Source organism: Esox lucius, chromosome 17, assembly GCF_011004845.1.
Source record: "Esox lucius isolate fEsoLuc1 chromosome 17, fEsoLuc1.pri, whole genome shotgun sequence".
Classification (NCBI taxonomy): domain Eukaryota; kingdom Metazoa; phylum Chordata; class Actinopteri; order Esociformes; family Esocidae; genus Esox; species Esox lucius.
Genome location: NC_047585.1, coordinates 44,655,007 through 44,799,185, shown reverse-complemented (window position 1 = coordinate 44,799,185; position 144,179 = coordinate 44,655,007). Strand labels below are relative to the sequence as shown.

Here is a 144,179-nt window from a genome sequence, read left to right as displayed (position 1 = left end):
TTTGTTTCAAGTGTTGCAATCACAAATTTTACATATGCACGCTTATACAGCAGGGCCTGGCGCGCACACGTTCCCAAACGCACGCAGTATCGTGAACCTTTTCGCCGTCTGAGGTTGTCGCACGCGCTAAACGACGGCATTGTTCGAGTTGGCAGGAACTTAAACCTTTCTGTTTTCTTAGTTGCCAATACGATTATTTATTTCATTTTAACATAGTGATAACAGTTTGAATTCCACAAGCCTTATGAATGAATAATTAATGTAGCCTACTAGCCTCGGTAAAATGGTAGAAGGTTCAGTTCACACATAACCGGTAAAAAGAGGACGTTTCTCCTAGTTCGTAGGAGGATTCTAATCTCTCATTGAATGCATGTGACTTTGCTCTGATTGGTTGAGTTTCCGTTGCTATTTTATTTGACGCTGACGTGTGCAGATAAATGATACGGACGGATACTTCAACATTCACGTGATTTAGTTACCGGCTATCAGATTGTCATTCATTGAAAACTAGTCCGCGTAGTCGTAACCGTCTCTCCGGTGAAACATGGCGGGATACATCAGAATTCTGTCCTCCATCTCGAGGTGTGCTGTTTCGTTTACCGAAAACCCCGCGGTGCTCGCGCCAGCTTCCGCTGTGTGTCATCGGAGTCTGCAAAAGAGAAACTGTGAGTCGACGACCGACCGAACCAAACCGCCACCACTACTCTGCTTCTAGAAATGGTGGTGTCGCTGCACGCACAGTTATCCTCGTACATAATGAACTGCTATTATTTAGTCACCAATTACGAGGTTTGGCTTCTGCCTTCATTGAACCATATATGGTAGTTCGGTGTAGGATTCCGCGAAGGAGCTGACGCGCTTGAGGGGTCTTTGATTTGGAACATAGTTACATTGTGTCACAGTAATGCGTTGCCGTGGAATCATAATATGTTGGTGGTATCTGGAAAATTGTCATTTAAAATATTGTAGCCTGACAGCTGACAAACGACGGTTTGTTGAGAGTTGTAGTTTAGAGGCCGCATGTAACAAAGTCACATCAAACATATGCGACCTCAATTTCATTTTTGAGATAAAAACTGTTCCTGACATGGCGTACAATCTTTCAGGTGATACAGCTGAATGATTGAGTGTAGGGGGAGTCTCACAGTACCTCTGAAACACAGTTAAGACCAAAGTTAGTGTTAATCTGTTTGTTTTTATGTTGTCTGTATATTGTGGATCTGGTGTGATGGCAGTTGGTGTTGCTACTATACTGTAATAAGTAATTGATGTGTAATGTGACCATAAGGTTTAGGATGCAGCTATATGAGCTTGTTACTTTAATAACAGGCTATTGTAATAACGTGTTACTGTAATAATAGCCTACTGTAATAACATGTTACTGTAATTACAGGCTATTGTCATAAAGTGTTACTGTAATAACAGGCTACTGTAATAACATGTTATTTTAATGACAGGCTACTGTAGTAAACTGTGTCAAATGTGTTTGATTTGACATGTTCCAGATGCAGCCAAGCGTATAAAGGTTGATCAGCCTGTGGTGGAGATGGATGGCGATGAAATGACCCGTATCATCTGGGAGTTCATTAAGGAGAAGGTGCCGTACAACGCCTAACCAAAACCGTCTTGTGCTATTGTCTTGTGAAATGTCGGATTCAACAATGCATTCAACTTTTGTTCTCATTAAACATTTTCTGTATAAGTTAGTTGATAGAGCATGGTTCTTACCATGGCAGAGTAGTGGGTTCAGTTAGCGCGAGGGTGCCAGTTTAAAAGAAATATTAAAATGTATACACTCACTAATGTTGACCTGGATAAGAGTGTTTAATAAACAACAAAATGTGAACATTTAAAGATAAAAAAAAAAAGGGTAATGACATCTCCCTGTTAGCTGTTCCAATCTTTTGAGTGTTGTGTCGTTCCAGTTAATCCTGTCCAACGTGGATGTGGAACTGAAGTACTACGACCTGGGTCTGCCGTACCGCGACCAAACTGACGACCAGGTCACCATTGACTCCGCCATAGCCACCATGAAGTACAACGTGGCTGTCAAGTGTGCGACCATCACCCCAGATGAAGCCAGAGTTGAAGGTATCTTCTTTCACCAAAGAGCCATTCAAACATGTACACTGACATGATGGCTATTTGAATCCAAGATGACATATGACGTCTTAATGTGTAATGGAGGTTTGTTCGTGATGCGGAAGGGCCAATAGGTTAACACCCCCCCCCCCCCCCCCCCGCGTTCATGTTGTCCCCAGAGTTCAAGCTGAAGAAGATGTGGAAGAGTCCCAACGGAACCATCCGGAACATACTGGGCGGGACCGTCTTCCGAGAGCCAATCATCTGCAAGAACATTCCCCGTCTGGTTCCTGGTTGGACAAAGCCCATCACGATCGGCAGACACGCCTTTGGCGACCAGGTAGGTGAGCCGTGTGTGTCAGTCCGGATGGGAGACGTCCATGTGAGAAGATTCTGCGGTTGACCAGCGTTGTTGCTCCACAGTACAAAGCCACAGACTTCGTGATCACCAAGGCAGGGAAGTTTAAGATGGTGTTCACACCGGCTGACGGCAGCAAGGGCAAGGAATGGGAGGTTTTTGACTTCCCGTCTGGAGGCTGTGGGATGGGAATGTACAACACAGATGAGGTGAGCAAGGGGCTTCACACTGTTGTTTGTCTTAATAGGCTAAACATTGATTTGTAGGTTTACTTTCGGTTGTTCTGTCTCTAGTCCATAACAGGTTTTGCCCACAGTTGTTTCCAGTATGCCATCAACAAGAAGTGGCCTCTCTACATGAGCACCAAGAACACCATCCTGAAGTACTACGACGGCCGCTTCAAGGACATCTTCCAGGAGATCTTTGAGCAGTAGGACATCGAACTGCGTTGTACATTCAGAACTAAGTTGATAGTCTTCGTCACAAAAAGACGACTTAAAAACACATAAAAGCATTGACCAGGCAAAGTTTCATACCAAGTTAACTGAAAACATTCTATGGAGATTTTTACCTGCTTAGGACTTTTGAGACGCATATGTTGCGTTCTGTACAGGAACTACAAGGCAGAGTTCGACAAGCTGAAGATCTGGTACGAGCACCGCCTCATTGATGATATGGTGGCCCAGGTCTTGAAGTCCTCTGGAGCCTTCGTTTGGGCCTGCAAGAACTATGATGGAGATGTCCAGTCTGACATCCTGGCGCAGGGTGAGAAAGACTATGACGAAATATTTATAATAATAATATAGAATCATTTATTATAATATAGAAATATGATGGTGAGAAAGACCATGATAAAATAATAATAATATAGAACTATGATGGAGACCCAAAAGTGAGACAGAAGCTGAGAAAAAGAGCTGTATATCAGGCATTATAAAACCTGGTACAAGCCCTGAATGAATCACATGTAAGACAGAAAAAGTACTTTTCACTGCTCTAATTGCGTTGGTTAACACTTTAATAATTTAATTAAGGCATCTCTAGAGTCAGTGTACCACTAATATAGGCTGTATCCAGGCACTCTGCATCACGTCGTGACTAAGAACATTCCTTTGGCATGTTATACTGGCCATATACCTCACCTCCTCGACTTATTACTTAAATGTAATCTCTTGCATAATTTCCCAGAACTTCAAACAGCTAAATGTTTTTATTACTGAGCAAGGTTCACCCTCTGGCAGTGTCTTCAAGTATAATCCCAGGAACCAGACCTGAGATGGATGTTTTAGCATTGGACATTGAGGGCTTCCACTATTTTAAAGTATTCAACTGGGTGGGATTTGTAACGGTGCTGCTATTGAGCTTACAGACGCCATGTTGAGGCTGAAATAGTGTCAACGTTTTCTGTCCAGCTGATTCCAACATGTTTTAAATGTAGGTTTTGGCTCCCTGGGTCTGATGACCTCGGTGTTGGTGTGTCCGGATGGGAAGACCATAGAGGCGGAGGCAGCCCATGGCACCGTAACACGGCACTACCGCGAACACCAGAGGGTGAGGACCTGACCTCTGACCCCTGACCTGACCCCATGGAATATGTGTCTTCAGTAATCTTATGTTTACATGTTTTACTGTAATGGTATGCATTTCATGTATTTTTGCTTTCACGTTGGAGCCCAGGAAGTGTATCAGCTTATAAGGATTCTAAAACCACTTAAAACAGGCCAGTGGGTTTGACTGAATCCCAGCTTGTGTCTTATTGCCAGTGATTGTATTACTGCTACTTGGCCCTATGCTCTCCTCCAGGGCAGGCCCACCAGTACCAACCCCATCGCTAGTATCTTTGCCTGGACCAGAGGCCTGGAGCACAGGGGCAAACTGGATGGAAACCCAGACCTCATCAAGTAACATTAATTAAATAACCACTAAAAATAACACTGAATAACTACTTCACTTTTATCATGCAGTAGCTACACATCTCTGACTTCTGTTGACCGCTGGGCAAGTAACCCCAAACACTTCTGACCTTGAGGCGCCTAACTATAACCCCTGCTGATCCATAGGTTCTCCCAGATTCTGGAGAGGGTGTGTGTGGAGACTGTGGAAACTGGAGTGATGACCAAGGACCTGGCAGGCTGCATCCATGGCCTGTCCAAGTGAGTCTCCCCAGAGCCCTTCTAGAGACCCATTACTGTAGATGTAGGCTGAGATAAGTTCCAAAACTGGACCTACATGCTGCAAGCAGAATGATATTCAGTCCACAAGCAGAATGATATTCAGTCCACAAGCAGAATGATATTCAGTCCACAAGCAGAATGATATTCAGTCCACAAGCAGAATGATATTCAGTCCACAAGCAGAATGATATTCAGTCCACAAGCTGAGCCAGATTTAGTCCAGAAATACGCTGTAGCACACTTGACATACAAGCAGCAGGCTTAGTTCAATTGTCAGATTGCGGTTAAAAATAAAAGTCTTCAGTAAAGAAATTATTTCATGTAAGCTGTTATGTTAAGGGTGGTAATTCCAAGGGATAAATGCAACAAATATATCCGCAGGAAAAAACACCCACTGTATGTCATTGTTATATTTTAATTTATTTATAATTAATTTATAGCCAGCACAAAGACCCAATTTTTCAACTATGTATCTTTCAAGGGCGTACAGCTTGAGATTTCCTGCAAATAAATGAAAATGCAAAGCATATACCCTGAAGGCATTTTATTGTGTTTAATCATCTCTTCTAACATGTGATGGTCTGTTGCAGCTGCAAGCTAAACGAACATTACGTAAATACATCGGACTTCCTGGATGTGATCAGGAGCAACCTAGACAAGGCCCTGGGCAAATGAAGAGTTGGAGGACAGCAGCCTGATCCTAACCTTAACCCTAACACAAAACAGACATTCTCACATGCCAACCATACTAATTTTGTAGCCCTACATTTGAATGAACCTTTGTATCCTGTTTGAAAGGAACACCTTTGATATATTGCATGAAATATTGTGCCAAGGAGTATTGTACGGTACCTGATGTTGTGCTGTCTGTGAGGTCCTCTGCCTTCCCAGTGAAAACTTGTCCCTTCTTATAGATTCATGTATTATTAATAATATATTTTGATATTATTCATATTATGACAAATACCAGGGCACAATTTAATGAAGTGTTAATAACTTGGATGACCAAATTCTGTCAATAAATAAAATATGTACAAAGTCATCCATGTCATTATTTTATATGTAGTTATGTACACTCTGTAGGCTACTGACATCACACTGTAGGCTACTGACAGGTACTTACATCAAAGCTCTGTAGGCTACTGACAGGTACTTACATCAAAGCTCTGTAGGCTACTGACATCACCACTCTGTAGGCTACTGACAGGTACTTACATCAAAGCTCTGTAGGCTACTGACATCACCACTCTGTAGGCTACTGACAGGTACTTACATCAAAGCTCTGTAGGCTACTGACATCACCACTCTAGGCTACTGACAGGTACTTACATCAAAGCTCTGTAGGCTACTGACATCACCACTCTAGGCTACTGACAGGTACTTACATCAAAGCTCTGTAGGCTACTGACATCACCACTCTGTAGGCTACTGACAGGTACTTACATCAAAGCTCTGTAGGCTACTGACTGGCTTTAATTGCTGTTGCCAACCATTACATTTAAGTCAGTTGATCTACCTAGCCTTACATTGAACATAAAAAGTCTACACACCCCTGTTAAAATGCCAGGTTTTTGTGATGTAAAAGAATAAATCATGATAAATCATGTCAGACCTTTTTCTACTTTTAATGTGACCTATAATGTGAACAATTGAATAGAAAAACTAAATGAAATCCTCGGGGAAGCTGCTTTGACCTGTGAAAAGTTTGCTTTGGGAAGCTGCATAAAATGAAATAAAAACAGAATACAAATGTGCAAATCATTTATCCCTGTATTTAATAAAAAAATAGCACAAAGACAAAATATCAAATGTTGAAACGGAGAAACGATATTGTTTTTGGAAAAATACATGCCCATTTAGAATTTGATGCCAGAAAGACGTTTAAAAAAAAAGTTGGGACAGGGGCATGTTTACCGCTGTGTTGCATCACCTCTTTTGACAACACTCTGTAAGCATTTGGGAACTGAGGAGGCCAATTGCTGTAGTTTTGAAAGTGAAATGTTTTCCCATTCTTGCTTGTTATTGGGTTGCAGCTGCTCAACAGTTCAGGGTCTCCTTTGTCATATTTCTCGTTTCATAATGAGCCAAATTTGTTCAATGGGTGACAGGTCTGGACTGCAGGCAGGCCAGTTCAGCACCCAGACTCTATTACTACAGAGCCATGCTGTTGTAAAACATGCAGAATTTTGTTTGGCGTTGTCTTGCTGAAATAAGCAAGGCCTTCCCTGAAAAAGACGTTGTCTTGGTAGCAGCATATGTTGCTCCAAACCCTGTATATATTGTTCAGCATTAATTCAGTCAAACCATTGCTTTCACAGATGTGCAAGTCACCCATACCATCACAGATGCTGGCTTTTGAACTGTGGGCCGAAAACAAGCTGGATAGTCCCTCTCCTCTTTAGTCCAGAGGACGCGGCATCCATGATTCCCAAAAATAATTTCCAATTTTGATTTGTCAGACCACAGGACAGTTTTCCACTTCACCTCAGTCCATCTTCAATAAGCTTGGGCCCAGAGAAGGTGGGAGCGGTACTGGATCTTATATGTTTTATTTGCATGGAGTTTTAACTTGCATTTGTGGATGCAGCGACATACTTTGTTCAAAGACAAAGGTTTTCGGAAGTGTTCCTGAGCCCATGTAATGATTTTCACTGCAGTCTTTTTAATACAGTGCCGCCTGAGGGCCCGAAGGTCACGGCCATCCAATATTGGTTTTCAGCTTTGTCCCTTGCATATGGAGATTTCTCTGGATCCTCTGAATCTTTTAATGATATTATGTACCTTAGATGATGACATTCCCAAACTCTTTGCAACAATTTAAGAAATGTTATTCTTAAATTGCTGCACTATTTGCAATCTATTTGCAGTCTTTCATAAAAGTCTTTGAGAGCTCCTTTGACCGCATGTTGTGGGTTCACAGCAACAGCTTCCAAATAGTAGTCACACCTGGAATAAACTCCAGACCTTCTACCTGCTTAATTGATAAAATAAATAATTGAAATAATTTAAAAAGAGGGGCTACATATTAAAGAGCTGTAATTCATATGCCCTTCTATTTGGATGTGAATTCCCTCAAATTAGAGCTGAGAGACTGCACCTCAAGCCCATATTCATTATTTAACTGTAACAATAAAAGCCAAAATAACAAAATCTATGTCAGTGTCAAATTATTTCCAGACCTAACTGTATTTTTCAAGAAACAATAAAATGTCTCAGTTTTGACCTTTGGTATGTTGTCTTTGTACAATATTCTACTGAATATTGTGTTCAAATGATTTGCACATCATTATTCTCAGAATTGTTTTTATTGACACATTGTCCAAACCTTTTTGGAAATAGATTGTACTGAAGTTAGGGCACATTATTGGTGGTATCAAGACACTGATGTATAGCCTACCCCCAAATCAGAGGAATACAGGTATGATAAAGTGTTGATCACTTTGAGGCCAAGCTGGTCAGGCACTGAGGCAGCAAAGTAGTCCCAAACCATAATGCCACTGCCTCAATGCTTTACAGTTGGTGTCAGGCTCTTCTATTTAATGGCATGGTTTCCTTATCTGGTAAACATCACGTTTGTCTTGATATTCTTTTTGTGAACAGAGGCTTCTCTCTTCCTGACCTCATATGTAGGCTAGGTTTGTGCAGCCAGATGACTCCGGCATTTCTACATTGACTGGGAACAAAATACCCCTTTCCCAAAAAATCTAACAACATTCATTAAATCAACTGTAGTCGTTTATCTTTGTTCATAGTTTGTTTCCCCTAAGCTTGGCCATCCCCAAACACATACAAAATGTTTCCCCAAAAGTGCCTTTTTTTGTCAGCAATATCAATTAGACATTGACCTCAGGGTGGGGGGGGGGACTTAGCCCATATTAACCTAAATGTGACAACTACCTGTTATACAGAGCTATGTTTTACATTCCTGTCTGTCTGACAGCAGCTCTCCTGTGGTCCCGTCAGCCAGCTTAAAGCCACATTAGGCTTTAGGACCACACAGAAGCAGGGCAAGATTGGTTTTTGAATGTACTGGTTGGCTATTCAAGTAGACACCCAGAGATGCTTAAGGTGGGTTATATTCCATCGACCACAATGATCGATAACTCTCACTTCGCACCACTAGAGGGCCCTGACTCTGCTCAGATTGAAGGTTCCCTTTATACATGAAGTGAGGAATTATTGAGAAATATTTTTAATTTTTCCAAAATCTGTCCTAAATGTTCCGAAAAGGTCTCATAGCCTGAATAAGCAGGACTGCCTTCATGCCTTTTGAGACAACAACTCCTATTGCTAGGAAGGAGACCAGCATCTCATCATTATGAACAGATTCCTAAGCAGTTCTGTCAGTGTACAGCAGGGGGAATCACTGAGGTACAAGTGGACTCAAAATCGGAAATGTCACAGGTTGGGTGAAAAAATCCTGGTTAGTCAGACATGATTTGGGTCAAGGAGTTGATTTGGGTCCAGGATGACATAACAGCGAAGGATGGAAAACGCTGGGAAGTCCATTCAAAAACAAATGTTTAGTTTGAGGAACTACCTGCTGGTCATCTGTTACTGATAAATGAGGTGGCCTTAACATGCAATTCACTCTTATCTCCAGCCAGCAAAGCTAAAAGACTGGCAATCCCAGAGAGCCTGGCTCCTATCTAGGTTTCTTCGTTGGTTCCAACCTTTCCAGGGAGTTTTTCCTAGCCACTGTTCTTAAACCTCTTAGGCTGGGTATCGGTGGAAACAGTTGGTGAAAACTGTTGATGTATAAATAAAAAACTTTACAGAATCAATGCAATTGATCGGACACGGTAGAATGCAGATAAGATTAAAACACAGACTCAATCCATTAAACTAAAGAACCTTTATTAAATAATAGTGAGGTTTCAGTTGGATATTCCTCCCTCCAATAAGAACTAGTTTACCAGGTTTTAGTTTTAGGGTGAATGAAGGCTGTCCTGCATAGAAGGACAGGAGGAAAAGTTGTTCCCCAAAACAGAACAAGAGGGGGATTCGTTTCAACTGGCCCAGGGCCCCGGGACGTTGGCCCACCTGGTGCCTTGGGCCAGTGAACACATACAAACCCAGGCGGAACAGGGACAGAGAGACAGCAGCAACTAAAACAAACACACTGCTCGTTCTCAACCAAATGCCGCTCCATGGGAACCTGCGTGTTCGGTCCGGTCCACATCATAGACACGGCCGGGAAACATTAGTGAAGAACGGCCCGTCTTGAATGTAAGCGCTGCCCAGTGACCCGGGTCTCCCCGGGCCCGTCCAGATATGGTTTCACTGTCTTCAACTGGAACCGGTTCCTGAAATCTATGACCCGGTTCCTGTGCGCACGTGCTCCCTGAACAACGCCTGGATGAGAAAAACATGGCCGACGATGAAAAGTGCTTTATGCGTTGGGGACGTGGTTCCAGTCCTCGTTCGAAGTGGAGAAGACAAATGTCAAGCTAAACCGAGTCAAACCGAGGTGGGTGGTTAAAGTGAAACAAGTTGATAAAAAGACTGTCCTGAAAAAAAGAGCATGACACCAGCAACAAGTTGTAGAGTCAGTCATCACACACACTGAAGAAACCTGACTCCAGGAAGAGCAGCCTGGGGTGACACTAAGGAGCCTCACAGACCTACTCTTTAACATTTGGCCATACCCATCAGACGCCTGATATGTAGCCTGTCTCGTTTCTGACACGACACTGATGACACTTAAAGACATACTGATTGGTGAATGGACGATTCCCTGGTAATCACACCACAGAATATGCAGTTCAGTAGGTCAGCTACAGTATCAGTGGGAGAGCGGTTTCTGACACGCAGGCTTTCGCCAAAATAAAGGAAACACATTAGTAAATGGGGAATAAAAAGTATATTGAAAGCAAATGCATCTAAACAGGAATCAACATCTCATCATGCATAAAATACTGGGCAAGCCTAGTTACCCATTATTTTGGCTATCATGGCTAGAAGAAGAGATCTCAGTGACTTCACAGACAGGGTGGCTGCTGGGATACGTCTAGCAGGTGCTCTGGTGACAGGCTTCTCAACTCACTGCATATTTCATGACAGGCAGTGGCCAGATCTCCGGATCTCAACCGAATGTAACACTTCTGGGAGATTCTGATTCTAGATCGGCGCCTGAGAACTGTGACCATGGAAGCATGGCGTTGCATCTAGGGCCGTGTCATACTCAGATCCACAGTCATATCCATTTCATCCCACTTGATACTCGTGGTCGGGAAAACTCCGGCTTGATCGAGCAGATGGACTGAAGCCACGCGTGTGTCTGTCTCTCTCTGGGACATGAAAGCGAAACTGTGTTAGTTCCAACCCAAATGTGGCAACAGGCTCAACCGACACTTTGACCACTTTACTAACTGCCGCACAACAGGGCTGCAACAAAATATTTTTTTCCTGATCACAGACAATTCCCAGGTTTAGTGGTATCATAATCGTTTTCCCTACATCCGTTAGCGTGTTTGTGTTGTTATTTCGGCACAGCCATAGTTCTATAATTCTAATAAAGTTCCAGACATGTGTAGAATTGATGCCAATGCTGTTTTAGCATCTTGTGGCCCAACGTCCCAATAAAGACACTTGGTTGGTGTTTCCTTCGTGTTGGCTGTTTCTTTCGTGTTGGCTGTTTCTTTCGTGTTGGCTGTTTCTTTCGTGTTGGCTGTTTCTTTCGTGTTGGCTGTTTCTTTCGTGTTGGCTGTTACCTGTAGATGATACCGCAACATAACAGAGAAGCTCTTTTGACTTTAGTGATGTCTGATGTCATGTCAGAATATCCCCAGGGACTAATCAAACAATCACGTCAGGTAAAATAACCCAATGGATGTCCTTGACCAATCACATCTAGAGGAATATCCCAAAGGACGTCTCAACTAATAATGTCTGTTAGAATATCCCGAAGGACTGCTTGCACCAGAGACAGGTGGATTTGATTGGCTGTGCATGTCCTAGCCCTTCATCAGGACAGATCAGTTCTGTATGGTAAGGGTCCAGGAACACCCAACTCCCCTGTCACACGACACCACACTTCAACCCTAACACAGTATCTCGCTGGCACAAAATGGCCGCCATATTGTCTCTCTCACTGGCACAAAATGGCTGCCATGTTGTCTGCTGCCCCCATGGTCTCCTCTCCAGAAACCATGAACCCATGGTCTCTAATGGTCTGTAGTACACTACCAGACTACTACTCAAGGTGTGCTGTAGTTGGCTGCATCTTTCCCAAAGTTGTAATAGTCGTCCATGTCATCCATGTTGGCTGTAGTGAGCTTTGTCAGGTTCTGTGAGCCTCCATTGTCCATGTTGTTGTCTGCCTCTGATGCCCCAAAGTCAAAGTTCTCCTCTTCGTATTCTCCCTGGCCCTCAATCTCCGGAAGAGCCTCTGGAACATACAATGGGACAACTAGATCACAACATTGGAGTAAAAACAACTTAATAACAAAATTGTGGCAAAATCAACTAAATAACAACATTGTGGTAAAATCAACTAAATAACATTGCGGCAAAACCAACTAGATAACTTTCCAGCAAAATTAAACAAATAACAACGTTGCAGTAAAACTAGACAACACCATCCCCACCTGGTCCATCAGGTGAGATGTCCATGCCATGTTTGACCTTCATATGTCGACTCAGATTCCCCTTCAGGTTAAACTTGGAGGAGCAGTAAGGACACTTGAAGGGCTTGGAACCGGCATGTAGGTGCATGTGGCCTAGAAGGTTATACATCCTATTGAATGACTTTCCGCACACCTGCAGAAGAAGAACCAAATACATGAGTTACATCTGGAGGACTAAGGCTCTAATACAACACTATTTGGCTATGATGCAATTTATCTTTAATATTGTAGAACAAATGTATATATGCTCTACAATTATTAATGTATAATACAACAAAATTAATTGTCACACATTAACATCACGCCAAGTTTTTATATTTCGCTAGACACCATTAAGCATTGTGTTAAACTGACAAAAGTTTCTTATTAAGTTTACCTACACCACAAACAGCATATATGAATTGTATGGCTTTTGCCACTGGCCGTTTTAACAGCTTATTAGCCAGTAATAGGCTTACTAGTATCTACAAACTTACTCCTTGGAAAAGTCATAGGAATTGAGCAATTGATAGTGAGACTGAAGAACTTTACACTGCCAAAGCAATTTCATTTCATGGCACAACAACGTTAGTTTTCCTTTCATTTGGGAATGACATTGATACAATAACTATAAACTTGGGTTATTTTTTCATTTGAGAACCGTGGAAACCCCTACTCTTTTACACTTCGTAGGGGCAACTGAAAATACTTTTCTTATCCATGATATTTTGGTCAAAAACATGAGAACATTAGCATGTCCTGAAACAATCCAAAACAATGCTGTTAGCTCTAACTGATGTATGTACTACACGTATATACATCCGTTTTACAATGTTCATAAGATGAACCAAATGTTTAAATGTGTGTAGCTACATAGAACCGGGCTGCCTGTGTCTATGGAGGGTAATCATACCTACTAGACACACATACCCTGGAAGCCCACTAACATTTAAGGCTTGAAATTAAAAAGAGAAATGTATACAGTGGACATAAAAAGTCTACACACCCCTGTTAAAATGCCAGGTTCTTGTGATGTAAAAGAATGAGACAAAGATAAATCATGTCAGAACTTTTTCCACCTTTAATGTGACATATAACGTGAACAATTCACTTGAGAAAAAAACTGGAGGGTGGGAAACAAACAATAAAAAAACTCACAATAACCTGGTTGCTTAAGTGTGCACAACCTTAAACTGATACTTTGTTGAAGGACCTTTAGATTTTATTACAGCACTCAGTCTTTTTGGGCAGGAGTCTATTAGCATGGCACATCTTGACCTGGCATGCTTTTGTGGATTTGGATGTGTGCTTTGGGTCGTTGTCGTGCTGAAAGGTGAACTTCAAATGTGTTTAGCGTAGTCTAGTCGGTAGGCTGAGATGAGGTTTAGCGTAGTCTAGTCGGTAGGCTGAGATGAGGTTTAGTGTAGTCTAGTCGGTAGGCTGAGATGAGGTTTAGTGTAGTCTAGTCGGTAGGCTGAGATGAGGTTTAGTGTAGTCTAGTGGGTAGGCTGAGATGAGGTTTAGTGTAGTCTAGTGGGTAGGCTGAGATGAGGTTTAGTGTAGTCTAGTGGGTAGGCTGAGATGAGGTTTAGTGTAGTCTAGTCGGTAGGCTGAGATGAGGTTTAGTGTAGTCTAGTCGGTAGGCTGAGATGAGGTTTAGTGTAGTCTAGTCGGTAGGCTGAGATGAGGTTTAGTGTAGTCTAGTCGGTAGGCTGAGATGCAACCAGGCTTATAAATGATTAGAATTTCATAATTTCTGATACTTGTAAATCAAATAAAATGTACACTTGACAAAAAGATAAACAGAGGTATAAAAACTGTAATAAAACCAACACTTTTAATACCAAAAATGTCCTCCACAGTCCCTTAAAATGCACACATGCATGTGTACAAGCATACATGCATGAGACCACTGTACCTTTTACTTTCCTTTCAAAAAAAGTAGAAAAGGAAGGTTTTGAGTGAGGAACAGAAGGGTTAAAATTAAAAAGACTGCTGCAAATTGAACGCTTCTCTTCCTCACACAAAACATACGTTTAGTTTTTTTTAGAAAGCAAAGAAAAAGGTGCAGTGGTTGCTTAATTTTTTTCCGGAGCTGTATATAACTTCACTCTATGTAATACAAAAAACAGCTGTGTATAAAGTTTCAGTAAAAAGAATAATCACGAAACACAAACAAAATTCAAACCTGCGCTTATTCTGCAGCAGATTATGCGGAGTATAAATAAAACTATAAAAATTTTCCTAGCTCTGGGACTACTTCAGGTTTACTGAAGTAATCAGGTAACAAACTAAGCATTCAAACCAAAGACTTACCTTGCACTTAAAGGGCTTGACTGGCAGGTGGACGATCATGTGCGTCTTCAGCGTCTGTTTCTGGATGAAGCTTTTGAAGCAGACGTGACACTGGAAGGGCCTGATGCTGTTATGGATCAACATGTGCCTCTTGAGGTTGGCAGATAGGGTGAACTCACGGGAGCAGACGTCACATTTATGACCCTTCATTCCCTGACCAATGACAACAGAGAAGCTGAGTTAGAGGAGGATCTGTATGCTCTAACTATAAAGAACACTGTTCTCAGCCTACCGACTAGACTACACTAAACCTCATCTCAGCCTACCGACTAGACTACACTAAACCTCATCTCAGCCTACCGACTAGACTACACTAAACCTCATCTCAGCCTACCGACTAGACTACGCTAAACCTCATCTCAGCCTACCGACTAGACTACGCTAAACCTCATCTCAGCCTACCGACTAGACTACGCTAAACCTCATCTCAGCCTACCGACTAGACTACGCTAAACCTCATCTCAGCCTACCGACTAGACTACACTAAACCTCATCTCAGCCTACCGACTAGACTACACTAAACCTCATCTCAGCCTACCCACTAGACTACACTAAACCTCATCTCAGCCTACCCACTAGACTACACTAAACCTCATCTCAGCCTACCCACTAGACTACACTAAACCTCATCTCAGCCTACCGACTAGACTACACTAAACCTCATCTCAGCCTACCGACTAGACTACGCTAAACCTCATCTCAGCCTACCGACTAGACTACACTAAACCTCATCTCAGCCTACCGACTAGACTATGCTAAACCTCATCTCAGCCTACCGACTAGACTACACTAAACCTCATCTCAGCCTACCGACTAGACTACACTAAACCTCATCTCAGCCTACCCACTAGACTACACTAAACCTCATCTCAGCCTACCCACTAGACTACACTAAACCTCATCTCAGCCTACCCACTAGACTACACTAAACCTCATCTCAGCCTACCGACTAGACTACACTAAACCTCATTTCAGCCTACCAACTAGACTACACTAAACCTCATCTCAGCCTACCCACTAGACTACACTAAACCTCATCTCAGCCTACCGACTAGACTACACTAAACCTCATCTCAGCCTACCGACTAGACTACGCTTAACCTCATCTCAGCCTACCGACTAGACTACGCTAAACCTCATCTCAGCCTACCGACTAGACTACACTAAACCTCATCTCAGCCTACCGACTAGACTACAATAAATCACCCACATTTCACTGTGTTCTTCTGCTTGTTCATCAAATCAGAAACAATGACACCAAACTATTTCTAAGGTTTTAGGCACCTTGTGACGTTTACGGTTGAAGGGTTAAAGGTCAGGCGTTTTGGTACCTTGTGTGTTAAGGCATGCTGCCGGAGGTGGTGGAGCTGGACAAACTCCAGGCCGCAGTGGGAACAGGAGTACGGCCGCGGACTCTGGTGCTTCAGCAGGTGGTTCTGCAGCTGGCTGCGGTAGGCGAAGGACTTGTTGCACTCGGTGCACTGGTAGGTGGTGGGACCCTGGTGGCTGGTCTGGTGGCGCTTCAGGTGGGCGTAGGTGGGGAACTCCATGCCGCACTGGGAGCACACGTGACAGCGGCCGCGCTCGTGCTTGGTCTCGTGCGCGCGCAGCTCGCTGGGGTAGGCGAAGCCGCGGCGGCAGAAGCGGCAGCTGTACGGCTTGACGTCGGTGTGCTGCAGCATGTGCCTCTTCAGGTGGCTGGTCTGGGTGAAGCCCTTCTTGCACACCGCGCACTTGTGCGGCCGCGTGCCCTGGTGGGTGAGCAGGTGCGTCTGCAGGTGGCTGGGCTGCTTGAACAGTTTGCCGCAGTGGGGGCAGGCGTGGGGCTTGATGCCCTGGTGGCCCAGGATGTGCGTGACCAGGTTGTACTTGGAGGTGTAGGACTTGTCACACATGCGGCACTTCCACCTCTTCAGCCCGTCGCCCACGTCCACGCAGTACGACTCGTCGATCTGGATGTTGATGTCCAGGCGGTCGACTCGGCGGCCGTGGTGACGGTGGGCCCCGCCTCTCGCTGCCGCCGCCGCCGCCGGGCCGCCTCCTCCTCTTCCTGCCCCTGCCCCGCTGGCAGCCACGCCCTGGTCCAGTGGATCTGCCCACATCATCCCCTGGCTGTTGTCGTCGTAGATCTCCCCCCCCTCGTACCCCCCCACCTCACTGGACTGGAAGTAGCTGCTGATGGCCTCCTCCTGGGACCCTTTCATCAAGCTGTTCCCCTGCACCACCTCCCCAGCCGCCGCCTCCTCCTCCCTGCCCCTCTCCTGGGGCGCCAACCCCCGCTGCCCCTGCAGGCCTCGATGCCCCGCCTCCCCCCTGTGGGTGTGGCCTGCCTGGGAGTGGGTGTGAGCGTGTGCGTGAGGGTGTGTGTGGGGATGGCTGTGAGCGCTGGCCTGCTGGCTGGACATCTCCCGATCACACTCGGCACAGCCTTTTTGGGCGGCGGCCCGGAGCGAGGCGGGGTCTACCTGGACCAATCCCCCTCTAGAAGGGATCAGGCTGTTCAGCATGTGGACGCAGGACGTCAGGCCGGACCTCACCACCTCCCCTTTGACTTGGGATGGCCCATCCACAGGCACGGAAGGGTGACGCTCGGGTCCTACCATCTTCCCCTCGGGGGGTGGTCCGGCCCACCTCCTCTGACTACAGCTGGGCTGCATGTGTCCGTCTTCAGGCAGGCCGTCTCCCAGATAGTCTCCGTTGGCACCGATCAGCTGATCGGCGTATTCGTAATCGACACCCTCTACTGGTGGAGCAGGGGACTCTTTGGGTTCTCCTGTGTAGAAGCCATTTGGGGCAATGGTGGCGCCGAATACCTCATTCTGAGAAATTAGACCCAGAACAGCAGCCTGGGCTAAAGACAGAACCACCACCGGATCAGTCTGGGTGCCAGCATCAACCTGTCTGGCCATAGCCCTGGGCTCACATCTAACCAGGCGCCTGCTCGCCTCTTCCTGAGAGACAGAGAAAAGAGAGAGAGAAAGACAGGGAGAGTGAGAGGAGAGGGGGAGACATCCAGTACTGGACCAGGCTTCACAAAGCAAAACATTATGTTAACATATAATGAAAATGACTGTCACCAGCAGAGGGAGTTAATGATTGGCCCATTAAAGTCGTTGAGCATTATGTTGACCACAAACCCTACAAAACAGAACACGGAGAAATCACTAAAATATCCTGGATGTTGAGCACTAACCCTACAAAACAGAACACAGAGAAATCACTAAAATATCCTGGATGTTGAGCACAAACCCTACAAAACAGAACACAGAGAAATCACTAAAATATCCTGGATGTTGAGCACAAACCCTACAAAACAGAACACAGAGAAATCACTAAAATATCCTGGATGTTGAGCACTAACCCTACAAAACAGAACACAGAGAAATCACTAAAATATCCTGGATGTTGAGCACTAACCCTACAAAACAGAACACAGAGAAATCACTAAAATATCCTGGATGTTGAGCACAAACCCTACAAAACAGAACACAGAGAAATCACTAAAATATCCTGGATGTTGAGCACTAACCCTACAAAACAGAACACAGAGAAATCACTAAAATATCCTGGATGTTGAGCACAAACCCTACAAAACAGAACACAGAGAAATCACTAAAATATCCTGGATGTTGAGCACTAACCCTACAAAACAGAACACAGAGAAATCACTAAAATATCCTGGATGTTGAGCACAAACCCTACAAAACAGAACACGGAGAAATCACTAAAATATCCTGAATGTTGAGCACTAACCCTACAAAACAGAACACAGAGAAATCACTAAAATATCCTGGATGTTTCATGCTTAGCAGGTGAGGCAGTAAGGAGAAGTTTATATATGTTCTTTCATATTTTTGCACAAGGTCAATCATTATCCATAATAATTAAACCTGGACATAACCAATATCAATAACATTTTCAGCCGCTAGTTAACCATCATCAATACCAACCTATAGCATCATCAATGACTCTAGTCAAACTCTAGTCAACCCTCAAGGTACAGTTAAATAATGAATAGGGTCTTGAAGTGCAGTCTCCCAGCTTTAATCTGAGGGAATTCACATCCAAATTGGAGGAAGGGTTGAGGAATTACAGCTCTTTAATATGTAGCCCCTCTTTTTCAAGGGACTAAAAGTAATTGGACAATTGACTCAAAAGTCAAGGTGTAATTGGACAGGTGTGGGCTATTCCTTTGCTATTTCATCATCAATTAAGCAGGTAAAAGGTCTGGAGTTGATTCCAGGTGTGTCATTCACATTTGGAAGCTGTTGCTGTGAACCCACAACATGCAGTCTAAGGAGCTCTCAATGCAAGTGAAACAGGCCATCCTTAACTGCAAACATTTTTGCAGAGGCCAAATCAACAGTTTGGTACATTCTGAGAAAAAAAGAACATAGGTGAGCTCTGCAACACAAAAAGGCCTGGACATCCACCGAAGACAACTGTGGTGGATGATCATAGGATCCTTTCCATGGTAAAGAAAAACCCCTTCACAACATCCAGCCAAGTGAAGAAGACTCTCCAGGAGGTAGGCATATCATTATCCAAGTCTACCATAAAGAGAAGACTTCACGGCAGCAAATACAGAGGGTTCACCGCAAGGTGAAAACCATTCATAAGCCTCAAGAATAGAAAGGCCAGATTAAACGTTCCCAAAAAACATCTAAAAAAAGCCAGCCCAGTTCTGGAACAGCATTCTTTGGACAGATGAAACTAAGACCAACCAGTACCAGAATAATGGGAAGAAAAAGTATGGAGAAGGCTTGGAACTCATGATCTGAAACATACCACAACATCTGTTAAATACGGTGGAGGCAGTGTGATGGCATGGGCATGCATGGCTTCCAATGACACTGGGTCACCAGTGTTTATTGATTATGTGACAAAAGACAGAAGCAGACGGATGAATTCTGAAGTGTATAGGAATATATTGTCTGCTCAGATTTAGCCAAATTCAGCAAACTTGATTGGATGGCACTTTACAAATGGACAATGACCCAAAACATAATGTAAAAGCAACCCAGTAGTTCTTTTTAAGGCAAAGAAGTGAAATATTCTGCAATGGCCAAGTTAATCACCAGATCTCAACCCGATCAAGCATGCATTTCACTTGAAGACAGAACTTAAGGCGGAAAAACCCACAAACAAACAACAACAGAAGACAGCTGCAGTAAAGGCCTGGCAAGGTATCACAAATGAGGAAACCCAGCGTTTGGTGATGTACATGTTTTCCAGACTTCAAGCAGTCATTGCCCGCAAAGGATTCTCAAAGTATAAAAAATGTACATTTTATTCATGATTGTGTTAATTTGTCCAATTACAATTGAGCCCCTGAAATAAGAGGACCGTGTATGAAAATGGTTGCAATTCCTAAATGTTTCATACAATATTTTTCTTCTGAATTAAAGCTGAAGGTCTGCAGTCCAATTACATCTTGGTTGTTTCATTTCAAATCCATTGTGGTGGCGTACAGAGCCCAAATTATGAAAATGTAGTTATTTTAAAAAATTCGTATTTTGAGTGGAGTAAGTAGAATAACAGACCCTGAAGCGATTTTTGTGTTTAGTTGTTTGAGGTTTTAAATGTACATATTTCTCTTCACCCATTGGGTGACTAAATCTGAGAGACAAGCGCGACGAACGCAACGCAATGTTAAGTACGGACATGGATATGTAACCCGGCAACTCAACATCCTCACCCCCACACACTTCCCGCACAGCACAGATAGGCAGAGAAGAGAGCATGTCGCTTACGTATGGACAATCATCATTTAAATCAATAAATTATCAATAATCATAATATCAATCTAATTTAATATCATGGTCAATACGCCTGCATTTGCAAAATGCAAGGACATTTTTGATGGCCTTTAATTTAATTTTCTGCGTGGGTTTGAATCCAGCATTACAGTGACCTTTGCAATCTCTAATCAACCCTCATCAACAACATCCTCAACATCCAGTGGACAATCACAAATTACATCCTCAACCTCTAGTGGACCATCACAAATAACATCCTCAACCTCTAGTGGACCATCACAAATAACATCCTCAACCTCTAGTGGACCATCACAAATAACATCCTCAACCTCTAGTGGACCATCACTAATAACATCCTCAACCTCTAGTGGACCATCACAAATAACATCCTCAACCTCTAGTGGACCATCACAAATAACATCCTCAACCTCTAGTGGACCATCACAAATAACATCCTCAACCTCTAGTGGACCATCACAAATAACATCCTCAACCTCTAGTGGACCATCACAAATAACATCCTCAACCTCTAGTGGACCATCACAAATAACATCCTCAACCTCTAGTCAACCCTCATTTATAAGAACCTCAACCTGCAGTTAACCATTATCAATAACATCAATAACATGCTGAACTTCTAGGGAACAATCATCAATAACATCAATGCCTCTCAATAACATGACAAACATCCTTGTCTTAGGGGAGGTAGATAGCTGTCCCCGAGTAGGGCAGTATCTTTAATTGCTCCCAAGTTATTGCTGATATTGAGACTATGTTCTGTCTGTTAAAATAAGGAGTAATATTCCATGTATATATTCTCAACCCTGTGTCCATCAGCCATCTCCTCTGGAACCTCTAGTTAACCACTATTAGGACAATGCTTAGCACCATCTTCCCAATTATCACTCGTTTCCTCAACAACAGCTTTGGTCAAGCATCAATAAATTCTTCAACAACCCAAAGCTTACAAGATCAAACCCTGGAGCCAAATAGAAAAATCTGTTTCCGTCCCAGAACAAGACAGTTAACCCTAATTTCTCCCATGTTTTTGCTGTAAATGCCCATGTTTTCTCAGTCAATTTAATAGGTACAACAGGTAAAACAAAATAATAATAATAGCTTCTTTTAAACCTGGGTCTGTGATCATCAACAACAAAATATGCCCCATTTTAATCAACCAAACTGTACACAATAATATAATATAATATAATATAATATAATATAAATAACATCCTCCAATACAGTGGACACAGTCATCAATACCAAGGGATGTTAGACAGCTTTTCAAAATGTTAATATGACATACTCCTTCAAGCTTGTTTGTTGTTTACATTGGTCAATCGAAGCAGCACTAGTCGTGGTGAGGTGGTTCAGTCAGAAAACTCAATATGTCCTATTAGTGGATGTCCTGTTATGTCCTGTTAATGGATGTCCTATTAGTGGATGTCCTGTTAGTGGATGTCCTGTTAGTGGATGTCCTATTAGTGGATGTCCTGTTAGCGGATGTCCTGTTAGTGGATGTCTTATTAGTGGATGTCCTATTAGCGGATGTCCTGTTAGCGGATGTCCTATTAGCGGATGTCCTATTAGCGGATGTCCTGTTAGCGGATGTCCTGTTAGCGGATGTCCTATTATGTCCTGTTAGCGGATGTCCTGTTAGCGGATGTCCTGTTATGTCCTGTTAGCGGATGTCCTGTTATGTCCTGTTAGCGGATGTCCTGTTATGCCCTGTTAGTGGATGTCCTGTTATGTCCTGTTAGCGGATGTCCTGTTATGTCCTGTTAGCGGATGTCCTGTTATGTCCTGTTAGTGGATGTCCTGTTAGTGGATGTCCTGTTATGTCCTGTTAGTGGATGTCCTGTTATGTCCTGTTAGTGGATGTCCTATTAGTGAATGTCCTCTTAGTTCACTAACTCAAGGGAAGATGGAATACATTCACGTAATAAAAATTACAAAACGATGTGGCTACAAAACACTACATACTTAGGCTGTTGAATCTGAAGGTGGTTGGAAAGTGCAGAAAATGGTAAGTTTTATATATAGCTGGTTAGCTTAGCCAACTAGCTTCTCTAGACTTCTCCAAGAAAGGCACGATTATGAGTTGATAACCAATGGCTTCTAGTTCAGATGCCGAATTTGGTGAGGCTACCATCGCCTCTCTTTTTGTCTCACCTATCTGCACCAACCGCCATTGAGCTGATGTTATATGAAAATAACACCTACTCCTTTGCGTGGTATGTTGTAGTGCTCATGTTAAAACTTACCAGTAAAGATTGTTAAAAACAAGTGTTTTGAATATCAAAATACAATTAGAAAAATAAAATAATGTCCAATAAACTGCTCGTGGACCGGTTGGGTACAGCCAGGTACGTTCCCGGTTGTACCCAACTCTTCTAACACCAGTCCGGCAGACTCTTCTAACACCAGTCCGGCAGACTCGTCTAACACCAGTCCGGCAGACTCGTCTAACACCAGTCCGGCAGACTCGTCTAACACCAGTCCGGCAGACTCGTCTAACACCAGTCCGGCAGACTCGTCTAACACCAGTCCGGCAGACTCGTCTAACACCAGTCCGGCAGACTCGTCTAACACCAGTCCGGCAGACTCGTCTAACACCAGTCCGGCAGACTCGTCTAACACCAGTCCGGCAGACTCGTCTAACACCAGTCCGGCAGACTCGTCTAACACCAGTCCGGCAGACTCGTCTAACACCAGTCCGGCAGACTCTTCTAACACCAGTCCGGCAGACTCGTCTAACACCAGTCCGGCAGACTCGTCTAACACCAGTCCGGCAGACTCTTCTAACACCAGTCCGGCAGACTCGTCTAACACCAGTCCGGCAGACTCGTCTAACACCAGTCCGGCAGACTCTTCTAACACCAGTCCGGCAGACTCGTCTAACACCAGTCCGGCAGACTCTTCTAACACCAGTCCGGCAGACTCGTCTAACACCAGTCCGGCAGACTCTTCTAACACCTGTCCGGCAGACTCTTCTAACACCAGTCCGGCAGACTCTTCTAACACCAGTCTGGTTGACTGTTCCAGTCCGGCAGACTCTTCTAACACCAGTCTGGTTGACTGTTCCAGTCCGGCAGACTCTTCTAACACCAGTCTGGTTGACTGTTTTTGGACCAATGCTGAAGGTTAACCTAAGCCAACCTCGGGTGGTTAAACCTGATAGACACTGACTCCAGATCAGCTGCTGAGGACTAAGATATACGAGGAACAATGGAACTAAAACTAATCTGTTCTAATCTGGTCCAGTGCAGAGCGGGTGGGGGGGGGTAGATGTCCTGATGCTCTACTACAAAGAGTACTCACACACACACACACACAGTCACTCACTGTGTGTGTGTGCGCACGTGTGTGTGTGTGTGTGTATATGTGTGTGTTACAGAGTGGAGGGGAGAATGAAAAGGAGAGAGAGGATAGAGAAAAGGGAGGGGGAGGTAAAGGAAAAAAGAAAATGAAAGAGGGTGATGGAGGAGAGAGGGAAGGAGGGAGAGAGGAGGCGAGGGAGATAAGGAAAGGAGGGGGTAGGGAGAAAGAATGAGTAGAGAAAGACACTGGAGAGGGAAAGATAAAGAGAGGAAATGAGGGGAGGAGAGAGACGAAGAAGTGGGGAGGGCAGGGAATGAAAGAGTGAGAGGGTGAGACAAAGGAGGGAGGGAAGGCTGTGAGCAAAAGAGAAAGAGAGAGAGAGGGGAGGGTGAGTGAGTGAGTGAGTGGGAAAGGAGGGAGGGGAAGAGGTACTGAGCAAGCAAGACAGGGAGAGAGAGAAATGACAAAATGAAAGGCAGACAAAATGAAAGATTAAATCATGAAGTGAAAGAGACAACAGAGAAAGAGGAAGAAAGAGAGAATGGGAGTTGAAAACGCTTCAGACCAACATTTGAGGCTGTTAGGATAGAAATGCAGAGTTAGTGAAAAAGAGGTTTCACCTAAAAGGAGAGAGAAGGCTCCAAACAACAACTTTATCAGCACAATCAAGATATTTTCACAATCATTTCCTTATCACGTACACCACCAAATTGCTACTGGTCCAAACTAAGACAATGAAACATCACTGGTAAACATGTCAAATGTTGACCCTAACCCTGTCTTTGGTAGCCGTGCCCAGAACTCACCACATTCCTCCTGCTGTGATGTTTCAGGTGCTTCAAGGACCTCATTCTCCAGACAGACAGAGTCTCAGAGAGAGACAGAAGAGAGACAGAAGAGAGAGGAGACGCTCCTCTCCTATTTATACTTCAGGGAGAAGGAGGCGGGCTCTGTGGCTCCTCCCCTAACACAGTTTCGGTAGTGACCATGGTGGTTGCACTGACAAACACACAACTAACCAGTCTCTCTCTCACACACACACACACACACACACACACAGTTATTAAAGTCCAGTCATAGGTCAATTGCTGTGAATTTGCAACACACACACACACACACCTCAGACAATTATCTTTTGACCAACAAGCCTCTTCTTTCTATTTACCACTCCATCCACACCCCTTTTCTCTCTCTCTCTCTCTCACTCCTCTGTCTTTCCTGTCTATGGCATTTATCAGATTGCTACATTAATATCGGCATGAAGTATTGTGGAAAAACATTTATGGTGTACAGACTTGGATACAAGGAAAGAGACAGGGACTGAGATGGAAGGTGACTGACAGGGCGAGGAGCGAATTAAAGAAAGGGGGGAATGAAAGAATACAGAAATGATAAAGAGGGGGACAGCAAAGGAGAGAGGGGAGGGAGGGAGGAGGAGGGAATGGAGATGGAGAGAAAAGGAGAGAGAGAATGAAGAGAGGGGGAAGGGAAGAGAAGAACAGAATGCGGTAAAAAGAAGAAATGGAGTGTAGAAAGAAAGGTACATGATGAATATATAGTTAAACCTTGAGATCCAGGTCTCTCTTCATGTTGATCACATACTAGCTGGGTCTTAGAACAACCAGATATGTGGTGGGCAGCTGAATAAATACTAGTTAGGTCTGACAACTAGTACATGTTGAGGCAATGAGGTGAATAACTATTAGTTAGGCTTTAACCACTACATGTTGAGGTGAATAAATATTAGTTATGTCTTACAAATAAGGGATGCATGGTTTTACACACACAACATCCCATCATGCTCTGGGGTCATACAATTAAAAACATCCAAAAGGTAAATGTTAGTCGGGGAACGGTTTGATGAAGCCATGTCTCATGCACCAGAGACCAGGACAAAAGACAAAATGTTTCCACCACCATCCACAAAAAACTTGTTGTTTAATTTCTTGAGAGGGAATGGTGTTACATCCCTCAGAGTTCCAGACACTCGTAGGGTTCCATGGACAACACCCTGCTGGGGTTTCCTTTACTTTGGGATACACCTGTGGATGTTGTTCGGCCCCATGGACAAGGCTTCAATTCTCATCAACAACTAATTATGAACCTGTGGTGTGCTAGGAGCAGGCAGACTGTAAACCAATAAGATCCCGCCCTGGGTAAGCACTGATAGGTTGATATGTCACTAGATCTGGTAGGCTGATCCATAATAATAAATACTCAGTCATTTCATAAACTGTTGCTAATTCTAGTGGGAAGCCGGACTGCAAATCGAACCTGAAACCCTAAGAACGTTCGCTCCACATAAACAGGCACTAATCTAGTAATGGTAAACATTTTGAACTCAACACTGTCTTCGTGTCAAAGGTCTGAAAGCTCTTCTTAGGCAGTAGAATCAGTTCACTCAAACAGGAATACTGTGAACCTGAATGTGGAGTCCTTCACCTGGTCATTCACCTGGTCCATCAGTCAGCCATCCTGTTATTCCCCTGGTCATTCACCTGGTCTGTCACCTTGTCCATCAGTCAGCCATCCTGTAATTCCCTTTGTCTTTTACCGGGTCCGTACAATCTGCAATCCTGTTTTTATCCTGGTCATTCACCTGGTCCATTAGTCTGCCATCCTGTTATTCCCCTGGTCATTCACTTGATATGTCCCATAAGACCTAAACCACAGCCATTTCCAGAACACTCGGTTAAAACCCCAGCCCTCTCAAGAAAACCAGTTCTAAAATCCAGCCCCTTGTAGTAAACCAGGTCTAAACCCCAGACCCTTTCTGAAGACCAAGTGTAAGTCCTTCCTGGACAACAGGTCTAAACCCATCCCTGTCCAGAAAATCAGGTCTAAAACTACAGCCATCTCCAGCAAACCAGGTTTAAATCACAGCCCTCTAGAAGACCAGGTCCAAACACAGCAGCAGGACCAGGTCTAAACCCCAGCCTTCTAGAAGACCAGGTCCAAACACAGCAGTAGGACCAGGTCTAAACCCCAGCCCTCTAGAAGACCAGGTCTAAACCCCAGCCCTCTAGAAGACCAGGTCTAAACCCCAGCCAGGTCTTAAGACATGCTGTTTAAATAAACAGTTGGACTCAAGTATGTGGGACAAGATGGTCTGAAAGGTTACATAGTCAAACACACCACTTCTAACATTTTAACTTTTTTAGATTTCACTAATCAGTGTTGATTTTACTCTAACACTTAATAGAAGCACATTTCAAATATCCAACATTAGTTAGGTTGGTCTAATAAACGGCCTGTGAGAGAGGGAATACGAAGGAGAGAGGGAATACGAAGGAGAATAACAGGAGAGAGGGAATACGAAGGAGAATAACAGGAGAGAGGGAATACGAAGGAGAATAACAGGAGAGAGGGAATACGAAGGAGAAGGGGAATAACAGGACAGAGAACATGGTGGAGAGATGGAGCAGAGGGAGGGTAAGCTCTGAGAAGAGAGGACAAAATGGGGGCGTAATGGAGGAAGCACAGGGAGTGAGAGAGAAACGGAGAGAGACAGAAAAACAGAGAGCAGAGCGAGAAAAATAGAAACAGAGAGAGAGAGCAAAGAGAGAGTAGAAAGAGCAAAGAGAGAGTAGAAAGAACAGATGATTGCATGGAATGAAAGAGGGATTGAAGGGAGAGCAATGGGAGGAGATAAAGAGAACAGGAGAGGGAGGGGGAGACAGGGGGAGTGAGTGAGTGAAATGGTGGAGTGATAGAGGCAGCAACCGTGGGGGAGGGGAGAATGGTAAAGAGAGAAGGAGAGAGAGAGAGAGAGCGAGAGAGGGAGAGAGAGAGAGAGATGGGGGCAGGGTGCAACGTGAGAGAAAAAGAGAGGGAGGGGCAGGGTGCAACGTGAGAGAGAGTGAGGGAGAGAGGTACAGAGAGAGAGAGAGAGAGAGAGAGAGAGAGAGAGAGAGAGAAAGAGAGGGGGAGGGGGAGGGAGTGAGATGGAAACTGAGAGCAAAAAAGAAAAAAAGAGAGAGGCAGAGACAGGGAGAGAGAGAGGGACGGCGGGAGGGGGAAGGGAGAATGAGCGAGGGAGACAGGAGGAAAGAGGAACAGAAAGAGAGAGAGGGGGAGGGGAAAGAGAGAAAGAAAGAGGATAAAAAAATCTCTCTCTCTACAACGTGTGGTTACACAAACATGGCGACCACAAAACGCCTAACAAACAGGCAGTATGGCAATATTAGTTTATCAGTGTATTCAGGAACAGTGGTTAGTGAAGCTGTTACTCTCATAGATAAACATACATCCCCTATATTAGGCTCCACCACTGCCTCACAGCCTTGTCAGCCCAGCCGGAGAGGCGGAACCATGTTGCTGAGGTAAAGGCCAGAGGTGTATAAAAAGGCTCATGAACAAAAAGCTAACCCTACTTTCCTAAACAGGGCCGAAGGCCTGTTGTCCAAGTCATATGGGCCCTGGCCTGGGATGTTGGCGGAATCAGAAAACCCAAACTGGCTTTCGGAAAAAGTAGGCACTTCAGTATGTAAAAATGCATTTCGAAAGTAGTAATCTTTAAAGGTGCATTCCAGTCCCACGATTCCCCCATTAAAATTGCCAAGCTCCTCCCCAAAAACAACAAAAATACAATTTTAAAAGTTCTCCCCGTCTCAGACACATCAACGATATGAACTAGGTTCAGGTGTGCAGCAGGTCATTTGGGGAGGGGGATCCCTGTTTTAATAGGCTAGAATCAGATGCCACTCATTCAGCTGGAAAGAGATTTCAGATGGATGGCCATGACACCAGTGAGCACCTTTAAATGCCAGGATGTCACAATCATTTGAGCTTTTCATCAAGCAGAGATTGCAGAACACTAGAATGGTCTTTATGGAGATTTATGTATGTTTGACACCAGCTGATAATGTGCTGTACAAAAATAAACAAATGGTGAGAAACAATGCAATTGCTCATTAGAAGTCAAAATGTCAGTAGGTTTAGCCTAGTATGCTAATATGTAGCTACCAAAAATAAACATTTAAAATCTGGAACTGAGGTGAACACAAATGCTGTTCTAACAGACTTCCACATTATCTGCTAACCTTAGTTAGACATGGGACTTGCCAAATGACCTTACCTTTCTTCAAACAACGAATTACTGTTTTAAAAGCAAATTAAGACTAACTTAATATAGTGTATTCAAAACGATCTCATTTAACATGGGAATTTCAACTTTGTACAGAGGTTTCTTTCTACCAAAACAACATGCTAGCCTCTGGGAAGATGGGACCACTATAATGGATCATTCAAAAAATTTGAAAAAACAATTTCAACATTGTCTTTAAAAAAAAAAAAGGGTCAATGATCAGTCTCAACGTCAACAGTGAAGAGGTGACTCCGGGATGCTGGTTTTCTAGGCAGAGTTGCAAAAGAAAAAGCCAAATCCCAGACTGGCCAAAAGAAAAGATTAAGATGGACAAAAAAAAAAACGGACAGAAGAACTCTGCCTGGAAGGCCGGCATCCCGGAGTCGCCTCTTCACTGTTGACATTGGGACTGGTGTTTTGCAGGTACTACTGAATCTGCCAGTTGAGGACCTGTGAGGCGTCTGTTTCTCAAACTAGACACTAGACAATGTATTTGTCTTCTTGCTCAGTTGTGTACTTGGGCCTCTCACTCTTTCTATTCTGGTTAGAGACGGTTTACGCTGTTCGGTAAAGGGAGTACTACACATCATTGTATGAGATCTTCAGTTTCTTGGCAATTTCTCGCATGGAATAGGCTTTATTTCTGAGGACAAGAATAGACTGATGAGTTTCAGAAGACAGTTATTTGTTTCTGGCCATTCTGAGCCTGTAATCCAACCCACATACTGTCTAAAGGCCGTTCTATTGCTTCTTTAATCAGCACAAGTTTTCAGCGTTGCTAACAATCACAAAAGGGTTTTCTAATGATCACATAGCCTTTTAAAATAATAAACTTGGATTAGCAAATACAACGTGCCATTGGAAAACAGGACTGATGGTTGCTGATAATGGGCCTCTGTACACCCATGTAGATATTCCATAAGAAATGTCAACTGTCATTTATAACATTAACATTGTCTACACTGTATTTCTGATCAATTTGATGTCATTATAATGGATACAAATATTTTATTTTATTTCAGAAACAAGGACATTTCTATGTGACCCTAAACTTTTGAACGGTTTTATATACAGGCTGTACATACAAGTTAGCTTAACCTGATCCGGTAATATAAACAGCTCCAAAAAATTAAGAGAACACTGAAATCACACATCAGGTTTCGATGAACAAACATGTTAAAGATCAGAATCTACAGTGTGTAATTCGTTGAGAACAAATAACACCACAACAGTCAATGGAATCCAAAATCACCAACCGATTTGAGGGTTGGATTCAAACTCACACCGAACATCAACAAATGAAATCACAGGCTGTTCCAACTTGTGTGAATTTCATCACGGCAACTCATGATGTGACTCAGTAGTGTGTGTGGCCTCCACCCGCGTGCCTGTATGCACTCCTGACAACGCCTGGGCATGCTCCTGATGAGACGACAGATGGTGTCCTGGGGGGGGGATCTCCTCCCAGACCTGGATCAGGGCATCAGTGAGGTACTGGACATTCTGTGGTGCTACTTGGCAGTGTCGGATGCACCGATACATAACGTCCCAGAGGTTCTCAATTGGATTCAGGTCTGGGGAACGTGAGGGCCAGTCAATGGCATCAATGCCTTCATCATCCAGGAACTGCCTACACACTCTGGCCACATGAGGCCGGGCATTGTCCTGCACCAAGAGGAACCCAGGGCCCACTGCACCAGCATAAGGTCTGACAATGGGTCTGAGGATCTCATCCTGTTACCTAACCACAGTCAGGGTATCGTTGGCTAGCACGTGGAGGTCTGTGTGACCCTCCAAGGATAAGCCTCCCCAGACCATCACTGACCCACCATCAAACTGGTCCTGCTGGATGATGTTGCAGGCAGCATAACGTTCACCACGGCGTCTGCAGACTCTTTCACGTCTGTCACAGGTGCTCAGTGTGAACTTGCTCTCATCTGTGAAGAGAACGGGATGCCAATGGAGGACCTGCCAATTCTGGTGTTCTCTGGAGAATGCCAATCGAGCAGCACGGTGCTGGGCTGTGAGCACAGGTCCCACTAGAGGACATCGGGCCCTCATGCCAACCTCATGGAGTCTGTTTCTGACAGTTTAGTCAGAAACATGCATACCAGTAGCCTGCTGGAGGTCATGTGCTCCTGCTATTCCTCCTCGCACAAAGGAGCAGATAGCGGTCCTGCTGCTGGGTTAATGCCCTTTCTACGGCCCTGTCCAGCTCTTCTCGTGTAACGGCCCGTCTCCTGGTATCTCCTCCATGCTCTTGAGACTGTACTGGGAGACACAGAAACCTTCTTGCGACAGTACATATAGATGTGCCATCCTGGAGGAGCTGGACTGCCTGTGCAACCTGAATGGGCTGCAGGTACCGCCTTGTGCAACCAGTAGTGACAAGGACACTAGCAAAATGCAAAACTAAAGAAAAATCAGTCTGGAAGATTAAGGAGAGAGCATTTCTCTGTGGCCCCCACCAGCAAAACCATTCCCCTTCTTGGGGAATGATTGCCTCTCAGTGAACTTGCGGTCACTTTCATTTGCACCAAAACAGGTGACATTGATTCACAATCGCTTATGTTTCTTAACTGGACAGATTGAGATCCCTCAAGTTTCACTGACTTGGTGTTATACTCTGATAATTACTTGTTCCCTTCATTTTTTTTTTAGCAGTTTATATCCTGTTACACCTTTTTTGATTATCAATATTTTTTTTAACAATTTAACCTACATACATTTTTTGATTTCTCTCATATATGAGCATAAATGTGTTTTTCCCATCTTTAACAAGGGAGCAAATATTGATGTAGGACAGTGCTGCTAGGTGGAACCACCATGCAACTCAGTGGAAGGACGTACACCTTATTCCAAGTAGATTTAAGTTAAGTCAGTGATAGGAAGACAAAACAAATAAAAAGTGCTAAGCAGAGGACACGACTCATGAAACATTGCCCACCAATATTTAGTTTTTTTATACAGTGCTAATTTTGCAGTGCAACTGCAGTTACAGTGCAGGACAAAGAGGGTGGACAAAATAACAGAAACACCACGTAGAAAATAACTCTTACTTTGAAGGTACTAAATCACTAATGATTCAACTGAAGAGGTCATACTAGGATGGCTGCCAATTAGCTGTACGTATGTGTCAGCTAGAAAAGACATGAGGCAGCTAACAGTTACACAGAGGCAGAGAAGATGGTGCTCGAACTGCAGGTGCATCAATCGAGTCAGTACCTCTGTGACTAGGGCTGTCACGATTATGACATTTTAGTTGACGCTAAATCGTCACACAAATAACTGCGATTAACGATGTACATTTTTATATTGTAAATTGTATGCCACTAATATAGTGTAAGCCTGATAACATTGTAGGCCTAAAAATGCACGCGATGGATCCTGAGACGGTTCTTCAGATTTGTGGCGCACGCTTTTACAACGCAAGCGCCACCTTTCTGTTGCATATCCGGCAATTCGCCTCCTCGAAATTATTGGGCACACCTCTTCCATTTTGCTTAAAACCAAAATGCGCCCAGGGCAATGCATTTGTGTTTGGCTTTGGAACTGCCACTAAATCAATGTTGTTAACAATGGGTCTTCACAAAACGCAACCGCCAAAGCAATGACAATTACATTTTCCTGCACGTCGTGACGTTTCACCTCTCGCTCTGCAGCAAATACTATAGCCTAGTTATTTGAAAAAGATTTCCTCACGTAGCAAAATGTGCTTCAATGCTCAGTTAATTAATTCCGTTAAAAATATACAAGGACGATTAATTTATCTTCAAAAATGTATATGCAATGGGACAACAGATATTTCTATCCATGCATTTTAATGAGCATTATCTAATTGGAAAATGTGCATGGAAATGACAAAAGTCGCCTCACATGCGTGTGAGTTTTTGCAACTAATATGCGACTGAAAGGTGTTTGTCTATTTAATAATAATGTTGCAAAATTACATGACAGTGCCTTGGTGCAAAATAATTCAACAATAGTTTTAAACATACTGAAATTAAGAAGTAAATCAGTTTCAGTAAGTGATCTGAGTCTATAACTTTCCACGGAGCTCAGATGTCAAATGCTCTTCTGCTCGCAGGCACTAGACATCCTGACTGATGGAAACAGACATGATTTGCGTAGAATTTGTTGAGGTGTTTGTACATTTTGCGTACAAATCCCTTATTCAGATTGGAAACATATGATTTTGGAATCAAAATATTGTGCAAAATGTTATTGCTATCTGGCACAAATAATCGCAATCAGGCAATCATGTAATTACGACAGCCCTATCTGTGACCATAACTTGGGAGTAAGGAGCACAAAACCTGAACCCCTGAGCAATGGAAAAAAGCAAGATGCTCTGATGAGTCATCTTCACCCTATTTCCTACATCCGGACAGGTTTACGATTGGAGAAAGCCGAAGGACGCCTTCAGCCCACAATGTCTGCTGCCAAACATGGTGGGGGATCCGTAATAGTATGGGCAGCCATCTGGTGGGATGATTGGTCAGCATGTTCGTATGATGGCCAAGGAATAAGACGCCATATAACAGGATCAGGTGTACCCTGTGGTGCAAACAATGTTCCCCAAAGCTGTTCCAGTAGTCATGGATGACCCTACACATGCTGCTAAACTAATTCTAAAGTAATTTCCGTTTTATGGGAATTCGGTTCTGTGGTAGAGTGAAAAGTAGACTTCCACCTTATCACTAAAAGAACTGGCTTTGTTAAGTGTTTCCGTTATTTTGTTCACCCACTATAACCTCAGCAAATACTGCCTCCAAGACACCACTGTCACTGCTTAGCCAGCGCGGTCACTGCTTAGCCAGCGCGGTCACTGCTTAGCCAGCGCGGTCACTGCTTAGCCAGCGCGGTCACTGCTTAGCCAGCGCGGTCACTGCTTAGCCAGCGCGGTCACTGCTTAACCAGCGCGGTCACTGCTTAACCAGCGCAGTCAATGCTTAACCAGCGCAGTCAATGCTTAACCAGCGCAGTCAATGCTTAACCAGCGCAGTCACTGCTTAGCCAGCGCAGTCACTGCTCAACCAGCATAACAACCACAGTCACTGCAAAGCAGCATAGTCACTGTAGGTTTTTTGTGTAATAATAGCCCAAACACCATTTTGTTCTTTTCTTTTCAATATCAAAAAACATCTCTTCCTTCTGCTTGCTCCCTCTCTGCCGTTGTACCTGGCTCAGGTTTCCAGGAAAACATCCCTCTTTTCTCCCTTCCTTTCCCTCAATCGCTCAATTCTTCTCAACGTCATTTGTCTGCAGCAAGTTCGCAGACACTGGTTTACTCGCAGATTTTTGCATACGCTCGCTTGATAAATGAGGCCCAGACTTGTAAATAAAACACATAATTTGCTCCCTCCAGCTATAAGGGATTATGTACTATTTCTGTTTAAATAGGCTATCTAGCTATCTAGAAAGTTGAATCACTTAACTATATAGCTCATTTATACTGAACCAACTTAATGTAATTCACAGTTAGCATATCTCTCATGTCAATCACATTAATTGGCATAAGTGAAATGGACCATGGACCGACAGGCAAGCCCCTATTGGTGTACGTGCATTGTGACCAGTTAGCTGCTAGCTAAATTTGATGGCCGGATGAAAACGTTTATAGGGTTTACTTACTTTTCCCTCATTAACGTTAGCTAATTGCTCTGGCTAGGTGATGTCCTTGCGTACTGTAGTTTGATGTGCACCAGCGAGGAACGGGAGAGCCTACCTGAATAATGGTTTGATCAGCACTGGTATACTCCCAGATGTAAGAGGACTCCCATGGTACTTACATGTTTACAGTAAAACATTCAGGGGAAATTTGTGGTTTCAAGAAAAGCTTTTAAGTTAATTATCTACATTTGCACTTTTGCCACTGCCTGTAAACACAAAGTTAATGACTGAGATGTGGCAAATCGCATGTTTGCATACAGCCCAACAGTAGCTCTGATTGGCTGTGATGTGCAGGTCTGTGTAAGTTTCACGTCTTGAACCTTAACATTGATGAGAGCTTGCTCTGCCTATAACTAAATCCCAGACCTATCCTGCAATGTTAGACTGGTTATTATGAAAAGGGCAGTAGTATTGATCCCCCCCTTACTAACTCCTGCCTGGCATCAAGACAGTGTGTTGTCAATGCTAATACCCCCCCCCCCCCCCACCACGAAGAAAATAATCTACCATGAAAGCGAACAAAAACATAAAAACATAACATCCTAATAAATTCACAGATCGGGTGGACAAGGAAAGCTCTCGGGTTAGCAGTAGCCCTATCTACCCTCACAGCTGGAACTGTTCAACACAACACACAGCCTCCAGTTTGCCCATTGTCCTGATGGACATCACCCGCCGGCACCCCTCCCTCACAGCCTCACTGGGGACCCAGTGACATGATGACACCAGCCTTGTCATCAACAGAAAGAGAGAGAACAGGAAAAAATGAGAAAGAGGAAAAGATAATGAGAGAGAAGCGAGAGAATGGGAGAGGACAGAATGGGAGAGAAAGCAGTAGACAGAGAGGAGGGTGAAACATTGGTGCGAGAGAACAAGAGAAATAGAGAATGTTCTCTTGGCTTCTGTTTGAAAAAACTTTGCTCCTAAACACTGTTTGGCAGAATTAATACAGTGAACTCAAAGTATTCAGACCCCTTAACTTTTTCCAACATGTTGTTGTTCATTCATATTCTAAAATGGATTAAACAGATTTCTCTTAATCTAAACACATTACCCCATAACCTGCAAGCAAAAACTTTTTTTAGAATATAAATGTATATCCAGCCAGAAATATAATGTTTAACATAACTATTATGACCCCTTCACTCACTACTGTGCCTAAACACCTTTTAATCTGGGATCTGACTGTACTTTGCTCTGTTCATCTTTCCCTAGTTCCTGACTAGTCTCCCTGTCCTGGCTGCTGAAAAACATCCCCACAGCATTATGCTGCCACCACCATGCTTCACCAGAGAGAAAGCATTGGCCACAATGAGCTCTGTCTGGTTTCCTTCAGACGTGACACTTGGCATTCCGGCCAAAGAGTTCAAGCTTGGCTTCCAAAATCCAGAGAATCTGGTTTCTCCTTGTCTGGGAGCTCTATAACTGCCTTTTGGCAAACTCCATGAGAGCAGTGATGTGCCTTTTACTGAGAAGTGTCTTCAGTCTAGCCACTCTACCATAAAGGCCTAATTGCTGCAGAGATGGTTGTCCTTTTAGAAAGTTCTCCCATCTCTACACAGGAATTCTGGATACAGCCCCAATACTCACGTTCCGTGTCACTCTTCCTAGACATAGCGGAACACGTTCCTTGTCACTCTTCCTAGACATAGCGGAACACATTGTGTCACTCTTCCCAGACATAGCGGAACACGTTCTGAGTCACTCTTCCTAGAAATAGCGGAACACGTTCTGTGTCACTCTTCCTAGACATAGCGGAAACACGTTCTGTGTCACTCTTCCCAGACATAGCGGAAACACGTTCTGTGTCACTCTTCCCAGACATAGCGGAAACACGTTCTGTGTCACTCTTCCCAGACATAGCGGAAACACGTTCTGTGTCACTCTTCCCAGACATAGCGGAAACACGTTCTGTGTCACTCTTCCCAGACATAGCGGAAACACGTTCTGTGTCACTCTTCCCAGACATAGCGGAAACACGTTCTGTGTCACTCTTCCCAGACATAGCGGAAACACGTTCTGTGTCACTCTTCCCAGACATAGCGGAAACACGTTCTGTGTCACTCTTCCCAGACATAGCGGAAACACGTTCTGTGTCACTCTTCCCAGACATAGCGGAAACACGTTCTGTGTCACTCTTCCCAGACATAGCGGAAACACGTTCTGTGTCACTCTTCCCAGACATAGCGGAAACACGTTCTGTGTCACTCTTCCCAGACATAGCGGAACACTGTCTTTCACTCTTCTCCTACTCTTCCCACTCAGCACAGAACAGGTCCTTAGAGCATCCAGCATTAAGCATTTATGTGACCAAACAGCAGCTAGAATGTAGCAGTTAGCATGTAGCAGACGTAAACATCATGCCACCAACGGACTTCTAGAAGCGTCACCATGTCTTCTCTGCCTCAATGTAAAGACCCCAAAGGGAAACGGCTGATGCCAAGCTCATTCCACTGGACACCTAAAAGACTTAGCCGTTGCGCATACAACACCTATAAACACGGTCTGACCCTGCAAGGCTCATGACTTCAGGGTTGGTTCTAGTTATAAATTGGTCCTAAATAGTTGCCACAACAGATGTGCTGAAGGAGCTAGCCTAATTCCGCTGGTTTCCAGAAAGTGGTCTTTTGACCGATCACATAGTTTAACATTGAAGGTTTTTCGGAGCTGAACGTTCACAACGGATATATTAACATTTACTTTTAGAAGGGATTTCATTGGTCAAAAGACAAATTTGGGAAATGCAGACAACTGTATTGTAGCCTACTTGTCACCTGTCAATCAGTTCCAGGCACATCATTCAACACAAGCATTGGGGACCAGATTAATGGAGATGTCAGCCTGTAGTTGTTATGAAACAAGAAGCATCTCCATTATGTCCACAGTAGATCTTATGTTCTACAGCCCAAACTTGACAAAACTTAATACCATGGAACAACAGAGTAGACAGGTTGCAACAACGCTAAGCCCACCGACTCAGGCCTGATACATCATCCGTTTCAAACTAGCGCTACAATTCGGTCCCCGCTGAATCAAATATAACCAACCGCACATACACCGGCCAACCGACAGGTCATTGACAACACAGCTCCTAAACACGCGTTGTTGCTTTACAAAAGAGGGACGCCAACTTGACAGGAAAACTTAGTTGCAGAATGACAGGCCTACATAAGACCAGTCGAGCCCGACCCGCTCCTGGCATGGGGGGTTGGGGTGTCACAGCTCTGAGATGGGGATAGCTGGCTAATGTGGCCCTGGGCAGCCTCGCTACTCCTTTATGCGTCTCTTTCACATTCTCTCCATCCCCCCTCACGACGCCATCTGTTTGTGGCATGAGAGAGAGAATGTGGAAGTAAAAGAAAAGACGACATTTTGGCTATATAGTGCCCTGACCTAGATGATGTCTGTTTTTTCACAGTCCCAACACTCGCCGCCATGAAGACATCGAAACAAACTCGTATACAAGCAAGTTACGAAACAATCGCGACGCGAAGAGAATCATTATCCGAGCTAGTGAAAAGGAATTTGGTAAGTTATGCTAGACTAGTAACACAGTCGCCTTGCCGGCCGGTCTAGTGTGATCGCCTGTGTTTGTCTTTCCCCCTTTACTTCACCAGATAACAGATATTCAACTCACCTGGTTCCAAAAGAGGTTTATGGTGGCGAAGTGATTGTGATGGGTGTTAATATGAGAAAACAGTTTGAACGGTGTGTCCCCGTTGTGTGTAGCGCTGGACGGACGGAAGGAAGGAGGAAAGAGGGCGTGAACAACAATCCGAGACCTCCTCCTCGCTGACAGACCAGACAAGAGAGAAGTGCTGCTGTGCTGACCTGGAGGAATTACAGAAACATCGCCAGTATTGGCATATTATTATTCACATACAAATCAATTTACCGTTACTTTCCTTTCAAACACTGAACTAATTGTAGGCTATTAGGCGTAGGATTTACAGGACTCAAGGTGATCCCTGCAACCTAAACTGACGTTGATTATGATGTTATTACTGTTTTCTAGTGTATAATTAACTGATAATATTCTAATACTGAAAACCACCTCATTAAGTCCTTAATTACGGTAACGTTAATAACAGTCACCGGAGTGCGCCAATGATCAGTATATCCTGTAGTGTGTGGCCAATAGAAGCCACGGCCTTGCATTTTTAAAATTATAATAAAATCTACCTCGCATTTTCAAATATTCAGTAGCTATAACTGATGTGACTGAACACCATGCGAATTCCAGCAATTCTACTTATGTTTATTGTTATTAATACATTTTTAATAAACTATTTTAGCCTGAAAACCGTAATTTTCAGGCAAAAAATGGTTACCTCAATACATTAGAAGCAGTTTATCACAACTCCTTCCACTCTGTTACCTACAAAACGCAACATTACAACCAATGCGTCTGTTCAACTAACTCTAGCTGTACACACAACATCCAACAACCTCGTACCAACTCAGTTTGCTTCTCATCATCTACACAACATACCTTACACTGTTCCTAAAATCAATACTTTTGTCTCGCAAACATCACTGTAAATAGGAGTTGGTTCTCCGTTGGCCCTACCTTGTTAGATAAAAACACTCCAACATACTTTTAAACATCTGAAACTGTGCTGAACATGCTATGGTTCTATAAATGCTGTAAGAACTGCCCTTTGCTGACCTGAAAGTTGATTTTGACAAACAAAAGAAATGCTGCCATCTATTGCATTTCAAATTTTCCCTTTTAATTTCAGATGGCTCAATCTAAAAGGTTTTCCCACACAGTTTTAGAATGTGTCTATTTTTATGTCTTCTTTTAACCCTAACATTAACCAAACTATGAATTTCATGCCAACCCTGTATTTAAAATATGCCTAAAATGTATGTTTTAGTTTCCAATTTTGAGTTTGTGGCTGTGGAATCTGACAGTGCCTTTGGAATAACCAAAAACTAGTGGCCTATTCTCAATTCCATCCATTTTACATCCTCGCCTGTCTTCACACCATTTCTCCAACCTATTGGAGGTGAAGGTCTGAGGGACCCCTTGGTTTCTCATCCAATTGGTTTTGAGAAGGAGGTGAGGGGAGGGGAGAAGTATGAAATCGAGAAACGCCTGGCACCATGTCGGCCGTCTTTGAAAATATGGAAACTGTGAGAATCATGGATAAACTGTGACTGACCAACCAATAATATTTTTTAAATTGAGTTGAATATTGGACACTTCCATTTATATTTCCTATAATGGCATCTTTGAGTCTGAAACTGAGATCTACTTACTTACCAGTTTAGCTTCCTTCACTGTCATTTCACTGACCCACATCGGGGGGGACAAACCAGCGATCCTCTGTTTCACAAAAACGCATGACCCCTTACATTGTTCTCACTGTCTGAGCAATATAAAACGTATCCATTTGAGAGCCCTATAGACAACATTTGAGAGCCCTATAGACAACATTTGAGAGCCCTTTAGACAACATTTGAGAGCCCTATAGACAACATTTGAGAGCCCTATAGACAACATTTAAGAGCCCTATAGGCAACATTTGAGAGCCCTATAGACAACATTTAAGAGCCCTATAGGCAACATTTGAGAGCCCTATAGACAACATTTGAGAGCCCTATAGGCAACATTTGAGTCTTCCAGCGTCTTTGCCATAAACAATTCCAACCGGGTCGTCGTCAGGACGTTTCGACCAACCATGTCATTAGTCATGTTATCATGAATCCATCTGGTTGTTAGAGTCTCTGGAAGGAATGCCATTTTGGCACAATGGATCTAGAAGTGGGGCTCAGGCTTCAGCAGAGTTTCACATTTGGGTGGACATAATTAAAATGTTTGCAAGGTGTTCTTGTTATTGTGTGGAGAACCAATTTATCTGCTTCTAACATTGGGGGGGCATGTGCCCCCACTCCCCCTGCCCCTACACCTTGGAGGTGCGCCCACCAGGCATAATTTGAATAGTACAAGCCCTCAATGGTGATGTTCTTGCTAAAACAGCCTTTTGGCCACTAGAGGCCTCTATACTTGTCTGTGGTTATTTATGATGCAAGGTTATTTGTAGATCAGTCAGCAGTACGCCACAGTAGAGTTGACGCTGTCCTCACTGCTATGTAACGTGTGCTATTCCCCCCATAGACATGCATAAAAGACACTTGGATGAGATTCGATTTAGTGTTTACATTTTTTTTAACTCATCTGTTCTTGGCATACATTTTTTTTAAATACCTTATTAATGTCTGTGTACAGTTGCATGTGATTCTACAAAAGACCAGTGATTTGTAGTTTTTTTATAACACTGCCCTGGCCCAGCGTGAGAACAATCACAGCACATACACAAAAAAACTAAATATTTATGAATTTATCTTACTCAAATTAAATATTAGAATTCAGTTGCGTCTGAATAAACAGGCCGTTTCTGTTGTATAGGATCAGATCGGTCTGTTTTTTCCAACATAGAAAATAATCAGAGAGCATCATTTTGATGCATATACCATCAGACCAAGATCACATAATCCCAATTTTATTAGGTATAAACACCATGCCAAACCGGTTTACACCATGCCATCTACTGGAGATGTGCTGGTATTACTTCTACGTTGTGGTTGGGAAAGAGAATGAATGAACTACTTGAACAGGTACCTTGGTTGAAAGCAATAGGTCCTTTCACTTATAGGTACATGCATTCATTTGTCACTTTCAAATATACCTACTGACCACTTCCTGTATATTATATTGAGACTACAAAAACAACTTGTTTTCATTTAAATCTATGGGTGGTTGTAGAAGTTCCGATTTAATTACAATATCTATAATCACAGGATTAGAATAAAGGTTTCATATGTCATCAAAACGTGAAATAACATATATGCAATCATGTTACATATGTATTTTTAATTCTTCAAAGTAGCCACCCTTTGCATTGATGTTAGCCTGGCACACTCTTGGCATTCTATCCACCTGCCTCCTGTGGTAATCACCTGGAATGCTTTTACAACACTCTTGAGGGAATTTTAACATATGGTGAGCACTTGTTGGCTGCTTCTCCTTCACTCTGTGGTCCAACTCATCCCAAACCACCTCAGCTGGGTTGAGGTCAGGTGATTGTGGAGGCCAGGTCATCTGATGCAGCACCTTCACTCTCCTTCATGGTCAAACAGTCTCTCCTTCTTGGTAAAAAGTGTTTTGGGTCATTGAGCTGTTGAAAATCAAAGGATAGACACACATAACAGATGGGATGGCATATCACTGCGAAATGCTTTGGTAGCCACGGTGGTTGCATTTGCCTCAAGTCTTAAATAAATCACAGACAATGTCAACCCACTCTGCGTCTCGCAAAGACATGGCAGTTGGAACTATAAAAAACTATAAAATCTCATAAAGGCCTGATTCATGCGGTCTCCTCGGAACAGTGGATGTTTAGATGTGTCTGTTACTCGTGCTCTGTGAAGCATTTATTTGGGCTGCAATCTGAGGTGCCGTTAATTGCTGATTAATGAGGCAGGTAACTGCAGCAGAGCACCTGTTGAGATCCAGTTTCATCACATGGCTTGATGTTTTCTGGAACTGCACAAAAGAAGGATAGTTTCAAGACTGACTGACCACCATGTCTTAAAGTAATGATAGACTGTTGTTTCTCTATGCTTATTTGAGCTGTTCTACTACCGTACAGACATGTAAATTGAAATGCATTTTACACTTCTAACCCAGTAGCTGTGCAAAGCTGTCATCAAGGCAAAGGATGGCTACGTTGTTGAGGAATCAACAATATGAAATTTATTTTTATATTTTGGTATACACAATTATGTATATTTAGCATACATACTATATAAAGTGCTCAAAAAAATTAAGGGAACACATAATCATCACAGTATAACACCAAGTCAATTAAATTAAACAGGGATACCAATCTGTCCAGTTAGGAAGAATAAGCTATTGTGAATCAATGTCACCTGTTTTGGTGCAAATGAAAGTAACAACAGGTGCATTGGAGAGGCAACAGCAAGACAACCCCCAAAAATGGAAAGGTTTAGCAGGTGGTGGCCAAAGAGAACTTCTTCCCTCTCCCTAGACACTTCCTCCAGCTCTTCCGGGGGGACACTGAGGCGTTCCCAGGCCAACCGGGAGACATAGTCCCTCCAGCGTGTCCTAGGTCTTCCCCGGGGTCTCCTCCCGGTGGGACAGGACCGGAACAGGCGTTCCGGAGGCATCCGAAACAGATGCCCAAGCCACCTCAGCTGACCCCTCTCGATGTGGAGGATCAGCGGCTCTACTCTGAGCTCCTCCCGGGTGACCAAGCTTCTCACCCTATCTCTAAGGGATCGCCCAGCCCTTACTGATAGCATGAGGTGACATTTCAGCCCATTCAGATTGTACAGGCAGTCCAGGATGTCCAGGATGTCACATCTATATGTACCGTTGTGAGAAGGTTTGCGGTGTCCCCAGTACAAAATGACCTCCAGCAGGCTACTGGTGTGCATGTTTTTGACCAAACTGTCAGAAACAGACTCCATGAGATTAGCATGAGGGCCCAATGTCCTCTAGTGGGATGTGTGCTCACAGCCCAGCACAGTGCAGCTCAAATGGCATTTGCCAGAGAACACCTGAATTGGCAGGTCCACCATTGGCGCCGCATTCTCTTCACAGATGAGAGCAGGTTCACACTGAACACGTGACAGACGTGAAAGAGTCTGGACACAGCGTGGTGAATGTTATGCTGCCTGCAACATCATCCAGCAGGACCGGTTTGAATAGGGTGACCAGATGAGAATGGGTAAAATTCGGGACGAGACGACGGGGGGGGGGGGGGTGTATGTAATGTCCGTGGAGAGCTGGCCCCTCAACACCAAGTACCAGCTCCCGGTCTTCTCCACGTTTGTCCTTACCAGCGCCAGTGGAGACAAGGTGGGTGCGCCTGGCTGGCTCTCAGGCATTCTAATACACTAATACTCCACCATGGTTAAACTGTCCGATACAGTAGGTTATAGTCAAACTCTATAGGAAGGTTCTTGTATATAATGTCAGGTGGATCAGTTTTAGTTCTTTGTCTTCATCTACTCTATGACCTAAAAAGGGGACAAATAGGTTGTATTTTCTTTGTGCGTATAAAATAACAGAAACAACAAAAGTGTAATACATAAGCTATATAATACCTCTTAAGATTGGTTTGCGCTGGAGGCACGACGCTGGCATATTTCGCGGAGGATTTCACTGCTGCCAGCACTCTCGGCATCGCGTAAAACTGCAGTAATCCAGGGGTATTTCCCTACCCAGTCCTCCCGGTATCTGCAGAGGCGTTTTTGCTTTTTAGCTACGTGTTGATCTTGATCGGGTCCCGGGACACCAGCCTGAGCCTCCATTTCAAAAATGAATGAAAATTCGCGCCTATAGCCGCCTATACATACTATTGCAACTTGCAGCCAATGAGCAGCCGACGGGAGCTGGCTGCAGGACGCCTCAATGTATGGACAGTTTTTAATGTTCTATCATACTAGAACTAATCGAGAGTCAAAAAAAAATAAAAAATTACTCGAGAGTCTGCTTTTGAGACTTCGTTCAAATTTTCGGGACAATAAGGGCAGGATTCGGGACAACTGCTTGGATTTCGGGACTGTCCCGAATTTTTCGGGACGTCTGGTCACCCTAGGTTTGAAGGTGGGTCACTGATGGTCTGGGAAGGCATATCTTCGGAGGGTTGAACAGACCTCCTCGTGCTACCCAATGGTACCTTGACTGCTGTTCGGTACTGGGATGAAATACACAGACCCATCGTCAGAACTTACGCTGGTGCTGTGGGCCCTGGGTTCCTCCTGGTGAAGGACAATGCCCGGCCTCATGTGGCCAGAGTGTGTAGGCAGTTCCTGGATGACGAAGGCATTGATGCCATTGACTGGCCCTCACGTTCCCCAGACCTGAATCCAATTGAGAACCTCTGGGACGTTATGTATTTGTCCCCTCTCAATTCTGTGATTACCTCATCAGATCAGCTCCACAGCCTTTGTCAGAGAAAAAGGTGGCATATGAAATGTGTTGCACGTCTTGCCAAGCTGTTCTGCTTCTCACTTAAAGCTAACATCCCCGACTGAACTCAACCAACTGCAAGAGACCCTGGGGGGTCATTAAACAAGGCAACCTTGCCCAACCTCCATCCAACCAACCCTGGACAGTGTTCAGACAATTTGCACTGCCTTACGCACGGCCCCCAGACAAAGTCAGAATCTAGCAGTTGAAAAACAACAATGGAATTCTAAGCAGTTGCCAAAATCCAACTAGATGATATTTTGAAATACAAGACTGAGAACTGTTGTAAATAGCTCATCCACTAGACAGCAGTATAACTCCACATGCTCTCTAGATCTTCTGTAGAAAAGCCGATCATGTTTCAAAATAGTTATATTATATCAGCGTTTGTTGTTTGAAGAAAGACAAATCAACACAATTCATTACAAATTATAAACTGGCAAGTTAATAACACCACTAATTATAAACCAGGAAGTTAATAACACCACTAATGATAAACCAGCATGTTAATAACACCATTAATGATACATCTAAATGTTAATAACACTACTAATGATAAACCAGCATGTTAATAACACCACTAATGATACATCTAAATGTTAATAACACCACTAATGATACATCCAAATGTTAATAACACCACTAATGATAAACCTACATGTTAATAACACCACTAATGATATATCTAAATGTTAATAACACCACTAATGATACATCTAAATGTTAATAACACCACTAATGATAAACCTACATGTTAATAACACCACTAATGATACATCTAAATGTTAATAACTTCACTAATGATAAACCTACATGTTAACAACACCACTAATGATAAACCAGCATGTTAATAACACCACTAATGATACATCTAAATGTTAATAACACCACTAATGATACATCTAAATTTTAATAACACCACTAATGATAAACCAGCATGTTAATAAAACCACTAATGATACATCTAAATGTTAATAACACCACTAATGATACATCTAAATTTTATTAACACCAGTAATGATAAACCTACATGCTAATAACACCACTAATGATAAACCTACATGTTAATAACACAACTAATGACAAACCTAAATGTTAATAACACCACTAATGATAAATCTAAATGTTAATAATAATACTAATGATAAACCAGCATGTTAATAATATCACTAATGATACGTGACAACAAATCAATATGTACCAAACCATTCACTTTGTCAACTGATACACTCCTAGTAAAACTGCATTACATTATCTAGTGATCTCTGATGGCCTCTCAGTGTATCCAGGGTTCTAGTGATCTCTGATGGCCTCTCAGTGTATCCAGGGTTCTAGTGATCTCTGATGGCCTCTCAGTGTATCCAGGGTTCTAGTGATCTCTGATGGCCTCTCAGTGTATCCAGGGTTCTAGTGATCTCTGATGGCCTCTCAGTGTATCCAGGGTTCTAGTGATCTCTGATGGCCTCTCAGTGTATCCAGGGTTCTAGTGATCTCTGATGGCCTCTCAGTGTATCCAGGGTTCTAGTGATCTCTGATGGCCTCTCAGTGTATCCAGGGTTCTAGTGATCTCTGATGGCCTCTCAGTGTATCCAGGGTTCTAGTGATCTCTGATGGCCTCTCAGTGTATCCAGGGTTCTAGTGATCTCTGATGGCCTCTCAGTGTATCCAGGGTTCTAGTGATCTCTGATGGCCTCTCAGTGCATCCAGGGTTCTAGTGATCTCTGATGGCCTCTCAGTGTATCCAGGGTTCTAGTGATCTCTGATGGCCTCTCAGTGTATCCAGGGTTCTAGTGATCTCTGATGGCCTCTCAGTGTATCCAGGGTTCTAGTGATCTCTGATGGCCTCTCAGTGTATCCAGGGTTCTAGTGATCTCTGATGGCCTCTCAGTGTATCCAGGGTTCTAGTGATCTCTGATGGCCTCTCAGTGTATCCAGGGTTCTAGTGATCTCTGATGGCCTCTCAGTGTATCCAGGGTTCTAGTGATCTCTGATGGCCTCTCAGTGTATCCAGGGTTCTAGTGATCTCTGATGGCCTCTCAGTGTATCCAGGGTTCTAGCGATCTCTGATGGCCTCTCAGTGTATCCAGGGTTCTAGTGATCTCTGATGGCCTCTCAGTGTATCCAGGGTTCTAGTGATCTCTGATGGCCTCTCAGTGTATCCAGGGTTCTAGTGATCTCTGATGGCCTCTCAGTGTATCCAGGGTTCTAGTGATCTCTGATGGCCTCTCAGTGTATCCAGGGTTCTAGTGATCTCTGATGGCCTCTCAGTGTATCCAGGGTTCTAGTGATCTCTGATGGCCTCTCAGTGTATCCAGGGTTCTAGCGATCTCTGATGGCCTCTCAGTGCATCCAGGGTTCTAGTGATCTCTGATGGCCTCTCAGTGTATCCAGGGTTCTAGCGATCTCTGATGGCCTCTCAGTGCATCCAGGGTTCTAGTGATCTCTGATGGCCTCTCAGTGTATCCAGGGTTCTAGCGATCTCTGATGGCCTCTCAGTGTATCCAGGGTTCTAGTGATCTCTGATGGCCTCTCAGTGTATCCAGGGTTCTAGTGATCTCTGATGGCCTCTCAGTGTATCCAGGGTTCTAGTGATCTCTGATGGCCTCTCAGTGTATCCAGGGTTCTAGTGATCTCTGATGGCCTCTCAGTGTATCCAGGGTTCTAGTGATCTCTGATGGCCTCTCAGTGTATCCAGGGTTCTAGTGATCTCTGATGGCCTCTCAGTGCATCCAGGGTTCTAGTGATCTCTGACGGCCTCTCAGTGTATCCAGGGTTCTAGTGATCTCTGATGGCCTCTCAGTGTATCCAGGGTTCTAGTGATCTCTGATGGCCTCTCAGTGTATCCAGGGTTCTAGTGATCTCTGATGGCCTCTCAGTGTATCCAGGGTTCTAGTGATCTCTGATGGCCTCTCAGTGTATCCAGGGTTTTAGTGATCTGGGTCATGGGGTGTGGTGTTCTGTTATACTCAGGCCAGAAACAGGATGCGTTTTTGGGACCAGCTGTGGCGGAACTTTCCAGGAAAACACTCAAAACCACAGCTTATCTCAAACAGCATGTGTGGAATCACGAAGTGATCTGGACTGGGTGCTTCGTAACCATTTTCCTCAAGACACGCTGTGAAATAGAATTATCTTAAAGGAACCTTAAAGGAATTTCTCACTTAAAAATTCTGCATGTTAATGATTTAAGAAGATCTTTTTATGCAGTGAGTGTTAACGTTCGTGCGTGTCACAGTAGCTGGGTGGAACAACCACACAACCCAGCAGCGGTCAGAACACCCAACCCAATGAAGTAGCTATTAGCAAAATGTGTGTTAGAAAGAAGAGGAAACTATCTTAAAACCCTTGCAAGCATTAATTCCCAGAGGCAACACAGGGATCGACGAGGGTGACGGGGCACTGTGGAGTTTTTCTGGAGACTTCTAAGCCTCTGATGCACTGTGGAGTTTTTCTGGAGACTTCTAAGCCTCTGATGCACATGCTATGCTGCATTGTGGGGGGGAATCCATCCTACTTCTCAATCGGCAAAAATACCCCACTGTCTTTTACTATGTTGCTGTCTAAGAAATCATAACAAACCAGAAATAATATATATTTGAAAAAGGATGTTTGTGTTTTCATGCATTGCTCACATGCTTCTGTGTACTCGTTGTCAGAGGACTTCTGAAACCCTACCAGTAACAGAACCAGTTAGCAGAACCTGCAAGCAGATCCCTTTAGCAGAACCATTTAGCAGAACAGTTCATTTATCTTAAAACTGTGAAGCATCACAGCCCAGTTTTAATACATACGACACGTCAAAACCCAAAGAGTTTCTATGAAATACTAGGGTGTCATAAAGGATTGTTAGGATTGGCTGAGGGAAGCTGAGGCATGGAATTTAGGATTGGAACTTTTTGGTATTGAGGCGGTTATGTCGGGAGTTTCATAGTGGTGAGAAATGAAATCCGGGGGCATGGAGGGGGGCATGGAGGGGGGCATGGAGGGGGAGAACACACATCCTGGGTACGAAATTAAACAAATGTGTTGCCACAATGATCTGGTGTGTTATTCTGCTGTAGGTTCCTATAAAGGCACAGTAGACATGGTGGGTTAATGTGGTGGTGTGTTTGTCAGACCTAGAGGTAACCCGAGGCCCTATACTTCTTTCGAGGATTTCCCGATTTGCAGTTTGCGGACAATAGAATGGTCCTGAGTGTGACCTGTTGATTTCCTCAGGGCAGCAGCCCCATCAGCTCTGTGTGGTGTAGTACTTGATTTGGCCGAAGTAACTCACCTGTGGAGTGTGTGGCAAGGGTTGTGTTCTAGGGAGGAGAGTCACACCACAACAGATGGAATGGGGCCCTGGAAGGACAGCAAGGCTTTACTCCAACCCACAGGGAGGCCCTGCCTTGCTTGGCTTCAGTGGCCAGTTCAGCAACCATAGTCACTGCGAAATCCAAACAGATGAACGCAGCTTTGTGGTGGAAAGGACTGAGCATATTGTCCAGGTCTCGTATTTAGTGGAAAACCCATTCAATTTCACTGAGCCACTTGATATGCATAGGTTGAGCTCAATAAAACATATTTGAAAAAATGGTGGATGACCAGTGGTCCTGGAGAATATCTGTGTTTGAAGCCGTCTGTCGTCATTAGAGGCCCAGCTGGCCTGATCAGGGAGGAACTCATTTTCATTCTGCATCATATTGCATCATTACATCCCTTTACACATCTGGGACCACTTGTCATTACACATGGCCTGATTCAGTGCCACTGGACTCATGTGGGCTGGACTGGGCTGGGCTGGACTCTTAGGATTTGGCAGCTGGGTTGGATGACTGTTCTCTGGTATTCAGACAGAGTGTGTTAAACATGTGCTCTCCTTCTCCCTCTCTCTCCCTCTTCTCTCTGTCTCTCAGCCTCTCTATCTTTCTCTACTCCTCCATCACTATCTCTCTCTTTCTCTCTCCCTCTCTCTCTGGTCAGTAACAGCAGTAACCTCCATGACCGGAGACGTTGTAAAACGTTATACATTTCCTACTGGATGTGTTGTGGATTCCTTTGTGGACTGGGTGGAGATAGCACAGTATTCATCTTCTCATAGACCAGGCTGGTCTAGGAGAGGGATAGTCTTCTCATAGACCAGGCTGGTCTAGGAGAGGGATAGTCTTCTCATAGACCAGGCTGGTCTAGGAGAGGGATAGTCTTCTCATAGACCAGGCTGATCTAGGAGAGGGATAGTCTTCTCATAGACCAGGCTGGTCTAGGAGAGGGATAGTCTTCTCATAGACCAGGCTGGTCTAGGAGAGGGATAGTCTTCTCATAGACCAGGCTGGTCTAGGAGAGGGATAGTCTTCTCATAAACAGGGTCTTGGAAGGTGACCATTGGTTTACAGGGTCAGGTCATGTTGGGTTAGGGCCTTGGGAAAGAGAGTCAGAGGTCATTTGTGCTGACATTCCAATATCAGCATCCATGTTGTCAGTTAATAAATCATCTCCACCCTGTGGCGCTGGTCCATGTTCCAACCAGCTACATGCTGCTATAGCAGGGGCTGCCCAACCATGTTCCTGGAGATCTACTGTCCTGTAGGTTTTCTTTTCAACCCCATGTGTGACTAATCTGGTAAAGCTTTTCAACCAGCAAATTATTAGAATCAGGTATGCTAAAATAGAGTTGGAGAGAAAAACCTACAGGAGAGTAGATCTCCAGGAACACAGTCGGCAGCCCTGTACAGTCAGTCAGTGTAATGTCTAAACTGTTACAGTGTAGCTTTCAGGGCTTGGCTGCATGGTTGCCCTCTAGGCATCTCTATATTTTGTTTTGTTTTGTTTTGTTGGTCCCCAGTTAGAGGCATCTTTCCCTGCGTTGTCTCTAATTGGGGATCCTATTAATGTTCCTGGGTTTCTCACCTATGTCTTGGGTTATTGTTCAGTTTGTGGTTGTGCTCTCTCTCTCTCTCTCGTTTCTTTTTTGTTGTGTTTATTAAACCCAATAAAGGGATGTCCATTTCCTACTACACTGAGCCTTGGGTCCGGCCTTCCAGCCATGACATTAGCTGCTATATAGACACTGAACTGCAATATGAGCTATTCCATGTCTAGCGCAACTTCTGAACAGGCTGTGTAATGTCTAAGCTACCACATGAGCTATGTACTGTAATGTCTAATGTAGCTGCTATATAGGCTATATGTAACTTCTAACTGTATATCTGCTACATTTGCTGTGTCAGCATTACATTTGTGTAACTGGCAACATTTTGTTGAAGTCAGCCAAGTTATGAACCAAATTAAAACACCACAAAGTAACTTAATTGGGTTACTGTTCAGGCGTTGTATTGTTTACCAGTGATAGAGGAAGTACCTTCATTCCGCAATGAAACACATTACTACACTAGAAGTCAGGGTTTTCATGCTGGCTCCTCCCATCTGCACTGTAAAAAATAAATGCAACTTCACGGTAATTGAATTCAATATTTACATGCAATTTTTTGTATTTCACAATGACAGTAACATTCTTGTTTAAATTAGACATAAAAACTTCATTTTATATGATTCCTGTAAAATAACGGGAAAATGTCTGTTATGAGGAAACACAAGAATTATCAGTTTTTCGACAGACGCTGTTTTAAAAAATAAACTGTATAAATAAGGAGAATTTATTTTTTAATATCCATATCCCAGCATGCTTTACAGCATTTCATTTTGTTCATGTTTATGTTTGTTGTAATTGATAAGAAGGTGACAGAGCTTTGTTTTTTGTGCCATCTTGTTCTTTATGTACAATGTTAAGCATTGGAATGTTTTGGGGATTATTGTTGTGTTTGTGTGCCAACCAACGAAATGAAGACGATTCTGTTTGGTTTGCCTCAGTGCATTTTAAACAGTAAGCAGAGTTTTAAGCAGAGCTCTAAGTCTTGCATTTTTCCGCCAACCTTGTGCCTGGTGGATGTTGGTACGTTGTCACAATAGTAATAACTGATGTATATATACAATTAACTTCAAAGATGAACTTTTTTTTAAAGTGATAGATGAAAAGGGAGAATTTGGGAGAGAAATTAGGTTTTTGCTGTGAAATGACAGGAATTTACTTCATTTTAAGTAAAGAAAATGTCTGTATTTCTACAGATTAATAATGTATTTTGTTTTACAATATAAATCTGTTTTTTAACAGTCTGTTTCTGGCATCCCAGCTGCCAGAAATGTACCGTAAATATACAGATTTTTTGGCATATACGTATGCCATTTAGCAGACTAGTATTATAAATTATATAGGAAAAATATGTTTATAGTTAACGTTACAAAATTCTGAAGAGCACCCGCCTGTCCAGGTTACAGGTTAGGCTACCGTAATGGCCGATTAAAAAGAGGTCAATTCTTTTTTCGACACAATTAAATACATTGAAAACACTGTATATATCCTGAAAGGGCGAGCACAGGCTTTAATGGGGGCGTCCATCTTGTTTTCTGACTTTGGATACTGAAATGCGATCAACTTGGGTAACTCAGGTGTGAGGTCATTCCCAGTTCCGAGTTCCAACTTCCGAGGTAAATGGAACGCACCATCATCTTCATAGGATGTGGAGTTCTGTTCAGCTCCTGGTGACATCATCTTCGAGGGGCATGGAGTTCTGTTCTGCTTCTGGTGACATCATCTGCATGGGACGCTGACTTCACTCAGTGAATGAGCTCCGTTTTAATCCTGTACCTCCCCCTCTTGGAGGATATGGTACAGGGTGGACTCATAAAGCTGGTGGTGAAACAATCTTCCTGGAACAACTGTCCCAGGAAGATGACTCATCAGATGACAGCTTCTTTGCCAGCCTCAACACACATCAGCATTACAGGGCAATAATGAACAGTGTTGGTACACAGTATGTCATCTATGTTTTGTATATATATGTGTGTGTGTGTGTGTGTGAAAGGTTAGCTTTGTACAGTGGTTATAAATAGTCTACACACCCCTGTTAAAATGGCAGGTTCTGTAAAATAATGTAAAAGAATGAGATAACTTTTTCCACCTTTAATGTGACATATAATGTGAACAATTCAATTGAAAAACAAACTGAAATCTTTGAGGGGGAAACATTACAAATAAAAAACTCACAATAACCTGGTTGCATAAGTGGGCACACCCTTAAACTAATACTTAATTGAAGCACCCCTTGATTTTATTACAGCACTGTCTTTTTGGGTAGGACTCTGATAGCATGGCACATCTTGACGTGGCAATATTTGCCCACTCTTCTTTGCAAAAGCGCTCTAAATCTGTTAGATTGCAAGGACATGTGCACAGCTCTTTTCAGATCACCCCACAGATGTTCAGTTGGATTCAGGTCTGACCTCTGGCTGGGCCATTCCAAAACATTCTTCTTCTTCTGGTGAAGCCATGCTTTTGTGGATTTGGATGTGTGCTTTGGGTCGTTATCTTGCTGAAAGGTGAACTTCCTCTTCATCTTCAGCTTTGAAAGATTTGTGCCGAAATTGCCTGGTATTTGGAACTGTTCATAACTCCCTACACCCTGACTGAGGCCCCGGTTTCAGCTGAAGAAAAACAGCCCCAAAGCATGATGCTGCCACCACCATGCTTCACTGTGGGTATGGTGTTCTTTGGGTGATGTGCAGTGTTGTTTTTGCGCCAATCATACCTTTTGGAATTATGGCCAAAAAGTTCAACCTTGGTTTCATCAGACCATAACACATTTTCCCACGTGCATTTGGGGGACTTAATGTTTGTTTTTGCAAACTTCTGCTGGGCTTTGATGTTTTTCTTTGTAAGAAAAGGATTCCGTCTTGCCACCCTACCCCATAGCCCATTCATATGAAGAATATAGGAGATTGTTGTCACATGTAGCACACAGCCAGTACTTGCCAGAAATATCTGCAGTTAATTTAATCTTGCTGTAGGCCTTTTGGAAGCTTCCCTAACCAGTTTTCTTCTTGTCTTTTCATCAATTTTGGAGGGATGTCCAGTTCTTGGTAATGTCTCTGTTGTGCCATATTTTCTTCACTTGGTGATGACTGTATGGTATATAGCATTGTACCCTTCTCCTCACTGATATCTTTCAACAATGAGAACCCTCTGATGCTCTGGAAGCTCTTTGTGGACCATGGTTTTTGCTCTGATATGCAACTAAGAAAATGTTAGGAAAATTCTATTAGAACAGCTGAACTTTATTTGTGATTAATCAGAGTCACTTTAAATGATGGCAGATGTGTAATGACTTCTATTTAACATGTGTTTGAATGTGATTGGTTAATTCTGAACACAGCCACATCCCAGTTATAAGAGGGTGTACACACTTACACAACCACGTTATTGTAAGATTTTTCTTTTTCCCCCCTGAATTGAATTGTTCACATTATAGGTCACAATAAAAGTGGAACAGTTCTGACATGATTTATCTTTGTCTCATTCTTTTATATCACAAAAACATGGGATTTTCACAGGGGTGTGTAGATTTTTATATCCACTGTACATAAAGTGATGGAAAAAAGTATTTGATCCCCTGCTGATTTTATACGTTTGCCCACTGACAAAGAAATTGTCAGTCTATAAGTTAAATGGTAGGTTTATTTGAACAGTGAGAGACAGAATTATGTAAATTATAATGAATTGATTTGCATTGTAATGAGTGAAAAAAGTATTCGACCCCTCTGCAAAACATAGTACTTGGTTGCGAAACCCTTGTTGGCAATCACATAGATCAGATTTTATAAATTGATTTGCATTTTAATGAGTGAAATACGTATTTGATCTCCTCTCAATCAGAACGATTTCTGGCTTCCAGGTGTCTTTTATACAGGTAACGAGCTGAGATTAGGAGCACACTCTTAAAGGGAGTGCTCCTAATCTCAGTTTGTTACCTGTTTAAAAGACATCTGTCCACAGAAGCAATCAATCAATCAGATTCCAAACTCTCCACCATGGCCAAGACCAAAGCTCTCTGCACCATCTGCTCTCTGCAGCAGGAGACAGAGGCCATTTGGGGGGGTGGGTTGTTTCACGTGTATGGTTCCCTGTTGTGGGAGAGGCAGAATGTGTATTCAGGCCCTAGACAGCCCCAGACAGCTTGTTTGTAGCCCGTTCTCAAAGCTCCATTGAAACACATCCACTCTGACATCACACAGGCTACAATAAACCAGTCAATCTCCTGGCCAGTCTCGATGGCGCTGCCTGGTCCTGCTGTGAAGGCATGACAGGTCTCATTGGTTGTCTCTGGCCGCTATGTTTGCCACCTTTCATGTTCAAACTGTAGCCATAGCACAACCTGACCACTCTAAAACCTACCACAGCCTCGACACGTTATACAGAACCAGTCGTACCACGGCCTCGACACGTTATACAGAACCAGTCCTACCACAGCCTCGACACGTTATACAGAACCAGTCCTAACAAGGCCTTGACACGTTATACAGAACCAGTCCTACCACAGTCTCAACACTTTATACAGAACCAGTCCTACCACAGCCTCGACAACGTTATGCAGACCCAGTCGTACCACGGCCTCAACACGTTATACAGAACAAATCTCTTTCCCGCAGTCCCAATGAGTGGACTCTGAGGTGTCCAAGCTCACCTCCTTTGTCTTGCCGATGTTGAGGTTGTCCAGGCTCACCTCCTTTGTCTTGCCGATGTTGAGGTTGTCCGGGCTCACCTTCTTTGTCCGATGTTGAGGTTGTCCCGGCTCACCTCTTTTGTCTTGCTGAGGTTGTCCAGGCCAATCTCTGACCTCTTCCACATCGGTGACTTACAATCTCACTGTCATGGTCAGTGATGTGTCGGAGTAGCAGCCAATAAGAAGCACATTGTGGGACTCACCCCTGCAGGGACCCCATGTTCAACGTCCAGTCCAGCAGCGGAAGTGTTGCTGCCTTTGCTCACCAGCAGGGGGCACCCCAGCAGGACGTCCAGGATCCAGTTCCAAAGGGAGTTTTTTTGTCCCAGGGTCTGACTTAGCTTTGGATGAACTCAAGAGATTTCAATGAGTTTCAATAAGCGGTGCTGCAATACTGTAACCTCATTCAAGTCTAGTGGACACATTCCAACCCATTTGTAAGATGGGTCTGTTGCTAAAGAGGGCAGTAGGCAACAATTCATATTAGTCTCTGTCCCTCTGTCCTCCTCTAAAAACAGCCTCTTAGAGTAGGGCAGAGGAAGGTTACATTTTAGTTCATCTCTAAACATCCTGTTTACCTTCCTTTTCCCCACTACTCTCCTCCAGCCACAGAACAGACTGTTGTTTAATAATGACAGACGTGTCTCCATTACAAAAAAGGACAGAGGACTCTGCCAAATTGAATGTCTTTGTGTGTTTTCAGATTTATCCAGAATGCAGAGACCATTTCTAGGGTTGATCAATGGGATCATCATAGCGAAAGAGAAGTTAAAAAATAAGTTTGGCTATTTCAGAAGTTCCTGTATCTGCATTTATAAACACTAATTTCCATGGCTGACTACCAAAAAAAACTTTTGACACTGATCGTAATCACTTCCTGTTATAAGGGAATTCCAGAATTTCCACGATCACATTGTCACTGCTGGCAACACATTTGAATATAAAATGCCATCTCTTGCTGCCAGTATTGCTGGCCCTGTCCCCAGTAAAATTCAACTTTTCTTCTGAAGGTAGAAACCACAGGACAGACTGTTCCTTAATACTGAGAGATGCACCGCCATTCCGGAGCTCCATTCCAAAAAAATATGGATCCGTGACAACAACCTTACAACAATATCACACATCCATATCACAAATACAAATTTTCACACACATCTGTTACTTCCATTGATGTTTATCTATCGGTGGCTTAAGTTAGGTTTAAGTTAGGTTTTAGGGTAAGGAGCCTTTCAACATCATGTTGTAGAAAAGGTTAAGTTCTCCTTTAACTGGTATTATGAACACTTCCTTCAGCAACAGGCTCCTCCATTCATGCACCTGACCTTAACAAGCTTAACACTGTGCTTCATTCAAGTAACATTTCCATACTATATAAATGCTATTTCCTATGTACCCCATTGAAGGAGAAACTCCGTCTGGACCAGAGGAATGTGGTAAAGCTCAACACATACCCGTTCAGCACTTTCCCTCCTGTCCTGGAAGGCGAACGTGTACTACATAACCTTGTGGAGGTAACGTATCATAAGAGTTTGTACAATACCTTTTTTTTTATCTCCAATGCAAATCTGTAAAGTCTTTCTTCATCTAGACAAAACTGTCCTATTGTAGTGCCACCCTATGACCACCTTCACTAACCTGAACCAAAAGCAACAGATCATGCTTCTAAAGCAGGAGTGGCATGTCGAACATTTTGTCATTCAGAATGAAGCATGGATGGACTACAGCTGTCCGACAAAATCTTCCACAACTTAAACATCATGACTGGCGGAAGGACTGAACCCCTGGCAGACCAGCAGATTGAAAGCCTTGGTACCCATCTGTTTAGCTCACATTCCCCTCCCTGTGCTACATGCCAAAGAAAAGAACAGGGACTGGAATGTAGAGTATCCTGGCTACTGTAAAGGTCTTCGACACATTGGGTCTCTAAGAAGAGAAGGTGCAGGTAGACAATAGGAGCAGAGCCTCAATCATGCACAAACATACACACACACACACACACACAAACACTACAGCTGCCTTGTAGGAGCTATACAACAGCGTGTGTGGAGAGGGGAGGCCAGCAATATTGTTGTCAAGGCAACAGGGAATATTAGAGCACTCCGATTAAGCAAGGGAAGGTCGTCCTGGGCAGACAGAGAGAGAGGGAGCGAGAGACATTCAGAGGGAGCGAGACAGGGAAGGAGGGACAAGAAGGGAGGGAGGGAGAGACAGGGAGGGTGGGAGGGAGAAGGAAAGAGGAGATCTGGACTATGGATAGAACCAGTGGACCCCTTACATTGAGTTACTCCACAGAAACCACAGAGAGGAAGATGAGACTGGTGAAGTTGGACAGTGTCTGGGAACAGAGAGAAAGAGAAGAGAAGGAACGGGAGAGTGGGAGAAAAGCAAAAGGAAGGGAAGCGAGTGAGAAAGAGAGACGAGAGGGGTGGATAGGGGAGAGAAAGGAGACAGAGAGGTGAGGGAGAGAGGAAGAGAGAGAGAGAAGAGTGATAGAGAAAGAGCAGTGAACACCATAATTGCATGTGTTTTTTTTCTGTCTTTGTTAGGTGCAGAATCAATGTCTCTATATGCCAGAGTCAGGGGTTCCCTGATCTCTAACTCACCCAAACAGCCCCAACTCACCCAAACAGCCCCAACTCATCCAACCAGCCCTAACTCACCCAACCAGCCCTAACTCACCCAACCAGCCCTAACTCACCCAACCAGCCCTAAAATACCCAACCAGCCCTAACTCACCCAACCAGCCCTAACTCACCCAACCAGCCCTAAAATACCCAACCAGCCCTAACTCACCCAACCAGCCCTAACTCACCCAACCAGCTCTAAAATACCCAGCCAGCCCTAACCCATCAGTGCTAACTCATCCAACCCAACCAGCCCTTACTCACCCAACCAACAATAACTCACTAGCCTGCCCTAACCTCTCATCCAACCAGCCCTAACTCACCCAGCCCTAAAATACCCAACCAGCCCTAACTCACCCAACGAGCCCTAACTCATCCAACCAGCCCTAACTCACCCAACCAGCCCTTACCCATTAGTGCTAACTCACCCAACCCAACCTGCCCTAACCCACCCAACCAGCCATAACTCACCCAACCAACAATAACTCACCAGCCTGCCCTAACTCACCCAACCAGCCCTAAAATACCCAACCAGCCCTAACTCACCCAACCAGCCCTAACTAATCCAACCAGTCCTAACTCTCCAAACCAACCCTAACTCACCCAACCAGCCCTAACTCACCCAACCAGCCCTAACTCATCCAACCAGCCTTAACTCACCCAACCAATCCTAACCCTCTCATCCAACCAGCCCTAACTCATCCTACCAGCCCAAACTCACCCAACCATTCCTAACCCTCTCATCCAACCAGCCCTAACTCACCCAACAAATCCTAACCCTCTCATCTAACCAGCCCTAACTCACCCAACCAATCCTAACCCTCTCATCCAACCAGCCCTAACTCACCCAACCAATCCTAACCCTCTCATCCAACCAGCCCTAACTCATCCAACCAGTACAACTAGCTGTATTATATTCTTGTACAACTCTGATAGCAGTATGTTTAAGTATTTGTTGAAACAATATAATGCTACTACACATTCATGATAATTCACACATTCATGTTAATTCACACATTCTTGACAATTCACACATTCATGATAATACCCACATTCTTAATAATTCACACAAGGATGGTCCTGACAGTTATTTGCAGTAGGTTAATTAATTCAGACTGCTCTGTGAAGGTACTCCTCTGACATTGTTATTGGAGTGATTCAGAACCAGATATCATTTGGCCCAGTGCTGCCATGCAGGAGGCAACACAACACGTTTATTTTATCTAGGCAGTTATTTTTCATCCCATTGGTCACTAGCTCCTCATCACCATGGTAACAGCTGGGTTAATAGCTTTGCTCTCCAGAGACAGGGAACTCTGGTAACTCTGCTTCTCTGTTGACTCTAGATGTGGCCCTCAGACTGCTATTTTAATCAAGTTTAATTTCTCAGTCAATGCTGCGGTACACAACTAGGGTATAGGATATAAAACTGGGGTATAGGGCTGGGTTACAGGGCTAGGGTATATGGGTATGATATAAGACTGGGGTATAGGACTGGGTTACAGAGCTAGGGTATATGGGTAGGATATAAGATGGATACCGGACTGAGGTACAAAGCTAGGTTGTATGGGTAGGATATAAGACTAGGGTATAGGACTGGAATACAGAGCTAGGGTATATAGGTAGAATATAAGGCTGGGTTGTAGGGCAGGTGTACAGGGCTAGTCAATTGGATTAGAATATAAGAATGGGGTATAAACAGCACAATATCACACAAACAGTATCACTGGTTTTCATGAAATAGGCACAAATTGCTTGTTAGAAATTCAAGAAATGTTTTCTTGTACATGACATGCATACAAAATAAGCACATTGTTCACAGAAACCTGTGAAAATGTGTAAGGTGTAGTATTGGAATATACAGTAGGAGTAGGGCTGAGGACTTGCGTACAGTGTTGGGGTATAGATCTGTGGAGTAGGGTATAAAACTAGGGTATACACTTGGGGTACATTACTGAGGTATATTGCTGGGTTTAGGGCAGGGGTTTAGGATAGGTCAATGATATACCAATGAATAATTAAAAGTGAACCTCTTAACACAGAAATATCTAAAAGACAGAATTTAAGGAAGCAGGTCTGAAACCAAACTTGGCAAAGACAGAACCAGCTCTGACATGTTACACAGATGTGCGATCTGTAAGGTGGAGAAACACCAGTGGTGTTGGAGAGCAAAGACATTTTGCTGCCTTCTGATTTGTCAAGAAGTGTTCATCTGAAATGTCTTTGCTTTCTTTACAGGACGTCAGGACAGTGTTTTATGAAAGTGACCGAACGAGTGTTGCTGTGAATGTTTCTGCTACATCACAGTGTTTTATCAAAGTGACCGAACGAGTGTTGCTGTGAATGTTTCTGCTACATCACAGTGTGCGGTTCTGAAGTAAAAGTCAAAGTATTTTATTCACTAAATGCACCAAATAACACAGAGTCATTTTGAACAATTACATTCTTGTTACACAGCATCTATGCAGTAAGAATTGAGAAATATATAAAGCAAAAATATATAAAAATATAGCAAAAATATACATAATGTAAACGAGCAGCAATTTTAGTACAATATGGGTGGGAGTATTGAATATTATAAATATAATATAGGTGTAATAAGCCTATGAATAGTACCTTAAAATATTCTAATGTACATAGAAAGACATCCGAGCATCTGGAATGTTAATGTGATCAGTATGATCATAGTGTTGATGGTTGAGAAGCAACAGGAAAAACCTGTTATTATCTGTGGAAACGTCTTAACAGAGGGACACTGGCAGAGAAGATAACTATTAAACATCTGACATGGAATGATATTTCAGAGGCAGGAGGAACAGCCATGTGAGAATGCTGTCCGTCGAGTACAGCTCAGCATTCAACACCATGATACCATCCAAGCTCATCACCAAAGTCAAGACCCTTGGAATGAACATCTCTCTCTGTTACCGGACCCTGGAACTGAATAACTTGCTCTGTAACCGGATAGTGAGGGTAGACAAACACACATCCACCATGCTCACACTCAATGTGGGCATCCCTCAGGGGTGCGTGCTTGGTCCCCTCCTGTCCCCTCCTGTCCCCTCCTGTCCCCATGACTGTGTGGCCTCGTATGACCGTAACACCATTCAGGCTAGCTCCATCACCACATGGTGTGGCAAATACAAGGCTACAGGTGATCATACGGACACTTCAGGACATCAACAAGCAAGATGAAGCTCTTTGTCAGGACCTTTTAAACAGAACCTCTACATCAGGTAGTGTCAGAGGAAGCTCTTTGTCAGGACCTCTAAAACAGAAACCCTACATCAGGTAGTGTCAGAGGAAGCTCTTTGTCAGGACCTCTATAACAGAAACTCTATACCAATGATTTGTGAAGGACTTCAGCTACCTAAACTATGGATTAAAGTATGATGATTAAAGCAGTTACGTTGCATGTCTGGAGCTAACAGGACCCTGAAAAGCTTTTTCTCCCTAGCCACAAAACCGATAAAGAGGACCATAAACAGCTTGTACCCCTAAGATTGTTAAAGAGGAAGTTGAACAGCTTATACCCCAAAAGCTATAAGACTGTTAAAGAGGAAGTTGAACAGCTTCTACCCCAAAAGCCAATAAATATTTAAACAAATGTATCATTTCCTACAGCCCCAAACTGGACATTCAACACATTTACACAAGGGATGGGTAAGTTCCAGTTTTATTCAACTCAAAAAGTAAACAAAATTCAAATGTTGTTAATTAGAAAGCATTCAAGTAAACTGGAATTGGAATTCCAGTGTGCTCCTGAATTGAAACAGAGCCGTCATTGCCAATTGTCTTCACTGTCATTATTTTTATATTCTGTGGAATAATCCTTCATGAGCAGAAAGCAATTATTTCTCCCGCGTTCAATAATTATACATCTTAACCTGTATATTTTGAACCTAGACACACTCAGGCCCATCACTATGACAACAGCGTCTGCAGTATTTGGCCAGCCTATCTAATCACCTTGTGCTCTGCCGCAGAGACAGACTGCTGGTGACAGACACACACACACACGCACGCACATGCATGCACACGCATACTCACATACACCCTCCCCCCAGCCCAGCCCACCCCCCCAGCCCAGCCCCCCAGCCCAGCCCCCCAGCCCAGCCCCCCAGCCCAGCCCAGCCCCCAGGAGCCTGCAGTGTTCGGCAGTAGCTGCCCATGATGTCATGCAGTCAAGAGACACTTTCCCACTGCAGCTCTCTCTCTCTCTTCCACCCCTCTTCTCTCTCTCTCTCTCTCCCATCCCTCTATTTTCCCCTCTCTCTTTTCTCCACCTCACCTCTCTCTTTCCACACCCTCTCTCATCCCTCTTCCCTGCTCTCTCTCTGTCTCTCCATTCCCTCCACCTCTATTGGTTGCCACCGTCTGCATGCGGGAGCAGCTCGAGCCCCACACAGTCTCACCGACTCTCTCTCTCTTCATCGGGGGTATTCCTCTGGAGCTGCTTCTGACTCCGCTAGCCATCCTCACTGAAGCCATGTGTGAAAACCAAAGGTTATTGTGGTAAGTCCCTCCTCTGACAAGACATCATGCAGCTAGACAATGGGACTGTTTATACTGGGATGCCGGCCGCGGCACATGGCACACCGCATCGGCTAATGGTGTGAAGGGGTATGGGTCTGCATATTTAGATTCCTGTCACTGGCGCTTTGACTGCCGTGGCGATAGTCTGGATTCTGATAGGCTCTCTGTCCGTGGTAGTATGGAGGGCGTTGGTTACCACGGTGAAGTGTGTTAACATCTTGAGGCGCTACCGTGGCGCGGTGTGTTTGTTGAAACGTGACAGGAGGGATGTCTTCCTGAAACCTCCCTGAGTGTGATCACATGAATGTCAATGCTGCTGCTTGCTGTTCTGTCTGGATGAGCAGAACTCTTGTGTCAAGTTGTATGGGTTCAGATACACTACATGGAGACTCTATGAAGACTGTATGAAGGCAGCATGAAGACAGTATAGAGGCTATATGAAGGCTGTATGGAGGTTGTATGCAGGCAGTATGAAAGCTGTACAGAGATCGTGTAGAGATGTTATGGAGGCTGTAAGGAGGCTGTATTGAGATCATATGGAGGCTGTATTGAGATCATATGGAGGCTGTATTGAGGTCATATGGAGGCTGTATTGAGATCATATGGAAGCTGTATTGAGATCATATGGAGGCTGTATTGAGATCATATGGAGGCTGTATGGAGGCTGTATTGAGATCATATGGAGGCTGTATGGAGGCTGGGGCTATTTCCTAGATTAAGCCCTGACTGCTATGAATTGCTTTTGTCAGGCAGAAACAGCATGGTATGTTCAGTTGTGTGTGTGTGTCTCAATGTGTGTGTTCAGTCGTGTGTTTGTGTCTCGATGTGTGTGTTCAGTTGTGTGTGTGTGTCTCGATGTGTGTGTTCAGTCGTGTGTTTGTGTGTCTCGATGTGTGTGTTCAGTTGTGTGTGTGTGTCTCAATGTGTGTTCAGTCGTGTGTTTGTGTGTTCAGTCGTGTGTTTGTGTCTCGATGTGTGTGTTCAGTTGTACGTTTGTGTCACGATGTGTGTGTTCAGTCGTGTGTTTGTGTCTCGATGTGTGTGTTCAGTTGTGCGTTTGTGTGTCCAGTCGTGTGTTTGTGTCTCGATGTGTGTGTTCAGTTGTGTGTGTGTGTCTCGATGTGTGTGTTCAGTCGTGTGTGTGTGTCTCGATGTGTGTGTTCAGTTGTGTGTGTGTGTCTCAATGTGTGTGTTCAGTCGTGTGTTTGTGTGTTCAGTCATGTGTTTGTGTCTCGATGTGTGTGTTCAGTTGTGCGTTTGTGTCTCGATGTGTGTGTTCAGTTGTGTGTTTGTGTCTCGATGTGTGTGTTCAGTTTTGTGTTTGTGTCTCGATGTGTGTGTTCAGTCGTGTGTTTGTGTCTCGATGTGTGTGTTCAGTCGTGTGTTTGTGTCTCGATGTGTGTGTTCAGTCGTGTGTTTGTGTCTCGATGTGTGTGTTCAGTCGTATGCTTACCTACAAACAAACGTGTTCTTAGGACGTCTTCAGAACATCTGGAGGTTAGGTCATGATCCCCTGGACGTCCTCAAGATGTCCCTGTTAGCTGGCTGTGTGTGTCTTTGCGTGTATGAGTGTGTGTGTTTGTGTGAGAGTGTAGATGTGTGAGTGTCTCAATTTGGGATCCCTGCTGTTTTTTTATTTTGTGCATTGAAAAACAGTATTAAAAGGATGAAGCATTCAGGGCTTCTGATTCAGGCAGGGACCGATACAGTAGTAGCACCAGAATATGGCCCCTGGGCCATGTATTTACAGTATATTAGCTTATAACAGCTGAGGGATTCATTGTATTTACAGTATTTTAGTTTCATTTTTGCCTGCACTTAAAGTTGAATTTGAATAAACATGCGGTTACCGTTGTGGGGGTAGTTTCGAAGCTCATCACTGTATTTTGTTTCAAACAATTGGCTTAACCTTGTTAAAGACCTCTAGACAAACTGAAAAACACAGACAGGGTCTGATGTCTGGGGGAAGGTCAATACCATGTCTCCAGAAAACTCTCCAGGCCCTAACCCATCAACTGTGTGATGCAAAACACTGGCACAATGTATGGAAGCACAATGTATGGAAGCAAAAGGTATGGAAGCAAAAGGTATGGAAGCAAAAGGTATGGAAGCAAAAGGTATGGAAGCAAAAGGTATGGAAGCAAAAGGTATGGAAGCAAAAGGTATGGAAGCAAAATGTATGGAAGCAAAAGATATGGAAGCACAATGTACAGCTCACAGAAATTAAAAGGTCATAACAGAATATTAAAACGAGCAGACTATTTTTTTAAAAGGATGATACACTGGGGACAACATTACTCTAGAACTGGAAAAATAAGTATGATAAAAAGACTGATACAGCCTTTGATATCATCCACCTAGAATCAATATATAAATGTCTGAATTATTACATTCTGAGATAATCTCTTAAAATGGATAAAAGTAATGTATTCCATGAAAAGGGGATAGCACCTGTCCAAAAATATATTTTCAAGTCATGCAAGAGAAAACAATCTTAACATTCTACATATTTATATAACCACAATTAACATTCTCAAATATCAAAGCTTTAAACCTCTCACTTACCGCGTAAATAATACAAAAATTAATTTTTTATTCCAAATGGGTTTTCCAGCAGGCTGTGGAGAGAGGCATGTCTAGTTCTTAAAAAGGACTGTTTGGTGTTATGCAGATTGGAACCAAGCAGTTTTAGAGGACTGAAAATGGATCCCTGTTTGAAGTATCCTCCTTCCTAAATGAAGCAGTACAGAACTGGTTACAATTAAAATTCCATCCAACAAAAGGGGCAGATGTTATGTTGCTTGCAAAAGGCAGGACACAGGCCCAGGGAGAACAAACAAGATACAAAGGCATTCAAACAAAATCATTATTAGTTGATTTATTAAGTTTTAGGCAGCACCATTCTAAGACCATGTAATTCATTGTTCCGTCCATTGATGAGTCTGTGATTGTTCATTAATTGTTCTTTGACAGTCTAAAGCAAGGCTGCTATTGAATTTCATTGGGTAGAGTGATCAAGCAGAGCAATTGGCTGAATGGTGCCACATTGGTGTGAGGTGAGTAAAACCAAACTGTTTCCACTGCTCCAAACATCTTCATCCAGAAGGTAGAGGGGAGGTGGGCAGCACAAGTAAGAGTACTGTGATATTCTCACAGTGGAACAATGCAAATTCCCTACTGATAAGTCTGAGTTTTTCTGGTTTATAATGCCTCGGGAGTAGAACTTGTCCTAGTAGCCTGAACAGAGGTTTTCCAGTCTCCTCTGCCAGTCGGTGTATTTTTGTAGTTTCTTATTTCAAGGACAAGCTGCAAGCTTCCAGGCTGCTCCCTCATTCTGCAGGTAGCAGGTGAGGCATATTCCTTCTGGAGCTAGCGGGTGTGGTCAGAAGATAGCTAGCTAGCTACAGCATGCCAAGCATGAACCAGGGGCCAATCACAGCCCTACCTACAAAAACAGTTGTTTCTCAGCAGACCAATTGCAAAGGGGCATATTGCAGAGCGGCATGCTCCCTCCTAATAAAGGAAAGGTTTGGGCCATGGCCGCCATAGTCCTGGGGAGTGACTGGCTGCAAAGGCATTGGCACAGTGCCACCTTGATTGGTGGTCCAGTCACAGGTGTCACTGTGGGACAGATGGTGCCTATTCATTATTATTGTTATTCGATGAGACGTTTTCGTCGAATACGGTCTGGTTCAGATGCTCGGCTTGAAGGGAGAGAGGAAAGGGCAGGTTTTATTGGGTAGATGTCATGGCTCCCAGCACAGACGGCTCCTGGAAATGTAGGACAATGATCAGTCTATTTAAATACCTTTAGATATCTGAAGAGATAGAATCCACAAATAAAAATAATCACCATGGAAACAACGTTATCAATTTGTAGCAGCATGTCAAATCATTCAAAACGCTGTTTAATTTACCCGGAAACTCGTTATTTAGGTCACTTTTACCTTGAAATGAATAATTATTTTTGTTCACAGTATGATCATGTCAGACAGGATACCCATAAATACACTAATCGATGTGCCTTGGGCCAGTTCCTTAAATAAACAGCAATGTGGATACTGACTGCAGTTTTGGTAAATATTTATATTCAATATCAGGATCTCTGAAGGTTATTTAATGAACTACTCGAGTTGTTAGTTCTCAGAGATAGTGATGAGTATACATGCCTGCACAGAACTGGCTGTTTAATATCACAGGGTCCAGGGATCCAGTCAGCTAATTATATTAGATTAGGAGGATAAATAGATTGACTCTCCCCTTCTGGGCCATGGCATAGCCGCATGTAAGAACGACTTGCTTCCTTGTGATATACCAGACTACAAGTCACATGTGCCACCGTATCTCTAACCTCATTTAAACCTGGACGGTTTGAGTTAGAGACTTTCACAGGCATTGAGATGGAGCGGTGTTTGTAAGACACAGGCTAATCCTGGAAACTAAATCATTTCATAAACTGTCAGTAATGTCTACATGATTGTAGGCACCATGGTTTACAAACTATTTTGATACTATAAAAACATACAGGGTTGTGGAATGCGGAGAGCCGTACCAGAAGAGTTACCAAACATAAGGGGTTATTTTATACTGACGATCAGAATATCCCACGGTGTCAATAACCAAGGCTTCCATTAGGGTTCTGGGGCAGACATTTTATTGGTTCCAGGAAAGAGCTGTTTAGAAATGCTTATGTTTCCTGGTTGAACTTATTTTTTCTTGGTAGAATATTTGTTCATTCTACCTGGTACACAAAATACTTCTATCTTGGAGTGAAGAGTTCTTCCAAGAACCAATTTTTTCTTTTTCTTTCTCCCTTATGGAAATAGCTATGAGACAGAGCAGATAAATTAAATTAGTGTATTTACACCACAGCTCTCTCTTATTTAATTAACATTTTCAAAAGAAATGTCTCTCCAATTTTGAGGTTTGTGATTATGGCTCTGCCTCATCTTTCCAACTCTCAGTTGACTCAGGACAGTCGCTACGGCGATCTGTGTCCTCCAAAGCACATCCGATGCCATTCTAGTTCTCATCTTGCAACTCCCTCAACCAGAAAGTCTTCACTGTAATCTTCATGCGCCAGAGGGAACACAACGGGGCAAGGTTTGCAACGGGGGCAAGGTTTCTCCAAACCCCCCATAAGATTTCAAACACCCCAAACCTGGAAGGTGCTGGCCAATTGCATCGCCCTCCGTGGGACCTCCCGGGCTGATTGGACACATGTCTCAAGGACACAGCCCACTGTGAGACTTTAACTGAACCGCTGCTCCATTCAGGGGCCCACTGCAGTGATCCCAACTGAATGATGGTCAACTCTCAGACTGGGCCATGAATTGTTTATTGCTGCACCATTTCATTAACACCCTGCACGAACTGAAGGAGAAAATGAGAAAATAACATGAATTACAAAGTAACTGTTACGTAAAGTTACGTGAACCGTCAAAATATACGTAAAACTCCTAGAAATGCACAAATATACACTGAACATTAGCCAGACACTTGATTTAAGGGTTATTTACACCTATAGTTCAGATTTTGCTCTGTTGGATTCTCGATAGGATGCTCTAAGGATGGAATCGGTGCTGAAGCCATTGATGAGAACATAAAGAGTTGTTCTGTGGTGCTAAAACTGATCAATGGGTTCACCGATAAATGTTAAACTCCCAGTTGGAGCAGGTCAACATGGATTTGTTTTCTGGCATAGCCATTTTGGGTCCAAATGGGTCCAACACAACACTTTACTGAGTTGTTAATGGCTAGAGATCACCAGAACAAACAGAACACATGGTCTGTCGAACTCCTGCCGAATGTAGGTTATAATCTGTGAGGAATTAATCCACAATTAATTTTAAGGGATTACAAGAGTCTTTGACTAGTATTCTCTTCCAGAATAAATGTTCGTCTTCACTCCTACTTCTTCATCTTCACCCTTCTCGTCCTTCTACTCTCTTCACCCTCTTCCTTTCGTTACCGTACTTTCCTCTTCATCTTTCTCCCACTTCCAAATTAAAGAATACTCCTCAAAGAAGGGCTGGCCTTTTCCTTACTGTTGGAGATGTAAACAGCCTCTAAATGACAGTGGGCCAACCACATGACAGATATCTTACAGACAGACAGATACAGACAGATATCTAACAGACAGATAGAGACAGACATATATCTAACAGACAGATGTGTGTGTGTTTAATGTGGATGTGTATGTTTATGTTGACCAGATCTTACCAGAGAAGCGCAGAGTTCATGGACAAACACATTGTTATTAAAATGAATGTCTTGTTTCTTAACTTGGGTAAGTGGAGGGAAAGTGTTGCAAAATTCTATGAACTTGCAGTAAATCCTGGTTGGAGGACTTCAGCTTTCTTTCTTGTTATTCTTCCTGATTAAATAAAGGGCTGAGGACTGAGGATCCGTCAGGGCTTCCGAGCATCTGACTGAGCGGCATGCACATGAACCCAGGCACCACTGGACACATCTGGCTAAGACGCCTCTTGTTGTAGAAATCCAGCATTTATAAAATTACAGTGATGGGCCCAGGGGGGAAATGTATCATACGTGGTGAACAAGATGTTTACTTTTGCCTTGTTCCCTCCTTCCTTATTCCAGGAATCCTAACCAGGATTTTGGGAAACTGGGGAATCTGAAATTTCCTGAAATATATAGCATCAATAGAAAAGCATGATCAGTATTTTCTTCAATGTAGCTCCTTGAACTGACTCAATAAGTTCAGACACTAGATTTATTTCTGTATTTACACTTAAAAACATAATGACCAGAGTCTTCAAACCTTCCGTTTCGTCTGCATTTAATAACAATAATTGAAAACGTTTCAATAGCGCTTTTCATTACACAAAAAATCCCAAAGCTATATTTGAGGATTATCCTCTGAGTGTTGAATCTATTTTGTAGTGATCTCCGTTTTAACATCAGAAGGTCTTACTTCTTGAAAGCCGTGACTAGTCTTTAGGAGCAACTCTCAAGTTGGCCATTGAAATAGTAAATAACGATCCCCTAGACTTGCGAAGTGAAGAAAATACTTGATGGATCGTGGTGATCACAGAGCGAGATACACTTTTTGTCGAGGTCAGTATGTGGCAATGACGATGACGCAAGTTTGTTTCTCAGTAAACTGAGTGGAGCGTGCAAGAGGGGAGGGGCTAAAGTTAGAAGATGGACAGTAGCGCTGTGGAATAGTTTTTCCAACACGGAGAGGTCTATCTGGAGTCAACAAAACGTATACGACGAACCATTTTATTTTAACATTGCCCCGAAATTAGATCATTGGAATAACTATTTATTTACCAGACTACTACATTGGAACGATTTTCCAACACTTTTGCACCATTCAGATTAGTTTCTTTCAACCGGAGAGTTTGTTCCAGCGCTGCATGGTAAGATCCTTTTGTAGTTTGTGATTCACCTTCGTTTGTAGAACCGTTCCTCCAATTACTCATTGATCGCCCCCAGGACACAGCCTTTACATTAATTTAATGAAAAGTACATTAAACAACATCCCTGTGTCTTTGTAGCGTTGTGGTTTCCGTTGAAAGTTGGAAAGTGAGAGTCTCACTTTCTGAGCGGTGTGATATGAGGGCACAAGACGGTCACCGGTACATCCGCGTGCGCGTTGCTCAAGATTGACCATTTACTATTCAGTCAAATGGCGGCTGCACGGATTACACGTCTAACACGTTATCATCGTTTGTAGATTTGTTACGGTTGAGGGGTTCATTAAAATGTTGTCCTAAACGTTTTTTGAACAAAGCCACGGGCAGTTCGCGCTGAAAGAATCTAGCAGACAAGAACCAGTAACGAGGTCATATACAGTCTTTTACCGCAGTCCACCAGACGGTTAAACTAGCTAACCATCTGCCATGCACTCCATGAGCATCGTAGAGCCCAGCTCGTTCAGGCACACTCAGCTGGCACATTACTCAATCACGCACTCCGGGGACGCACACCTCTGTTACTCACATAACCAGACTCACGTACACATACGCGGGCGGGTATATCACCCAAAACCAAAAATGTGTATGAGTTACTTTATTTAAAGGGCTGGATTGTTTACGGACCGAGACTTCAGCATTCCCCTACACCGGCGTCGACTTCTGACCAATAACACGTAGAAACGTTTGGCACCTACATTTTACTCTTCTAAGTTTATTTTATTTTGAAATTCCCTTCCTGTACTAAGGTAATAGGCTACATCTCATAACGGTCTACTAAAGTGTCTCACTGGGTGTGTCTGTGTTTTTGTGTTTTGCGTTCGTATTTGGTTGTTTGTGTGTGCGCGCGTGTGTAGGTGTAAGAGGTGGTGGCTGTGTAGATCTGCTGATGGTGATTTGACTGCCTCTTTGCTTTCTTCTGCTAAAATCTGAGTAAACAGATGGCTTTTAGATTGAGTGTAAAGTGACGCTATAAACTGGTGGAGTGATTAGTGAGGAATGGCCTGCTGAAGGTATCTCCTCTGTGGACAGACTCGGTTACTGTCTGGAATAGAGGCTGTGATAAACTGTTTAACCAGGTCAGATATTTTGTTGTTGTTTCTCTAGGTCAGTATCTGTTTCAAGTGGTTTAACCAGGTCAGTAGTTGTTCTAAACGGTTTAACCAGTTATGTAGTTATTCCAAACAGTTGAACCAGGTCAGTAGTTGTTCTGAATAGTTGAACCAGGTCAGTAGTTGTTCTGAATAGTTGAACCAGGTCAGTAGTTGTTCTGAATAGTTGAACCAGGTCAGTAGTTGTTCTAAACGGTTGAACCAGTTATGTAGTTATTCTAAACAGTTGAACCAGGTCAGTAGTTGTTCTGAATAGTTTAACCAGGTCAGTAGCTTCTCTAAACACTTGGGCCCATCCACTGTGCTGCTGTGGAACATTTTAAATTCACCCCTTTTTTCTTTTTCACTTTTCTCTTATCTTCCTGTCCTCTCCCCTCTCACTCCCAGCATCTCCTTTCTGTGGTTCTGAATCTGGCCCAGCCTGAGTATCACACAAACCAACTTTGGCGTATCTCTGCATGATAAGTGTCTGAGGGGAGTCCCCGTGTCCAGTATTTACAGGGAAAAGCTTTGTTGACTTTTATCCCTGGAAATCTAGTATTGCTGGTTCCTTCTGACGCCCACTGATGATGATGGTTTTCGTCCTCTGACGGATGTTTTTTACTCTGTACACACGCACGTACGCGCACAGTCTTGTAGACTTTCTACTTTAAATGATTTTCGGATTTTAGCAACGAGGCCCCTTATCTACTTCCTCAGAGTCAGTCGAACTCTTCAGCGCCAGGTATTTACTCATCAGTCAGGAGTCTTAATGTGGTGAGGGTGGCCCTGTCAGTTAGTCTGTCAGTAGTCTTAATGTGGTGAGGGTGGCCCTGTCAGTTAGTCAGTCAGTTGTCTTAATGTGGTGAGGGTGGCCCTGTCAGTTAGTCAGTCAGTAGTCTTACTGTGGTGAGGGTGGCCCTGTCAGTTAGTCAGTCAGTTGTCTTAATGTGGTGAGGGTGGCCCTGTCAGTTAGTCAGTCAGTAGTCTTAATGTGGTGAGGATGGCCCTGTCAGTTAGTCAGTCAGTAGTCTTACTGTGGTGAGGGTGGCCCTGTCAGTTAGTCAGTCAGTTGTCTTAATGTGGTGAGGGTGGCCCTGTCAGTTAGTCAGTCAGGGGTCTTACTGTGGTGAGGGTGGCCCTGTCAGTTAGTCGTCTTACTGTGGTGAGGATGGCCCTGTCAGTTAGTCAGTCAGTAGTCTTAATGTGGTGAGGATGGCCCTGTCAGTTAGTCAGTCAGTAGTCTTACTGTGGTGAGGGTGGCCCTGTCAGTTAGTCAGTCAGGGGTCTTACTGTGGTGAGGGTGGCCCTGTCAGTTAGTCAGTCAGTAGTCTTACTGTGGTGAGGGTGGCTCTGTCAGTTAGTCAGTCAGTAGTCTTACTGTGGTGAGGATGGCTCTGTCAGTTAGTCAGTCAGTTGTCTTAATGTGGTGAGGATGGCCCTGTCAGTTAGTCAGTCAGTAGTCTTAATGTGGTGAGGATGGCCCTGTCAGTTAGTCAGTCAGTAGTCTTACTGTGGTGAGGGTGGCCCTGTCAGTTAGTCAGTCAGGGGTCTTACTGTGGTGAGGGTGGCCCTGTCAGTTAGTCAGTCAGTAGTCTTACTGTGGTGAGGGTGGCTCTGTCAGTTAGTCAGTCAGTAGTCTTACTGTGGTGAGGATGGCTCTGTCAGTTAGTCAGTCAGTTGTCTTAATGTGGTGAGGATGGCCCTGTCAGTTAGTCAGTCAGGGGTCTTAATGTGGTGAGGATGGCCCTGTCAGTTAGTCAGTCAGTAGTCTTACTGTGGTGAGGATGGCTCTGTCAGTTAGTCAGACCAGCTGGCTTACTGTGGTGAGGGTGGCCCTGTCAGTTAGTCAGACCAGCTGGTCGGCTGCTGAGGATCCAGCATTGTTCTGGTGGCCTGACCAATATTTTCACCTGGTCTGATTTGGGTTGGAGTTGGGGGTGTTTCTTGCGATCACAGGTTGCAGTGTTTCATCTAACAGATACAGGGCTTGTCAGACATTCGGGAAATCTCCAAATATCGTGGGGGTAGAAACAGAGTGCAGAGAAGAAATGTCAGCTACTTTGGGAGAGGAGAGGATAAATGTCCATCCTAAATCCTCTGACCTCCATCATCTCTTCTCCATTTTGGTGAAGGTCCATCCTAAATCCTATGTCCTCTGTCATCTCTTCTCCATTTGGGTGAAGGTCCGCCCAAAATCCTCTGCCCTCCGTTATGGTTTCTCCATTTGGGTGAAGGACCATCCTAAATCCATTTATTTGGGTACTTTTATTTTAAAACTTTTGCACAGCACTGTACCTCCTGTATAAACTACAGCTCCACAGATTTTTGCCAAGAAGCTGTTAATGATCCAAAATAACATAATGTCCACCTGTGCCCTAATAAAAAATGTACTGTGTTATTCCAATCAAAATCTGGCCCAATATACCAGAATCAGTTATAGCACTCATTGCCTTCTGTAGTTGTGAGGTCGAGGTTATTCAAATGAAACCTGTTGATTTTCAGAAAAAAGTCCAGAAAATAGCTGTAAATAATACTACCACTTAGACCTGCCAACTTGCCATCATTGAGTCAACCATTAATTCAGTATTGCACCATGAGAATGTGAGGCTGTCTGTCACAAAGCTGAACTGAACATGGATCTGGCTACAGGACATGGATCTGGCTACAGGACATGGATGCAGAGCACACAGGCAAAGCTACAACAGAATGGCTCAAAAAGAAGATATGGACGGTTGTGAAATTGCTGAGTCTAAGCCCAGATCTCAATCCTATTGAAAGGCTTTGGGTGGACTTGAAGTCGGTCATGCATACAAGAAAGCCTTTAGACATGGCACAGTCAAAATGGCTAAATAATTTTTGCCAGGGGCAATACCACCTATTGAAACCAGCTGTGTAGGCCTATGTCTTTTTTCTGGACTATGAAATGACATTTTTGATTAATAAAATTATTGCCAAGTATAATCTTTCAGTGTAATTTGTTGAAGTAGGTTATTTTTATTTGTCAGTATTGTTGACTATGATTACATATGGATATTGTATGATCTATTTTTCTAAGGGGTGTACTTCCACTCATTCTTATTGTAAGAGAGACCGGGCTTTTTGGATACACTGCTCCAACTGGCCCCACCAGGCCACCGTAGTATTGCAACGTAACCAATCCACCCCTAGCCTGCGATCTCTATTACGAATAAACCTGCTGTCATATCCTGTCTGTTTTTGGAGAATTGGAAAGAAACAGAGACACTGATACTCCTGCCAGGAGATAGATGAACTCCAGACTCCTCAGTGTCTGGAATGTTTTCCTTCCAAGAAGCATAACCTGACAACCTTTTTCTGATATATCAGTTTCAGAGATATGGAATAAAAACACTGACAGCCCCCTGCTTTAATCCTCTTCTCTTGAGGTGGGCTGGGGGACAAAGAAGAGCCAAGGAAAGATGAGTTTTATATGTATATATATATGTGTATTTTTTATTTTTTTGCATTGGCTGGGTAAACAAATGTTTCCCATATGAATAAAGCCCCTTTGAATTTAATTGAGAGGGAGGGGTGGGAGTGGAGAAGAACGTCTACCCCATGTGAGATGTGGAAAGTGGTTACCAGATGTACAGTGAGGGAAAAAAGTATTTGATCCCCTGCTGATTTTGTATGTTTGTCCACTGACAAATAAATTATCAGTCTATAATTTTTATGGTAAAAACGCATGTCACATTTTATAAATTGATTTGCATTTTAATGATTGAAATAAGTATTCGACCCCTCTGCAAAACATGACTTAGTACTTGGCAATCACAGAGTTCAGACGTTTCTTGTAGTTGGCCAACAGGTTTGCACACATCTCGGGAAGGATTTTGTGCTTTCTTGAGTTGGGGGACCTTGCGGGCGATGCAGGATTTCAGTCCTTCACGGCGTAGTGTGTTACCAATTGTTTTCTTGGTGACTATGGTCCCAGCTGCCTTGAGATCATTGACAAGATCCTCTTGTGTAGTTCTGGGCTGATTCCTCACTGTTCTCATGATCATTGCAACTCCACGAGGTGAGATCTTGCATGGAGCCCCAGACCGAGGAAGATTGACAGTTATTTTGTGTTTCTTCCATTTGCAAATAATCGCACCAACTGTTGTCACCTTCTCACCAAGCTGCTTAGCGATGGTCTTATAGCCCATTCCAGCCTTATGTAGGTCTACAATCTTGTCGCTGACATCCTTGGACAGCTCTTTGGTCTTGGCCATGGTGGAGAGTTTGGAATCTGATGGATTGATTGCTTCTGTGGACAGATCCCTTTAAGGGTGTGCTCCTTATCTCAGCTCGTTACCTGTATAAAAGACACCTGGGAGCAAGAAATCTTTCTGATTGAGAGGGGTTCAAATACTTATTTCACTAATTAAAATGAAAATCAATGTATAACATTTTTGACATGTGTCTTTCTTGATTTTTTTGTTGTTCTGTCTCTCACTGGAGTTCTGTCTGTGCCTTTAAAAGCTTTTTTTTACCTGAATATGCCTGGAGCTCAGCCTGTTCGGACAGCTTCACTTGTTCACACGGTTGGTAACAGCCAGGTGGAGATTGTGCCCAAATAATGTAGCCAAGGCCATTGTAGTTCCCTCACTGGGGCCACAATGTTACTGCATTATCTGTGTTGACCCAGGAATGTTTCATAATGTTTGCTGCTTTATCTGTGGTCACACAGGACTGTTACACAATGTTTACAGCATTATCTGTGGTCACACGGGACCGTTTCACAATGTTTACTGCATCATCTGTGGTCACACGGGACCGTTTCACAATGTTTACAGCATTATCTGTGGTCACACGGGACCGTTTCACAATGTTTACTGCATCATCTGTGGTCACACGGGACCGTTTCACAATGTTTACTGCATCATCTGTGGTCACACGGGACCGTTTCACAATGTTTACTACATTATCTGTGATCACACTGGACCATTTCACAATGTTTACTGCGTTATCTGTGGTCACACGGGACTGTTTCACAATGTTTACTGCATCATCTGTGGTCACACGGGACTGTTTCACAATGTTTACGACATTATCTGTGATCACACAGGACTGTTTCACAATGTTTGCTGCATTATGTGCAGTGACAGGACTATTTATTTTCCTTGACTGCCAGGTTGTTGCCTGTGTGGCTTTCTGGCACGTAGCTGGTTTCCGAACATCAGGGATTCAGTGATCAGTCTTCGGGCCAGGTAGTTGAAAGTCAGCCTCTTGTATGGGGTCAAATTAACGCTTCACCACATATCGGTTGCCAGGGAAACATTTGTAAGCCTCTGTCGACGTACTCTGTGAGGAAATGGGTTCCCGTTAAGACAGTTGACGGTGGGACTTGCCTTGGCTGAGGTCATCGACGGGATGATTCCAGCTGTCTACATACCTCCTGTGTCTGATGTTCCTGATGTCTTTGACGGGATGATTCCAGCTGTCTACATACCTCCTGTGTCTGATGTTCCTGATGTCATTGACGGGATGATTCCAGCTGTCTACATACCTCCTGTGTCTGATGTTCCTGATGTCTTTGACGGGATGATTCCAGCTGTCTACATACCTCCTGTGTCTGATGTTCCTGATGTCTTTGACGGGATGATTCCAGCTGTCTACATACCTCCTGTGTCTGATGTTCCTGATGTCATTGACGGGATGATTCCAGCTGTCTACATACCTCCTGTGTCTGATGTTCCTGATGTCTTTGACGGGATGATTCCAGCTGTCTACATACCTCCTGTGTCTGATGTTCCTGATGTCTTTGACGGGATGATTCCAGCTGTCTACATACCTCCTGTGTCTGATGTTCCTGATGTCTTTGACGGGATGATTCCAGCTGTCTACATACCTCCTGTGTCTGATGTTCCTGATGTCTTTGACGGGATGATTCCAGCTGTCTACATACCTCCTGTGTCTGATGTTCCTGATGTCATTGACGGGATGATTCCAGCTGTCTACATACCTCCTGTGTCTGATGTTCCTGATGTCATTGACGGGATGATTCCAGCTGTCTACATACCTCCTGTGTCTGATGTTCCTGATGTCATTGACGGGATGATTCCAGCTGTCTACATACCTCCTGTGTCTGATGTTCCTGATGTCTTTGACGGGATGATTCCAGCTGTCTACATACCTCCTGTGTCTGATGTTCCTGATGTCATTGACGGGATGATTCCAGCTGTCTACATACCTCCTGTGTCTGATGTTCCTGATGTCATTGACGGGATGATTCCAGCTGTCTACATACCTCCTGTGTCTGATGTTCCTGATGTCTTTGACGGGATGATTCCAGCTGTCTACATACCTCCTGTGTCTGATGTTCCTGATGTCTTTGACGGGATGATTCCAGCTGTCTACATACCTCCTGTGTCTGATGTTCCTGATGTCTTTGACGGGATGATTCCAGCTGTCTACATACCTCCTGTGTCTGATGTTCCTGATGTCTTTGACGGGATGATTCCAGCTGTCTACATACCTCCTGTGTCTGATGTTCCTGATGTCTTTGACGGGATGATTCCAGCTGTCTACATACCTCCTGTGTCTGATGTTCCTGATGTCATTGACGGGATGATTCCAGCTGTCTACATACCTCCTGTGTCTGATGTTCCTGATGTCTTTGACGGGATGATTCCAGCTGTCTACATACCTCCTGTGTCTGATGTTCCTGATGTCATAGATGAGTGTGCAAACACTTTGTATCTACATGATTTAAACGTTGGTGGGGTTAGGAAGTTTGGGTAGTGTAAACTCTGCTTTCAGCGTTGTGGCTGGCTGGGCTCTTAAAACAGCAGGCACCTAGCTCCAGTGAAGACAAAGACAGCTGTTACAATGGTCCAGTCTGGATATTGTAGTGACTAAGGAGACATGGGCTTGGTTGTCATCTTGTACTCCAAGGTAGATTATTGCTCAGAAAGCCCCCTTTAGGGGGCTTCACGTTTTGTATGTAGCTTCTTGGCATGTGAACAATGGGTCGATCGACCAGCTCCTTCTACCAACAGAACCCTCACTCAGGTGGATTGAGTCACGCCAGTTTCTCTTGTTCTACTACAAGGCTTGCACCAACACTTTAGCTTTTATTGTATGGGATGAATATATCCCAAAGGATTATAATGAACTGCCAAGATGTGGTAGATTGTTTGTACGTCAGGTGTCTCTGTTTTTGGTGCCTATCTGGGCTTGGAACCAAATGAGACTGGAGTTCCAGTGTGGTTCCAGTGTGGCCTGAGGGTTGGTTGTTGTGGATCTCCACCAGACTGAGAAATCCACAACTCACTACTCCCTGATCTTGCCCAAGGAGGGAGTCGTTTCACAATGTTGGCATCATTACTGGCACACTGGCAAACACCAAAACTGACTTTTACCTGGAAAATGAGTAGTTTGTCAATACATTTTTTGGCTTCTGTGGTAGACTCTATTCTGTAAGATGTTGTGCTCATTTAAGGGCTTCTCAAGATACGGAACAGGTTCTGTGGGAAACTCCTGGCCTGGCCAGTCACTTGAGGGCAAACAGTAATTTTTTATTGTTCAAACATGTGAACATGCAGCATACCAAGAGTGCCAGAGGGTCCAGCAGAGGGAGGTACAAAATGTCACCCTCTGGTGTAGATTGGTAGGATGTGGAACACAGCTGCACAATAAGACACACAATAAGATATTATTTTAAGTGCCTAGATGTTTCATTGTGGTTGTTGGCTGGAAAATGTGCTCTCCTCTTCCTCATGTACCATCTAATACTGTAATTGAACGAGCAGTGTAATGAGAAACGTGTCGGTTTGGCGAGATGTGTATCTGAAGACTGTTCTGAATCTTGGCCAATTTTACGATGAGTATTAGCCTTAATAATAAAGAAATAAGATGAAAAATAAACAAAAACAATTGCCCCGTATCTTGGTTGAAGTAGATTTATTTGCATTTTAGATGAACACACAGGCCATTTTGATGCACACAAAGGAAACAAAGAATTTGGATTAGTGTTGCTGGAGAAGGTTTTGTATGCCAACGATTACTGCTCAGGTAAGAAGGTGGAGCTCTCTTTCACAGTCTGGAACCCATTTTGGAACTTGAGAATCAGCTCTGCTGAGATTTCTGTACAATGCCTTTTGAAAACTGCATTTCAGCCATCTCCCTTCCGCTGGACTCTGATAAAGGCAGTTCCTGGATCCTATAAAAGCTTTTTTCCAAGTGTAAATACCTAGTTTGAAGTTTCATTTTGTTTATGCCAGGCCTGTCGTGTTCTGACCGGCAGGCTCGTGTGTCAGCCAGGCAGAAAGGTACCTGGAGGGGTGAACAGAAAGAACATCATAATGTCACTGGCTGTGCCTGATGCTGGAACACAGTGTCTGTTAGATTGCTTCTTCAGGACGGTTTTTAATACACGATGGGTCACTGTCACATGGGCCCAGTTTTTAATACACAATGGGTCACTGTCACATGGGCCCAGTTTTTTAAATGTGTCTGGATTCAAGCTATTGCATTAGAATAAATGTGTGAAAAGCTAGGATAATTTGAAATTAGGAAAAATGTGTCCAGATGTATTACTTGAAATACTGGATGTAGGAAATCCTCTCCACATTGGTTAGTTGGTTGGTTGTTTGGTTAGTAGGTTGGTTGTTTGGAGAGTTATTAGTTATTAAGTACAGTAACATGTGATCACAGGCTTTAGTCATTAAGCAATGCTGTCGTTTAGAGTGACAGCGCACATCTGTTATACTGGTCCCCCCTGGGAATCACACCCACAACACTGGAGCTACAAGCGCCATGTTCTGCCAGCTGTGCCAAGCAGGCTTTCAGTCTGTTGTGTGGTGTATTAGCCTGTTTGGTGTGGTCAGATGTTTTGCGCCAGTGGCTCCACTCTAGATGGAAGAGACAGGCAGCTGGTTAAGCTTTCTCTCTGCCTCCATCTCCTGGGGATCCAGAAACCCCTTGATAACATTCTGGCTGTTTAGCCACATCTGACATTCACCCCAACTGTCATCATAAGCCCTGATTGCCTCTCCGCCGAGCCAGATTGGGATGTCTGTTGTCAAGGTGACTGTGATTTAACAGTAAAGCAAGATATGAATTGACCTAGGAGTACACAACTCAGGCCAGACAAGCAGAAGAAAAAATACCTTTTGCCGGACCTTAAGTCCTAACCTTTGTGTGTGTAAGTGCGTGCGCGCGAGTGTGTGTGCTTTCTAAAAGTGTTATTCAGTGTAGAAAAGAGACATAAGACTGCAGTGTAACTCCTCCGAGTGAAGACTGAAAACACTCCTAAAACGTGTCTGTTGCATAAGGCTGTGTCCTGGGACCAAAGAGGCTGGTCTGGGGCGTGGGATGACTGTTGGGCTGCCATGTAAGGACATGACAGGCCCAGGAAGAGGGGAGCAGGGATGGGCCTCCACTGTTCAACACAGCATACAGAAAGAGATGAGGAAACATGAATACATCCTTTTAAAACCTCAGGAGAGAGGGAAGAGCGAGTTGGATGAGCCAGAGTGAGAAGAGAGAGGGGGGGATAAGAGAGGGGAGAGAGAGAGAGAGAGAGAAGAGAGAGAAAGGGACATTTCCGTGCAGTCTGCCTCTGAGGGGAAGTGTTAATCGAGGTGTCACCTCAGAGGTGAAAGGAGTGATGTCACATTACTGTGGGTTACAGGAGTGATGGAGTTTACCTGAGCTGACCTGCATCTCCTCAGTCAGAGTTTGGTTAGGTTTGTGTCGTGTCTATAAATATCTGACTTGCTTGGGGTTTAGGGATCTGCAAGGCATCTGAGGAACAGAGATGTTCAGTTCACAAGGGGATGACAGGGGCATGTCTTCTTAAGGCTGGGTACAATACACATCTCAGCTCCTCATGTTGCTTTTGGACATTCGATTTTTAGGAGCTTTGTGGCGATTTGAACACCTCTCTCTGAGCCAACTGTTTCACCTGCAACAGCTTTGTGATGACATGTTTCACGCCAGATGTTTGACTTGGATTCGAATCTGGGTCCATCATGAGACTTGAAAGAACGTGTGCTACAGCAGCCTAATGATACAGCTCTGGATTATTAAAAAAATTCCAGAGTGAGTAAGCAAGCAAGCAAGTTTATTTATATAGCACAATTCTTACATAGAAGCAATTAAGAACAGATTGGGAGTTTGTTTTAAGTTTTTAAGAAACACAGATGAAGTGCTGATATTATATACAGTATGATTAAAAAGTTTGGACACACCTACTCATTCAAGGGTATTTCTTTATTTTTGTTATTTTAATAGTGAAGACATAACTAATTACACGTGTCATATCGTAAAAATAAGTGTAGAATCAAAATTCATTAATTATTTATCAAAGTACCCACCCTTTGCCTTGATGAGAGCTTTGCACACTCTTGTAAACTGCTTCATGATGTAGTCACCTGGAATGCTTTTACAACACTCTTGTTGGCTGCTTTTCCTTCATTCTGTGGTCCATGTCATCCCAAACCATCTCAATTGGGTTGAGGTTAGATGATCGTGGTGGCCAGGTAATCTGATGCAATACCATGACCATCCCTTTTGGTCAGATCGGCCTTACACAGCCTGGAGGTGTGTTTTGGGCCACTGTCCTGTTGAAAAACAAATGATAGTCCCACTAAGCACGAACCAGATGGTATGCATATCACTTTGCAATGTTAGCAAAGCACCCCCATACCATCACACCTCCTCCTCCATGCTTCCCGGTGGGATCCACACGTGGAGATCAACCAAGCTGTTCTTGCTATAATATGGACCACTACAATACAGACATAATGATGGTCAACTGTATACCAACTCTACCATATCACAACACAACTGATTTGCTCAAACACAGTAAGACAGAAATTCCACAAATTAACTTTTGTCAAGTCTTCCGGTTGGGCCTTGGAGGGATGTAGACATGTCTAACTCAGCTCTCCCACATGAACCTTAAAATTCGTTAACAAGACTTTTTTTTTCGCTGTTCGAAGTCATATAGACACTGTGTACGTTGGTAAAAGGTGAGAATTTTTGTTTTTATTCTTTTAATCAAGGTGAGCCACGTATAAACATGCCAGGCCTGAGGAAGGCTGCTAAAGCTAACGAACCAGCAGAAAACACGAGCTCGGGGCAGTCAGCTATATTGCAAGCAATAACTGCATTAAGAAACGAACTGCTGGCGAAAATGGATGAGAAAGCAGAGATGCAAAATGAAGAAATACGCAAGCAAATCAGTGGTTTGAGAGACGATCTGAAGGGTGCAATCGATCAGGCTAACATCAAAACTAACACACTAGAGGAGCGTGCCGCAGGCTTAGAAACAGCAGCTAACACTCACTCGGATGCTATCGCTAATTTGGAACAACAGGTGGCTGAACTGAAAAAAGAGGTGGTGAGTTTTGCGGCAAAGGCTGAGGATTTGGAAGTGAGATCACGGAGATGTAATTTACGCATATTTGGGGTTAAAGAAGGACGAGAGGCAGGCGTCTCAGCGAGCACCTTTGTTGCAAAACTTTTACAAAAAGTGATGGGCCTGGACGAGCCACACGTTATTGATAGGACTCACCCTACTTTGCAGCAAGCCCCGGGAGACGGTCAGCCACCGAGGGCTTTTGTCGACAAGTGCCACTACTATCAAGAAAAGGAAAGCATTCTACGAAAGGCTGTTACATCTCCAAAACTTGTATCTGAAAATGGCGACACTATCAGAGTGTTCCCTGATTACACGCAGAACGTGGCGCGACAGAGATTTTAAATTTCGTGGTACAGCCATCTTGATTGGCAAAAATGTAAAATGTTTACAAACTAGTGTTATTAGTGATAAATGCAGGCATTTTGTGATTGTCCGGGGCAGACTTTATAACGTGCCAGTGGTCCTGGTCAGTGTGTATGCTCCAAATTGGGATAACCCAGACTTTTTTAAAGAATTGTTTGGACGTATACCAGAGCTGGGCACACATCTGATTCTGGGAGGAGACTTCAATACGGTTCTTAAACCTTCTCTAGACTGTTCCAAAGTATTTACAACCCCTCCATCTAAATCTGCATTTACTATAAATGCTTTTTGCGGTTCTAGGGGTGTAGTTGATCCATGGAGATTTTTCTTTTTCTCTGCTGCTCATCAAACATACTCAAGAATAGATTTATTTTTACTGGACCATAGAATGCTCGCATCAATTAAGTCTTGCAGTTATGAAAGCATTGTTGTATCTGACCATTCTCCGGTCATTATGGAGATTTGGCTCCAGGTTAGAAGGCCAATTCAGTGTAATTGGCAATTTAATACATCTTTGTTGTCTGATGAAACATTTGTAGATTTCATTTCATCACAGATTGATTTCTTTATTGAAACCATCCGGTTGCCAGACACTGATATTTTAATACTTTGGGAAACTCTTAAAGCATATATTAGGGGTCAAATAATAGAATACACTGCCCGTCTGAATAGAAGCAGGTCTAAACACTACAATGAGCTGATCAATTTAATCCACGTTGTTGACCAGCAATACTCCTCGGCCCCTACAGCTGAAAAAAGAATTGCATTACAAACTGAATTTGATCTTCTTGCCTCTATGGAAGCAGGAGAGACATTTTTGAAATCTAGACAAAACTTTTACGAACATGGAGAGCGGGCAAGTAAGTTACTCTCTCACCAGCTGCGTCAGTATTCTGCTGCCAATTTTATTACACAAATACAAACTGCGGATGGAGAAGTTAAGCTTGACCCCAAAGACATTAACGAGCAATTCAGATTTTATTCATCCTTATATTCTTCGGACAACCCTAGTCACCATGTATTTCTTGACAATGTAACTCCTGACTATAGCTGAGGAGGATAAGGCCATCTTTGAGCAGCTGATATTTGAAACTGAGATTAGTCAACACTTGGGTCAATGAAAAATAGAAAGGCACCAGGCCCAGATGGGTATCCAATTGAGTTTTATAAGGCTTTTGCCCTCAAGTTGATACCTTTACTGTGCCTTGTCTACAATGAATCACTCAAACAAGAGAAGCTGCCTACATCTATGACCCAGGCCACAATATCTGTGCTTCCCAAAAAAGACAAAGACTCCACTAAATGCAAGTCTTATTGCCTGATCAGCCTACTCACATGTGTTTATAAAATACTTACAAAGATTCTTTCCTTAAGATTGGAACCTATAGTACCAAAAATTGTGCATCCTGACCAGACAGGTTTTGTAAAGGGCAGGCAGTCTTTTCAAAATTTACGTCACCTCTTTAACATAATATATTCTAATCATTCAATTCACTTGCCAGAATTAGTAATTTCACTAGATGCGCATAAAGCTTTTGATCAAATTGAGTATGAACACCTTTTTAAAACTCTGAGCAAATTCAGCTTTGGTCCAGTTTTTGTTTCTTGGATTCAGACGTTGTATGCAGCACCTCAAGATAGTGAGGACTAATAACTTTTTATTCTCAATATTTCACTGTTCAGAGAGGAACACGACAGGGTTGTCCGTTGTCCCCTCTTCTCTTTGATCTGGTCATTGAGCCACTTGCCGCAGGATTGCGATGTAATAACAATATACAGGGTATCACGAGGGGCGGCGTGGTTCATAAAGTGTCATTACATGCCGATGATTTGCTGATGTTTATATCAGATCCGGAGACTTCAATCCCAGAATGCCTAGACACCATTTCTTAATTTGGTAAATCCTCTGGGTACAAGATTAACCTCACCAAAAGTGTTTTGTTCCCAATTAATGCTTTAGCTCGGAATAGATCCTCATACCCATTCAGGAATGCAGAGGGCTCCAAGAACTACTTGGGAGTAAGTGTCACAAGTAGATATAAAGACCTGTTCCAAAATAACTTCAAATCAGCCTTAGGACAGATCAAAGAGAACCTTAACCATTGGTCTACTCTGCCTTTGTCCCTGGCTGGTCATATTAATTCAGTAAAGATGGTAACGCTACCTAAGATCTTGTACTTATTTCAAACAGTCCCAATCTTCATACCCAAATCATTCTTTAAAGAGCTTGACAGGCACATCAGTACATTTATATGGAACAAAACTATACCTCGCGTACGTAAAACAGTTCTCGAAAGACGTAAGGAGAATGCTGGACTAGCTCTAGCAAATTTTTTATACTATTATTGGGCTGCAAACATTCACAAATTAGTAATATGGTATGGAGCTTCTATTGGTGGGGGTAGCCCGAGTTGGTGTCTAATGGAACAACACTCATGCTCACCCGTCTCTCTGGCCTCAATGTTGTGTGCTCCACTGCCAGTGGCAGTGGGTGCACATATGGATAATCCTATTGTAAGAGGCAGCTTACGCGTATGGACCCAATTTTGCAAGGATTTTGGTCATGTACAAGCCTTGGTGTCTATGCCTCTGTCCTCAAACTTTCTTTTCAAGCCTTCCTCACCTGGGCTAGAAAAGGCATAAACAGTGTGGGAGATCTTTTTGTAGACGGCACATTCGCTTCTTTTGACTATTTGGTTAATGAATTGAGTTTACCCAAAACATTTTTTTTTAGGTATCTTCAGGTCCGTGATTTTGTCCGTTCCCAGTTTCGTTCATTCCCTTTAAAACCAAATATCGGCCCTCTTGATCATTGTCTGACGGTCAAACCTCATCTCTCGGGTGGTGTCTCCCAGCTGTATACTGCTATTCAGGCCATGAAATGCCTATCTCTTCAGTCTCTTAAGGTACAATGGGAGGTGGATTGAAACATAGAATTGACAGATGAAATTTGGCAAAAAGCTATACATAAAATATACACATCGTCCATCTGTGTTAGGCACAGGTTGATACAATTCAAAGTATTTAATCGCCTGCACCTCTCTAGGACCAAATTGGCCAAAATATATCCTAATGTGGATCCCAATTGTACGCGCTGTCATCAAGCCCCTGCCTCTCTGGCTCACATGTTCTGGTCATGCCCAAGCCTAGGCACATTCTGGTCTGAGATATTTAATACATTCACCTACATTTGTAAAAAGAATATTGATCCAGATCCTATCATTGCAATATTTGGGGTAGTACACAGTAAGGTTGGGGTCTTAAGAGACCAATCTCAATGAATAGCATTTTCTACGCTGTTAGCCCGCCGACTAATTCTTACAAATTGGAAATCATCTTCTCCCCCAAAACACTCACATTGGGTGTGCGACACTATGTCCTTCCTCCAGCTTGAAAAATTAAGAACTACAGTCCAAAACTCAGCAGAAAGGTTTCAGAATGTATGGCAGCCTTTCGTGGATTATTATGAAAATACATTTTATGCTAATTCCTTAGAATGAAAATGTGTGTTCTCATCTCTCCTTCTCCCCCTTTTTTTCTCTCTCTCTCTCTTTGCTCTGTGTGTATTCTCAGTATTTGTACGAATCTTGGTTGCCAATCTGCGACAAAAGGGGATATGTGAGATAATGTAAACAAAGTATGAGGTATGTGGATGGGGATGCCTTGTATGACATAAGAGAATGTATGTTAGTTTGTTTGTGTTATGTACATTTAAACAATAAAAACACTTTGAAAAATTTTGTCAGGGCACACATGTTAATTAAAATGCAAAGTTGTCAACAAGGCAAAGGTTGGCTACTGTAGTTTAAATTTATTTAACAATTGTTTGATTATTGATACATGATTCCATATGTCTCATTTCATAATTTTGATGATTTCACTATTATGCTAAAATATAAACCCTTGAATGAGTAGGTGTCCAAACCTTTGACTAGTATTGCATATACAATGAACAAATATCTGTGCTAAAACTAACTGTTTTGTATAACTGTGTAACATATACATGGTATTTATATGAAAACATAATGAACAAATTAATGTCATGAGAAACTTTAAATTTCCAAATTGTCATAGAGTTTATTTAAATAACCTTTGACTGTAAAGCACTGAGAGCATCAATTCAAAACACAGGATGATGCCAGTGGTGACTATGGACTGATTCTTACTGCATGCAGGCCGAGGTAGGACATTTTCAAGGCAGTTTTAGGTGCATGTTTTATTTGTGTGAGCGTCAGCAGAAATCCAATGCCATAGACACCTCTATAAAGTTGAACCCACGAACATACAGTTGTGCTCAAAAGTTTACATACCCTTGGAGAATTGGTAATAAATGTACCGTTTGTAAAGAAAATGAGTGAGCAGGCAAAAACACATGTCTTTCATTTCTTATGGGATTTACATTCATCTGTAGGTCATAACAGAATGGCACAATCATAAAACAAATCATGGCAACACATTTTTATTTTTTTTGCTGACCCCTCTTTAATAGTCTACATACCATTAGTTCTTAATACTGTGTATTGCCCCCTTTAGCATCAATGACAGCTTGCAGTCTTTTGTAATAGTTGTCTATGAGGCCCTAAATTCTTGCAGGTGGTATAGCTGCCCATTTGTCTTGGCAAAATGCCCACAGGTCATGCAAAATCTTTGGTCGTTTTTCATGAACCGCACATATGAGTGGTTCAGTGATATAAAGGTCAGGAGACTGATGGCTACTCCAGAACCTTCACTTTTTTCTGCTGTAGAGTCAACTTGGCCTTGTGCTTAGGGTCATTGTCATGCTGGAGTCCAAGAGTGTCCCATGCGCAGCTTTCGTGCAGAAGAATGCAAATTGTCTGCCAGTATTTTCTGATAACATACTGCATTCATCTTGCCATCAATTTTCACAAGATTCCTTTGCCTATAGAGCTCACACAACCCCCCAAAAAGTGAGCAACCACCATGCTTCACAGTGGGGATGGTATTATTTTCACTATAGGCCTTGTTGACCCCTCTCCAAATCTAGCGCATGGTTGTGACCATAAAGTTCTATTTTGGTCTGGTCACTCCAAATTACAGTGTGCCAGAAGCTGTGAGGCATGTCAAGGGGTTGTCAGGCATGTAACCAGGCTTTTTTGTGGCAGTGGTGCAGTACAAGCTTCTTTCTGGCAACTCGACCATGCAGCAAATTAGTATTTAGTATTGTTGTATTGTATTGAAACAACCACAATCTTTTTCCAGAGCAGCCTGTATTTCTCCTGAGGTTACCTGTGGGTTTTTCTTTGTATCCCGAACAATTCTTCTGGCAGTTTTGGCTGAAATCTTTCTTGGTCTACCTGACCTTGGCTTGGTTTCAAGTGATCCCTGATTTTTCCACTTCTTAATAAGTAATTGAACAGTACTGACTGGCATTTGCAAGGCTTTGGATAGCTTTTTATATCCTTTATATTTCCATTATCTTGTTACGCAGGTCTTTTGACAGTTATTTTTTGCTCCCCATGGCTCAGTATATAGCCTGCTCAATGCATCCACGTGAGAGCTAACAAACTAATTGACTATTTATACACCGATACTAATTGCAATTCAAAAAGCCACAGGTGTGGGAAATTCACCTTTAATTGCCATTGTCACCTTGTGTGTCTGTAACAAGGCCAAACATTCAAGGGTATGAAAACTTTTTGATCAGGGCCATTTGGGTGATTTCTGTTATTATGATTTGAAAAGGAGCCAAACAACTGTGATAATTAATGGCTTCATATGATCACTATCCTGAAATAAAAGACAGTTTTTCAAAATCAATTCCAATCTTTTTCTGCCATGGTATGCAAACCTATGAGCACGACTCTACACTGAACTGATGCCTTTTGTATTGACTTTGGGATTTATAGATGGTATAGTTGCTTTTTGGTGGTTATCATGTAGTTGACAAATACGTTTTTCTTATTGACTGGTCATTCTAACATGTAATTAATGGTCATTTAGTGTGTTCTGTTAATCTTCATTTAGTTTGATCTTTACAGGCTATGGATCACAATTTGGTTATAAAAAACGATTATAAGTGGTATCTGCAGATACTGTATATAGGTAATTGCCATATCTGTTGGGTTTGATGAATTAGATACACACACCAGTTTTACTAGGACAGATGACACACTGTGGTTTAACTCCAGATACTGTGTGATTGAGGTGTCCGCTCCTCTCAGATGGTCTGTGTTTCTGTCATCTAGTTTCTCCGCTATGAAGACTGCATGGAACTTTACGGCCCACAGTGCTCCAGCTGTTCTCTGTGTTTTAGCGTCTATGACCGGTAGTTCAATTCTTATCAAATTAATATGCTCCAGTATGGCTCATGTTTATTGTATGTGTCCACAGAGCTGTGGATTCAGTTCCCAGGGCCACCCATATGTACAATATATTCAGGCATGTCTGTGAAAGTTACTTTCGATGAAACTACTTATACAGTATGTTTTACTATTATTTTGACTGATTATGCTGTTCTTATCTTGGCAGATCCCAGCATGGCGTTGTTCAATGCCCGCTGACCGGAGGGGAGAGAATGTAAACTGGACCATATGACATGTAGATGTGACCCAATCACACTGCTTACTACAGAGAGAGAGAGACTCCCACTATTCATTCCAGAGAGAGAGAGGGCCGCTCCCAAAAGTCTGTGGCCAATCGCAACGACGAAGGAACACTGTCATCTAACAACTTCCTGCTTCTTGAACCCTCCACCTTCCTTCAGCATGTCCAGAGAAAGACAAACAAGTTGTGTTTAATGAATTCCACAGTGTCGTGAAGACAAACAGACAGAGCAGCTCTGTGATTGGGCGGAGTTACACCATGTGGACGATAACCGGGCCAATGGCTGGGCTTTGTCTCCTGGCTGCTGCTCTGCTTTTGGTTGAATGGGTCGGGGCAGTTACCGCGTCAGAGGATGATGTTATTCCACGCATCAGCTTTCCATACAGTAAGTCACAGAATAGGGGATTTGACTGGGGGTCACATGATACTTTCATAATTTTTTTTATTTACAGAATACTCAAATATTCTTTATTTATATATAGGGCACTAAAACCATGTTGTTGAGAGCGATCAACTTTCACACTATCATAATAATATATTTATTTTAATTTAAAGAATAACTCTCACATAATCAGACCTGGCTAACTATTGTAGTCAGTCATGACTATGTTACTTTAAGAGTAACAAACTTTATACAGCCACTTGCTGCCAGGCAATGAAAGTAGGATAAAAATATTTCCTGGATTTTTGTTGTGTATTTGTTAGTGTTCATTTTTCACAGGTTAATTTATGGCACTTTTGCTTAGAGGGCTAGTAGTGTAGTCAAGAGCTGATTTGAGACAGCTAGCTAGTAGCTAACATATGGAGAAACAAAGATAGTCCAAATAGTAAGATTTGTCACTGAGGGATTACATAAGAGCAGCTGGGAACACATCACTGCTGTAATTAGTCTTTTAAAGAGCCCCTCTGGACTTATGATCATCTATCTGAAATCTCTGAGTAGTCTAACCTTGCCAACCAATCATTGGTTTACAAGTCAAAATAAGACTAACAAACACTTTCTTATTGATTCAGACAGATCAGTGCATCAGACCCCAAATTACTTCCCCCAAACTGTGCCTTATTATAATTGGGATTGGTTGGGCGATGTCTCTTTAAAACAGGGCGATGTCTCTTTAAGACAAGGTGAGGTCACTTCTCAGTAACCGTGTTTTTGTTGGAGCTTGGCGATTGATCATGTGACCGTTGGCACCTCCAAGGAGGAGTAGTAAAGGAGCATTGCCTTCTTGGTTGGACCATGAAGGTTGTTTCTACCTGTCTGAACCTGTATCCAAGACTGAGGTTCATCGAACAATGGCATGAATCATAGTGTCATCAGAAATCCTTACAATGCCCTTCACTGCATTTCCCGTGTGTCTTATTCCACAAGGAAAATGTTGAGGAGGCTAAACAGGTTCCCAGAAAAGGATGCGTCCTAACAGGTACTCAGATTTTTCACTGGTTTTTTATGTAGCTTACCTGGTTCTCAAACTGGGGTCAGTGTTCTTTTATTTATGTTTTTACAATAACGGAAGATTAAATGCTTTTGGCAATACAGTGTTGTAGTATTAACAGAGATATTATCAATCAACAAGTATGTTGTTAACTCCGGACCTGGGAAGCTCACAGTGATGGTGATATTCATGCTACTCCTCCAATCACATTGTCACAGTGATGGTGATATTCATGCTACTCCTCCAATCACATTGTCACAGTGATGGTGATATTCATGCTACTCCTCCAATCACATTGTCACAGTGATGGTGATATTCATGCTACTCCTCCAATCAGATTGTCACAGTGATGGTGATATTCATGCTATTCCTCCAATCACATTGTCACAGTGATGGTGATATTCATGCTATTCCTCCAATCACATTGTCACAGTGATGGTGATATTCATGCTACTCCTCCAATCACATTGTCACAGGGATGGTGATATTCATGCTACTCCTCCAATCACAGTGTCAGTGTAATTGCATTCCTCCAATCATTTGTTCATAAATCTACAAAACAATAAAACATTAAGTAATTGTAATTTAAGCTAATTACAGGTTAGCTGGACTGGCTTGGTTTCTTTTTACAGCATGGTGAAACATTAATTGTTCCATTATGACTTGCATGTCTCTGAATTGGCTCTGAAGAGCTCACAACTCCTAATCTCCTTAGGTACCCATTGTTAACCCCAGCTAACAGCTCTTAAAGGTGAAAACGTAATAATCTGTTGCAGGGGGTTCCGACTCATTGTGGATGTTATGTCCTCCAGACCATAGAATAATCTGTGTGGATTAGGTTCTGAGCCTATTCTGTAAAACACAGTCTGCACGGCTTGTACACTTTTAGATCAAAGCTGAATCAGTCAGTGTTGTAGTGCAGTGTGTTACCATGTCATAGTGTGGGGAGTATGGCCGGAGATCAGAACAGCCAGGCTTGGGATGTATATCCATCGTGCCTGTCGGTTCCCTCTAGCTTCCCTCCTCCCTCTGTCCCGGATGGCCCCAGCAGGCTTTCTGACTTGGCTGATGTTGTTGTAGTAAATGTGGGCCATGTTTATTGGCAGGCTGGGTAGTGGCTGGGTGGAGGGTGGACCTACTAAACCGCCATTCAAGTCTAAACTCAACTAGAAGAGGAGATTTCTGTACTCTAAATATGACGCCATCTAAAGAGCTGGTTTTATTTATTTTTATATATATCCGATGATGGGCTGTCTGAGAACTAGCTTTGTTCTGTCTGTTTGTGTTTGCTTAATGTTCAGCAAACACTCACTTGTTACTGGCAGCTACTGGCACGTAAAGGGAATGACTGGTCTGGTTGAAAGCTCTGGGTTTTAAATAATCTTGGTGCTTGGAAAGCAGATTTCTTTCCAGGATAGTTTTTGAGTTCATGCAATGGTGAGTTGCGCATTGGTCATGTCAGTCGACCTGAACACTAGTCTCTATAAAACACCATTGTGTGTGTCCCATAGATAATTACTGTAGTATCTTGTTTTAGCATCAATGCAGTGAAAGCTGGTGAATAAAGGAGGAGAGATGGTGGAGAAGAGATAAAGGAGAGTGGAGGGTAAGGGAGAAAAGAGGAGGCGAGAGGATGAGGAGGGTACATCCTGTTCAGATGGGAGGTGTGAGGAGGTGGAGTCCAGAGGGTCCCCCTGCCATCAGAACAGCTGAACAGAAGTGATAGATCTGGAGTTAATGTGGGAAATTACTTGCCTGATTACTCAAATTCCTTGGCTGCCCCACTGTTCGCTGAATACTTCAGTCTAACCAGTCACGGGTGGGTGTTGAACAAACCAAGTCCTCAGGGACAGGATCATCTTTAACCAGTCGGAGTATCAAAGCCAGATATTTTCAAAATGCTGCATTACTCGTCCACATCGCGTGGCTTTCAGGGACCACTCAAAGCAGTTAGAATGAATTGGTGAAGTGGTCTGGGTCGGAGGTACTCCGATCCAGACTAATTGCAGAGAAGACAAACATGAGTGGGCATGGTGTGGCCAGAGTTTGGGTTGCAAAGCAAAAGAATAACTGGCCTCTAGCATTCAAATGTGGACGCGTCAAAACACACAGGAACTGAAATGAACCCCAGAGTGGCAGAAGATGAAAGCTGCAGTAGCAGTCTCCTTTTCAGTAGTAATAACAGCAGTCTCCTTTAGCTTTCAACCCAGCTGGAGTAGGAAACGGGCCGGTAATCATAAAACCACTGCTTTGATGTGGAGAGATGTTAGCATCTGTTAGCATCTCTGTTGGTCTGAAACTTAACATCCAGATGGACTGTTCCTGGTTGGCTGGATGGCCGGCTGACTTGATTGATGATTGGCTGAATCAAAGGCTGTCTGACTGGCTCAGAACAGTTTCCATGGTCCGACCGGCTGACAGCCAAGATAGCTGGTCTTCCTGTCTGCTATTGGTTAAATGCTGTAAAGACTGGCTTCATTGAAGATGGACTAAGCTGGCTTTCTACCAGAAAACAATAAAGGACATTTTACAGATTTGATTTACCTGTAAATGAATCTGCAGGGCCATTTAATCTTTGACAAATCTTTTGATGAACCCTGAATGACTCCAGGAAGTGTTTTAATTCCCTACCCTGTCACCTCTCACCGTCTTCCTCGCGCTCTCTCATTAAGTCCAGATGTCTGCATGTTTTACCAGAAAGGGATGATGGTCTTCAATATCGGATATGATGTGGTTCCTTCAGCTGTGTTGTTTTTCATCAGAGAGGAGGAGGATAGGCGTCTAGTCTCAACGCCCGCTGGTCTTAGATGAACCATGTGTTTATGAGCATGCTGAACAGATTAAGGCCTGGCTTGTAAACATTTATTACAGTTTATTAGCTCCATTTGACTAACAGGCCAATGCCCCACCTGGACTGCAGCAGATTAACTTCATTTTTGGCTCTTAAGTTATGGACATTTAGTTAAATTTTCTGTTGGTATGTACAGGAAAGCTTGTAAAGGATAATACTGCTGTAAATATTAGTGTTTACGACTTCAACAACAAGCCAGGAATCGATTTGGACAAGTTGATAGAGGCAATGAGCCAGGCCATTAAGCTGAGGTTGTTTTCTACAGTTTAGTGTGTGGATCCAAGGAAAACATTTATTGAGACACAAAGAATGCAAAAAGCGTGGATGAGGAAGTCTCTCTCAAAAAGTTAGATGCATATGCACCTCTGTTACTCATGGCATGTGGTGCAGCTTTTTCTCTTGTAGTTAGATTGAGGGTTAGAACAGATTTTAGCTTGTGCCATATAGAGGAACCAACCCATTTTGACTGCACAACTAGCCTGGTTCCCCCTGTGTCACCTCGTTCTTACAGCCTGGTTCCCTCTGTGTTCTCCTCCGTTCTTACAGCCTGGTTCCCCCCGTGTTCTCCTCAAGTTATTACAGCCTTGTTTCCCCCGTGTTCTCCTCCGTTCTTACAGCCTGGTTCCCCAAGTGTTCTCCTCCGTTCTTACAGCCTGGTTCCCCAAGTGTTCTCCTCTGTTCTTATAGCCTGGTTCCCCCCCCCGTGTTCTCCTCCGTTCTTACAGCCTGGTTCCCCCCGTGTTCTCCTCTGTTCTCCCGTAACCTTGCAGATGCGTTGGAGAGGCCGGCCAAGAGGTTCTCGGCGGACGGTGTGTCTAACTACACGTCTCTGCTGCTGAGGTTGGATGACGACACGCTGTACGTGGGGGCCAGAGAGTCCCTGTTCGCCCTGCGCCTCCAGGACATCAGCTCCACCACCCTCAGTAGGAATGTACGTACCTCGTTTGTCTGGGAGGGCCGGAACGTTCTGGAATAACTCCCAGAGAGCACCTGCCTGCTGTGCTCGTACATCCTGCCCTGCGAACTGTGCTTAAAGTGACACTATAGTTTGTGCTGTGGCTAAAATGGTCGACCGCTATCAGATGGGCATTGTTTTGAGAGAGTTTGACTGTTTCACTCATTTTATGATTTGACACAATACACATTACATGCGTTCTCTCATTTCTGTTGCCATTCCTCTTCAGTTGACATGGGAAACCCCAACCAGGAAGAGAGAGGAGTGCAGTTTCAAAGGGAAAAGCTTCCAGGTAAAAGACTCCTCACGTGGTTTTAGAACTCCACTGTAAAACAGCTTTTTTAAACAATCCTGGCCTGATGTCTCTCCTCTCACATTCAGACTGATTGCGTCAACTACATCAAGATCCTCCTGCCCCTGAACAGCACTCATCTCTATGTGTGTGGAACGTACGCATTCAGCCCCATCTGCGCATACATAGTAAGTTCCTCCACTACTGGTGATATCTACTCCCACGTAGTATGTTCCTCCACTACCAGACAAAAAAAAATCTACTCCTACATAGTAAGTTCCGCGTAGTCCTGGGGCTTGATTATTTCCACCTCTCTTTTCTCTGTCTGTTTCTTGCTTCCTGGCATTGAATTGTAATGTCGATGCTTTTGAACCAATCCTCTTATCAGGCGTGAATGTGCCGTTTGATGTTGAGCTTTCCAGTGTGGCGGCCTGAGATGAGGCCACATGGGGAGGCTTCTGTTGGTGGTGTTTGACTGGACAACTCCGCAGGGAGGTCTGGTGTAGCTGGGTCATTCTACGTTAAAACAAGTTCACAGTGTCTCGGCTCAGAATGTTTTGGTTTTGAGGGGATGTCATGGGGAGTCATAGGGAGTCATGCTCGTACATTGGGAGGGATGCTGGTCAGCGGTATGTCAATTAAATTCTGTAGGCGAGGCAAACAGCCGGTTGGCTAGCAGAGCCCCCGTATCAATCCCAACACAACACTGCTGTCTGACGTCACCTGTGTAATAATAATAATAATACAAGCTGAGGAATGAGGAGTGTTGGCAGGACGTCGGGTCAGAACAGGGACGTCGGGTCAGAACAGGGACGTCGGGTCAGAACAGGGACGTCGGGTCAGAACAGGGACGTCGGGTCAGAACAGGGACGTCGGGTCAGAACAGGGACATCGGGTAAGGGACAAAGGTTCCTCCCACGTTTATATATGTGTTCTTTTTCAGCTTGTTGACAAGGACCAGAGGCAGAACTGACTGGAGCTCAGACTGGAACTGTAGTTGTTGCAGGCAGCTCTTTTAACAAAACGAAATCTTAAGCATCATCCTTTGTATGTGTTTTTCCCTAGATAACTAATCTGGTTAGAGCTCAACAGTTAATGCTGCAAGTTTAACTTAATACTAAGTTAATGCTCTGAAGTTATCATATGTTTCAGTCTCCGTGTCAAACTATCTGGTTGTACTGAATGATTGTCTTGATGTTCTGCCTGTCTTGCTTGTCCAATAGAACACCTCCACGTTCTCTCTGGAGCGGGATGAGAGGGGACAGATCATTCTGGAGGATGGGCGAAGTCGCTGCCCTTTCAACCCGGATTACCAGTCCACTGCCATCATAGTGGGTGGGTTGGGACCCTACCAAATTATTCTATTTAACTTTTATTTAACCAGGAAAGGCTCAGTGAGATTAGAAACATTTTTCAAGAGCATCCTGTCCAAGAGAAGCAGCAGCAAGTCATTATTTCAGAATAAAAACAGGCAACATAAAACAAATATAATTATTCTCAGAAATCACAATCATAATTCACAATCATAAAAACAGCAAATTAACAACACTTGACAGGTCGAGGAATCTGCCTCAGAGTAATTCATCAATGTTCTGAAAAGGGGGACAAATTCTTCCAAATAAACTATTTTGTGAGGCAAGTAACCGTGACCACCATGTAGTCAGTGTTGCTCTGCAGTCTTCAGTGAGGTTCAATATAGGAATTCACGTTTATATTGTTTGTAATCCCCCTGATTCTAATCCTGAGCCGACAAGGTAAAATACCCAGTCATTCTGTTTAACTGCTTAACTGCTGCCAGGTTGTTGCTGTAAATAATCTTTTTGTGGCATACTTAGCTGGTAAAATTATTGTAAAAAATGTGAATGAGAAATGAATGCTGGCAGAGCCTATATACTCTTATATAAACATAATGTTCCCTACAGTGAATCATGTGACTGGACCTTTTAAATACTTTCTGATCATTAGATGGATGCTAGATTAAACCATTATTTCTCTTTCCTAGATTAAGAGCGGAGTTATGTGTTAAGATATCCTCCTCTTTAACTGTTCTTGTGCAATGTTATTTGTGGATCAAAATAAAGTATTTTAAAATGTGTGTGTGTTTGTGTGTTTCAGATGGTGAGCTTTATGCTGGCACGGTCAGTAACTTCCAGGGTAATGAGCCAGTCATCTACAGAAGTCTGGGTGGAGGCCCCTCCCTAAAGACGGAGAACTCTCTCAACTGGCTCCAAGGTGAACAGTTGAAAGAAAATACTAAACTTTACCCCTAAAACCCAATCCACCAATCCCCTCTTTAACCCATACCTCGTCCCCAGGCTACTGAGTATAGTGCATATAAGCCTTGAACACCAATACAAAGTTGGCCTTGTGGGAGGGACTAATACATTTCTTTGTCATCATTTAAATTTAGCGAATAACATCACTGTGAGGCGGGGCTTGCCTCAATTGGAGGAAGGACTGATGGTGTGTACTCGCAAACACTACAGCTACTTAATTAGCTAATTACATACGGTTTGGTATGGAAATATTTGGACACTGACACATTTTTCATAATTTTTGCTCTGTTTGGCACCAAAATGGATTTGAAATGAAACAACCAAGATGCAACTGAAGTGCAGACTTTCAGCTTTAATTCAGCGCCGTCCAATCAACTTTGTTGAATTTGACTGAATCTACCAAATGTACCAAACTGTTGATTTGGCCACTCGTAATGCTCCTGCTATCTCCTGATGGATAAAAACATAAATTGCAGCCTAAGGATGGCCTATTTCACTTGCATTGAGAGCTCCTTTGAATGCATGTTGTGGGTTCACAGCAACAGCTTCCAAATGTGAATACCACACCTGGATCAATTCCAGACCTTTTGCATGCTTTATTAATGAAGAAATAATGAAGGATTAGCCCACACCTGTCCATGAAACAGCTTTTGAGTCAATTGTCCAATTACTTTTGGTCTCGTGAAAAAGAGGGGGCTACCTATTAAAGATCTGTAATTCCTAAACCCTTCCTCCAATTTGGATGTGAAGTCCCTCAAATTAAAGCAAACTAATGGCCTCACCGAGAAGAAAGACTAGCTCCTTGTGGGTAGATGTGTCCAACTGATAAAGGAAGCTGTCACAATAAGCTAGTAATCTTACTAGCTAAAGTAAGATTACTGCAGTGTCCACTGAATTTGAGAGAACTAATGTTAGTTTCACTAAGCAATGACCGCAATGTAATCAGTATTGACAGCAATGTAATCTAATAACATGAAGGCAATGTCGTTTTTCCCAGTTTAGCAATGTCAGTGTATTACTAAATTAAATTGCCACCGTTTGAAGTAATTAACCCCATATATACAAGGCCTATGGACGAGCCTGTGGGAGACATGGACGAGGGTGGGGGGAGACACGGATGAGGGTGGGGGGAGACACACGGACGAGGGTGCGGGGAGACACAGGGACGAGGGTGCGGGGAGACACAGGGACGAGGGTGCGGGGAGACACACGGACGAGGGTGCGGGGAGACACACGGACGAGGGTGCGGGGAGACACACGGACGAGGGTGCGGGGAGACACACGGACGAGGGTGCGGGGAGACATACAGGGGAGCGTGTAGTGAGAGATTGTTTACATTTGCTGAGCCAAACACTATACCTCCACCTCCTCTTTGAGCCCTGAGCCTCCACCTCCTCTTTGAGCCCTGAACCTCCACCTCCTCGTCATCCTCCAGCTCTACTTTTACCCCTAAACCTCCATCTTTAACCCGAACTCCCTGCCTTCTCTTTAACCCTCCACCTCTTTCTCCCTTCTGCCTCTCTTTAAGGGCCCTACAGATAAGCCCTGATAGCAGGAGTCATTAGTATGTTGTTGTAATGGCGCCCCACCAGCAGAGTAGAACAGAGTGACATGTGGTGCTATCAGGAAAAACACATGTATCCCCCGACTCTCCAGCTGTCCTGCTGCTCAGGTCACCTCGGGACTGGGGTCTTTACATCTGACTCCCCAGTTAGCAGCATCTGACTGCTATTATACAAGAGGCTTCTTTCCTCTGGCTCATTGGCAATCCAGGATTCAACCTAAAATCCAGGGCAATAATTCCTTCCTAACCTATATCATGTTATACTGCCAGTCTAGAAAGCCTGTTTCTATCCTGTTAGACCAAAACTCCATATAGCCTGTTTCTGTACCGTTAGACCCACACTCTATAAAACCTGTTTCTATAAAGTTAGACCCACACTCTATAAAACCTGTTTCTATAAAGTTAGACCTACACTCTCAGAAGCCTATATAAAAAGCGTTTTTCTGTACCTTTGACAGATCCTTCCTTCGTTGGCTCCGCCCACCTCCAGGAGAGCCAGCCCCTCGGCAACCCGGTCGGTGATGATGACAAAGTCTACTTCTTCTTCAGTGAGACGGGAAAAGAGTTTGACTTCTTTGACAACACCATAGTGTCCCGCATCGCCCGTGTCTGTAAGGTAAGAGGGGGGGGGGGGTCAACAGGGAGGAGGGGGAGGGCAGTACATGTGACCTCCTGGTCAACGGGAGGAGGATCTGGCCTGCGTGTCATCACATCTGGTGGGGAAAGAAAATAAATGTAGGTTCAGCAACTGTATATGCGAGGGCTTAATTATAGTGTTAGGGAAAAATGGTATACAAATGAAGTGATTATTTCATTTGTTTTCATATGGTTCAACATCCTTTAAATTATTTGGTCTTCACTTTTCTAGAAATGTGAGTTTGTGTGGGTGACAAAATGCATAGCAGTGTCAACAATGCTGTGTGTGAGTGGAGTTCTGTGGAATCCTGCCCAGTGTGTGGGTGGTGGAATGTGTTTGTTTGTTAGTTTCAGTCTTTTGTTTGACTGTATAAGTGGGCGTCAACAAAGAGAGATTCATTCCACGGATGATGGCCTTTTCTCATCCTCACCTCCGACATAGCGAACGATAGTGTACGGGACTTGTTCAGTTTTAGTTGCAAACACTCCTGATCTCCTTTCCAAAATCCACTGGATAAGACATTCTATATTCCCAAAATCCACTGACATTCTATAAAATCCTACTGTAGATCTATACCATCCCACTGTAGCTCTATAACATCCCACTGTAGCTCTATAACATCCCACTGTAGCTCTATACCATCCCACTGTAGCTCTATACCATCCCACTGTAGCTCTATACCATCCCACTGTAGCTCTATACCATCCCACTGTAGCTCTATACCATCCCACGGTAGCTCTATACCATCCCACTGTAGATCTATAACATCCTACTGTAGCTCTATAACATCCTACTGTAGCTCTATAACATCCTACTGTAGCTCTATACCATCTTACTGTAGCTCTATACCATCTTACTGTAGCTCTATACCATCCCACTGTAGCTCTATACCATCCCACTGTAGCTCTATACCATCCCACTGTAGCTCTATAACATCCTACTGTAGCTCTATAAAATCCTACTGTAGCTCTATAACATCCCACTGTAGCTCAATACCATCCCACTGTAGCTCTATACCATCCTACTGTAGATCTATAACATCCTACTGTAGCTCTATAACATCCTACTATAGCTCTATAACATCCTACTGTAGCTCTATAACATCCTACTGTAGCTCTATACCATCCCACTGTAGCTCTATACCATCCCACTGTAGCTCTATACCATCCCACTGTAGCTCTATACCATCCCACTGTAGCTCTATACCATCCCACTGTAGCTCTATACCATCCCACTGTAGCTCTATAACATCCTACTGTAGCTCTATAACATCCCACTGTAGCTCTATAACATTCTGCAATGCTCCCTGACACAGAGACACTCCCTGAGGCTTTACACAACATTGTAGAAGAGTTTCTGTTTTTTATATAATATTAGAATATAAAGTTTATAGACACTAAATATGGCCACGTTTAGTTTGCCAACTTGATCCTACCTTATAATATGTGGATGAAGTACTTTGGCATCTAACTTGTTTGAACACAACGAGGTGGGTGTAATTGCAGCTGGGAAAGACAAACAACTTGCAAAACAAGTTGTTTGCTCTTTTTGAGATATTTTTCTTGCTCATGTGGTTGGCTGCACCTTGTTTATGATTCAAATAGGTCTAAGAAACAGCAGTTGACCAGGCTATAGTAGTTCTCCCGTAGCTTGTTGTACCCTGCTTGAATACCAGGCTATATCTCTATACTACCAGGCTATTGCATTTGAAGGCTATAGAAGGCTATATCAGTATGTTCAGCACAAATAATTTATCTCACAAGTTGGTATTTCAATATATCAAGAAACATAGAGGCCACTGGAACAGCTTACTAAAGGCTGTTCTCATTTTACATTTGCGTTGTGGTAATCTTTCAGATGCCCCTGTTCAGAGTGACTTGAGCTAGGCTAGATAAACCACACAAATTAGTATTGAGTGCTGATCAATTAAGTAGTTACTGGTAAAACTCATTGCTGGATCATAGACCATTCAAATAACAAACCGGTTTCACAGACACACAATGGAGTTGGTGCTATTTTAGGTAAACTACAAAAAGGTGTTTCGGATGTTTTCTAAAAATGGACAGAGACACTGCTATCCTAGCCTCCAGGGACCCCTAGCCAGAGTGAGCTGCTGTAAGCCAGATGTGAGCTCAGTGAGTGCTGTAAGCACAAGTGCCTGGATAAGTAAAAACATTTCTGCTTCCTGTGTGAGGTAAGGTCACACTTGAATGTTGTAGAGCATTAACCTGCAGGAGTGAGTGACTGCCTTGATGTTAACAGAGAAGGACAGAGTGTCATCGAGGGTCACTGGGAGGAGGACACTGTGCAGTTGTCAACCATGATGGACATGTCCTGGAGTTAACCGGCCTTACCAAAGGAAAAGGACAGCTGAGCCTTGTCACTTATGTTTGAAGTGGTGGGCCGACATCCAAGTGGAAATGGGAAGGGGGAGGGGGGAAGCTGAGTGTCATCTGCATAGCAGTGATAGGAAAGACCATGTGAGGATATGACAGAGCCAAGATACTTGGTGTGTAGAGAGGAGAGGGCCAAGAACCGAGCCCTGGGGAACCCCGGAAGTAAGAGGCTGCACAGTGGGCACAGGTCGCTCTCCACGTCAAAGTCCTGCAAAGTAGGAAGCAGTCCAAGAGTTAGTCCGGAGGGGTTGGTCCGGAGGGGTTGGTCCGGAGGGGATGGGCCGGAGGGGATGGGCCGGAGGGGATGGGCCGGAGGGGATGGGCCGGAGGGGTTGGGCCGGAGGGGTTGGGCCGGAGGGGTTGGTCCGGAGGGGTTGGGCCGGAGGGATTAGGCTGGAGAGTCCTCACATGTGGGAGGGAGAGAGACGTTTCTGTCTACACCTCCGTTTGGAAGCTCTCGGCTCCCTCTCTTCCTCTGTTGTTTATTCAGGTGTGTGGGTGGACCCGAGTAAAGCTTTTTGAGCAGGGCAGATACCCAACAAAATGCAAAAAAAAAAAACTGTTTTCCTACTCTCTCTTATTGCTGTTTTAAGTTAAGACAACTTTATTTACCTCAGTACAGCTCAGCCTTTCAGCAAAGTGGTGTTGGGTTAAAGAAGGCCTGTTGGCAGGAGCTCAGCGAGAGGGCTGAAGAAAGTTAGTGTGACAGTATGGTTCGTAGAGAGGAGGGCCTGGAAGTGGAGGGTCCTGATTGACCCAGATTTAGTGTGATTATTCATGTATTCTCATGACCTCTAGAATGCCCAGGGCCCCTCTCAGGGTCCCGACGCATAGTTCAGAAAACCCTCCCCTCTCTAGGGCACTACTCAGAATAAAGTAGTTCATAATAAAGGGAAAAGGGTGCCATTTGGAATGCCAGCCAGGAATGTACTTCACTCTGCTCATTATCTGGCTGGCTACTCTGCTGTTTGTGTGTGTGTATGTGTGTGTATGTGTGTGTATGTGTGTGTATGTGTGTGTATGTGTGTGTATGTGTGTGTATGTGTGTGTATGTGTATGTGTATGTGTATGTGTATGTGTGTGTGTGTGTGTGTGTGTGTGTGTGTGTGTGTGCGTGTGTGTGTGTGCGTGTGTGTGTTTGTGTGTGTGTGTGTGTGTGTGCGTGCGTGTGGTCTGTAATGGACTGATAGATCCAGCATCAGACCATGTTACTTCACCTCCACATCAGGAGGGAGACGAGGAGAGACATGGGTGTAAATTATATTACCGTGACCCATCAGGTTCTTTAGTTCCAGGGGACACGTCTGTTTCAAGATGATGGGGCAGGTTTTACACAACAACAAGCACCTGTGGTTGTATGTAGAGCTCAGGTTGGATTCTAAAGCTCTGTCTTGGGTTGAGTTTGGTTCTCAAAGACTGTCCTGGGTTGAGTTTGGCTTTAAAGCCCTGTCTTGGGTTGAGTTTGGCTTTAAAGCCCTGTCTTGGGTTGAGTTTGGCTTTAAAGCCCTGTCTTGGGTTGAGTTTGGCTTTAAAGCCCTGTCTTGGGTTGAGTTTGGCTTTAAAGCCCTGTCTTGGGTTGAGTTAGGTTTTAAAGCCCTGTCTTGGGTTGAGTTGGGTTTTATAGAGCTGTCTGGACTGCAGTTGGTTTGGATTGTTTTAATGGTTCCTCTAACATGAATGTTCTGTCTCTGCATTGCTGTCTGTGTGTAGTTTTTGTGTCCTAAATGCCACTCTGTGTCTTTCTTTGTGCACTACATTTGAACAGGGACAATAGTGAATAGCCAACCATTTGGGAAGCAAATGCTGCTTGACAGATGGCTGTAACATTGTACCTTCTTTGTATCTCTCTCTCCCCATCTCTCGCTCGCTCTCTCCCCATCTCTCGCTCGCTCTCTCTCCCTGTCTCCCTGTCTCCCTGTCTCTCTCTCCCTGTCTCCCTGTCTCTCTCTCCCTGTCTCCCTGTCTCTCTCTCCCTGTCTCTCTCTCCCTGTCTCTCTCTCCCTGTCTCTCTCTCCCTGTCTCTCTCCCTGTCTCTCTCTCCCTGTCTCTCTCCCTGTCTCTCGCTCGCTCTCTCTCCATGTCTCTCGCTCGCTCTCTCTCCCTGTCTCTCGCTCGCTCTCTCTCCCTGTCTCTCGCTCGCTCTCTCTCCCTGTCTCTCGCTCGCTCTCTCTCCCTGTCTCTCGCTCGCTCTCTCTCCCTGTCTCTCGCTCGCTCTCTCTCCCTGTCTCTCGCTCGCTCTCTCTCCCTGTCTCTCGCTCGCTCGCTCTCTCTCCCTGTCTCTCGCTCGCTCGCTCTCTCTCCCTGTCTCTCGCTCGCTCGCTCTCTCTCCCTGTCTCTCGCTCGCTCGCTCTCTCTCCCTGTCTCTCGCTCGCTCGCTCTCTCTCCCTGTCTCTCGCTCGCTCGCTCTCTCTCCCTGTCTCTCGCTCGCTCGCTCTCTCTCCCTGTCTCTCGCTCGCTCGCTCTCTCTCCCTGTCTCTCGCTCGCTCGCTCTCTCTCCCTGTCTCTCGCTCGCTCGCTCTCTCTCCCTGTCGCTCGCTCGCTCTCTCTCCCTGTCTCTCGCTCGCTCGCTCTCTCTCCCTGTCTCTCGCTCGCTCGCTCTCTCTCCCTGTCTCTCGCTCGCTCTCTCTCTCTCTGTCTCTCGCTCGCTCGCTCTCTCTCCCTGTCTCTCGCTCGCTCTCTCTCTCTCCCTGTCTCTCGCTCGCTCTCTCTCCCTGTCTCTCGCTCGCTCTCTCTCCCTGTCTCTCGCTCGCTCTCTCTCCCTGTCTCTCGCTCGCTCTCTCTCCCTGTCTCTCGCTCGCTCGCTCTCTCTCCCTGTCTCTCGCTCGCTCGCTCTCTCTCCCTGTCTCTCGCTCGCTCGCTCTCTCTCCCTGTCTCTCGCTCGCTCGCTCTCTCTCCCTGTCTCTCGCTCGCTCGCTCTCTCTCCCTGTCTCTCGCTCGCTCGCTCTCTCTCCCTGTCTCTCGCTCGCTCGCTCTCTCTCTCTCCCTGTCTCTCGCTCGCTCGCTCTCTCTCTCTCCCTGTCTCTCGCTCGCTCGCTCTCTCTCTCTCCCTGTCTCTCGCTCGCTCTCTCTCTCTCCCTGTCTCTCGCTCGCTCGCTCTCTCTCTCTCCCTGTCTCTCGCTCGCTCGCTCTCTCTCTCTCCCTGTCTCTCGCTCGCTCGCTCTCTCTCTCTCCCTGTCTCTCGCTCGCTCGCTCTCTCTCTCTCCCTGTCGCTCGCTCGCTCTCTCTCCCTGTCTCTCGCTCGCTCGCTCTCTCTCCCTGTCTCTCGCTCGCTCTCTCTCTCTCCCTGTCTCTCGCTCGCTCTCTCTCTCTCCCTGTCTCTCGCTCGCTCTCTCTCTCTCCCTGTCTCTCGCTCGCTCTCTCTCCCTGTCTCTCGCTCGCTCTCTCTCCCTGTCTCTCGCTCACTCTCAATTTAAATATTTCAATTTCCAAAGCTTTATTGACAAGAACATTTTCAACAGTTGCCAAAGCAATGCAACAATAAAGAATAGAATAACAACAACCACTGATTTACTAACCCAAGGGTGTATATTGCCAAAACGACAAGCTGTTAATTTACAGCTCAAATAACTGAAGTCCATATGAATGTTATAACAGTACATACCAGGACGGTTCCGAGCAGCTCTGCTCTACAGATAGGCCTCTGCCAGGACTGTAAATATGCAGTTTATGTCTGGAGAAAATAATGTACGGTATTTTCAGTTCATGACCATGACCTCTTAGTGGACCCCTGATATAACAGCCCTATAAGACCTAACACTGATCTTCAGCGGCCGTTAAAGGAATGGCCTCAGGGTTTGAACTCTCCTCGTGTTCTCTGTTGTCAGGGCGATAAGGGCGGAGAACGAGTCCTCCAGAAGAAGTGGACGACCTTCCTGAAGGCACAGCTGCTGTGCTCTCTCCCTGATGATGGCTTTCCCTTCAACATCATACAGGACATGTTCGTTCTCACGCCCGATGGGGAGGCCTGGGAGAATACGCTCTTCTACGGCGTCTTCACCTCCCAGTGGTGAGGCGGGGAATTACACCCACACACGCTTGGGGCGATCACGTTATTTCCCAGTTACAGTGTTAATGAGTCAGATCACACAGCCTCCGGGAGTCACCAGACAGTTTATTGACATGTTCCTACAGTACTGCTCGGAACCTGCAGCACAGTCCTGGAACACCCTCTTCACAAACAGCATCACATTCTGGAAACAAGCCACTGCTCTCATTTGACTAAGAGATGATGCGTTTGGTTATGAGGGCGTGACGGGCTGATGTAATGGTGATGTAATGGTGATGTAATGGTGGGCCCTGTTCACATGTTCTTGGACGGGTCTCGTGAACCACTAGATCCAAGTGTTTAACTTGCCTATGTTCCCTGATTTCAGACAGTGTGTGTGTAGTAGCGGTGTAGGAGTGTAATCCCAGTGTGGTGTGGTCCAGGTATACCGGAGCGTCCAGCAGCTCTGCGGTGTGTGCCTTCACCATGGCCCAGGTGGAGCGGGCATTCAGTGGCCGGTACAGAGAGGTCAACCGGGAGACCCAGCAGTGGTACACCTACAACCACCCTGTCCCAGAACCCCGGCCTGGAGCAGTGAGTAACCCTGGCCCTACCCTGACCCTACAACCACCCTGAATCTCACCCTACCTGTTATCATGTGTCATATGTAATAATGTGGTGTGTTATAATGTGTTACGGTGTGTTATAATGTGTCTCGACAGTGTGTCACCAACACCGCCAGAGACCAGGGTATCCAGTCATCCCTCCACATGCCCGACAAGGTTCTTAACTTTGTGAAGGACCATTTCCTAATGGATCACGTGATCCGGAGCTCGCCCCTCCTGCTGAAACGCAGCGTGCGCTACACCCAGATCGCCGTGCACAAGGTCCAGGGGATGGAGAGGGCCTATGACGTGCTCTTCATTGGGACCGGTATGTACAGGAGACTGATCGAACTACTCACTACCGCACAGTCACAACACAAGGTCCAACTCATTCTACCAAGGCCTAATCTCTCTGGGCTTTTATGTCTATCTTATACATACAGTACATCTTCCCCATATATAAACGCATTCCCCCAAAATACGAAACCACGTTAAGTCAAAACGGAAAGAGTAGGTGCAAGACTCTCATCGCTGATTGAACACTTTATAACCCCTCTAATTTTAGAGCACAGACACTTGAAAACCCCATGGATCCAGAGCACAAACACTTTAAAACCCCATGGATCTAGAGCACAAACACTTTAAACCCCCATGGATCTAGAGCACAAACACTTGAAACCCCCATGGATCTAGAGCACAAACACTTGAAACCCCCATGGATCTAGAGCACAAACACTTGAAACCCCCATGGATCTAGAGCACAAACACTTGAAACCCCCATGGATCTAGAGCACAAACACTTGAAACCCCCATGGATCTAGAGCACAAACACTTGAAACCCCCATGGATCTAGAGCACAAACACTTGAAACCCCCATGGATCTAGAGCACAAACACTTGAAACCCCCATGGATCTAATTATCCTTCTGATCTGGAGCATGAACACTTTAAAACTGTTGGTTTGTCTGTCAGATGATGGGAAGCTCCACAAGGCCATCAACTCCAACGACAAGATGCACATCATTGAGGAGATGATCCTGTTCTCAGAGCCTCAGCCTATACAGCACATGGAGTTGGATGCCAGGAGGGTATGAAAATACATGACAATATCTTTCCAGTTCTATGGGCTTGATTCAGTTTGGGCTCAACAATTCTCTGACAGCTTTTGCAGTTTTGCAGACACAATTTTAGCCCGGTGTAGAACCAAAAAATCAAGCTCAATAGAGAAGGCTGTGGATTTAGATATTTATTTTTGTTCTAGAGTAGGGTTGATTTCTGTCCTCGGAATCCAACTTTAGTGTACACTATTCAGCCAAGTAATTAAAATGGGTGTGCATCTTTGTCAACCACTCCCGGTTAACTAGTTACAGTTGCTTTCCAAAATGGCCCCTACTGCTGTTGGTGTTGCAGCATGTCTGGTCTCTGTGGAAAGTGGAAATATTCTGACGTGGATTTTAGTCCATCCATGTCTGGTCTCTGTGGAAAGTGGAAATATTCTGACGTGGATTTTAATCCATTGTTTTACAGCATCAGATTACATACTTAAGCATGTATCCAGTCCAAAAACATGTCTGTTATATTAACTAGGATTGTATCATTCCAAAAATACTTAGGACACACAAATAAAAATGTACTGTATAAATGTGACCTCTCCAGGGCCTGTTGTTCATCTCTTCGTACTCTGGGGTGGTGGAGGTTCCGGTAGCTAACTGCTCCAACTACCAGGGCTGTGGGGAGTGTGTCCTCTCCAGGGACCCGTACTGTGCCTGGACCGGCAGGCAGTGTCTGGACGTCAGGCTGGCCCCACCTGACAGGTGAGGACACACACTCAGACCTTGTGGTTCATGAGGAGGATGATTTGTATTCATATTCTATTGCCAAATACTAATGGAAGGATGACATGATGATGATGATGATGATGTTCCAGCCACTGGCAGCAGGATGTGGAGGAGGCCGACACCAGTGCAATCTGTAACAAGACCGTCCCCATCCCACGCTCTGGAGGGCCTCAACACACACGTCAGTCTGTCTGTCTGTAGCTTCTCCCAGCCTGTCAGTCTGTCTGTCTGTAGCTTCTCCCAGCCTGTCAGTCTGTCTGTCTGTAGCTTCTCCCAGCCTGTCAGTCAGTCTGTCTGTCTGTAGCTTCTCCCAGCCTGTCAGTCAGTCTGTCTGTCTGTAGCTTCTCCCAGCCTGTCTGTCAGTCTGTCTGTCTGTGTATTACAACACTGTGTGTGTGTGTTACCGTGTATTACAACACTGTGTGTGTGTGTTACCGTGTATTACAACACTGTGTGTGTGTTACCGTGTATTACAACACTATGTGTGTGTGTTTGTTGGTGTATTACAACACTGTGTGTGTGTGTTTGTTGGTGTATTACAACACTGTGTGTGTGTGTGTGTGTGTGTGTGTGTTTGTTGGTGTATTACAACACTGTGTGTGTGTGTGTGTGTGTTTGTTGGTGTATTACAACACTGTGTGTGTGTGTGTGTGTGTGTGTGTGTGTGTGTGTGTTGGTGTATTACAACACTGTGTGTGTGTGTGTGTGTGTGTGTGTGTTTGTTGGTGTATTACAACACTGTGTGTGTGTGTGTGTTTGTTGGTGTATTACAACACTGTGTGTGTGTGTGTGTTTGTTGGTGTACCACAACACTGTGTGTGTGTGTTTGTTGGTGTACCACAACACTGTGTGTGTGTGTTTGTTGGTGTACCACAACACTGTGTGTGTGTGTTTGTTGGTGTACCACAACACTGTGTGTGTGTGTTTGTTGGTGTACCACAACACTGTGTGTGTGTGTGTGTGTTTGTTGGTGTACCACAACACTGTGTGTGTGTGTGTGTGTTTGTTGGTGTACCACAACACTGTGTGTGTGTGTTTGTCGGTGTACCACAACACTGTGTGTGTGTGTGTGTGTTTGTTGGTGTACCACAACACTCTTTCTTTGTGTGTGTGTTGATAGGTGTATCCCAGTGCCAGAAGATCACACTGCCAGCCAACTCCTTCCGGGTGCTGCCCTGCCCGTTGCGCTCCAACCTGGCAAAGAGACGCTGGGCCTATGCCCCCAGCGCCAGCCCTTTCCTCTTACCCACCCCTGATGGAGGCCTGGTGGTGGTGGCCCAGCCAGACTCCTGCCACACCTACGAGTGCTGGTCACATGAGGAGGGCTTCACGCAGCTACTGGCCAACTACTGCGTGAGGGCGGAGCCTGGTCCGCCCCAGCTAGAGAGCACCACGCTGATTGGCCACTCCAGAACACCCCAAGTGAACCAGGACCAGGTAGAGAGCATCATCATCCTGCCTGAAGAGGCTCCCTCCACCCAGCTGAACAGTAAGACCTACTGGGCGGAGCTGGTGGGGGTGTGCGGCCTGCTGGCTGTCTGCCTTCTGCTCTTCTCCCTACTCCTCCTCTACAGGAGCCGGGGCAGCATGAAGGCCCTGCTGAAGGACCGCGACCAGCGACCCAGCATGCAACAGAAGAAGGCCCGCTTGGCGGGGGGGAAGCCAGCGGAAAGCCTGCCTCTGAACAGTAACACCATCCCCGTTTCGACCTCTGATCACAAGGGCTACCAGACGCTAAACGACAACTACATCTCCACCACGCCCACGCTCACCACGCCGACCCACGAGTCGTCCCCTGACAACAGCAAGAGCTTCTCCGAGGCATCCGAGAGACGACCTTTAAATCTAAGAGAGAGTCACGTCGAGATCTCGGACACTTGCCCTCGACCCCGAGTCCGACTGGGCTCCGAGATTAAAGACTCGATTGTGTGAGGGGAGTTGATGTGACCTGGACGAAGTGTAAAGCCACCAAGCTGAGGGGGGACGTCTTGCCTCATAACAACATGACAGTCGGCAACAGATGTCCCCCAGCTTGGTGCTTATATGTACATAACCTTTGGGACCTGTCACAGACACACGTCATCCGCTATTCACATCCTTCCCCAGTCAATGAGTCTAAAGAGAACGGGTCCTTTGAAACTGACCCGGTGATGGGAGATTCTGGGGTGATGATGTCTTCTCCCTTCAGGCTCAAAAGGGACAAAGGCTGCATTTGCTGCATTTTAATGCCGGTGAAACAGACCGAGTTAAAAGACGTATTGGAGAGAGACAAGTAATGAAGGAAGCCCGGCAGAGTCGGACATAGCCAGGCCGGGGCATGCCTCACCTGCATCAGGACCAGCTACACCCTCTGTTCCATGAACACTACATCACCTGTCTCCAGCTGTGACCACTACATCACCGGTCTCCAGCTGTGACCACTACATCACCGGTCTCCAGCTGTGACCACTACATCACCGGTCTCCGACTGTGACCACTACATCACCGGTCTCCAGCTGTGACCACTACATCACCGGTCTCCGACTGTGACCACTACATCACCGGTCTCCGACTGTGACCACTACATCACCGGTCTCCGACTGTGACCACTACATCACCTGTCTCCAGCTGTGACCACTACATCACCTGTCTCCAGCTGTGACCACTACATCACCTGTCTCCAGCTGTGACCACTACATCACCTGTCTCCAGCTGTGACCACTACATCACCTGTCTCCAGCTGTGACCACTACATCACCTGTCTCCAGCTGTGACCACTACATCACCTGTCTCCAGCTGTGACCACTACATCACCTGTCTCCAGCTGTGACCACTACATCACCTGTCTCCAGCTGTGACCACTACATCACCTGTCTCCAGCTGTGACCACTACATCACCTGTCTCCAGCTGTGACCACTACATCACCTGTCTCCAGCTGTGACCACTACATCACCTGTCTCCAGCTGTGACCACTACATCACCTGTCTCCAGCTGTGACCACTACATCACCTGTCTCCAGCTGTGACCGCTTGAAAACCATACAATGTCCATGCAGTCACAGGATTAAGAGTATGGACTAGGACACAAAAATACGGCACACGAATAGATTATGGACCACGCTACACGAATAGATTATGGACCACGCTACACGAATAGATTATGGACCACGCTACACGAATAGATTATGGACCACGCTACACGAATAGATTATGGACCACGCTACATGAATAGATTATGGACCACGCTACATGAATAGATTATGGACCACGGCACATGAATACATTATGGACCACGGCACACAAATAGATTATGGACCACGCTACATGAATACATTATGGACCACGCCACACGAATAGATTATGGACCACGGCACACAAATAGATTATGGACCACGCTACACAAATAGATTATGGACCACGCTACACGAATAGATTATGGACCACGCTACACGAATAGATTATGGACCACGCTACACGAATAGACTATTGACCGCGGCATAGGAATAGACTCTTGACCGCGGCATAGGAATAGACTCTTGACCGCGGCATAGGAATAGACTCTTGACCGCGGCATAGGAATAGACTCTTGACCGCGGCATAGGAATAGACTCTTGACCACGGCATAGGAGTAGACTATTGGTCGCGGTATAGGAATAGACTCTTGACCGCGGCATAGGAGTACACTATTGAATAGGCCACACAAATAGAATTTGGATCACGCCACCGGAATTGACTTTGGGCCACACCATATGGAAGTGAGAAGCACAATGGGAAGGGATTAGGGTACTATGTATATCTTCAGGTTGTTTGCACCTTGCTGAGGTGATTGGAGGAGCCAGCGCTGGTTTCTGCCAGACTAGATGCAGGTGTTGCTGCTCCTAAACAATGTATGTTTAGTTAAATAATAGGATAATTCATGTGGCTAGAACATAAAACAACATGGTCAACACAAGTACAAATTAGAAATGTACAGATCACAATCAAGCATTCCTGCTAATTGATAGTGCAGATGGAAGTCTGATGGTATGTATTGTGTATATATTGTATGCAGTATAAGCAATGTGTGAAACTACAATATGTAACACAGCCCCTGATACAATTTCAATATGTAACACAACCCCAGATACAACTACTATATGTGACACAACCCCAGATACAACTACTATATGTGACACAACCCCAGATACAACTACATTATGTAACACAACCTCAGACATAACTAAAACATGTAACACAACCCCTCTTCCTAGACTGACACTACTGAGATACAGGAGAATGGATGGTCATGATACATGGAATATGTATCATGACCTCAGATACAACTACAAAATGTAACACAACCCCAGATACAACTACAATATGTATCATGACCTCAGATACAACTACAAAATGTAACACAACCTCAGACACAACTACAATATGTATCATGACCTCAGATACAACTACAAAATGTAACACAACCTCAGACACAACTAAAACATGTAACACAACCTCAGACACAACTAAAACATGTAACACAACCCCTCTTCCTAGACTGACACTACTGAGATACAGGAGAATGGATGGACCATATTATAGCCTTACCTGAAGGAGAAATTACATTTCCTGGCATACACATCACCATAGAGGGCTTCCACTGTTTTGAACGTAGTCAACTGGGTGGGACCTTCAGCTTTATTGGCTGATCCCTCCTTAAGGCTCTTGCATGTCCAACTGGGATCAGTCAGTTGCAAAGAAGAGATTCCCTCAATGGCACTGCCCAAGCGTGCGCACGTCATAGTGACTCAAAAGGACAGATGAGACCTCTTTTCTCTATGGGCTGGGCTGACTTGAGAAAGAACATGTCTTCATATTATTGCTGAGTCCTCTTATAATCTCTATTGGTTGGGTCGACCTGAGAGAGAGTATGTCTTAATATTATTACTGAGTCCTCTTATCCATCTCTATGGGCTGGGTCGACCTGAGAGAGAACATGACTTCATAATATTAATTCAGGGACTAGTTTCGAAGCAATGACTACTAATTGATTACTTATAGAACCACATCAATGAGACTTATCAAACAGATTTCCAAAGATGTCCAGTCATGATAACCGGAGACTTTCTGAAGCACAGAATGAGTACACGGAGTTGTGGAATGCGTCAGTTATTTAATGTGTTGATAAATTCACATATTCCAAAACCACAAAATATATTTTGTTTTATCAAACGTCAAGGCTATATTTTCTCTGCTACATTTTGACAAAGTACTTGCACAGAAAGTGATACTGCGTGCCAACTGTCCTAGGGGTCTGTGAATACAGTACATGGTGTCTCTATAGGACCAACTGAAAGATGTTTTGTGTCTATAGGACCAATTGAAAGATGTTTTGTGTCTATAGGACCAATTGAAAGATGTTTTGTGTTTATGGAAACAGGTGAATGTTGGGTTTTTTTGTCTGTGGGAACAGGAGAAAGATGTTTTGTGGTAGAAATATTTAGGACCTAAAAAGTCCACACTGCAGGTTTTTTTAAAAGCTTACTTCATGTTTTGTTCCATGAGACAGTTCAAGCCACGGTTTGGTTATGCCTTTAAACACTGGCCCTTCAGCTATGTGCCATATTCACCACGAACCACAGTGAATAATTGTGTTAGTGATGCCGGGCCTGATTGTAGCCCAACATGGGTATTTTTAACTGAACCAGCCACTATGCACAGTGGGCTAACTCACTAACTCAACCAGTGATAACCAGATGAGTACACTAGCACACCTTTCTAACTAACTACACTAGCCCACCCTGCATACTAAACTACCCCACCCTGCATACTAAACTACCCCATCCTGCTAACCAATCTAACCCAACCAGCTAACGAACTACACTAGCCCTCCCGGCTAACTAATTACATTAGCCCAACCTGTTAACTAATTACACTAGCCTACCATGCTAGCTCACCCTGTTAATTACACAAACCCTCACTAACCCTGTGTTTGAGCATATCTTTTCATCCTACATTATCCCAAGGCATCATACACCATCCCACGGCGTCATACACCATGCCACGGCGTCATACACCATGCCACGGCGTCATACACCATGCCACGGCGTCATACACCATGCCACGGCGTCATACACCATCCCACGGCGTCATACACCATCCCACGGCGTCATACACCATCCCACGGCGTCATACACCATCCCACGGCGTCATACACCATCCCACGGCGTCCTACATTATCCCACAGCGCCAATAAACTTTATCCCACAGCGTCAATAAACTTTTCCCCACAGAGTCTCACACTATCCCAGAGCGTCATACACTATCCGACAGCGTTAATACACTATCCGGCAGCGTCATACACTATCCCGCAGCGTTAATACACTATCCGGCAGCGTCATACACTATCCGACAGCGTTAATACACTATCCGGCAGCGTCATACACTATCCGACAGCGTTAATACACTATCCGGCAGCGTCATACACTATCCCACAGCGTTAATACACTATCCGGCAGCATCATACACTATCCCACAGCGTTAATACACTATCCGGCAGCGTCATACACTATCCCAGAGGGTCAATACACTATATGACAGCGTCCTACACCATTTAACAGCTTGAGGATTCAAACTACCAACCTTTGGGTTATTGGTCAGTCTTTAACCATTACAATATTCTACATCCTATCTATCTGCCCTTTGTGTTTCCTGCTGTTAACTGTGGGAGCTGTCCTACTCTTATCAAGCCTAGGGCCCTTCATGACCATTTACATTATTTGCATTTTAGTCAACTGATACTGTACATGACCTGTAGTACAAGCTGCTCTGTATAGCTGTGTCCTACTAGATCTCACAAAGACAAATGTACAGGAATATAATACTTGACCATTTGCCATTACATGTCAAACGCCAAAAGATACATATTTGTATGTAGCTTCTGCCAAAATGCATTTGAGACACGTGCTTAAAATCAACACAATTGGTTTTCTTACACAAGAGGGATGTATAGTACAGTGCCCAATGAGGCTACACACCTCATGCAAGCTTTGTAAATGTTTCTGCTGCCTTAAAATGACCACTATACATTTTCCTAAAAAATATTAAAAACAAAGATGTCTTGACTGGGCATGTCTTCACACCGCGTATTTGTACTGTGGAAACTCCCCTTGGTAGTCATTACAGCTACGGAACATTTGGAATTAGATATCTTTAATTTTGAAAAAGGGGAGTAGGTTGTGTACATGGTTAGGGATAATCTAACATATATTCTAATGTAATGTATTCCAATGTGAGATTTCAATGAAGGCAGCACCATGTTAAGAGCAGGGGGTGTATAGCCTGGCCAGTGACTTACTGTTCACTTTGTTTTGGCAGCTCTCTGTATCATGAATGTACACAGCTACAATAAAAGTCAGAATCAATCTGTTAATCAATAGTGAAACACTAATATCAACCTCTTTATTGTGTCAGCACTGTACACTAAGCTTATTCGACTGAACTATTAGACATGTGTGGTCCTGTAAACTGCATGAAAATGTGTTTATCAAATGAACCTGTTGTGTATTTTTTTTTTATCATATATTGTGGATGTTTTTGTACATAAAAAGCACTTTATTTTCTTTTTTTTTTTTTAAGATGAATAATAAATATGTGTTTTGAAATACACTTTCCTTACACTCCGTTTTTATATTTAAAAGCATGTACAATTTCCAGACGTGTGGCGCACCTGAAATGTCTTCTACAGTGTAGTGAGTTTCTGGCCTCCTTTACCATTAGCATGACTTGACAGTGATCGTACTGATAGCTACCCATAGGACAACTGGAAGGTATTTGAATAGCAAATCTTCCATTTGCATAGAATTAAGTGGACCACAGTGAAAAACTGTTCATTCAACTCTTCAAATAAGCTTTCAATATTAATTTAACTCTTCAAAAAAGCTTTTAATACAATAATATGAATGCAACTTACACGTTGTGAAGTGGCCCAGTCACACCAGATGTTCACAGCTTCACATAAAATCATTCGTGTGTCTCCAGTATGTGGCCCTGCACGTCTGCCCCAGGAGAGCATGGGGATGGTCGAACACCAAAGGTTTCGGGTTTGAGTCCCGCTGGCATGACCCATGTATAAAATGCATGCATGCATGATTGGAAGTTGCTTTGGTGAAACGTCTGCTGTAATGGCTTATATATCCATATGAACTAACAGAAGAGGGGCGTTGTGTTGTGTGTGGCCCTGAGCTGCTGTCCCACTATCAGGGTAAAAGAACGATTACGGGAGCAGAGAGCAGCTCTCAGTATTGAACTGTATCTCTCCAGAGAGGTGTTACTGTCGCTCCCTGCTCTCCTTAAGGTAAGGCTATAGTTACTAGAGTATGTCTCCCTTTGTTGTGGAAAACAAATAGGAACCTTTATGTACTGTTAAACTAAATCTGTGGATGGTGTACTTGTACGGGCTATAGGAGGTTTAAAAAGAGGCTTCAGTAGCGGTACTCCTCCGTTGTCATAGGAGAAGTTCTTACATTTACATGTTGCTGTTGTATTGATAAACTGTATGTGTCGTCTTCTGCCTAGTCTTCAGGTGGTCGAAAGCGATGGCTCTGTCAGCAGTCTACCTGTCAGGTGTGTACCTGTGGTCTCTGGCAGCCATGTGGGGGGGACTATGGGCTAAGCCGGAGAACCAGCCTGAGGCGGTTCTAGAGGGGCCGTTCCCTTGGTCTCACCAACGCCTCCCTACCAACATCAGACCGGACCACTACTTTATCCACCTGCACCCCAACTTCAGCTCAACCCCCGACTCCGACCTCTCGGCTTCTGACTCTTTAACTGGTCACGTCCTCATCCTGGTCACAGCACTGGATAACACCAGCCTCATCGTCCTCAACAGCAAAGGCCTGACCATAAAAGAAGCTACGCTAACGGACCTCACCTTGAGTGTAGCTGTCCAGAGTGACCTCATACAGAGACCGCCCAGTGCAGACAAACAGAAGCGGATACTGCTCCATTCAGCCACCAGCAGACAGCAGGACGGAGACCAGCCCAGGGCTGCCTTTAAACCAGTGTCTCTCCGTGTGCTGGGCTCTCCCTCCTCGGAGCAGCTAGCTCTGCTGTCGGACAAGCCCCTGATAGCAGGGAGGAAGTACCAGCTCTCTGTCTCCTACTCTGGTTCCTTCTCTCGCAGCTACTCTGGCCTATACAAGGCTTCCTATCAGACCCCTGACGGAGACACCAGGTAGGACTGCTTCTTCTAACAGTTTCAATTCCCTTCGATATTAAAGGCTTTATTGGCACAGGAAACATTTGTTCAGATTGTTAGAGCAAGTGGAAAATAATATATATATACTAACACATTCTATGCAATGAACAGGTTTTAACCACAAGTAGCACATTAATAGGGAATGGTGTTTTAGACTTGGCTACATTGTCAAACATCAGGTTCTGGATTTTTCAATAACAAGGATCTTAAATCATTCCTGCATTTAATGATGAGGATGTGACATAATTCCTGTCTTTACAATGAAGATGTGACATCATTCAGTTATTCTCTCAGTTATTTAATGATGACAGCATTTTTTCTTGACCAGAACAATTGCGGTGACTAACTTTGAGCCGAGCTCAGCTCGCCAGGTGTTCCCATGTTTTGATGAGCCCAGTATGAAGGCTGTGTTCTCCCTAGTGGTGGTCAGGCGCTCCCAACACATCTCTCTCTCCAACATGCCACAGGTGAGTGTAGAAGGCAGATAAAATAGAAAATATCCAAAGATAATTGCTGCCAATGGTTAAGTGTAAAGATAATATTTAGTTTTGATGTCTCTTCTCCACATGGTGTTGCAGAATGTATCTCAGGTGCACACCTGACAATTCAGACAAGGTTTCACACAAAATGTGCGTCTGTTTAGGTGAGGGTGTGGCATGCGGTTTAGAACAATTTGAGAAGGAAAGCAGAAGACGATATCATGTTAAACTCCGTTTAAACTGTTTTATAGGATTTTAATGGACTCACATTGGTGTTTGTGATCACATTGAAACGCTAGAAGTCATCTAGATGACCTGGTCAGATAGGACATTGAGAATTAACGAGGTCGGATGGCTAATTTGTGTTCTTTAAAATCTCTAGCTGTACTTTTCCTCAATGCACAGTTTGATCTGAAAGCATAGTGATTTGGGCAATCCATTGTAAATAACATTGTGTTTGTACAATATACACCCATCAGCCATAACATTATGACCACTGACAGGTGAAGTGAATAACACTGATACACCCATCAGCCATAACATTATGACCACTGACAGGTGAAGTGAATAACACTGATACACCCATCAGCCATAACATTATGACCACTGACAGGTGAAGTGAATAACACTGATACACCCATCAGCCATAACATTATGACCACTGACAGGTGAAGTGAATAACATTGATACACCCATCAGCCATAACATTATGACCACTGACAGGTGAAGTGAATAACACTGATACACCCATCAGCCATAACATTATGACCACTGACAAGTGAAGTGAATAACACCGATACACCCATCAGCCATAACATTATGACCACTGACAGGTGAAGTGAATAACACTGATACACCCATCAGCCATAACATTATGACCACTGACAGGTGAAGTGAATAACACTGATACACCCATCAGCCATAACATTATGACCACTGACAGGTGAAGTGAATAACACTGATAATCTCGTCATCATGGCACCTGTCAGTGGGTGGGACATATTAGGCAGCAAGTGAACATTCTGTCCTCAAAGTTGATGTGATAGAAGCAGGAAATATGGGAAGCGTAACGATCTGAGCGACTTTGACAAGTGCCAAATTCTGATGGCTAGACGACTGGGTCAGAGCATCTCCAAAACTGCAGCCCTTGTGGGGTGTTCCCGTCTGCAGTGGTCAGTACCTATCAAAAGTGGTCCAAGGAAGGAAAAGCGGTGATCCGGCAACAGGGTCATGGATGGCCAAGGCTCATTGATGCACATGGGGAGTGAAGGCTGGCTCGTGTGGTCCAATCCAACAGACGAGCTACTGTAGCTTAAATTGCTGAAAAGTTAATGCTGGTACTGATAGAAAGGTGTCAGAACACACAGTGCATCGCAGTTTGTTGTGTATGGGGCTGGGTAGCTGCAGACCAGTCAGGGTGCCCATGCTGACTCCTGTCCACTGCTGAAAGTGCCTACAATGGGCATGTTAGCATCAGAACTGGATCACGGAACAATGGAAGAAGGTGGCCTGGTCTGATGAATCACGTTTCCTTTTACATCACGTGGATGGCCGGGTGTGTCGCTTACCTGGAGAACACATGGCACCAGGATGCACTATGGGAAGGAGGCAAGCTGGCAGAGTCAGTGTGATGCTCTGGGCAATGATCTGCTGGAAAACCTTGGGTCCTGCCATTCATGTGAATGTTACCAATCAAGCATCTGTGGGATGTGCTGGACAAACAGGTCAGATCCATGGAGGTCCCACCTCGCATGTTACAGGACTTTAAAGATCTGCTGCTAACGTCTTGGTGCCAGATACCACAGCACACCTTCAGAGGTCTAGTGGAGTCCATGCCTCGACGGGTCAGGGCTGTTTTGGCGGCAAAAGTGGGGCCTCCACAATATTAGGCAGGTGGTCATTATGTTATGGCTGATTGGTGTGTGATGTTGCCTAATTCAAGACCACATCTAGGATAGTTTCCCATTCACATATTTAGTGGCTTTCGAAAGTATTCACCCTCTTGGACTTTTCCCACATATTGTGTTACAAAAAATCTGTTTTGCCACTGATCAACACAAATAAGTCCTTAATGTCAAAGTGAATAATAAATTCTACAAAATTGTTTAGTGATATATGATGTCATCTTGTCAAGTGATTAATGATGTCATATCGTGTCTACTGCTATGATATCATATCCTTTCCAGTGATATATGATGTCATGTCCAGTTTAGTGATCCATTATGTCATATCTTGTCTACTGATGTATGATGTCATCACATATGTAGCGGTTTAGTAAACACCTAGAAGAGGACCTGGTTGAGGACCACTACCAGACCAGCATTAGGATGAGCAGCTACCTTCTGGCGTTTGTTGTTGGAGACTTCAGTGTGAACTCAGCAAAGACCAAGAGAGGGGTCAAGGTTGGTCCTCATGCCTTCAGAGTCGTATAGATGCCTGAACTAAGTATTGGGAAATGGTCTTTGGACGAGAAGGAGCAGGTATCATCTCTCTTGACGTCTATCTGTTCTCAGGTATCTGTTTTCGCTGCCAGTCATCAGATAAACCAAACAGATCATGCCCTCCTGGAAGCAGTGAAAACCCTGGACTTCTATGAGGAGTACCTTCAGATCATCTACCCTCTACCTAAACTAGGTACAGGTATCTCCAGACGCTCTACCTAAACTAGGTACAGGTATCTCCAGACGCTCTACCTAAACTAGGTACAGGTATCTCCAGACCCTCTTCCTAAACTAGGTGCAGGCATCTCCAGACCCTCTACCTAAACTAGGTGCAGGCATCTCCAGACCCTCTACCTAAACTAGGTGCAGGTATCTCCAGACCCTCTACCTAAACTAGGTGCAGGTATCTCCAGACCCTCTACCTAAACTAGGTACAGGTATCTCCAGACCCTCTACCTAAACTAGGTGCAGGTATCTCCAGACCCTCTGCCTAAACTAGGTACAGGTATCTCCAGACCCTCTGCCTAAACTAGGTACAGGTATCTCCAGACCCTCTACCTAAACTAGGTACAGGTATCTCCAGACCCTCTACCTAAACTAGGTACAGGTATCTCCAGACCCTCTACCTAAACTAGGTACAGGTATCTCCAGACCCTCTACCTAAATGAGGTGCCGGTGGCTACATCTACTAGATGACACGCTAGACCCTGTGATACTCAAATTATTAATGACATCTTTCTGCTCCCAGACTTGGTGGCGCTGCCGGATTTTGAGAGTGGGGCAATGGAGAACTGGGGCTTGGTAACCTTCAGGGAGACTTCTCTACTGATTGGTCAGTTTGACAGCCTGAGGGGTCAACTATGGGTCAGCCTTGTCACTGCGCATGAACTGGCACACCAGGTAATACAGATTCACACCTGGTCACACCAGGTAACACAGCTTCACACCTGGTCACACCAGGTAACACAGCTTCACACCTGGTCACACCAGGTAACACAGCTTCACACCTGGTCACACCAGGTAACACAGCTTCACACCTGGTCACACCAGGTAACACAGCTTCACACCTGGTCACACCAGGTAACACAGCTTCACACCTGGTCACACCAGGTAACACAGCTTCACACCTGGTCACACCAGGTAACACAGCTTCACACCTGGTCACACCAGGTAACACAGCTTCACACCTGGTCACACCAGGTAACACAGCTTCACACCTGGTCACACCAGGTAACACAGCTTCACACCTGGTCACACCAGGTAACACAGCTTCACACCTAGGCATATCAGTTTCTGGGTAGAAAACTATTGCACTTTTTCCTCATGTGACGTCTTTTGGAAACATTCGTGTAAATATTCCAATCCTGTCCTTGGTTATGTCCTAGTGGTTTGGGAACCTGGTGACCATGGTGTGGTGGAGCGACCTGTGGTTGAACGAGGGATTTGCCTCCTATCTGGAATACACTGCTGTTAGACACCTGCAGCCGGACTGGGGACTGGTGAGTGACCGCTACAAACAAGACTTGGCTTGTGTGAAGGTATATTGGTCGTAGGAATTCTAATATTAGCAATGGAGTTCTGTCCTTTCTTTAAGTGGACAGACCTATGTCGTTGTCTTTTCAGTGGACCTCTCCTTTAGAACAATCAGTGCAAGTGCCTGTTCTCTGTCTCCAATCCTCAGGAAGACCAGCATCTCCTAATGAACGTTTTTCCAGCTCTGGAGAAAGACTCCCTGCTGACCTCTCATCCTGTGTCTCGACCTGTCAGCTGCTCCACTAAGATCAGAGAGATGTTCAGTGATATTTCTTACCACAAGGTGAGACACAAGTTTACCCCACTTACATTAGCACTGTATCAAAACTAGTTGGCTTCATCCAATGATCATTCTGTGAGGACTGAGCGTGAATCTTCTGGGTTGCATCTAATCTGGGAACTGCTGCAGGGAGCCAGTATTCTGGGAATGCTTCACTCCTTCCTGTCTGATGATGTGTTCATTGGTGGAATCAGAAAGTATCTGAGTGAACATCGCTACAACAACACTCAGCCTGATGACCTGTGGAAGGCTATGTCAGAGGTACAAACTATAATAGTTGGCCTGTGCCAGGGGTACAGCATGTAATAGCCTGTCTACATCAGAGGTATGACCTGTAATAGTCTATGTCTGAGGTATAGCTTGTAATAGCCTGTCCACGCCATTCATTTGAATGTGTTTCTATAGCTGCATCTGTTACAGAGCTATCACCTGTAGTAGCCTGTCTGTGCCATAAAACCTCTAATAGATTGTCTATGTAATAGCTAGTCTATTTCAAGAGTTTGACTGTTCCCAAAAAGCTGTGTCTGCAACACAAGGTTATTTAATTGATTCCCATTTGCTGGTTATCCTGGGGTCCACATGCATATAAGCACTCTCTTTCTCTAGAAAGCCAAAAACAGCAAGGAGCCAAGAGCTGGAATACTGGATGTGAAAAGCCTGATGGACTCATGGATAATTCAGAGGGGGTATCCGGTGGTGTCCATCTCCATTCAGGGGAGACAGATACATATGAGACAGGACCTATTCAGCATCCTCCCTCAGAACAACACAGAGTAACCATAACAACCCTAACCATAACCACAATAACCCTAACCATAACAACACTAACCACAACTCTAACCATAACAACACTAACCTTATCCATAACAACTCTAACCATAACATCCCTAACCACAACAACTCTAACCATAACAAAACTAACCACAACAACCCTAAACTTAACCCTAACCACAACAGCCCTAACCTTACCCACAACAGCCCAAACCCTAACCACAACAACCCTAACCTTAACCACAACAGCCCTAACCACAACACTAACCACAACAACACTAACCACAACAGTCATAACCAGAACAACCCTAACTACAACAACCTTAACCTTAGCCACAACAACCCTAACCTCATTCTCCTTTTTATTCTGTCTCTAGCCCTCCATGTCATTCTCCTGCTTTATATTGTCTCAAATCCTATGAAGTCCTTTTCTAAGGCTAGAGCTTTGCATTTTGATATTGTGTGTCCTCTTGTCAGAGCCCAGACACTGTGGCAGATACCTTTGACTTTCTACACCAGCTCCGTCTCCTCTGTCGCTTTTCATCTGATGAAGAGCAAAGAAGGTGATTCAGGAAGTGAACTAATTATTGTATAGTGGATTCATCATAAACTAATTTCTCTACAGCGGAATCCAAGTTGTTTAGTTAAAGATGCAGTCTGAGACATGCAAATAACAAACTTTTTTATTTTTACCTCCGATATTGGAATGGATATGCTGTATGGTTGTTGGGGACGGGGACACAATCGGTAGATGACGCAGTACACAATTTTCGGGGACCCCTTTTTGGCTGAACAGCATCACCTTTACAACCAGTGTCCAAACTTTCCGGGATGCATGTGTAAATGTCAGCTGTGGTTTTCATCCTGAAGATTAGGTTTATGTCATCCAGGTTTTCCTTATCATGTATACTGGATCTTAAGGACTGACCCGCTCTCTTCCACCCTCCCTCCCTGTGTCCCCCTGACACCCCTCCTAACATCCCAGAGGTGCTGGCTCTCTCAGAGGAGGTGTCGTGGATCAAAGCCAATGTCAACTCCCAAGGTTTCTACAGAGTCAACTATGATGGGGACACTCTGAGAGCCCTGGTCACTGAGCTGCAGGCCGGGGAGGAGGGCGCCCAGGGAGGGGCTGCTGGCTTCAGATTCAGTCCTGCTGACCGTGCCGGACTCATGGACGACACCTTTCATTTGGCCAGGTACAATTCAGACACCTCTCTCCTGTGGAAGTTCCAGGACACAGACACATTCACACTGAGCAAACAGCCTGTCCTGACCTCGTGTTCACCAATCAAACAGGGCTGTAATTGAAAGTGCCCCTGTTCTATCAGACAGCGCTGTATATGAATGTGGTCATGTTCTCCCATCAGACAGAGATGCATATGAATGTGTCCTGTTCTCCCATCAGACAGAGATGCATATGAATGTGTCCTGTTCTCCCATCAGACAGGGCTGAATATGAACGTGTCGTGTTCTCCCATCAGACAGGGCTGCATATGAATGTCATGTTCTCCCATCAGACAGGGCTGCATATGAATGTCATGTTCTCGCATCAGACAGGCCTGTCTGAATGTGTCGTGCTCTCCAATCAAACAGGGATGTACCTGAACGTGCCGTGTTCTCCTATCAGACAGGAATGTATGTGAACGTGTCGTGTTCTTCCATCAGATAGGGCTGTATGTGAACAAGTTGTGTTCTTCTATTAGACAGGGATGTACATGAATGTATTATTTTCTCCCATCAGACAGGGCTGGGTACCCTACGGTGATGCCTTCACCCTCAGCATGTACATGCACAGAGAGGAAGAGTACCTACCCATCACTGTCTTCATCAACCACATCAGCAAGATGATAGTCCAGTTCTCCTTCAACCAACAAGCCTGCATCTCCAGGCTGCTCAGGGTGAGTAGAAGAGCAGTTTTAACATCTGTACAGTCTTTAATGCCATAGTGTCCACTATCAGTTCTGCTCTGTCCAGGCAGAAGTGTGGTGCCTATTTTGAACTGATCTGGGATCAACATCCCACACATTCCAATATTAACAACTAGGCTCTAGGAACAGATTCAACTGTATCATATGTAAAACATTTAGCCAATGCATTTATTCAAAGGAAGTTACAGCCATACTTGGACTTCCCTCTGTGCAACAGGAGCACCTGTGGAGAGTGTTGGGGCGCCAGGCACGTTCTGAGCGCTGGGAGGAAGGGGGGTCCCTGCCGGCCCAGAGCAGGAGAGTCCGTTTGCTGGATCTGGCTCTGAGAGGAGGGCTATGGCCCGAGGCAGAACAGGAAGCGCTCAGACTCTTCCACTTCTGGATGGCAAAAGACGGACAACACCCGTAAAAACTTCTAATTTAATATTTTTATAAAGTCACGTTGAAGACAGACTCAGAACTGGTAACTGAAATCTCAGTTTCATGGCTCATGAAATAAAATTATTCTGGGAAAACTTTGGCAAATCATTTATCAACTAATTAAAAAAAAAAAAATTGGGTCACGTCATAACTTAGAATTTATTAATTAAAAATCACTGACATTGAGTTAATCTTGGTTCCCAGTACTAATATCACAGTCAGCACATACTGTAGTGAAATGGCATGATTCTGTTACTTTGCTAGCAGGTAAGGAGCTCTGAAATAAACCTGAAACTAGTTAACTGTTCACTGTGTCCTGAGGAACAGCTAAAAGCACATGGACGTGCTGTTACACGGTCCTTCACACACTGCCACCTTGTGGCGATAAGGTGTCATGTCAGATCACAGTTTAGATGCATGTCTTCGGTGCAGGCTGCCCATGTCTCTGCGGGGGTTGATATTCCGCGTGGGAGTGTGGAGAGGAGGGTATGCTGAGTGGATCTTCCTATTACAGCAGTACCGACTCAGCCAGTCCGGTAAAGACCAGGTCACCATGCTGGCTGCCCTTTGCCGAACCACCAACCACACCAACATACTATGGTAAGTAGCTATCCTTCATTACCCTCATTGACATACCATGGGTAGGTATCTATCATTATCCATATTGTGTCTATGAGCTTTTGCTTAATCCTGTATTTTACTAGACAATAAAGGTTATTCTGATCTGGCATTTCATCAACCTCCTGTATTTATCCAGGCTGCTCAACGCCTCCCTACAAAACCACATAATAAAGACACAGGACTTCAAAGTTGTAGTGGATCAGCTGGCGTTTCGGCCAAAAACCAACGAGATGCTGTGGAGATTCATTCAGCAGCACTGGGACCAACTGGTGTCAAAGTAGGCACAACACACTGACATTACCACACCACCCAGACCTGAAGGGCCAAAACACACTGACATTACCACACCATCCAGACCTGAAGGGCCAAAACACACTGACATTACTACACCACCCAGACCTGAAGGGCCAAAACACACTGACATTACTACACCACCCAGACCTGAAGGGCCAAAACACACTGACATTACCACACCATCCAGACCTGAAGGGCCAAAACACACTGACATTACCACACCATCCAGACCTGAAGGGCCAAAACACACTGACATTACTACACCATCCAGACCTGAAGGGCCAAAACACAGTGACATTACCACACCATCCAGACCTGAAGGGCCAAAACACACTGACATTACCACACCATCCAGACCTGAAGGGCCAAAACACACTGACATTACCACACCACCCAGACCTGTAGGGCCAAAACACACTGACATTACTACACCACCCAGACCTGAAGGGCCAAAACACACTGACATTACCACACCACCCAGACCTGTAGGGCCAAAACACTACTACTACATTACTAATAAGTTGCCATGAAGATCCTATGATTACTAGACAATACACTCAACCTAATGACTTAATGCACAGTAGTCTTGACAGATATTGTCTTTCCCATGGTTTTGTGTCCAGGTTTCCTTTGGGGTCATTATATCTGTCAGATATTGTGACAGCGACCACGTCTCATTTCAACTCCACCCAGAAATATGATGAGGTGGGTTTAAGTACATACGCCTGTCACCTGGTGTGTTATTAGTCATGTGAAACAGTGCAGCTGGTTGAATGTGACAGACCAGCTGTCCTGCTCCAGACACTTATGATAAGCAGATGATATGCTGTGTCCTGAAAAGAAAAGAGACTAACACGTGTCCACTCCATCCTTCAGGTGTATGAGTTCTTTGTGACTCAGAGGAGTCTGGGCCACCTGTCATTCGTGCAGCAGTCTCTGGAGATGATCAAGTTGAACATGAGGTGGCTTCAGGCCAACACGAAGGCCATTCAGTCCTGGCTACAGCAGACCTATCCCGTCACCTACTCAGCGTACCCACTCTGTAAGAAGGAAGTCACCTACCGCTTCAAATGGGGAACCACTATTAGATTTCGTGCTTAGGATCCTGGTCAATTATCATTTGATTTTGGGATTGTGTGTGTAAATGTAAGAGTGATGTAGACCGACCACATATCACATGTTCAAACAGAAAAATTCTGCCCACTCTGAATTTGATGCCAGCCACGTTTCAAAAAAGCAACAGAGGACTGTACGTTGTGTGATGCATCTGGGAAGGCACCATAAATGCTGAAAATTTTTTGCAGCAACGTGATGCTATCCAGACAATGTCTTTTTTCATGGAAGTCCTTGCTTGTTTCAGCAAGACAACGGCAAACCACATTCTGCACGTATTACAACAGCATGGCTCTGTAGTAAGAGTCTGGGTGCTAAACTGGCCTGCCTGCAGTCCAGACCTGTCATCCATTGAAAACATTTAGCGCATTATGAAATGGAATATACAATGGAGACTCTGAACGGTTGAGCATCTGAAATCCTATATCAAGCAAGAATGGGAAAACATTTCACTTTCAAAACTACAGCAATTGGTCTCCGCAGTTGTCAAACGCTTATAGAGTGTTGTTAAATGGTAATGCAACACAGTGGTAAACACGCCCCTGTCCTGTTTTGAAACGTCTTGCTGGCGTCAATATCAAAATGGACAGGAATTTTTCCAAGAAGAATAACATTTCTCAGTTTCAACATTTGATATGTTGTCTTTGTACTACTGTCTATTCAATAGAGGGATTAAATGATTTGCACATCATTGCATTCGGTTTTCATTTGCATTTTACGCAGCGCCCCAACCTTTTGGAAACAGCGTTGTATTTGTGGTCCAGTGGGGCTCAGTGTCACAGCAGGGTAGTTGCAATGACAAAAGTTGTTGCTTTCGACTTGCTGGGCTACTCAGAAATAAAATGTATCCATGGCTGTAATGCACTTTGGATCAAAACAGCTGATTAATGGCAGATATAAAAACCTGTAAGCATATTGTTAAATTCAAACCATCCAATGAAAATAGGAAATTAAAGCCTTTTCAGCATGGAATTTGATTCCATGCTGAAAATCTGTGAGACAGGTTGGCCTTTGATTCCATTGCAGCACAAAGGTTTAAGTATGAAATACATACGATACTGACCTTGACTTCATGAGTCAGAGAGGTTGGTTTTCCCATGTTGATTATATTCTTGTTTGACTATATGACTAGACAGGTGTTGACAGTAAATTTGTGTGATATGTTTCTGTTATAAACAAGGTATAGGGTCAGGCCACTTAGGTTTCTGTTAAATAGGGTCGAAGTTCTGACCACTAATGAGTTAAATGAACTGAAAGATGAGATTGAATCACAAAGCGGTTGGTCATAGGACGAATCTGACCAATAGACCTTTTTGGCCATAATTCCATAACCCCTCCCCCCCCTTTTTACACTTTTAATGTGACCTATAATGTGAACAATTCTATTGAAAAAAACTAATCTTCGAGGGGGAAAAAATAAACTGGTTGCGTAAATGTGCACACCCTCTTGTAACTGGGGATGTGGCGGTGTTCAGAATTAACCAATCATATTCAAACTCATGTTAAATAGAAGTCATTACACACCTGCCATCATTTAAAGTGACTCTGATTAATCACAAATGAAGTCCAGCTGTTCTAGTAGGATTTCCCTGACATTTTCTTAGTTGCATCTCAGAGCAAAAGCCATGGTCCACAGAGAGCTTCCAAAGCATCAGAGGGATCTCATTGTTGAAAGGCTGTGTGCTACGTGACAAGAATATCCCATATTCTTCATATGAATGGGCTATGGGGTAGGGTGGCAAGACGGAAGCCTTTTCTTACAAAGAAAAACATCCAAACCTGGCTGAAGTTTGCAAAAACAAACATCAAGTCCCTCAAAAGCATGTGGGAAAATGTGTTATGGTCCGATGAAACCAAGGTTGAACTTTTTGGCCATAATTCCAAAATGTATGTTTGGCGCAAAAACACTGCATATCACCCAAAGAACACCATCCATCCATCTTCTTCCGCTTATCCGGGGCCGGGTCGCGGGGGCAGCAGTCTAAGCAGGGATGCCCAGACTTCCCTCTCCCCAGACACTTCCTCCAGCTCTTCCGGGGGGACACCGAGGCGTTCCCAGGCCAGCCGGGAGACATAGTCCCTCCAGCGTGTCCTAGGTCTTCCCCGGGGTCTCCTCCCGGTGGGACGGGACCGGAACACCTTCCCAGGAAGGCGTTCCGGAGGCATCCGAAACAGATGCCCAAGCCACCTCAGCTGACCCCTCTTGATGTGGAGGAGCAGCGGCTCTACTCTGAGCTCCTCCCGGGTGACCGAGCTTCTCACCCTATCTCTAAGGGATCACCCAGCCACCCTGCGGAGAAAGCTCATTTCGGCCGCCTGTATCCGGGATCTTGTCCTTTCGGTCATCACCCAAAGCTCATGACCATAGGTGAGAGTAGGAACGTAGATTGACTGGTAAATCGAGAGCTTCGCCTTGCGGCTCAGCTCTTTCTTCACCACGACAGACCGATACATCGACTGCATTACTGCAGAAGCTGCAGCGATCCGTCTGTCAATCTCCCGTTCCATCCTTCCCTCACTCGTGAACAAGACCCCTAGATACTTAAACTCCTCCACTTGAGGCAGGCACTCTCCACCAACCTGAAGTGGGCAAGCCACCCTTTTCCGACTGAGGACCATGGCCCCAAAGAACACCATACCCACAATGAAGCATGGTGGGGGCAGCATCATGCTTTGGGGCTGTTTTTCTTCAGCTGGAACCGGGGCCTTAGTCAGGGTGGAGTTCCAAATACCAGGCAATTTTGGCACAAAACCTTCAGGCGTACGTTAGAAGGCTGAAGAGGAAGCTCACCTTTCAGCACAACGACCCAAAGCACATACCGAAATCCACAAAAGCATGGCTTCAACAGAAGATTAAAGTTTTGGAATGGCCCAGCCAGAGCCCAGACCTGAACCCAATTGAACATCTGTGGGGTGATCTGAAGAGGGCGGTGCACAGATGTCCTCGCAATTTGACAGATTTAGAGCGCTTTTGCAAAGAAGAGTGGGCAAATATTGCCAGGTCAAGATGTGCCATGCTAATAGACTCAAACCCAAAAAGACTGAGTGCTGTAATAAATCAAAAGGTGCTTCAACAAAGTATTAGTTTTTAAGGTGTGCACACTTATGCAACCAGGTCATTGAGAGTTTACCCCCCCACCCACATAGTTGGATAAACCGTGTGTCTTTAGAAAGCAGACCAGAAGGCTTATTTTCTCATTAGGATCAATAATACAAGCAAACATGAACTAAAAAGATTTACACTTTATTTGGAATCAGCGGGGTAACACAGTTTGATAGAAAAATACACAGCAATATTGGGTCTTGGTGTACAGAATCATTAGAGCTCTATGCTACACTAGAACACTGTTCAGAATGAAACATGCAAAGTGAATGTGGTTAAACCACCAACTCCTTCTGCCTTTTTTTAGTCAGATCGTTTAATATATAAACACAAATCCAATAAGCCACGATGAACCGTGTAATTTGCCATAGGCAGGGATGAGTGTAGGAGTCTACAATGAGAGATTCCTTCTCACAACGTCAAAAAGAAGTAATCCCCCCCAACGGGACCATGTCTGTCTTCAGGAAGTTATTTGGACTTGGTGTCATTACTTCCCTTGTCAGCTGCCTTTTTCTGCTTCTGCTGCATTATCTCTGCATCCCTAAAGAGCAATAATAATGATAATCATTATCTCTGCATCCCTAAAGAGCAATAATAATGATAATCATTATCTCTGCATCCCTAAAGAGCAATAATAATGAAAATCATTATCTCTGCATCCCTAAAGAGCAATAATAATGATAATCATTATCTCTGCATCCCTAAAGAGCAATAATAATGATAATCATTATCTCTGCATCCCTAAAGAGCATTAATAATGATAATCATTATCTATGCATCCCTTAAGAGCATTAATAATGATAATCATTATCTCTGCATCCCTAAAGAGCAATAACAATGATAATCATTATCTCTGCATCCCTAAAGAGCATTAATAATGATAATCATTATCTCTGCATCCCTAAAGAGCATTAATAATGATAATCATTATCTATGCATCCCAAAGAGCAACAATAATCATTCTGTGTCCATAAACAGCGATAACCATTAAGAATAATCAATAATGCATGACAGACTTCATACAGCATAACTTTTTGTCCAGCCAGACAAAGCTTACTGCTTAACTGAAATGGAGGCTGGATTGATAATCTCAATCTGAACAAGATTTCTGTCCAAAACAAGACTACAGTAGCATCAAGGTACCTCAGCTTGCGCGCGGCGGCAGACAAGCCATCCTCACCCTTCTTGCCCTTGCTCAGGTCAGCTTGCTTCTTGGCATTCTTCGCCCGGGCAAGTTCACGCTGGTTTCCTCCTGCAACCCAGATAAACACAACAACAAAATAGGATAAGAACGTGCTTTACACCAAAAAAAAAAAAGTGGTGTTAAGTACAGTACTAGGTACCGTAATTAGCAATCACTTCGCATGCAATTGTGTCTCACTACCGCCGACGTGGCATGGGGGCGCTAGAGGGCTCCATCAACACAGACATTGACATAAACAGAAAGACAAACAAAAAGAGTAATGGCTACTATTTCATATCCAGATATAATATAGCCGATTAATTCACGGTTGAGGAGCTAAGTGAATCTCTTTTTCAAACGTCAATTATTCAAGAAACTTGTTATTGTATAACGGTATCGCTGGCGGAAACGATGTAACTAGCTGACATTACAATATTGTTCTGTTAGCTCGTTGCTTCGCGCCAGGAAGACACGCATGCGCCAGGACCAAACTGAATGTGTTGCGTATTTCTAAATACCATATTTATAGGAAGATGGAATCTATTGTATTATCAGAAATAACATCTGTATACTGAAACAACTGCGTTCAAGTCACTTACATAACATGTAGAAAACCAACCTGTTGTAACGCGATGGACCAGAGCTAAACTCTGTTAGCTAACTAGCTAAATTCGCCAATGATGAACCACTAACGTATAGGTGTACTAGTTGGGGTTGCAAGGCTGAAGTGTATTTCAGGCTAAGCAAACGCGCTAATATTGCTGGTTGTGTTTAGACTAGTAGACATTAACCGCTAGAAAGTCAACGGTGGTTAGTTACCCTGCCCTTCGGAAACGCTGTACAGTACTACTGTATTACTACAATGAGCAAAGCGGATTCGCCATGCGTATAGGCGGTGGCTAGAAATGATAAGTTAGCAGATAACCGAAAAGTTGTATCACATGACATTATAAAAATCAGTAAGTTAAAGAATACAACGATACCCACTAGTCATTTTCCCGAATTTGAGGCTTTCCGAATTTCAGGTAAGCTCACCCAAAGGGCCGCTCGCTCCCTTCTCGTCGTCCCAGCTGCTAGCTACTACCTTCAACAACCAATAAGAAAGTGGTAAAATCTCGCGATAACTTACGGACAAACCAGAAAAAATAGAACAAGAACGTGCTAGAACTTCTGTTGTCATAACAGCAAAGACATTCTAAAAATCCAGATGTACTAAAGTATGAACGTACTGTTGAAAATAGGATTGCAGATTCCCCGTAGTTCGTAAGTGGGTCCCAATCAAGAGAAACAGATACACTGTGTTAAAAATATGCATCCTGTCTTTTTTAACGTATTTGTTATTTGTATGTCTCAACTGTAACGGAATGATCTGTGTAATGGCCAATATAGGCTACTCTGATTTAGTTGTGGTTCCACAGGCGTATGCTCGAAAGATAAATGTTATTTATTGAATTCTTATGCATGTACACACTTTGTGACCCCTAACTTTTGTACATTTCTAAACTTTTGAACGGTAGCGTGCATATGGAACACGAATAACTATATTAGTATATATTTAGGTAATTGCTGTCAAACGATTAAAATAATTTCAATCACAATTTACAAAAGTTTGGTGTCACTTAGAAGTTTGAAATAAAAGGGATTTTTTTTGTCCATTAAAATAACATCATATTGATCAGAAATACAGTGTAGACAATGTTAATGTTATAAATGACAGTTGACATTTTTTATGGAATATCTACATGGGTGTACAGAGGCCCATTATCAGCAACCATCCACCCCTGTGTTCCAATGGCACGTTGTTTGCTAATCCAAGTTTGTCATTTTTAAAGGCTAATTGTTTTGGAGATTTGTACAGTCAATCAATCAAATGTATTTATGAAGCAGTTGTCACAAAGTGCTTTTACAAAACACACAGCCTTATCCCCAAGGAGCAAACAACAGTAGTGTTGAATTTCAGTGGCTAGGAAAAACTCCCTAAGAAGGCTGAAATTTAGGAAGAAACCTAGAGAGGACCCAGGCTCAGAAGGGTGGCCAGTCCTCTTCTGGCTGTGCCAGGTGAACATATTAAGAGTACAAAGTGTAATAATTAATAAATGCATGTGGACTGAGTCCAGAGTCTATTTAAACCAGTTCGGAAGCATGACCAGATGGACGAGTACAGGGAAAACACGGGGGAGGGGGGAGGTGTCAGCACAGTGGCAGCTGAAATCGTCAGGTATCATCTTGATCTGCAACACAACCAGGAGGACTTTGGACGGGGACAGCAACGGGTCATTCAAGCCTGGTACTCCTCAGGTGTGGGCCAAGACCTCATGACATCCAAAGTTTAAAACGGCAGGAGACAGGGAACATTTTGAAAATGCATTCCTTAGATCTACAGGGATTTATAGTGGTGAAGGAGAACTGACCCTACTCCCCCAGCACAATAATATAGCAGCATAAGACCTTTTGGCTGAGACAGGGGGGTCCAGTGACACTGTGGACAGGGCCCAACAGGCAGGAAATCAATCTACCCACATTGCCAAGCATCAACCAAAGGGACACCCACCAACCACAACCACCCTGAATGAGGGCAGAGTATTGCCAGCAGAGAAAAGCCCAAAAGTGCTCAACAGAGAGACGACAACAAGCCAGTGACTCTTCCCCCGAATGGCATTGGAGGGAGGGCATCCCAGTGGCGATGAGAGCCCACCTGGCAAGACAGCAAGGGTGGACAGTATCAAGCCTTTCTGGTCACCTTCACGCCCCTGGGCCAGACTACACTTAATCATAGACCATGCTGTAGAGATGAGTCTTTAGTAGACACTTGAAAGTTTGCACTGAGTTTGCATTTCTAACCTTAATTGGCAAATCATTCCACAGTAGTGGAGCTCTTTGAGAGAAGGCCCTGCCTCTGGCTGTTTGTTTAGAAATTCTAGGTACAATTAAAAGGCCTGCGTCTTGTGATCAAAGGTTACGTATAGATATGTATGGCTAGATCATTTCAGTGAGGTAGGTAGGAGCAAGTCCATGTATTGATTTATAGGTTAACAATAAAACCTTAAAATCAGCCCTAACCCTAACAGGCAGCCAGTGTAAAGAGGCTAGTACTGGAGTAATGTGTTCAAATCTTTTTGTTCTAGTTAGGAATCTAGCAGCCGTGTGCAGCACTAATTGAAGTTTATTTATTGATTTGTCTGGGTAACCGGAAAGAAGAGCATTGCAATCTAATCTAGAAGTAACAAAGCATGGATACATTTTTCTGCATCAGTTTTTGATAGAAAGTTTCAGATTTTTACAATGTTTCGAAGATGTAAATAAGCAACTCTTGTATCAGCAACTCTTTTGACACTGATCAATAGTGTCAAAACAGCACTAAGATCAAGAAGCAACAGAACGGCTGGGGAACCTTTGTCTGAGGCCATTAGAAGGTCATTTGTTACTTTCACAAATGCAGTCTCAGTACTATGATGGGGTCTGAAACCGGACTGTAGCATTTCATAAATGTTATTTGTCTTTGGGAAATACATTTTTCTAAGATTTTTGAGAGGAACAGGAGGTTCGATATTGGCCTATAATTGTTTAATATGTCTGGATCCAGATATTTGTATTTTTTTAAAGAGGCTTAATTTCCGCTATTTTTAGTGAGTTTGGTACACATCCGGAGGAAAGGGAGCAATTTATTATGTTCAACATTGGCTGACCTATCACAGGAAATAGCTCCTTAAGTAATTTTTGGGAATCGGGTCTAGCGGACAATTTGTGGGTTTAGAACTCATTACAAATTTAGTGAATGTGTCGAGCGATACGGGATCAAAACTTTCAAGTGTCCCCATTGACACCTGGTCAGGGAGATTCAGGACATTCTCAGGACAACTGAGATTTTGGGGACTATAACTATTTAAGGAGGAGTCAGTTATTTGTTTTCTAATGGTGATGATCTTTTCATTAAAGTAGTTCATGTATTCATGAAAGCTAAATTGAAGACCCACTTCACTTGTTGAGCGTTGCTTTTATGTTAACTTTGCAACTGTATTAAAGTGACATTTTGGATTGTTTTTTGTTCATCTAAATCAGGTTGGAGAAATAAGCTACGTTAAAGGGATCACAGGCCACACCCTGTGGACGACGCTTGATTGGAACCAATTTCTTCCTACAACAGGACAATGATCCAAAGCACAGCTCTAAACTATGCAAGAACCATTAAGGAAAGATTCAGTTAGCTGGTATTCTGTCTATAATGGAGTGACCAGCACAGTCACCAGATCTCAACCCTATTGAGTTGTTGTGGCAGCAGCTTGACCGTATGGTACGTAAGAAGTACCCATCAAGCCAAACCAACTTGTGGGAGGTGCTTCAGGCAGCATCGGGTGAAATCTCTTCAGATTACCTCAACAAATTGACAACCTAGAAGGTCTGCAAGGCTGTAACTGCGGCAAATTGAGCATTCTTTGATGAAAACAAATGGTTGCTACATTTCCTACAGTATTCAAACTAATTTCATATACTTTTTCTATAGAAAACATGGACAGTACTATGAGAGAAAAAAATCTGGGTAAAATGGGGTAAACCGCCCCCTATCCTTAATTCTTGTCAAATGTCAATTATTTTATATTTCATTAAGAATTGTATAAGTAATCCCATCAAATGCTGGTGTAAATTTGATCGAATTGTTATTTTGAAAAAGTTGAAATAATTACATTTTATATTTGATAGATTAGATTCAACTTTATTGTCATTGAGGACTACAAATACAGTACGATGAAATACAGTTAGCATCTAACCAGAAGTGCAAATAGAGGACAGAAAATGTGTAATTATAAGTAGAAAAAAGTATTTACAAGTATTAAGTATTAAGTATATTACAAGTGGAATGCGCAGATGTGCAATGAAGGCATATGCAGTACAAATAGCAATACTAAATGTGCACTGAAGGCAAATAGAGGAGGGCAGAAAATGTACAAGTATTAAGTATAGTGAATGTTACAAGTGGGTTAATAGTTGTTTGGGTACAAATGGCAATTCTACATGACATTCTAGATGTGCAATGAGGAAAATAAAGTAGTACAAGGGAGTAGTGCAACAAGGTCCCTGAGAGGCGTGAGGGGGAGTGGTAAGTGATGGGTCACAGAGTTCAGCAGGGTAACAGAGTTCAGCAGGGTTACAGCAGATGGGAAGAAACTGTTCCTGAGCCTGCTGGTGTGGGAATGAAGAGACCTGTACTGCCTGCCTGAAGGTAGGAGGGCAAACAGTTGGTGGCATGGGTGTAAAGGGTCTCTGATGAACCTGCGTGCTCTGTGGAAACACAGCGTGCACTGGAGGTCTGCGATGTCAGGAAGCTGGGTACCAGTGATGTGCTGGAGGTCTGCAATGTCAGGAAGCTGGGTACCAGTGATTTGCTGGAGGTCTGCGATGTCAGGAAGCTGGGTACCAGTGATGTGCTGGCGGTCTGCGATGTCAGGAAGCTGGGTACCAGTGATGTGCTGGAGGTCTGCGATGTCAGGAAGCTGGGTACCAGTGATGTGCTGGAGGTCTGCGATGTCAGGAAGCTGGGTACCAGTGATGTGCTGGAGGTCTGCGATGTCAGGAAGCTGGGTACCAGTGATGTGCTGGAGGTCTGCGATGTCAGGAAGCTGGGTACCAGTGATGTGCTGGAGGTCTGCGATGTCAGAGCAGAGCAGCTGCTAAACCACACTGTGGTTTGTCAGAATGCTCTCGATACTGCAGCCGTACAAGGATCCTGGAAGACAGGCTTTCTTCAGCCTTTTGCACATTTATGAGGTGCTGAGGTGTTGAGGGACCAGGAGGTAACCACCCTACAGGTAGTTGACCCAAGTTAGATTAAACATTGTATTCATATATACAGTACCCGTCAAATGTCTGGACACACCTACTCATTTCTTTATATTTGCTGTTTTCCACCTTGTGGAATGATAGTAAAGACGTCAAAACTATGAAATTGCACATATGGACTAATTAACAAGTGTTAAATGCATTTTTCTAAGTTGCCTCTTTGTGCCTTATTGACAACATTGCTACCCTTGGCACTCCATCAACCAGCATCATGTTTATTCCACCTGTTTGTGTCTTTTGTGGTAAACAACAAATCTACTGGATTACAAGTTTAAAATGTCACTTCAAAGTTTCCTCTTATGCGTGTGTGTTGTTGACTACAGCAGAGGGCGACATAGACCACACACATGTAACAACAGCACTAGAGCACCCAGAACGTTGGCCAGTCACTGGCCTGCCGAGGTAGTTGGGAATGTTTTCGACCAGCACCGACTCACACGAACATCCGTTGGCAAGTTTAATTAATGTCTATGTTTAAACTCAATGTTGTAGATTGTTGACCAACTCCAAATTAACTGTATCGTAACAGTCAAGACAGACCCGTGATAATATCAATGGGAGAAGGAAATGAGGAGCTCCAGTTGTCCGCTTGTTGGAACCACAAAATGGTTTCTGATGCGCAGTTTCACAGGGAAATCTCTTTCAGTGCATTAGGTTGGCTGGATGTGGGTAATTTGGAAACAGCAGAGGGATCCAGACTGGAGTTAGGCTTCAGAAATGGCTCTGAATCTCACCAACAATTGATCGTAACATTAAGTCTGTGATTAAAGATGAATTTGACTGCATTTTGGATGCTGATGCATCTGAAAGATGATGGACCATTCTACAAGAATTCACTCTCTGCCAGCAAAGCGCTTAATGGCAGTTTAATGGCAATGAACTTACCTGACCTGGTTACAGGAGCCCAGGGGTTTCTGTTAGATGAAATGCATCTGCAATCTGTCAAAATGCATTCTCCTCTTTGAAAAGTTTCTGGATATTTTGGAAGAACTCTAAAAACCATAAAAGGTGTTGCTGAGTTTCTCTTGGTGGTGTGCCAGCAGTTGTTGACCCCACAGGTTGTTGAACCTATAGGTTGTTGACCCCACAGGTTGTTGAACCTATAGGTTGTTGACCCCACAGGTTGTTGAACCTATAGGTTGTTGACCCCACAGGTTGTTGAACCTATAGGTTGTTGACCCCACAGGTTGTTGAACCTATAGGTTGTTGACCCCACAGGTTGTTGAACCTATAGGTTGTTGACCCCACAGGTTGTTGAACCTATAGGTTGTTGACCCCACAGGTTGTTGACCCTACAGGTTGCTGACCCAAAGGTAGTTGACCCTACAGGTTGTTGACTCTTGACCCCGCCGTTAGAGAATCTGCCTGGTTACAAAAGGGTTGCTAGATCCAAACCCTGAGCTGGCAAGGTAAAGAATGCAAACCTGAATTATTAACTCTATTTCAATTGCATCTGAGTCGTAGCCTATACATGACTGCATGTGAGCCCACATCCACCTTCTGTACCATTTTAATTAGCACGACATGTTTAGCCAAATTAGGGCAAAATGACCTAGAGGCACTGGCCACACCCCCCCAGCCCCCATTACATCAGCACAGTGCAAAAAGTTTATAAAGTCAACCTCTGACATTACAGTCTGTACTTCACAGGGTGGTTAGGCGATGGAGCTGCTGGTGACAGAATGAGGAGGCTTGCCTGGCTATTGTGTTCACCGTTGGCAACTGCTTCCAATGAAAACATCCTTGTAAAGCCAGTAAAACTGGTTACTGTTACAGCTATTAGAAAGACCTTGGCGTGACCCTTGTTGCTCTTGGCAAACACTGACACGCTCCTGCAGGTTCATGCTCCACCACAGTGATGGACAGCTGTGATACGGCAGCCATGATGGACAGCTGTGATAGGGCTCGAGGACAGAAAACAATCTCAGCTCGTTCAGCAACCTCATGAACGAGCATGCCCAAGCTTTTCGGAGGCCCGGAGCATAATTGTGTTGAGCTTCCCGCTTGCGCCCTCAAACCCGGCAACTTTGTTACTCACTGTGATTTCTTCTTGTCACTTATCTCGTTTACTATTCATATTCTTTTCTCAGAGCATTGTCGAGCAATAACCCGCGAGTACATCTTTTTATTTGTATGATTAGCCTTTTTTTATGTAACCATAAAAAAAAACATCAAACCTTTAGACCTGCCATAAGTCGTATGTGGTTAATTTAATTTACTGCACACATCGTCTGCCATGTAATGCAGAGAACACTGGGCCATTGTTTGAATGTGCTGAGGTGTCTGGGCAGAGACTGTCTGACAGCCTGTAGAGCGCCTGGTTTATTCCTCTCTCTCCTTCTGATTGCTATCCATCATCCTGACAGCACCCTGACAGAGTCCAGTCATCTGTCCCACATGATGGATGGAGCTGGCTGATTCCGTTTACTGGGCTGCCATAACGTCTGTCGGTCTGTCTACTCCCCCTGTCCTTTTGTCCGTCTGCCTGTCTGCCTGTCTGTTTGGTCAGGTTATTATAATATGGGAACGTGGCTTTATCATGTGTGCGAAGCTCGTGAATGTTTTGATTTCTCCTGTGCCTGAAATAAATCCTGCTCAAATTAGAATGTTTCTAAATGTATAGTAATTACAGTCCTTCGCAAAACAGAGGTCCAGTGAATCTAGTGTCAAGACATTAAATAAACAGTCTTCACAGCCAGCTGGAGGGCTGAGGAATGTCGAATCAGGGTCAGCTGTGATTGGTGAAGATTCACTCAAAGGGAACGTTCATTTGTTTCTCAATCAGTCTGAGACTCAGCTTGGAACGTAATGTGTGTGGCCAAAGAGCCATCTTACGTTTGATTTATTTTAAAAATTTAGCACAAAGATTGTCTGTTTAAAGTTTAGAGCGAAGTTTTCTAACTATCCTTGAAGAGTGGAGAAGAGGAGTTAAGGGAGGCTAGGAATATGGAGGGTTAGGAGAGGCAAGGGGGAGGTAGAAGAGGGGAGATGGGAGGGTAGAAGAGAAGAGGGGAGATGGGAGGGTAGAAGAGAAGAGGGGAGATGGGGGAGGAGGGAGATGGGAGGGGAGATGGGGAATTAGGTGAAGAGAGATAAGATTGCCAAGGGAGGGGAAGTGGAAGGAGAATGGAGACCAGGAGAGGAGAGACGGGAGACCAGGAGAGGAGACCAGGGGAGGAGACCAGGAGAGAAGACCGGGGGAGGAGACCAAGAGAAGAAGTTGGAAAGGGGAGATGAGGAGAGGAACATCTTAATGGGTTCACATGTTCCGGATTCTGAAAGGTTGGCTGGTCGTCCAGTTCGGGGAGTTAGTGTTCAAACTGGGAAAGGGAAGTCACCTATCGTCTGGAAAAGTTTGGGTAGGAAAGTGACTGGGTAGATCCACTGATCAGCCATAACATTATGACCACCTGCCTAATATTGTGTAGTTCCTCTTTTTGCCGTCAAATCAGCCCTGACCCGTTGAGGCATGGACTCCACTAGACCTCTGAAGGTGTGCTGTGGTATCTGGCACCAAGACGTTAGCAGCAGATCCTTTAAGTCCTGTAAGTTGCAAGGTGGGGCCTCCATGGATCCTTCCTTCCCATAGTGCATCATGCTCTGTGGTCCAGTTCTGATGCTCACATGCCCATTGTAGGCTCTTTCAGCAGTAGACAGGGGTTAGCATGGGCACCCTGACTGGTCTGCAGCTACGCAGCCCAATACACAACAAACTGTGATGCACTGTGTGTTTTGACACCTTTCTATCAGTACCAGCATTTACTTTTTCAGCAATTTGAGCTACAGTAGCTCGTCTGTTGGATTGGACCACACAGGCCAGCCTTTGCTCCACACGTGCATCAATGAGCCTTGGCCGCCCATGACCCTGTCGCTGGTTCTGGGTAGATATGTCACTTTAACAGACCGAGTAGATATGTCACTGTAACAGACCGGTAGTTTTGTCACAATAACATGCCAGGTAGATATGTCACTGTAACAAACTGGATAGATATGTCTATGTAACAGACTGGGTAGATATGTCTATGCAGCAGAACGGGTAGATTTGTCAATGTAGCAGACTGGGTAGATATGTCTATGTAACAGACTGGGTAGACATGTCTATGTAACAGACTGGGTAGACATGTCTATGTAACAGACTGGGTAGATATGTCTATGTAACAGGCTGGGTAGATATGTCTATGTAACAGGCTGGGTAGACATGTCTATGTAACAGGCTGGGTAGACATGTCTATGTAACAGACTGGGTAGACATGTCTATGTAACAGACTGGGTAGATATGTCTATGTAACAGACTGGGTAGATATGTCTATGTAACAGGCTGGGTAGATATGTCTATGTAACAGGCTGGGTAGATATGTCTATGTAACAGGCTGGGTAGATATGTCTATGTAACAGGCTGGGTAGATATGTCTATGTAACAGGCTGGGTAGATATGTCCATGTAACAGGCTGGGTAGATATTCCTGTTATCTGGACCTACGTTCCTCATGTTGTTGAACCTCCAGGGTTTCCAAATCCCTTACTAATTAAAAAAGGGACAGTTTTACTGGAAAACATTGTATAGTCAAACAGCTGAACTAGACCCAGTCCCAGGGGACTCCTTCTCCATTGTTCCTTCGGCCGCAAACAATCTGCACCCTTTGTCCCACTCAGTATGAGTGGTGCCTTAGCAGCACCTGGGGGGAGGGGAGGTGGGAGGACAGAGGGAGGTGGGCGGGTGGGGAGAAGGAGGTGGGCGGGTGGGGAGAAGGAGGCCAGAAAGGGAGAGGTGTAGTGGATGTCTGTCTCCCTGGGTTAAAGGGTATAAGGAAGACAAACTGTGGCACGTAGGACAGGGACACGGTCAGGTTGTGCGTCATGGTGATCTGTTGAACAGATGGTGGTTAGGTTGAAAATGAGCAGTGGGTCTTGGGAGGAGGTCTCAGTTGTTAACAAACCCGAGTGGAGTAGCTTTGATATATCAGATCTGAGTTTCAGTAGAACACAGAGAAGGGGAGGTCTTGGATCCAGTTCACTGCTTTTAGTTGTTGTCAAGGGTGGAAGAAATTGAAACTTGGGAGTGTCTTGTGATCTTCAGGACGGAGTACTTGAATTTGTAAGATGACCCCAAATGATCTAACTCGCAATTTCCAGATTGTATGTAACTATGGTTGCACATAAGTGTCCAAATATCCATCAGTCGATAGTATTACTATGAACAAACTACCATCTAGGGTTATAATGTTCTGAGGGTCACACTACAGGCCGGAACATAATCATGAAGCACCCAAGCAGAATATAAAGAGGTTGGTTTTCTGAACCCATACCATAAATACCCACTGTGAAGACTGTGCTTCAGTTCTGTAATGTGTATTTAACTGACAGGAGGACAGTGGTTGGGTTCTGTTATGTGTATTTAACGGACAGGAAAACAGTGGTTGGGTTCTGTAATGTGTATTTAACTGAAAGGAAGATAGCATTTGGGTTCTGTAATGTGTATTTAACTGACAGGAAGACAGTGGTTGGGTTCTGTAATGTGTATTTAACTGACAGGAAGACTGGTTGGGTTCTGTAATGTGTATTTAACTGACAGGAAATAGAAGTGTGCCAGATGCACCAGCTAGTGTTCCAGCTGAGTGTTAGGAGTCTTGAGACATTGTCTCCTGTCTCCCCACCAATCATTACACATTCCTGACTGATGGTGCAGATCACATTGGATGTCACAGGAACTTCTTCCTACATTAAGTTAAGATATATTGGTATGTAATCGTGTTCCTAAAGGAGTTAACTTTACTGGAAAAGAATTAAACAACATCTACTGAAGACATTTACTATAGACCATCACACATTCAGTAGGATGTGCACACCGACACAAGCTTATATAACACTCTAGAGAACTGAAACAGGACCAAACCAGAGTGGTTTATATTCAACCCTGGACCTGCCCAGCATAATATTTGTCCCTAAGAGGGAAGCTCAGGGACATGGCTCTTTGGGCATTTGCAAGGCTCCATGACAAACAGTTATGTTCCCTTAACCCAACAGTAAACACATGAGGGTGTCTGGACTGGGAACTGGCCCGTCCTGTATCTGTACCTACGGGAACCTCTGTGTCCCTGTGCTAGTTGATTAGGGGGCGTGGCTCTTCTGTTGCCATGACGCGCCTGTCCACACATGGGACTCCAAATATAGCATCATTGTTTTACTATTTCTGGACAGGGCTGTCGCCACACCTGGGTTCTGGTTGCTATGACATTTACACTGTGCGTGCTCTATCAGCTTCTGCTGCTCTCTGAGCCACCAAACACTAAAACAGACCGGGGTTGGGGAAAAACAGCCTTGAGGAATTGCACGGATTCTCTGGTTTTCCATTTGTATTGTATTTCTCTGTGGCGTTTAGAGTGACTGTTGGCTACGGTTCTCTTCCATTCCTTTATTCATGAGGGGACGGACAATGAGGTGGCGGATTACTCAACCACAAGACGTGCTTCCCATTACTCAACTATCTTACAGTAAAAACGTGTGCTGAGACCACCCCAGGTCTTGGATCAGACAGATAATGATGCTGTATGTTTAACTGTGATTCCCTGATGCCGCCTGATATCCAGCCCTGCCATCATCTTGTCACAGCCAAGTGCAGCAGCTTCCAACAACACAGAAGGGCATGTTCCCCAGGACAACACAACCAGTTCCCCCAGGACAACACAACCAGTTCCCCCAGGACAACACAACCAGTTCCCCCAGGACAACACATCGAGTTCTGTATTATAACTGGGCGGGGTCAGGTGAACAGGGCGGGTTCACGTGAACCCAGTAAATATCAGCTCTGGACGGTTTTGAACTTCATGGTCCCAGCCTGGTCAGTTTACAACTAATTCCTTTTCACAGTGGCAGCCTGCTAGGTGGAAACAGATCTTCCTGTATGTCTTGTTCCAATGGAAAAGCATGTCATACAAAATATTGTCTCATTATTTGTTAAGCTCAAGACAAATTAGTTTGCGTACAGCTATCTGTGGAATATCTTGGTTCCACACGTCACGGTAACTATTTTTAACCCTGACAGCTGATGCCATTTCAGGCTGAGCTTCGGCTCAACCTGGTCCAACTCCAACACTTTCATCCCTCCAGCAACCTCAGTGGACTTT

General features: G+C 44.1%; 6 protein-coding genes across 9 annotated transcripts; 4 read left to right on the top strand and 2 right to left on the bottom strand.

Annotated features, from left to right (window-relative positions):
• The first annotated feature begins 383 nt into the window (after positions 1-383).
• On the top strand, positions 384-5,655 carry LOC105016647 (isocitrate dehydrogenase [NADP], mitochondrial). The gene is made up of 11 exons (XM_010880628.5): positions 384-665; positions 1,506-1,597; positions 1,926-2,091; positions 2,262-2,422; positions 2,506-2,649; positions 2,734-2,870; positions 3,054-3,205; positions 3,879-3,991; positions 4,244-4,341; positions 4,501-4,593; positions 5,205-5,655. The coding sequence occupies exons 1-11, from the start codon at positions 545-547 to the stop codon at positions 5,287-5,289; spliced, it is 1,362 nt and encodes a 453-aa protein (XP_010878930.2). The 5' UTR covers positions 384-544; the 3' UTR covers positions 5,290-5,655.
• A 3,797-nt stretch (positions 5,656-9,452) lies between these two features.
• Positions 9,453-24,659, bottom strand: znf710b (zinc finger protein 710b). Its single transcript, XM_013138028.3, has 5 exons — positions 24,463-24,659; positions 15,908-17,527; positions 14,538-14,729; positions 12,204-12,375; positions 9,453-12,004 (listed from the first exon to the last, which is right to left on the bottom strand). The coding sequence occupies exons 1-5, from the start codon at positions 24,505-24,507 to the stop codon at positions 11,814-11,816; spliced, it is 2,220 nt and encodes a 739-aa protein (XP_012993482.1). The 5' UTR covers positions 24,508-24,659; the 3' UTR covers positions 9,453-11,813.
• Positions 24,660-61,949: 37,290 nt separating this feature from the next.
• LOC105016649 (semaphorin-4B) lies at positions 61,950-115,464 on the top strand. 3 transcript variants are annotated; one of them, XM_029113742.2, is made up of 15 exons: positions 61,950-62,155; positions 88,936-89,395; positions 94,065-94,225; positions 94,479-94,541; positions 94,631-94,729; positions 95,765-95,876; positions 96,657-96,773; positions 98,840-98,997; positions 105,239-105,420; positions 105,843-105,993; positions 106,122-106,332; positions 106,976-107,091; positions 107,660-107,817; positions 107,931-108,022; positions 108,962-115,464. In XM_029113742.2, exons 2-15 carry the CDS (start codon positions 89,269-89,271, stop codon positions 109,771-109,773), a joined length of 2,559 nt encoding a protein of 852 aa, XP_028969575.2. In that variant the 5' UTR covers positions 61,950-62,155; positions 88,936-89,268; the 3' UTR covers positions 109,774-115,464. The 3 variants fall into 3 exon arrangements, with proteins under 3 accessions (XP_028969575.2, XP_019910969.3, XP_028969576.2); XM_020055410.3 differs by lacking the exon at positions 61,950-62,155 and adding an exon at positions 69,342-69,564; XM_029113743.2 differs by lacking the exon at positions 61,950-62,155 and adding an exon at positions 88,631-88,732.
• Positions 115,465-115,545: 81 nt separating this feature from the next.
• On the top strand, positions 115,546-123,699 carry LOC105016650 (endoplasmic reticulum aminopeptidase 1; the record flags this gene model as incomplete). The annotated part of the gene is made up of 11 exons (XM_034287438.1): positions 115,546-117,031; positions 117,384-117,522; positions 119,802-119,936; positions 120,048-120,168; positions 120,724-120,875; positions 121,361-121,474; positions 121,657-121,791; positions 121,918-122,049; positions 122,395-122,561; positions 123,037-123,122; positions 123,545-123,699. Coding segments are annotated over exons 1-11 (1,974 nt in total), but the record flags the coding sequence as incomplete, so codon positions are not given.
• LOC117592797 (endoplasmic reticulum aminopeptidase 2-like) lies at positions 123,670-127,212 on the top strand. The gene is made up of 7 exons (XM_034287116.1): positions 123,670-123,755; positions 124,301-124,457; positions 124,705-124,892; positions 125,340-125,507; positions 125,665-125,805; positions 126,446-126,527; positions 126,699-127,212. Exons 1-7 carry the CDS (start codon positions 123,730-123,732, stop codon positions 126,921-126,923), a joined length of 987 nt encoding a protein of 328 aa, XP_034143007.1. The 5' UTR covers positions 123,670-123,729; the 3' UTR covers positions 126,924-127,212.
• A 2,946-nt stretch (positions 127,213-130,158) lies between these two features.
• On the bottom strand, positions 130,159-132,416 carry serf2 (small EDRK-rich factor 2). Of its 2 annotated transcripts, none has more exons than XM_010880632.4 (3): positions 132,257-132,416; positions 131,182-131,290; positions 130,159-130,579 (listed from the first exon to the last, which is right to left on the bottom strand). In XM_010880632.4, the coding sequence occupies exons 1-3, from the start codon at positions 132,399-132,401 to the stop codon at positions 130,507-130,509; spliced, it is 327 nt and encodes a 108-aa protein (XP_010878934.1). In that variant the 5' UTR covers positions 132,402-132,416; the 3' UTR covers positions 130,159-130,506. The 2 variants fall into 2 exon arrangements, with proteins under 2 accessions (XP_010878934.1, XP_010878935.1); XM_010880633.4 differs by having other exon boundaries at positions 132,209-132,331.
• Between the last annotated feature and the right edge of the window lie 11,763 nt (positions 132,417-144,179).

Coding starts and splice junctions, on each gene's coding strand:
- LOC105016647 (XM_010880628.5), top strand. CDS start 545: ATGGCGGGATACATCAGAATTCTGTCCTCCATCTCGAGGTGTGCTGTT. Junction 2,650..2,733: donor GAATGTACAACACAGATGAG/GTGAGCAAGGGG, acceptor TTCTGTCTCTAG/TCCATAACAGGTTTTGCCCA. Junction 3,206..3,878: donor GTCTGACATCCTGGCGCAGG/GTGAGAAAGACT, acceptor TTTTAAATGTAG/GTTTTGGCTCCCTGGGTCTG.
- znf710b (XM_013138028.3), bottom strand. CDS start 24,507: ATGAGGTCCTTGAAGCACCTGAAACATCACAGCAGGAGGAATGTG. Junction 17,528..24,462: donor ATCACAGCAGGAGGAATGTG/GTGAGTTCTGGG, acceptor TCTGTCTCTCAG/GAAGAGGCGAGCAGGCGCCT. Junction 12,376..14,537: donor TCAAGCCCTTTAAGTGCAAG/GTAAGTCTTTGG, acceptor CTTCTTCTGCAG/GTGTGCGGAAAGTCATTCAA.
- LOC105016649 (XM_029113742.2), top strand. CDS start 89,269: ATGTGGACGATAACCGGGCCAATGGCTGGGCTTTGTCTCCTGGCTGCT. Junction 94,226..94,478: donor CCACCACCCTCAGTAGGAAT/GTACGTACCTCG, acceptor ATTCCTCTTCAG/TTGACATGGGAAACCCCAAC. Junction 107,818..107,930: donor AGGCTGGCCCCACCTGACAG/GTGAGGACACAC, acceptor ATGATGTTCCAG/CCACTGGCAGCAGGATGTGG.
- LOC117592797 (XM_034287116.1), top strand. CDS start 123,730: ATGGACGACACCTTTCATTTGGCCAG. Junction 123,756..124,300: donor GACACCTTTCATTTGGCCAG/GTACAATTCAGA, acceptor TTCTCCCATCAG/ACAGGGCTGGGTACCCTACG. Junction 124,893..125,339: donor GCAAAAGACGGACAACACCC/GTAAAAACTTCT, acceptor TCTTCGGTGCAG/GCTGCCCATGTCTCTGCGGG.
- serf2 (XM_010880632.4), bottom strand. CDS start 132,401: ATGACAACAGAAGTTCTAGCACGTTCTTGTTCTATTTTTTCTGGTTTG. Junction 131,291..132,256: donor GGGAGCGAGCGGCCCTTTGG/GTGAGCTTACCT, acceptor TCTGGGTTGCAG/GAGGAAACCAGCGTGAACTT. Junction 130,580..131,181: donor GCCGCCGCGCGCAAGCTGAG/GTACCTTGATGC, acceptor ATTGCTCTTTAG/GGATGCAGAGATAATGCAGC.